General features: G+C 42.0%; 12 protein-coding genes and 1 non-coding gene across 20 annotated transcripts in view; 5 read left to right on the forward strand and 8 right to left on the reverse strand.

Moving 5' to 3' along the window:
- Window positions 1-233: 233 nt before the first annotated feature.
- On the reverse strand, window positions 234-6,356 carry proza (protein Z, vitamin K-dependent plasma glycoprotein a). The gene is made up of 9 exons (XM_069149143.1): window positions 6,188-6,356; window positions 4,151-4,290; window positions 3,334-3,485; window positions 3,196-3,220; window positions 2,994-3,107; window positions 2,762-2,896; window positions 2,386-2,501; window positions 2,163-2,280; window positions 234-1,231 (listed from the first exon to the last, which is right to left on the reverse strand). The coding sequence occupies exons 2-9, from the start codon at window positions 4,227-4,229 to the stop codon at window positions 699-701; spliced, it is 1,272 nt and encodes a 423-aa protein (XP_069005244.1). The 5' UTR covers window positions 4,230-4,290; window positions 6,188-6,356; the 3' UTR covers window positions 234-698.
- Window positions 6,357-12,407: 6,051 nt separating this feature from the next.
- gpr139 (G protein-coupled receptor 139) lies at window positions 12,408-26,367 on the forward strand. The gene is made up of 2 exons (XM_069149144.1): window positions 12,408-13,076; window positions 23,668-26,367. Exons 1-2 carry the CDS (start codon window positions 12,929-12,931, stop codon window positions 24,702-24,704), a joined length of 1,185 nt encoding a protein of 394 aa, XP_069005245.1. The 5' UTR covers window positions 12,408-12,928; the 3' UTR covers window positions 24,705-26,367.
- A 13,088-nt stretch (window positions 26,368-39,455) lies between these two features.
- On the forward strand, window positions 39,456-41,015 carry LOC138198031 (lipid droplet assembly factor 1-like). 2 transcript variants are annotated; one of them, XM_069149146.1, is made up of 5 exons: window positions 39,456-39,529; window positions 39,815-39,931; window positions 40,049-40,217; window positions 40,318-40,463; window positions 40,766-41,015. In XM_069149146.1, exons 2-5 carry the CDS (start codon window positions 39,824-39,826, stop codon window positions 40,826-40,828), a joined length of 486 nt encoding a protein of 161 aa, XP_069005247.1. In that variant the 5' UTR covers window positions 39,456-39,529; window positions 39,815-39,823; the 3' UTR covers window positions 40,829-41,015. The 2 variants fall into 2 exon arrangements, with proteins under 2 accessions (XP_069005247.1, XP_069005248.1); XM_069149147.1 differs by having other exon boundaries at window positions 39,457-39,529; window positions 39,834-39,931.
- A 350-nt stretch (window positions 41,016-41,365) lies between these two features.
- Window positions 41,366-47,432, reverse strand: LOC138198030 (ER lumen protein-retaining receptor 2-like). The gene is made up of 5 exons (XM_069149145.1): window positions 47,183-47,432; window positions 45,424-45,524; window positions 45,162-45,320; window positions 44,822-45,074; window positions 41,366-42,891 (listed from the first exon to the last, which is right to left on the reverse strand). The coding sequence occupies exons 1-5, from the start codon at window positions 47,271-47,273 to the stop codon at window positions 42,857-42,859; spliced, it is 639 nt and encodes a 212-aa protein (XP_069005246.1). The 5' UTR covers window positions 47,274-47,432; the 3' UTR covers window positions 41,366-42,856.
- A 1,451-nt stretch (window positions 47,433-48,883) lies between these two features.
- LOC138198033 (uncharacterized) lies at window positions 48,884-51,409 on the forward strand. The gene is made up of 6 exons (XM_069149149.1): window positions 48,884-48,944; window positions 49,143-49,448; window positions 49,554-49,654; window positions 49,781-49,828; window positions 50,065-50,175; window positions 50,310-51,409. The coding sequence occupies exons 1-6, from the start codon at window positions 48,893-48,895 to the stop codon at window positions 50,361-50,363; spliced, it is 672 nt and encodes a 223-aa protein (XP_069005250.1). The 5' UTR covers window positions 48,884-48,892; the 3' UTR covers window positions 50,364-51,409.
- Window positions 51,410-51,486: 77 nt separating this feature from the next.
- Window positions 51,487-56,735, reverse strand: mfsd13al (major facilitator superfamily domain containing 13a-like). Its single transcript, XM_069149148.1, has 7 exons — window positions 56,344-56,735; window positions 55,454-55,768; window positions 54,938-55,366; window positions 54,328-54,482; window positions 54,135-54,218; window positions 53,297-53,440; window positions 51,487-52,861 (listed from the first exon to the last, which is right to left on the reverse strand). Exons 1-7 carry the CDS (start codon window positions 56,554-56,556, stop codon window positions 52,720-52,722), a joined length of 1,482 nt encoding a protein of 493 aa, XP_069005249.1. The 5' UTR covers window positions 56,557-56,735; the 3' UTR covers window positions 51,487-52,719.
- A 513-nt stretch (window positions 56,736-57,248) lies between these two features.
- Window positions 57,249-64,805, forward strand: cdr2a (cerebellar degeneration-related protein 2a). Its single transcript, XM_069148522.1, has 7 exons — window positions 57,249-57,414; window positions 59,069-59,181; window positions 60,770-60,918; window positions 61,092-61,268; window positions 62,324-62,626; window positions 62,731-63,001; window positions 63,151-64,805. The coding sequence occupies exons 1-7, from the start codon at window positions 57,336-57,338 to the stop codon at window positions 63,421-63,423; spliced, it is 1,365 nt and encodes a 454-aa protein (XP_069004623.1). The 5' UTR covers window positions 57,249-57,335; the 3' UTR covers window positions 63,424-64,805.
- A 1,710-nt stretch (window positions 64,806-66,515) lies between these two features.
- Window positions 66,516-66,597, forward strand: trnal-uag (transfer RNA leucine (anticodon UAG)). Its single transcript has one exon. It is a non-coding gene; the product is annotated as a tRNA-Leu (tRNA).
- Window positions 66,598-67,320: 723 nt separating this feature from the next.
- On the reverse strand, window positions 67,321-77,348 carry sdr42e2 (short chain dehydrogenase/reductase family 42E, member 2). Its single transcript, XM_069148523.1, has 11 exons — window positions 76,839-77,348; window positions 75,529-75,624; window positions 74,715-74,772; window positions 73,464-73,582; window positions 73,199-73,274; window positions 71,974-72,056; window positions 70,910-71,047; window positions 70,688-70,753; window positions 69,996-70,059; window positions 69,831-69,904; window positions 67,321-67,739 (listed from the first exon to the last, which is right to left on the reverse strand). The coding sequence occupies exons 1-11, from the start codon at window positions 77,310-77,312 to the stop codon at window positions 67,491-67,493; spliced, it is 1,497 nt and encodes a 498-aa protein (XP_069004624.1). The 5' UTR covers window positions 77,313-77,348; the 3' UTR covers window positions 67,321-67,490.
- Window positions 77,349-97,971: 20,623 nt separating this feature from the next.
- Window positions 97,972-119,551, reverse strand: mosmoa (modulator of smoothened a). 2 transcript variants are annotated; one of them, XM_069149151.1, is made up of 3 exons: window positions 118,831-119,551; window positions 107,980-108,180; window positions 97,972-98,436 (listed from the first exon to the last, which is right to left on the reverse strand). In XM_069149151.1, the coding sequence occupies exons 1-3, from the start codon at window positions 118,934-118,936 to the stop codon at window positions 98,252-98,254; spliced, it is 492 nt and encodes a 163-aa protein (XP_069005252.1). In that variant the 5' UTR covers window positions 118,937-119,551; the 3' UTR covers window positions 97,972-98,251. The 2 variants fall into 2 exon arrangements, with proteins under 2 accessions (XP_069005252.1, XP_069005251.1); XM_069149150.1 differs by having other exon boundaries at window positions 107,980-108,192.
- A 1,980-nt stretch (window positions 119,552-121,531) lies between these two features.
- uqcrc2a (ubiquinol-cytochrome c reductase core protein 2a) lies at window positions 121,532-128,633 on the reverse strand. Of its 2 annotated transcripts, none has more exons than XM_069149158.1 (14): window positions 128,537-128,633; window positions 127,392-127,493; window positions 127,051-127,200; window positions 126,813-126,877; window positions 126,630-126,686; window positions 126,359-126,483; window positions 125,542-125,639; window positions 125,350-125,407; window positions 125,046-125,141; window positions 124,772-124,971; window positions 124,087-124,167; window positions 123,903-123,979; window positions 123,659-123,812; window positions 121,532-122,289 (listed from the first exon to the last, which is right to left on the reverse strand). In XM_069149158.1, the coding sequence occupies exons 1-14, from the start codon at window positions 128,567-128,569 to the stop codon at window positions 122,206-122,208; spliced, it is 1,380 nt and encodes a 459-aa protein (XP_069005259.1). In that variant the 5' UTR covers window positions 128,570-128,633; the 3' UTR covers window positions 121,532-122,205. The 2 variants fall into 2 exon arrangements, with proteins under 2 accessions (XP_069005259.1, XP_069005258.1); XM_069149157.1 differs by lacking the exon at window positions 128,537-128,633 and adding an exon at window positions 128,130-128,272.
- Window positions 128,634-129,784: 1,151 nt separating this feature from the next.
- On the reverse strand, window positions 129,785-136,922 carry LOC138198036 (kelch-like protein 20). Of its 4 annotated transcripts, none has more exons than XM_069149153.1 (11): window positions 136,834-136,922; window positions 136,224-136,517; window positions 135,927-136,061; window positions 135,651-135,842; window positions 134,232-134,375; window positions 133,541-133,727; window positions 132,818-132,964; window positions 132,555-132,683; window positions 131,344-131,751; window positions 131,046-131,211; window positions 129,785-130,611 (listed from the first exon to the last, which is right to left on the reverse strand). In XM_069149153.1, exons 2-11 carry the CDS (start codon window positions 136,494-136,496, stop codon window positions 130,455-130,457), a joined length of 1,938 nt encoding a protein of 645 aa, XP_069005254.1. In that variant the 5' UTR covers window positions 136,497-136,517; window positions 136,834-136,922; the 3' UTR covers window positions 129,785-130,454. The 4 variants fall into 4 exon arrangements, with proteins under 4 accessions (XP_069005254.1, XP_069005253.1, XP_069005256.1 ...); XM_069149152.1 differs by having other exon boundaries at window positions 136,626-136,920; XM_069149155.1 differs by having other exon boundaries at window positions 131,344-131,490; window positions 131,575-131,751; window positions 136,224-136,920.
- Window positions 136,923-137,872: 950 nt separating this feature from the next.
- The window catches only part of anks4b (ankyrin repeat and sterile alpha motif domain containing 4B), a 7,007-nt gene continuing 4,929 nt past the window's right edge, over window positions 137,873-139,950 (reverse strand). For both annotated transcript variants that reach the window (XM_069149161.1, XM_069149160.1), the window contains exon 3: window positions 137,873-139,426. In XM_069149161.1, the coding sequence (XP_069005262.1) occupies window positions 138,295-139,426 (1,132 nt within the window). In that variant the 3' untranslated portion in view covers window positions 137,873-138,294. The remainder of the gene's footprint in view (window positions 139,427-139,950) is intronic.

Here is a 139,950-nt window from a genome sequence, read left to right on the forward strand (position 1 = left end):
AAGGAAAAGCCTGAGGACATAGAGTTGCACGTGAGCAGCTGGTTCAACGTCCGGACTGCGAAAGTTGTTCGAAGTTCTGTCAGATGCATTCACAGGCTCTCGGGAAATCGAATAATTTAGCATCCAATATTGTTTTTCCACATGATATGGTGTTGAAATTACAAAATGCAGTCTTACCCTGCATCCTCTCGAAATCATACTTCCTGCATCCCTAAACAATGACAGAACTGACATTATGATTGGTGTTATGGTTTATTACATTCATAGAAGAGTGATTAATCAAGAGTCTTGTAAGGTGCATATCAACCAGTACAGTCACTGCTAAAATAACGTCACTTCAAGGTTATTAAAATTTATGTCCACATCACAAAACACATGCTGAATAATTCACACATCTCTTGCTGCTTCCCTCTGTTTGTGAGACACATGCAAAAAGTGCTTCTCTGTTGACACAGAGCCACCTTGTGGATAAAGGAGGAAGTCCACAATGGGAGATCACTTGGATACAGACTACAGTGTATATGTTTTGCTAAATAATTACGGATATTCCTAAAAGACAGACAGACAGATGAGCCGAATGAAGGGTTTGAACTAGACGGAAGAAAATGTCAGATTAGATTCCCTGTTTTAGTTTTAATTTGCCTGCATTATCCTTAATCCATACTCAATAACCTCCACGTACTCCCCGACTACTCCATCTAGCGAGAAGCCATGAGTGGCTGCAGCCAGCTGAGGTAGCGCGACACCTTCTGGAAGATGTAGCCATTGGCGCAGTCAGCCCCTGGCGGCTGGCTCAACACCCCAGTGAGGAAGAACACCTCCCTGTAAAGGGTGAGCAGGGGGCTGCCGGAGCTCATGGTGCAGTCGGCATTGGTACGAGGAGTGGTGCAGCCCATTTTATTGGTGATCAAGTTGGGGTGAGCGTTCAGACACTCAGGCAACGGCTTGTATGCCAGCTGGTTACGCATGAGCGGGCCCTGGAAAGCAGATACCTGTTTGGTTTCCTTCCAGCCGGTGACCACAGCTGGGAACTCTTCCGCCATCAAGATGCTCTCGGCAAAGTCTCTCTCTGGCAGACAGGCAGCAATGACTTCTCTCTTAAAGATAATGCGGTTGCTGAGCTCAATCACAGCCAGGTCATTTTCAGGACGACTCTCGTTATAGCCTGGGTGGATGTGGACTAATTTCACATCCAGGGTCTGCACTCCATTTTCATGGTTGGTACGTTTGCCTGAGGAGGTGCAGGTAAAGAAAGATGACGGTTTTCAAGGTGTAAAACTCCATGTGGACTTCAGCGCTAGAAATACATTTACTCAGGATCTGCATTTAGTGCGGCTTTGAGGTACTTGTTCTTGTAGCAGTGCAAAGCTAGGTTCAGATTTATTATATATAGTAGTAGGATTAACAAAGTATCATAAGTGTCAATCAGACCCAGTTTCTCTAGTCCCACACAGTCCTGAGAAGAGGTCTAATCAGCCTAAATAAGTGAAAGTACCAGGGGTGTGCACGGTGTTTGAACTAACCATCATAATTCAGTCATAAAATATGAACACTTCAACAAGCTACAATGTTAAAATAAACACATGAATAATATTAATCTAACATATTTAAGATTCCTAAAGGGACTACACTGCATTACCAGTTATTTATACTTGAAGTACATTTTGCTGGTGATGCTTTAGTAGTTTTAATTTACAGGACGTTTAGATGGGAGACTTTTACTTAACGGAGTGTTTTTGGCTGGATCACAGCAGCAGGGCCAGACCCATAAATGTAAATTGTTATCACTGACTGATAAAGGTACACCATTGGTCGGCCAAATGCCGCAACTTCCTGTATCCATTTCAAAGCTGAAGCCGTCTACTTTTTCATACACAGTTCAACCATATACTAGATTTTGACATTGTGTTATTATATTGTGCTTTTTAAACTTTTAAGTAAATGATTATGAGTACTTCTTCCATTACTGGTGGGACCCAGATGTGATCATTTGTTACTAATATCTTTGATAAGCGTTTTATTCTGAAAAACATTGTAGTCACATAATCCTCAAAATTTTCACAGAATATCTGTGCATCAATTTCGTGAGTCAAAATATTGCCTGTTGTTGCTATTAATAATAGTAGCAGTGTTGGTAATGATTATGTGTTTTGTTTACTCACCGACAGCCACCTGGAAGCTGACGTACTTGTTGGCACACTGAGCTGAAGTCAAGACCAGGTTCTCCTTCAGTATGACTCCACTACAGTAACCTGCAGACTCTAAACTCTTCAGGAGAGCCTGCAAACCACACGACAATTAGACCGCTGGATGATTGGGAAAAACACCACAGACACTTAATGGGGTACCTGTAAAGTGTCCTAGTGTGAGTGTGTGTCTTCCTACCTGCCAGGGACACTCTGTAGTAGTACAGGGAAGTCCCTCAAAGTTGCTGTGGCTGTTGGTGGTCTGTCTGCTCTCCCACTGACTCAGACTGTTCACCTTACCACAGGAGTAAGTGCCTGATAGAAGAAGATGATAATGATTACTTTCTCTCATTAGAATATTTTACCCTTTCTCTTTAGATTTTGACTGACATCACATTTGGTCGTCAGATTTGCAGTCAGTCAGTTTAAAACAAAAAAACAAAAAAAACAACATATAGTTTTTTTTCCTAAAAAGAATATAAAAAAAAATATATATATATATATAAAAAAAAATTGGCTTCTGATTTTACCAACAAAAAAGATGCAGTTGGAATTTAACACAGGACATGACGTACCTGTAGGCTCACACTTATTCCTGTCACTGCGGCTGAGCTTCCACCCGCGGGCGCAGGAGCACTGGTAGGATATGTAGCCTGGTTTACAGAACTGGGAGCAGCCTTTGTTCTTCTCCAGGGTGCACACAGTCTGATCTGCAGCGTGGAACCAGAAAGAGAAGGGAAGGTTGCACATCACACAGCAAATTAACCATGATGTCACCCGCACGACATGCCGACATCTCCCTCTCACCCGTTTCGCAGTGGACCCCTGCGAAACCCGACTTGCAGACGCAGTCGTAGCCTCCCACGCTGTCTGAACACATGGCTCCATTCTTGCAGGGGTTCTCTGCACACTGGTCTCCATCTAAACACAGCGAGCAAATCTGTGAGACGATTTAATGTGCTGCTAATGGCCGCACAGTGATGGAGAATCATTTTAATAGAGCACTTACCGATGTAGACTGACCAGAAGATATCCTGCAAAAGAAATTGAACATGATAAGTGAACACAGAGCTTTTATTGCATAGAGGCATGAGGAGGTTAGAGGAAGGAAAGAAAGAAATGAGGAGGGCATTAACAGCGAGCGCACCGTGCGGTAGGAGTCCTGGAAGAACCTTCTGGCCTCCTCGTAGGTACACACTTTCTCCATGCAAGCCTGCTCCAGGGAGGAAGCCTGGTTACCGCCGACATTCCTCTTCTGACGGAAGATCAACGCGCTCGCCTGCTGCTTATCCAGAAACACTGTGGGAACAGTTCATGTCTCAGCGGTCGTAGCAAAAACAATTCACAAACTGGTTTGGTTCCGTTTCATACCATTAGAATATTTAAGACAACTTCTCTCAGTTGCCAGTTCTTTTCTTCTCTGGGACTTTTGATGATAATATATCAACATTTTAAAAATAATCAACTATTTTAATGATATTTGCTGCTTTTCTGTTTTATTTCATTGTGACGTGAATATCTTTGGTTTTAGACTGTCGATCAGACAAATGAGGACATCTGAAGACATCACCTTCAACTTTAGGAAATCAGGATTGGCATTTCTCATGATTTATGACTCATCAGATTAATTGTTGTTCTACGTTGTTTAATGAAAAAGTAAACAATAAAAGAGGTAAGAACTAATCAAAACCCAATAAACCAAACTAATCTAATATAAATAAGCAGCATCTCATTGACTGAAGCTAAACCCATTTGATAAAATCACCACCCAAAAGTTCTTAAAACCACTGCATTCACTCAGCGCTATCTTCTTCCCTGATGAAGAGAAGAGCCTCTGACATGTTATACTTAGCATCCTGCTATCTTGAGCTTTAATTCTTTCACTTCATTTTCCTCTCTCTTGAGTTCAGACTAAACCTTTTTGAGGTTTACGGTGTCGTCTGGCTCCACGCTGGCCCTCTCACCTGACTGATGGTCCTGAATGGCGGCCACAACTCCAGCCAGCAGACACAGCAGAGCTGCAGATGTGGTCGAAGAGTTCATGGTGACACTGAAGCGTTGCAAAGATCTGAGGTGTCGGTGCTGCAGGGATCAGTGTGCGCTCCTACAAAAGTGACAAGCAGATTGACATGATGCGGGGTGCATGTTTGAAAAACAAAAACAAATGAGCTATAGAGGGGCATGCAGCTAAGAAAGAATCTTGTACAGAGAAAGAGTCTCTGTTCAAGGCTGCACCTTGTTGTCAGGAAGTCATTATTTTCGTACAATTAACGCGCTGCCACACAGTTATTGTCTTGTATTGGCTGCAGCAGTCTCGCTGGATGTTTATGAAGTTCATCATAGTTAGGGTAGGTCTCTGTAGCGAGGATCCATCGATACTACCATGCTGCTGGAGAAGCTGATTGTTCAAAGGACCTCAATATTTCAGGTACATCTTCACCTCTTTAAACGTCACCGTCTATAATAGGATGTTATATTATGTTGACAGGGAACCACACTAGCCGCAGTAATTAGATGTATTATATTTTACTTTGAGGACTGAGGAAGGTTTAATGAAGTTTATCCCAAATGAAAACATTCATCAGCAGAGCCACCTGATAATTTACAGGCATTCCTGTATACAAGATAATGCTAATGTCTTGATAGTAGTCGCAATAATTTATGTAGTCAAATTAACGAACATGTTACGGTAGGTATATAATTAGACAATACATATATTGAGGGCTGATTTTTATTGTGCATGCTGGCTGACTATAACATTGGCATCTGTGCTTTTCCAACCATGACAAGTCAAAATGTCTGCTGCGAGATGCTCATCTCAGCTTCTTAATGCTGAGATGAGCATTGTTATTAGAAACAGGTTGTTTTTTTACTTTATGTTTAAAGCTGAAATTACATGTCCATTCAATTCAATAATTTTGCGTGTTGTAGGAAAAGGTGGTGTGATAATGCATTCATACAACGAGTTTGAAATGATCAAATGTCCTATTTTTGTAAAGTGTCACATTACAGCCACTAAAATGTAACACCAAGTCGTAACTCTTGACAAAAAAGTTGTGTGTATTAAGTTGTTGATGTAAAATAACTGGGGGCTGTTTCATGAAAGCAGAACTAAGAAATCCAGGATAACAGAGTAAAATGAGGCTTGATCTTCAGGCATGACGTGCACACGCCTAAATGCTTCCATATACTTTATATATTGCCCCTATCAGATTTAATTTAAAACACAAATGCCATTTCTAATCATCTCAACAACTGCGACGCAATTTTTTTTTTAACAAACCTCTAATAAAACAGCAGGTTTCTTAAACATAAACCTTTTTAATGCAGGCTCATACAAATAAAGCAAAATGGCCAAGTAGCATTACAACATGGAATAAATATGTTTCTGATTGAAAGGATTCAGAATTATTGACGCCTGGCTGTTAGCCTTGTCTGAAGCAGGTTATCTGCACAGATTAACGGTAGTTTATGTGCCTCTACTTAATCCAGGTTTTGTGAAAAAAAAAAAAAAGCCTACTCATCTGTTTGACCATCATCATCATCATCATCATTGCGCAGTGTCATAACGCTGCCATGTTGGTGGGCCTCAGAGTCTGTTTGTTCCCAGATTGTAAACAAACTCTGCCTCCGCTATGCGCCCTAAATAAACTCTATCAGCATTGAGGGGCGGCTCAGCAGGGGCTGCATGGGGATTATTTCACATTAGTAGAAATGAGTCTTTGCTTCCTGTGTAGCTTTTTTTTTTTTTTTTCCATTGTAGCATTAGCTCATCTGCTGTTACCAAACGAGGATGCAGAGCATCATCTACTGCGCAGCGTAAACACAAGAGGATGCTGCGATACAAGCTGCTCCGGTGTGACTCAGAACAACAGAAACTGTGAAGTATTACTCAGTCCGTCGCCGTTTTAGAGCGGGTCACCTCAATGGGACAAAAGCAACCAGAGTAACGTTACGAAAGGACAACAACAAACGCAACCGCAGTGATGATCGGCACCTACCGCCCCGGTAACGCAATCAAACTACCCGGCCCGCGCTCTCTCCTCGCTGGTCCTGAAACACGCCTCGGTTCTGCTGGATGGATCAAGCCTGTCGATCCAAAGTAACGGGTGCGGATCACAATTACGTCTGCCCCCACTCTCTCTCTCTCATTGTTTACTGACTGTGCAGAGACTAATGACAAATGTGCGCCGTCAGAGGGCGCTGTAAGACAGAGCAGGGTGTGTCGCCGTGCGGTTGGGAGAGTTGGACCCACTATGAATGGAGCATTTAAAGGGAGATTCCTGCATCTCGTTACTCTATAGCCTGCGAGACACATGAAAGTTGAGTTTACGCTGCCATAAAGTCAGGAATAAATGGGGAAAAACTGCTCCGACATGGGAGACCAACTAAAAACGCACACGGGACAGAAAAGACAAGGTAAAAGTAAAGACAGGACGTGACTAGATGGGATAGTACTTCACTCATCCAATGACATTTTTTCCTCCAGCATTCAATTCAATTCAATTCAATTCAATTCAATTCAATTCAATTCAATTCAACTCAACTTTATTTATATAGCGCCAAATCACAACAGAGGTTATTTCATGACACTTAACACATTAAAGTCCTTACAGCAAGACTTTACAATATTATGCAGAGAAACCCAACAATTCAACAATTCCCACATAAACTAGGAGGGGAAAAAAACCCTCCTCTTTAAAGGGAGAAAAACCTCCAACAGAGGGAAGGAAAAATTCAGGCCTACATATAAATAGAATTAGAAGAAAGTAGTAATTGTAAGAAAGAACATGAAATAAAGGGAGCTGCAAAGTTAAAAAGAATCTGAAAAATGGGATATACTTTTTACGATATACAAATATTGTCTGTATTTTTCTTTTTGTTCGTGTTTTAATCAAAGCTAATTTTTCATCACAATATTTTCATTGATATTCTCAATTCAGCTTAAGTCACCCTTTGGGACAGGACGACCAAAGGGGTGTCATAGTAGATTAAAAGTTTAAGATGTTTAGAAGAAGAAGAAGAAATACTCTTCTTGTTACAAAAAAATTCTGCTTATTATTTTTTTTTATTTTTTACTTTTCTCTGCTTTTCTTGTAAACCACTACATACATTTACCTCTCAGGCCTTCTAACTAATCCATCGCTGTTTGACTGAGCTGTTGACAACCTATCAACAGTCAGGCTGTTATGAGGGGTCACAAGGTCAAAAAGTTGAGAAGCTGTGCAGCATCCGTTTGATACAAACAGAGAACACATTAAAAAAAAAAAGGCACAGTTTACATTCATTATTGCAATTTTTAGCAGCAGTGTGATCAGAATGATGAACTCCTTTTAATGTGTGCATGCTTGATCAAACAAAATGATGCAATCTGCTTCGATCAATAGAAGAACTGCAAACAAAGACACATCAGACAGCCAAAGACAATTGGCGCTCCACAGAAATCAACTCCAAATCAAGGCACCGTGATAAAAGCTGCTGAAACGAGGCCATCAGGGCTGCATTTTACAGAACCAAAGTCCCTCCTCAGTGGCCTTATTTCAATGGGATTGTTTGTGAGAGCAATGTAATTTACAGACAGGGCCGTGGGGCTTCAGTCTCAGCTGCCGCTGTGTTAAATGTCTCCATTTCCCGAGTCTAATAACAAAAGTATTATAAGAGCATGCTCAGACCAGCTGGTCCCCTGGTGCTGGACAGGGGCAGTAGCTGCACTGCCCGGTACAGGAAGACCCTCTCAGGGAGGGACAGAGTCAATGGAGAGCTGGCCCGGACGTGCAGCGGTGCAGCTAGATGTGTAAACGATTAAGATTGTAGTAATTTCCCCGATGAATCTGGTCCGAGGTGAAATCCACAGTCACATGTAGCTGCCATGTGTGGAACTAGCACATGTTTGAACATGTTTTGCGCGTATGAATACATACATGTGTAGCATATAACATGTGCGTTGCCTGTGACACGTGTCAGCATGTAGGTGCGGGCAGTGCTGTAGCTGCTGTATGCTGGCTTGCAAACTGCAGCAGTGGAAAGCTCGCCCAATCGCCCATCCATCTCTTTCCTTTAGTTATGTTTTATTCAACATCCCCCTCTTGTATGGTCTACCTTCCTCCCTCTCTACCTAGCTCTCTCTTTCCCTTTCTCATCTCTCCCTCTTTCCCCCTCGCTCCCATTTCTTCCCACTCCTCTCATTATTTTTTGAGTGCTGGCTCTAAATTGGAGGGTAGCAGGAAAGAAAGTGCGGCGTGGCGCTCACGTGTGACCTGGCTGACCCATTCCTCTTCAAATCCAGGGTCCAATTTTACAGGCACACTAAACAAACACCCCAGGCATCAAAAAAGCCATCTATAATTAATGTCACCGAATACTTGACAACTTTCTGATGGATCTCACCGACTGAAGATGAAATGCTCTGGACTGTCTACTGTACATGTTTGGAAGTCGCCATTATTCTCCCTGCATCTTTCCTTCTATAATTTCATCATTTGTTTCTTTTGTTCAGAATAAAATATGATTTCTTCAAGCTCCCCAGTCATGTTTAACATAAATATGTTTTCTCTCAAACCTGGTTACAATGCATTAGTAATCATAATGTCATGACGAAAATAGCAAACATAAAACCTCAAAACTGTTACATCTTGGTTTGCATGCCATCATCAGTTTTTAGAAGAGACCCTCGATATTCAACACGTCAACATTTTAATTTCTCTTGTGAAATATCTTAACATCTTCAAGATTGATTGGCACAAACATTTGTGCTCACATTAATTATCCCGGGGAGGATGAAATTCTGACTTTGGTCAACTTTTCTTCTCGTGCCATCATCAGGTCAGATTTAAACATTCCCATTGGCCTCAGCTCTACTTTGTGTTTTGTGCAAATTAGCATGCTAAAAGGCTTAACCAACATTGTGACCATGTTAGGAGTACACCTTCTTAACTTCCGCACCTTAGTGTTGTCTTTTTGCATGTTAGCATTCTGATGTTAGCATGTAGCTCAGTGCTCACTGCATAGCTAAACTCCTTCTCATCATTATATCCCATCTTCATCTCCTCATTTTCTCAGATTTGAGGTTTGAAGCAGGGAATAAAATGATTAAGATAGCTAACATCAGAAGCCATCTGCACAGTCTTTATTTGTTGTCATTTTTAGTGCACTGGATCCAGATAATCTGCGATTCTCATATGCAAGGATCCCACGTGATATACAGATTAAACCATTCGAAGCCGCATATAGATCAACTTTGTTCTGCTGACAACACCTGACCAAAATGTTCAACATGACACACATACGAAACCAAAAACCATTTCGGTGGGGTTTGAAGCAATAACACGCGTTTGGTTTGGCACGCTCGTGCATGTCTGCATGTGACTGTTCAGTTCAGTGAGGACCAGACAGTGTGAGGTCCCCAGACAATGTGCGTTATGATGATGTAATGGGTTGATAACACACACAAGCAATAACGACCTGCACAGACCTGTCGGACCGCTGACCTCCTACTGTATTATCACCAGAGGAAATATAATACATCAGAACCATCACCTGCCCTGGTTTGGTTTTGAAGAATAACGCCAGATAACTCATCAAAAATGCCCTCACGCTTATGCAATACACTATCTGATGTCCTATATTAAATGCAAACATTAACCCACACACACACAACACAATCACATCTGTATCACAGCACCAGAAGATTGCATGTAATCGAGTTTGTGTGACAAGGACCAATGATGATGTTGTATTAAGTACTGGAAACAGGCAGGCACTACCCCTGTGGGGGTCTTTCACAGCTACGCTAGCTACTCTTGAAGAATCACCCTCCTCTGTCCCACATTTCTCTGTGATCAATTCACGTCATCTGGCCATATTTTATTTAACACCGCTCCCCTCCTTGCGTACCCCGCTGCTCATTTGTTCACATTCAGGGGGAAAAGAATTAAGAGCACTTCTTACCATGTTTCCTGCTTATGATTCAAGTGGCATTCGGCAGAAACAGGCCGGCTATTATTGAGCAGTTTATGGTGTCAATTCCCTTCGTACAGTGCCCTGTATCTGTGCAGAAGAGGCTCAGGATGTCATAAATGAAGCTCCAAGCAGGTATAAAGATGTGTTTTATCCTCTTGTGTGATCCCCAGCTATCCACCAGCTCAGCGATTCATTTTCTTCCACCGAAACCTCTTTCTTTCACTCTTTCTTCGTGCAAGACTCTTTAATCTCATCTGCCCTCAGGTCCTTATCGCAGCCCCATGCACTACCTTTTAAATGATATGCTGTATCTTGCTCAGACAGCAGAGATGAAAAGAGTCTAGTTGTGTTTCTTCAGACCTGTGGAGAGGTGGCGTAGGGCTGATCGTGCTGAGGAGGCACAGAGAGAGCAGAGACGCAGCTGACAGCTCTGTAAACAGACATGATGTTTCACTGTACTCATGCCAGAGCCCATCTGATGCTCTGCGTTCTGCACATATAGCTACTCCTGAAAGTCTGTACAAGTCACTGATAACAAATTATACTGACTTCATGTACAGGACGAATCACAGCGTTTAGGCTGCAGTTGTCTCGTAGCGCCATCTTTCTATCATGGTTCATGTGCTGAGGAAGAAGGTTGCAGAAGGACAGAGAAAACGGTAATTGGGGAGGAAGGTGAGAGGTTACTATACTCAGACTTATGCACAGTTGCCAGTTTATTAGGCACATCTGGCTATAAATAATCAACTTCAACTTTAACTTTAATGTCAATCCACCATATGTGCAAGACATACAGAGAGATCGAAATATTGTTTCTCACAGTAAAAAGATAAAACAAGAAAAGTATAAGTATAATGCAGTGTAATGAAGATTATGTTTAGTTTTTGTTAAAGCTGCTTCATAAAAGTGTTCATTTAGAACTTAGAGCTCATTTTGAAGGATGCTGTTGGTGGTGCTTTAGTGTCTTAAACTGTTTCATTACAAATTTAAAGTCCTGCTGTAAACAAAATGTTATTGTTGTAGATGGTGTAGGAGCAGCTAATTTTTACTCTCTGTTGGCGTTATGAATTTTTAAGATATGTTTTACATACCGATTGTATGTTTTGTGTGCACAATCTGTACAGTAGTAGCTTTTAAAAATGTCAAATGAATGTAGAGAGAATGAAAATTGTATTGGTAAATTGCTTAAAGGTTTTGCTTAAGTGGAGCAGTGAAACAAATCTACTAAATGACACTGCATCATTGGACTTACTTCCTGTCAGTATTTCCTTTCAAAAATGTTTGCCAAAATAGAGATAAAACTTTGTCAAATGCAAAGAGGGTCTTGCTTTGTTCTCCTTTTAATGTCATTAGAAATTCATAATTTTGTTTTTTTACTCATCTGAGTTGAAATAGGCATTTGCCACTTTTTTTTGTTATTCCTCTCACAATTAACAGTAAATTAATAATAATTAAAAAAAAAAAGGTCCCAACTCTCTTCCCATATATTGTGTTTGTATTTCCCAAATGGTTCCAGCCACGTTACCTTCATTAAAGAGGTGAAAGCGATGCATTATAGCTGGAAATGTTTGGGGAATAAACATACCGTACATTTTTGCACACTAAACAAGCGAGAGAAGAGAGAATTATTTGTAAAAACGACAGATGAATATATCATGAAAGCAACCAGCGGTTATGTCAACCTCAAACCACCTTGAGCAAGAACACTTGTGTTTCAGAGTGTCAGCCTGGAGTTCATTAGCACATTTTTGCTGGAGATTGAGACTGTTCGCACTGCATGGAAAATTAGACTGAGCAGCCAATCCCAACCCCCATCTCCCATTGCACACACACCTACACACACACACACACGTGTCCGATCACATGTAATCCTACTGTATGCGGTTTCTGTTATATGCAAATTGCCTCGTGGATATTATTTAAAAGCACATTTTAAAGAGTAATGGAGCATCTAAAGATCAAAAGCAACTGTGACTGAATATGCAATCAAATGCTTGCCGGAAGACAAGTCAATAAAGAGATGTTGGCAGAAAACAAACACAATGGCAAGGGCAAAGGCACTCTGTTCTTTTCCAGAGTCGACTTAACCCTCCATTTATCTTTTCTCATCTGTCACATCTGTCTCCTCATCAGTTTTATTTTCTCTGCGTGTCCTCAAACCCCTCTTTCTCTAAGTATCCTTCCACCCCCCCCCCTCCGCCTCCCACCTGCCGCCTTAACTCTCAGTCCCTGTCTCCCTCTCTTTCCGCTTGCGACTTTCGCTCCGTCTCCCTTCCTCTCCGTCTCCCTTCCTCCCCGTCTCCCTTCCTCTCCGTCTCCCTTCCTCTCCGCCTCCCTTCCTCTTTCCTTCCTCCTTCCTTCCTTCCTTCTTTCCCTCCCTCTCTCCTCCCCATCCTCCCGCTGCGTTCTCGACTCGCTCTCATTCCTCCTCGCTCACACACTCAGGCAGCATCCTCCCCTCTCCACTTCTACCTTCACACTCACCTCTTCACGCCTCCCTCTCCGCTCCTCTCGCCGCCTTTCTTTCCGTCACCTACTAACACACATCATCTCTCGCGTCTCCCCGTCTGTTGGTTCTCCCTCCTCCATCTCTTCCCATTCCTCTCTCCTTCTCACACACTCAACCTTGCTGCCTTGCGCAAATGCACGCGTACACACACTCATGCTGATTGGCACCCAAGGACAGAGCACCCTCTCTCCCAAACCGGCAACCAAGCAGTTTGATTGTGTGGCCAGGCTTCTTGACACTGAGCTCAGCTGAGGAAGAGGACAAGATAAAGGCCATGGAGCACAGCCACATCTTCCCTGTTTTTTCCCCAAACGGGAGCACCTGGAGCGCCGGGCAGAATCCCTCCGAGGTTGCCCAGGGATGCCCTCTCGGACCACTACCTGTCATCTACTACAGCATCCTGCTCTGTCTCGGCCTGCCGGGTAAGACATGTGCACATGTGTTTTATGTGTTTGTGTCCAAGCGCATGTTAATTTGCCCAATTTTTTTGACCATTAGAGCCTGCATCTCTGTAATTTGCCGGTAGTTGTGCTTGGCATCTTGATTTGTTGTGCACTTGTCTGCAGGGTTGAGTGAGTGTGTCGCGCACAGCTGCTCCCGAGTTTCACTCTAGGCACACATACTGTTGATTTGTCATTCTGACCTTGTGGCTGTCACTTGTGCATGCATACATACTTTGGATGTATTTGTCTCGTGCCTGTTTAGAGTTCCTTTGCATTTGTACCTTACATGGAAATGTTCAAGCACAAAATAGAGGTAATAAAAGGAAACTATACGTGCAGTGCATCATTAAATTTTTTACTGTCTCCTGATTCTTCTGAAATTTTGCAGAGCTCTGGTCTCAAAATAAGAAACAGCACCTTTTCTATTAATCAGGAGTTGATATACGAGTATGTATTTGCATGACAAATTCAGTGAGTAATGATTCTGGCTTGACCTCTGGGACAAATATGTGTTACATGGCTCCTCTCGATGACCTGAATTAATGACGCTTCCTTCTTATGCCTTCATTATTGAACGACTGGTTCATTCACAGTCATTGTCAGACCCATTTACTGCCTCTGTCCCACTGCGTGATCTATGGGCACTAATCTAGTCTCACACAGGGAGGAAAAGTGGTGCGTGTATGCGAGTGTGTGCGTGAAACAGAGAGAGAGAGAGAGACACACAGACAGAAAACCTGGAGGTCAGATGAAAGAGGAAAAGTGCTGATGCCTAATCAGAGATTGGGGTTCAGATGCTGAAAGCCCACGGGCCTGTCAGACAGGCAGCCACGCCACTTCAACCCATCACCAAAATACAGGACTAATTCTGTCGTCAAATACCATAAAGCATCATTCAAATGTTTTACTTTTTAACTGTGATTTTAAGATGTCAGAGAGATCTGACATTAAATGAACCTACATTTTATGCTTTTGATGTGAACAAGCAACCACATTTTTTATATGTTATTTGTCCTAATCTTTAACACTGGCAAATCTTCTTAAGCTGTGAACACGTTCCCTTGATAAAGATTGTAAGTGAGATGTTATCAACAATCTAAGCTGTTCTGGTTCGAAACAAATCTGCAATGCAAAGTGAAACGCTTTTGTGTGCCAAGACTGCAGTTGCTCCAGAGATTTTCTGTCTTGTAAAAGTAAAAGTCTTTCTTTCTGATCAAATCTTGCCTAAGTATTTCTCCTGGATGGCACAGCACAAGCAATTCACTCTGCTGTCACTTCATCTTGAGTTACACTCGATTTTCCTGCTGAGTCGTCTTTACAAATGGGATTGAGGCTGTTTGTTCGACAGAGCAACAATAACCTGAGCACGTAAGGGAATCCTACGATAGTTGTCTGAATTAAAGGCAGAGTTGAGTGCGGCAGGCTGATACTTTGCAGCAGCAAATTTGAGTTATTCAATCATTATGACACAGCTAGTTCCACTCAAGCTCAATCATGAATGTTTCATGAGTGCGGCATGTGTGAGTAGTAGCAGCGTGACCTACAGACCCACACACATTAAACACTCCAGTGTTTTGATTATAGGCCAGCCATTCATTAGTAAACAGGGCATCACTGAGATGTCGCTACATCTGTAGGTTTCTCACAGACTCTCTTTGACCTGTATGCTGCAGACGGAGAGGGGTCAAATCAAGAGCGCAAAGATGAAGGAAGGTGATGAGAAAAGGGATTATGGTGAAAGAGGTGTGAAAAGATTGCTGTTTGACCTAGGGAAATGATGAACTCAACGCTCTGCACAAAAAGCGGATAAACAGGGGGAGACTGGGAAAAAGGAAGACAAGGACACCCAGAAGACCAGTGGAGTGAAGAGAGGAAGACATCAGAACACTAATAGAGAGAGAGAGAGAGAGAGAGAGAGATTAATAACAGCAGAGGCAGCGAAGTAACACCTCTGAGCCCTGAGTGGGGGTGCTACAGACGATGGAGCTGAAACGAATTGCCACATTTTTAATTAATCGCTAACTCGCTCTCTCTCTTTCTTTCCCTCCCTACTCACTACACCACACTGCTCGAGACAGAACAGACGTGTGCTGGCAGCACAATGAAGGAGTCGGTGCTTTGCTGCGCTCTTTGTACAGTACAGCGTGCCTTTAAAGCTTTCTCTGCCATGACACAAACTGTGTAGTGGGAAACCATCACCTGATGAGCAATGCCGTGTGACATAATTGGATGCTTAAGTGAAGGTGCCCTGAATTTCTAACGCAGCTGTTTTCGTGAGGTATTGTTGGAGTGCCTGCTCTCAAATCAGTTGTTTGTAGAGGTGTTTGCTTACGTTTTTACCTGCACGCAGACATTTTAAATAGCACCTCCTCCGGTGGTTTATCAGCTCCATCTTCGAACAGAAGTCAATTTGCTGCTGATGCCTGAATTTTGCCTCAAGATGTCTGCGTTTCCATCACGTGCATAATGTGTTAATACAACTCCTGTGCTCAGAGATAGATCAGCGGGGCACAAAGCCACTAAGCGGATTAAATTAAATTGTATTACATTCAACAATGAACCATTTGTAAGGTTTATTTCATTAGTCATTAGGCTGTCGTAAAAGATGGTTTTACCAAAACCAACAGAGGACAGCGTTGATTTACTTAATCGAGAATGAACCGTTCAAATTTATTGTTAATAGGATGAGACTCTTGAGAGTCATATTTTCTTTGGTATCATCATTTTTTGAATTAAACACTTGTGTAAAGAATCTTTAAATTATTCTAATGTATAGTAAATGTACTTACTTCAATCCACTTCAACCATTGACTGTGCACACATTTAAACTGAGGAGTTCATTTTTGACCTTGGAAACATTGACACGGTTTAACCCAAAGGAAACAAGCACATCAGTTGTTTCAGCAGATGTCCTGAAAACAATACATGTCTACGTTCTACTGACAAAGATTTGTATGTCTGTAGGCATCACAACTCTTGCCCTCCATTACATTTTGCAGGTTTCCATCCAACACAAAGTTGAACCAAATATTTTAAAAATGCAAATATTTGGAAGGAAATTCCAAACAGCATGATTGCTGTTTTGCTTTTTCGGAACTTTATAAAGTATCATAACGGGACCTCAGAGCAGAAAGTTACAGAAGAAATTTGTGTCAACAAATTGTTGTTTAGTGGAGAAATGTGTGTGCATTGTGGGAGAAGAAACGCACACATGTCTATGATTTCGGTCATTTGCTGGGCGCCTTTCAGAGGATCCTTCCTCCACCTGTGCACACAAGCATGTGTGTGTGTTCACGTACTGCACAGTTCTTCTCTGGTCCTTGAAGCTTTTCTTTGTTTGGCTGTTCAACAGTCAGCGATGTGACTGGCGCACGTGTGAGTTGGAAAACATATCCTCCCGCTCCCACTTATCCACCGGTCCAAGGGGGAAAAGTTTGGGAAAGTTGAGCGCTATCAACCCCTGCTTCCATGTTGCAGTGTAGGCCAGGTGTCAACCGCTGCTTAATGAAGAGACGGGTCCCATCGATTTTCAGTTTGAACTATCGATCTGTCAATTTGCACCAGCGACAGGGCATCTGTGGTGGGATGTGGGCTCGCTAATAGATACTATCACTCTAAAAGTGGGGTTTGAGATTAGGTGGGCTAAACCAGACCAAAAAGAAGGGATGGTTCGAAGTGTGATCAAAGTAGGCAGAGTAAATCAAATGGAAGAAGGTTGGGATTGCGAGCTCTGGTTGGTCTCCAGTCTGCAGTTTAAGAAAGGAGAGGGAGGGAGGAAGAGGAATGGCGAGCGTGTCAGCCTGTCGTGGGGGAAGACGAGCCAGATAGGACTCGGGCGGGTAGAGGAGGCAGGAATGGAGGGAGGTGTTGTTTCAGGCAATAAATCAGAGATGTGCTGTGACAGAGCTGACTTTGTTTGACCAGCTGATAACATGATTCTGTCACTTCTGGTGAAAACAAAATCCCTGCAAGTTGTTTGGCGTAGCTTGGAAAACGGTAACATATCAATCAGAGGACAATTACAGTGCTGTGATCTGGACATTGATTTAACATTTCATTTTCCTCATCTTCCATCTGTTTACTCTTCTTCCTTTGTCAAGTTTACTTCTCTGATTGTCTTTCACCTCTTTTATTTTTTCAGAGATAAAAAAAAAAATCGTTTTAAAAATGGTTGATGACAATCCAAGGACACATTATAACTATTAACGTTGTTTATGAGCCCTTTGAACATGATCAGCAGGGTTTGCCGTGCAGTGCACAATACCTGCACCTCATCACCAGCGGCAGTTTTAGCCTCAATGTAAGGACAGTAATCTCCAAACGTTGATTCACTGTAGCCTGTCTGTAAAATGAATGGCTGCTGAGGTGAGAAGGCAGCAGAGCACTGCAGTCGCATCAATATCATTAGTGGCACACAGGGACTCTTTTTCTCCTAACGTGCACATTAAACTTAAATATCCTTTTGCAATACATATAGTATCTCTGTCTCTCTTTTTCTCATTCTTGCTCTTGTTCTGTTTTTAATTTTTTTTTTTTTTTTCTTTTTGGGCTTCTTCCACAAAATTACCCATTAACACTCAGCTCAAACATCAAGCTTTAATAAAATCTGCTTGACTGATATTACTGCATTTACATCACATACTCAATGCAAATTGATGCTGATACAAAGGATTTTGCTTCATGATAACATTTGAAGTGAATTCAGGCCTAAAACCATGTCAATAAAATCGTGTTTTATCTTCAATCTTTGTGGTATGGACGTGTCCCTGGTTTCTGTTCGAGGGAATTAAGGAATCGCCGTGCTTCATGTCCGGTCTGACACTTAGAGAAGACAAAAGGGAAATGGTTTTCATCAGGAACAAAGTGCCTGTGACCTTTGAAGCGAGCTTTGATATTCACCCCCTCTCTGTCTTTCACCTCTCCCCTATACCTCTCTGTTTGTGTCATTCGGTCTTCTTCTCTAATCCTACCTTCTATTCCCTCTTAATCACCTGCTCTGTTTTTAACTCTCTGTGACCTTCCTCAGACCAAACTCTCCCTCATCCTCCATCTATTTTCTCATCTTTCTTATCTCCTTGCCTCTAGTCTTATTAGCCTTCAGATAAGCCGCCAAAGCCTAACCTCGATTTCCTGCAAATGACAAAAAATAAAGAATCCTTAATTGCACTGCTGCAATGTTCTCTTTCATTCACTCTTTGAGGGAGATCATTTCCTTTTTTTAATATTCTGTCTGTTTTATATGGGGCCCTTGCCTGATGACTTGTGCGCAAGAAAGTGGCAGTCTTTCGTGTTTTACCTCCGGTTTTGAGGGGTTCAACTGCACAATATTGTTCGTCGACAGCCCGTCTGAACACGTCCCTTTAGTGGTGGGATGAGTCAACCTTGTTACACACCTCAGGGAGCACGCTGTGCCTTCTCTTTTCCCGCTAAACAACGTCAATGGCCTTGTCCCTCGTTATATTAGAGGAGCAGCAGGGGAGCGGAGACACAAAAGCACTCCCACACAAATAGACAAAGGGCTCACCCATGCGCGCGCATGCGCGCGCGCACACACACACACACACACACACGCGCAAAGGTAGCCTGACACACAAACTCACAGCAGCCCATTATCCATCCTACAGGTTATTTCAATCCCTTCTCAGCAGGAGAAACTTATTTTTTCTTGCAAAAAGAAAATGGAAGATGCCAAAATTTTGCATGCATTTTTGTGTGCATGTGTGTGTTTATGTCTCTGTTCTGTATGTGCAAGAGTGTGCCACCCTCCACCTTGGCTTTGCTCATCCCTTCTGCGTCCCAGCATGTGGCACCTCACAGCCGCTGAATGCTGAGCAGATCTATCCTGCTCCAGAGACAAAGTAAAGAGCAGGAGTCAATTGCAAAGAATGGGCAACCCAGTGCAGGGTGGCACGAGCTAAATGGAAATGTCAAAGCTCGCAGCAGATCCCTTTTGTTCGTCTGTAGAGGGGCCTGCCTCACAGGGGAGCCCAAACAGTATAATACCCAGCCAGTGACAGTCAACACCTCACTGTTTCCATTTAATGCACCTCCTCTCTGTTCAGCAGTAGAAAGAGAGAAAGTGTGGTGATGTATTAAAGGTGATGTCCACGGTGTTGGTTTTGTATTGGATCTCCATCAGGAAATTTTCGAGTAGCTCAGAGCTTGGCTGCAAACTTTCCCCAGAACACACACACACACATAAGATCCCTCTTCTTGGATAAACCAAGTGAGAGGCTGCAGTGACACACCGACAGCTGTGTAGGTTGGCGGTTGAATGGGTATCGACATATATGGAGGGTCATGTGACCAGACAAGGACAAGAGAAAATATTGCAATGAGCAATAAAACAAAACTAAATATAATAGGGCAACATAGAGATATAAATGAGATGTCATTTAGATGAATGCAGCAGACTTTACTCCACAACAACCTCTCCTATAATTTGGACACAGTTATAGTTGTTATTAAAAAAAAAAAAAAAAGAAAAAAAAAAACTGACATTTAAAACCTGTAATAAGATATTGCAATTTTTGCTTGAGAGGTTACTTGAAAAAAGATTTGTGTAAATATTAGTCCATGATCAAATTGCCAATACATTTTCAGTCATTTCAAAATTTGATTTACTGACAAATAGTCTGTAATTGTCAGCAACACTTTGCTCTGTAATTGACACAAACTCTGTGAAAATACAAAACAACAAAGAAGAAAAAGATAAGTTACCCAGCACTAAAGAGCATTCACGTTTCTTTACAATGATACACATCACCATGATCTCCAATCATATACAGTGTTGCATGGCGATGAGTTTTTAAATAAATCAAATCATTTCAGACTTGCAACAAAAAACAAAAGCATGCAAGACACCGCTCAAAACAAAATCTTCCACACAAAAAATAATGTACAAAGACACGTACCAGTTTGCTGTCTTCCAACACCTATTCTCTCTGGTCACCTGATATCTGTGGCCAATCAGGGAGGGTCTCTGGGATTTGCGAACTACTATGACACAGGTGGAATCAATCTCCCCTCATTTAGAGGCTCAAGGTACTCAATCATGGTTTTACAAAAATATCATTCAAGAGGCAAATCAGAACATGTGTAATGTCAGCATACATTTGAGTCAAGGAAATTACATATTAGGAATAAAGACAGTGAGCTCCATAATATAAAGTCAACATTCTTGGAACATAGTCATGTAAGTGTCGAAACCATCAGATTGGCCTGACCACAAAAAAAAACATATGGCGAGCAACATAAAACAACAGACAACATATCTTGAACAACCTGTTTTGATTATGGTTTTATTTAAAAAAAAAAACAACTCTTAATATTAACTTCAACTTCAACTTCTTTAATGTCAATCCACTACATGACATACAGACATACAGGTGGATCGAAAAAAAAAAAAAAAATTCTCACAGTTCGACTGCGTGCAAATACAAAACAAGAAAAGCACAAATATGTAACAACAACAAAGCGCGACCACCAGAATGGCTGCGAACTCCCTCAGCAGGTAGAACGGTCGGCATTTCACGAACATAAACTCCGCCAGCGGTGAGCAGTGTCTGCAAACAACAACAGCATCCCGACACCAAGCGTCGTTAACGTAGACACAGACTCCCCGAGTCCGCCCTGCCATAACCTGTTAACGGTTAAGTTCCATATTCCATATTTAAATTAACCCAAAATTTGTTTTCTGGATTAATTTGCAAAATGGAAAAAAAAAATCAGGACAGAAAAATATACAAAGAATCAACACAACAGTGAAACAAGATTCAACATGAAAGAAAGGTTAGTGTGGCGTATGAGCAATGGTGACTATGAGGGGTGGAGTGCCATCCAGCAGCACTGTACACATGTATTGGCTTGTTGAGTCTTGTAAGCAGCTTTGACATCTCATTTATGGTTATTGATAGATTGGATGTTGATGAATTGGCATATCTCTTATGATCTGTGTGTTTTAGTGTGCATGCTCAGGGTCAGACATGTATTATTGTGTGTGTGTGTGTGTGTGTGTGTGTGTGTGTGTGTGTGTGTGTGTGTGTCGTCTGCTGCGCATCCTCCAGTCCTGCAAGCACATCTTTAGTCATTATCTGGAGCCGGCTTTGTAATGTGTAATCAGTTGATAGCGACCGGGGCTGTGAAGTGTGATGTACCAGACTCCAAGCTGCCATATTTAATCCAATCCCAGATCTATTATGGCAGAAAGGGACAGGATCACAGAACACACACACACACACACACACACACACACACACACACACACACACACACACACACACACACACACACACACACACACACACTATATGGACGGTGACGGCTGCTAAGTGCATTGATGTCTGTGAAGCTGTATTGCAATGTCAGAAGGATCTTTGTCTGGGGAGACAGATTGGATATGGCTTCATGCTGCACCAGCAGGTTTTACTGAAAGGGGTTGGTTAGCCACAACAAAGCACAGATACAGTGCCCTGTGGATTATATTTTTGGGTAATTGAACTAGTACAGCATGAAATAGGAATCTTTGGATAAACTGGAAACATATCGAGTGCTTCAAATGATGCCTTTAAATTTGACACTTCATGCCACACATGCATTAAGGAAGAAGAAAATGAAAAACGACTTTATTTGACAGTAGGTTGCATAGATGATTTTACACCGGGAATTTTCATTCTTCATTTAACCCATCTGAGAGCATTGAATACGTACACATCCAGAGCAGTGGGCTGCCGCAGCACCCTGGGAGCAGTATCAGGTTTGGTGCCTTGCTCAAGTAAACATCGGCAATGGATGTTTTTTCTTTGGTCAAAGGAATCGAACTGGCGACCAGGCTGAAATTACGCTATCCTTTAATGTGCCATAACTCATGTACTAGTCTTTTCTACAAGAGAAAGAAAAGTCCAAGAAGCTTTACCATGATTCATCTCAATAAATAAAGAATTTTTTTTTTGCATGTTATTCCTTTTATTTCCAAGATGTTTAGATCAGCCTCTCAGGAACTAAGACAAATACTCTTGAGCATGGAAGTCAATAAACTGCGATTATTTGAAGGTATTCTGAGCCACAGGTAGCACTAATCAGCAATGCTTTCAAGAGAAGGTCCACTTTTTTTTTTTTATCTAGAATCTCATTCATGCTAGTGATTTGATACATTGTCCTGCTGATGGTTTCACTGGTCGATAATTGGTGAGATGTGATAATAAAAAAAACTCTGATAAAGCTTGTAATTGCTGCTCTGTCTCCACCTAATTACTGCCTACAGCTTCAGTTTTCGCCTTTACTATAGTCTGGAAACCTGCTCACGTTAATGTGTCGTCCAAATTATGACAAAAAAGTCATACTAAAGCATGTTGTCCAAAATATTTTTTTTTAAAAGTAATACTATAGCATTTCGTCCGAAATATATATAAAAAAAAAAAAAGTCATACTATACCATGTCGTCCAAATTAAGATGAAACTCGTCATACTATAGCATGTCGTCTAAAATATTTAAAAAACGTCATACTATAGCATGTCATCCAAAATATGACAAAAAAGTCATACTATAGCATGTCGTCTAAAATATTTAAAAAAACGTCATACAATAGCATGTCGTCTAAAATATTTAAAAAACGTCATACAATAGCATGTCGTCCAAAATATTTAAAAAAGTCATACTATAGCATGTCATCCAAAATATGACAAAAAAGTCATACTATAGCATGTCGTCTAAAATATTTAAAAAAACGTCATACAATAGCATGTCGTCCGAAATATCCATTCGGTGCTTGGGCCCTAATAAACGGCGACAGAAAATTGGCAACGTAAATGGGAATGTATAATGGTATATGTTGGGGATAAGGAGTAAAGATAGAAAAAGAGAGGCAGATGAGGAGAGATGGAGCGTCCTTGTGCTTTGTTTTTAGGTGCTAAATTGCCAGTGGCAGGATGGCAGGCATCGGTGGACTCAGCAGATTGCCAAGGCTGTGTTGCTGCACGTTGCCCTCCTGCTTTTGTTGTGGCTTTACTCCTTATTAGAGATAACAATTTGGCCACAGGCAGAGGCAGGTGCTGCTGGAATTACACAGCAGGTGTAGAAGAACGGGGAAAGAGAAGGCAGCATTAAACAGGGGAAAGATGACAGAGTAGGAGAGCTGGTTAAACATGGCAAACACTGTCTGGGAACAATGACCGAATTAAATCTGTTTGACATGTTTTCTGAAACTGAGAGAAAATGTCAGCGGTTAGGAGTTCACTCAGCTGAAAGATTTCTACCAAATCCAAATCTTCATTTTTGTGTTTGTTTATTGTCTTGGGCACGTGTTAGCAACTACAGTGCATGTCTTGTCTGCAGCGTCTCTACTGCTATCAGCCGCATCCCTGTTGCTGCCTTGTGTGTTGCTGGCTGGATGAATGTTTCCCCTTTTCAATTACCTGCCCTCTAACACTCAATTTCTCTGTTTCCCTCCCTGCCCTAATCTGTGCCTATTCCCTTTCCAATCATCATGCTTTTTTTCCTTCCCCACCATGTTCCTATTTCCCCTCTCTCTCTCTGCTTCCAATCACCGTCCTGCATTCTTCCTCCACCCAGCTAACATCCTGACTGTGGTTATCCTGTCCCAGCTGGTGCTGCGTCGTCAGAAGTCCTCCTACAACTATCTCCTGGCTCTGGCCGCCGCCGACATCCTTGTTCTGCTCCTCATTGTTTTTGTTGACTTCATTTTGGAGGATTTTATTTTGGCCACGCCGCTGCCCCCATCGCTAAACAACGCAGTGCAGGTGCTGGAGTTCTCCTCCATCCACACCTCCATCTGGATCACCGTGCCTCTCACCATTGACCGCTACATTGCTGTGTGCCACCCGCTCCGCTACCACACGGTCTCCTACCCAGCCCGCACACGTAGGGTGATACTCGCCGTGTACATCGGGTGCTTGCTCTCTGCAGCTCCTTATTACTGGTGGCCTGAGCTGTGGCATAGCCTGCCTGGGGTCGGCAGTGGTGGTGGAGGAGCAGGAGGAGAAGGAGGAGGAGGAGGAGGAGGAGGAGGAGAAAGAGGAGGAGGAGGAGAGAGCGACAGAAGAACGGTGGCCCAGCACGTCCTGGTGTGGGCCCACTGTGCCACCGTCTACCTCCTCCCCTGCACCGTCTTCTTCTCCCTCAATGCCGTCATCGTGCGCAAGCTGCGCAGACGCCGCAGCTGTTTCCGTCTGCGCGGTTATTCCACCGGCAAGACCACCGCCATCCTCCTCGCCATCACCTCCATTTTTGCCGTTTTGTGGGCGCCGCGCACGCTCATGATCCTCTACCACTTCTACTCGCCTCCTCCAGCCTCACAAAGCGCCGGCCGTCTGCTCCATGTGCTCACTGATCTGGCAAACATGCTGGCATTGCTCAACACCGGTGTCAACTTCTTCCTCTACTGCTTCATCAGTAAGCGTTTCCGAGGCATGGCGGCCAACGTGCTGCGGGCCCTGGTCCACTGCCGGAAGCAGCCGCTGCCATTCTACGCCAGCCACAATTTCTCCATCACAAGCAGTCCCTGGATCTCACCAGCCAACTCCCACTGCATCAAGATGTTGGTGTACCAGTACGACAAAAACGGGAAGCCCATCTGTATTTCCTCTTGAGCCTGCTGGTACCCGGGAGGAGTCATCAGGCTTTGTCTCCATGGCGACCATCTTTGCCCGCATGGGACTCTTTGAGGCTTGAAAATGTCAACACGCCTAGGGAGCGCAGAGTTGACAGTTTTGCTAGCTTTGAATGATAACCAAGTGTTTGGCTACCAAGGTGGAAAAGCAAACAGCAGATGTGCGGCAGAAAATGTTCAATAAAGTGTTCACAAAGCAGCGACCAGCATTAAATACATGTTGATTGTTTCCTCGACGCAAAAAAATACATCTACTGAGTGATTGACTGCTGCTCGCAGAGGGTATATCACCACCATCTACCACTGATTATGAGCCACCATTTGTAACGTATAAACAGGCAAAAACCAAGATGAACATTTGGTGAGGCATCAAATTTATGTTGGTTCAGTTACAGATGCTGTGAACAGCTGCCTTTGTCTGCTGGGAGTCATCTCCAGAAAGATCCAGTCAGAGTCTGGGCACTAAACATCTCAACTCAAGGGGTGATTCACTCAGGCAGAGTGTCCACTGCCCACAGTCGTGACTGTCTCTCAAAGCAATGTAAAACAGCTCTGTCATTTCCACTTGGATATGCAGGGGAGTCTCAAAGGTATGTTACACTCAGTGTTTCGCCCATTAAGCAGCCTTTCTTCTCTCATGTGTGTGCTGAGTTTATCCTGGCAGTGCAGGTCACTTACAAGTCGGCGCTCGCTATGGAAGACCGAGTCATCCCACATCCAACCTCACAGATTGACGTAGGACGAGTAGGCACTCTGCTTATTGTCGGTTATATATTTATTAACGGTAGACTTGACTGTTATAGTAGCTTTGCAAAAATACATGACAAAAAAAATTTGACTTGGAGTTGGTGTGGCTCCAAGGTGCTATTAATCTAGTAATCACAGTTCCAATATTAGGATGAGGAAATTTCTGCTATTAGTAGATAGTCCTCTATTAACTATTAATGGTCCTCGATGACTTACTGTTAGCCATTACCTGGGTGAATATAATGAATGTAACTGAGCATCTCTTTAACCCTTTAGCTTTGTAAGAGATTGAGAAGAAGAGAGAGACAGAGAGGATGGAAAAATCTGTTCTCCTTCCCTTTAGTTCCCCCGTCCAAAGATTTCTGTCCCATGGTGCAGCAGCGAATTTGGTCTCAGGGCCGCAGCGGCACATTTCAGCTCTGCTCATCCTGCCACCGGCTGATGGGAATTCAGTAACATTTTACACTAAAACACAATCACGTACATCAACTCTATCTCAGTACTGCCTGATAACAAACTAGAAATGAGAACACGCACACAAACACAGGCACACACACACACACACACACACACACACACACACACACACACACACACACACACACACACACACACACACAAAAACCTTGTGCTGTATTGCCCACAGATAGAGCACATTGAGATCAATGCACATCCATTCTGCAGACACCTTGGGGCATAAGCTGGGTTCATCTATTGGGAGAGAGACTGGAGCTGTGCCAAAGGGCAGATTTCTTCTAATACCTGCCTGGAGGGATCAGGCACATCAGGCCTCTTATTTTGTAAGCCTTTAAATCTGATGAATGTTAGGTGTGTCTGTCATAGCTGATAAAGTCGTGCCCTCCAAACTCGTGTTCGACACTCATACGTCTGAGACACTTGGGTTGGGTTGGGTTGGGTTGGAGGGGGGGGGGGGGGCTGTGTGTCGTGTCTTTTTCTCACACAGCAGCAACAGAAAATCTGCTCATCTCTTTTAACGTATCAACTTCACTGCAATGGAGACCTTGCAAAAAAGTGATAAGTGCTTTGATAACTGGGATTATTTAAATGATGTAGCAATGCACAATTTTTATGTTTTTAATAGTTTTACACATCTGTAGTGGTCATCATGAATGGCATCAGCTGTGAATTCAAACCGTAAAAGGGGGTCGTTTTGTGCGGTGACACGACAATAGTGGAGTCAAGTTTCTGGTCAACAATATTTACTTGCGCTGAACAAAGATGTGATGTCACATTTTTGACACAGAAAATAAATAAATATCTATCTACTGATACAGTTTGTAACCTGGTAGTGTGATAATGTAATAAATGTAGTGATGCAACGCAATAAAGGTACAATGTCTGTGATTCCAAGCACAGAGCAGCAGTGTTTCTATTGGTCAAACGAGCACATCCACCTAATCATTTATCTGAAAATCAGCTGCTCATAGCACCCAAACAGGAAACACAGGCTTCCATGGAAGGTCACAAAACCGCTGGATTGCCTACATACAAATGAATGAGTTTTTTCAAGGAGAGATGGCGTCACTCATGGCCAATGTACTTGTTGCGTCATGTCAGCTAAAGTTTGTTTTAAGGGTAATTAAACCCAGACCTAATAAATATAACACCAGCATATAAATACATAGTATTTGTCAAAAATATCAAACTGTCAAACAGCTGTAAAAAAATATTAAAACTAACAAAAACTAAACAAAAATAAGGGATTTTAAAATATTTAAGAGCTACAACACTATAGAACCAATGAATAAGTTCTCATTCCACAAGTGTTAATAGACTGCCATCCAATCTCCATGCACCTCACAGGGAGGTGAAGCTGTTGAAATGCCCTTTAACATGCTGTAAAATAATAAATAGGACAGATTGAATAGGAATTATTGCCAAAAGTACAAAAATGCGAATTGTTACTGTAAAAAGGGACATTTCTTTCCATTTCCAGTGACAGCTACATGAAAATGTTTTCTAAGTGCACAGATTTCAAAGGTTTATACAGCTGCAGTCCTTCCTTCTTCTACCCTGTCAGATTACTTGAACCAGAATAAAGCTAATTCTCTGATTTCTAACCTCCAAACCTTTTCAGTTCAGTTGTGCGCAGAGGCTGCAGCACCCTCTGCTCCTATTTCTTTGTTCCACACAAATGGATTTTCCACAGATTCGCAAAGTGAATGAGGGAGTAGCGATTGCCATCTGCTTCACACCTCCATCACTCCGTTCTCCTCCCACTCATCCCTCTTTGCTCCCACTTTATGTCAGAGGCACTTGCTCAAAGTTAATTTCTCAAGTGTCCCCTTTACTCGTTAACCGATTACCTTGGCGTCATCTTTGCTACGTGTGCATACTGCAAATATCGTTCCATCTTTAGTCAGCAGAAAATTGATCCATGCAGTTTGTGACCTTTAGTTGAAGCTGGTGGATGTTGAACATTATTTGATAGCTAAAAGGTCAATAACTAGTCATCACTGAGCAAGCTCCTTGAACCAAGGTCCTCCAAAGTCATGCTCAGCAGGCTGTTACATTTGACTGAACGTAAATATGTGCTTTAACTCTAATCAATGTAACTAATGACTGACCTGTGATCATTAGGAAAGTATGATTGGAAAAAACAAATTCTGCTTCAGCCTGGGGAGCCCATGCCAGATCAATGTTGCCATGACATTCATTGCACGTGTTAATCCCATCCAGTGTTTCGCCCATGTTAATGTGACATTTGTGCGAGAAGCAGATTGTCATTGTCGCGGCCTCCAGGGATGGAGGCAGACATGCTGGAAATCCAAAAGCGGAGGGATGAGTTGGGGACAGAGAGAGTGTCACATGCAGGTGTCCCTTCCTCTCCCATGTGAGGCACTCGGGAGAGAGTGGGAGGGTGTGTGCGTGAGGGGGGCCGATGCCAAGAAATCTTCACCATTATGAGGAAGAAAATGCCCAGGTTTTCTTCAGCCAGATATTAAAAAGATACCCAAACATAAATCAATCAGTGGAGAAAATTTTATTTTCTCTCTCACATATCCTCTGTTTCCTCACTGTCTCTCTCAACCTGCTCAGCTTTACTCTGTGTGTGTGTGTGTGTGTGTGTGTGTGTGTGTGTGTGTGTGTGTGTGTGTGTGTGTGTGTGTGTGTGTGTGTGTGTGTGTGTGTGTGTGTGTGTGTGTGTGTGTGAAAGCAGAAGTGTGTGAGCACGAATTACTGTGTGTGTAAATAAAGTTCGTAGCCTATTAGAGCTTTAAGAGAAGCTTTAAAAAGTGTTTGTGCCATAGGACTTGTAATGTATGAAATAAAATATGTATTTATACTCAATCATGATGAATATAATTACATACAGCACAGTATTATAATGATATATCCATGAATGTACAACTGACGCTTCTGGCATTTTTGTTGGTATTTTTCTGATTGTGATTTTCTACACAATGACTTTTTTGAGCAGTCTTTTACCTCTCTCCATGGCAGTGTTTCAGAGCTGTGTTTTTTGATTGTACTGGAGTGATTCTCAGCTTGCATAATTATGTTCTTTTTTCCTCCTAATGAATGTATTGATTGTATAAAGAGTGTGTCTTACTGTGCTGTGAGAAAGTATGCAGAAATGTGTTTGCTGATATTTTTGAATGAAGAAATAAAGAACAGTATGTCTAATGGTTGAGATACAGAGATGCTGGTGGACTGTGTCTTTCTGTCTGCAAACAAAATCACACTAAAGTCTTGACTTCCCATTCAATACTGTAATCGATCACTAAGATACAGCTACACACACCTAAGCCATAAAGGAAATCGAGGAAGTGTAGGAGTGTCTTTTTTTATTCTATATAGAGGCCTCTCTGAAGTTTAATTTCTTCCTTCATAAAGAAATAATTGTACCAATTTACAGCTACAATCCAGCACTTCCAAACAGGTTAACACAGTATTGAATAGAACTGAACTAAAAACTGCCACATTAGTTTGATTACTATCCCCCTTTATGCAACTTCTCCCTGTAAGAGGTAAAATATGTGACATAAACATGTTTTTTTTTTTTTATATATATATGAACCCATATATAATGTTAAGTAACGGTTTTTATTATCACTTGGATTCAGGGAAAAATGGTTTCTAAATGATTTGCCAATAATTTCTCATGATTTCAGAACAAAACAGTAAAATTTGTCAACAAACAATATTCAGCATACTGTAATGCAGCCACTTACTCGTAAAAAGTGGTGCACATTTTTTACATAAATAAGTATAGCAGAAAAGCCAGCATCTAACATAAACGTAACCATCTTGGACAGAATTTCTCTTGTTTTTTTGACATTATATAAATCCAGTGATCCAAAATGCTGTTGTTTAAATGAGGTGAGCTGCACACTAAGGTGTTTGCCTCTACTATGCACACACTCCAGGAGATCTATAATAGGAGGTGAATGTTGATGGATGAACATTTGCATGGGCACCTGACCTTAAAGCATCTTTAAAAACACACTGCAGAGCACTTCCAGCGTCCCTGGGTAGATGTTAATATGATAACAGCTTGTTCTAATAAAGGAGAATAAACACTTGAACAATGCAGTGACAAAAAGAGATCAGCAGTCCAGTCCAGGTGATAATCACAAGCTCAGAGATAGAGAGGAGGGATTCAGCCATGTGTATAGCACTTGTATGACTTGTGTTGTGTGGACAACTAATCTGTTTACACAGTCAGATTGTGGGTACTCGCCTCCCATTTGGGAACAAAAAGCAAGTCCTCATAATGTAAATCAGTACATTTTATGTGAAGACTGTAAAGCCTCCAGAAAATGGCCATAATGTTCTCTGAAGTGATGGAAACACGACTGTGTATGTGTGTGTACGCCCAATTAAAGTCTTTGACACCAGCGCTGACTCAGCTGACACTTTGTCCCTGTCAGTGTCAGGATAAGTGAGAAACAGAGCATAATGTACATGACAAGAAACACACGCAAGAGAAGATGCTATTTTATTCGCCTATAATCACCTCTGATTGAGGAGCAACACAAGTGTGTCATCTCCCAAACTGCCCTGGTTACATCAGCAGTTACAGTCAGCCAATGTCTGACTTGCTCATATTCATAGTCTACCAATCGTGAATACACACAGCTCATGACAAACCAATTAACACCTCACTCACAAAAAACAAAAACACTTACTCACTGTTGCTTCCCCACATAACGGTGAAGTTAACAGCAGCTGAATAAGAAGATCAGAGTGTCCGTGTCAGTGCGACAACCTGCAACAATAAAACCACATCACGGTAGATTGTATGAGCTGAGGTTCGCTGTACTTTTCATCTACACACTAATATAAATATATATACAGTATAATCCATCTGATAAATGTCCTGCCAGACCTTAACCATGTGAGGTTTGGCCGGGAAGGGGAGAGTTACACAGAGAAGGAGAAAATGAGAGAATGAAGAGAGAAAGATGGAAGGACTGGGAGAAAAAAACAGTGTGTGTGTGTGTGTTTATGGCCAAGTCATAGCAGTATGCTGCTGCAGTAACAAAGATGGATGAGTCTGTCTGATGCTGCTGTGAAGGGGCTGCTGCTGATTCTGAGTGTGCGTGCACACAGGTATTCACATTCACTGATTTCTTTCTTTCTTTCTTTTTAAAGTCAAGAGTATAAAAAAGGTGACAAAAACCTTCTCTGAGCATCACTGTAAAAAAAAAAAGGACATTTTAAATGTGTGTGTCAAAACTCTGTTATGTTCAGGCAGGGACAATAAATCATCCATTGAAGGGACACATGTCTCCGAGCTGCTTCAGTTCAGGGTCCTGGTGTTGTGCATGCAGTCACACTGTTACGGCTTACAGGGACCAGCCACACTGTAAATGTAGTTTTCTTCAAGTAGCCTATGTGAGTATTTTCTTCTCTAATGAGGGAGTAAAAGACAGGTAGTTTCTTTGGGAGGTTCACCTGTAATTTAAATTAGGTTAGGATGAGAAAAGGATGAGGTGTCTAAATAAGAGGTCCTCTGTGGTTATTTCCAGACCAAGAGCCTCCTATGTTGACAGAAATGTCACTGTGTGTGTGTGTGTGTGTGTGTGTGTGTGTGTGTGTGTGTGTGTGTGTGTGTGTGTGTGTGTGTGTGCGTGTGCGTGTGTGCGTGTGTGTGCGTGTGCGTGTGTGCGCGTGTGTGTGTAAAATAGGATACAAACCTGAGCTGTGCCTCTACTTCACACAAAATCTGAGACTTTGAGTGAGATCTGAGTTACTGATGGTATCACGAGCAGCTCTGAGATCAAGGAGGACCACGATACAGTGCTGCCCTGATCCAGCAGATGTAAAACATAAAGAATCATTTCAGATTTTTTTTGTTGCAGTTTGACTAAAACTCAGAATGAACATTTTCAAAGAGCTCTCGTCTGTTGATTGTAAGATAATGAGAGATGATCCTCATAAAGCAAACCTTGACCAAGACCAGAGTTGAGCCTTGATTTTCAGTATAAGTTTTACTCCTACACATGACAGTGAGAAATTGGCTTAATGGAGTTTTACAATGAACTTTTACGAGTCTGAGGAGAAGGCGAGCTTTAATGGTGGAGATTTCTAACATAATTTATAGATTCAAATAAAGTTCTTGGATTATATTGATTACTACTTCTACTTATATCACTCGCAAAATAATTTGCTCTTGCGATTGTTATGGATTCACAAGATCCTTCAGTTGCAGATGAAACACAAGCATGTCCACTTACCCGCAAGGGCAGCATCACATGAAGCTTTTTTATCAGTTTAAATCACAAACTGCTCATGTAATATAAGGTGTCTTTACAAGGAGTGTACACAATAACAGTAACAATTTAATACAGCGGCACAAACTACCACTGTGTGTTATTATTATACTGTACATAACAGTGAGGAGCTTGCAGTACTGTTGCACTGGACTGCATTGCATTTCCTCTTTACACACAGGTGTTACAGCACACACTGTACATGGGTGACTCTAATATTGTCCTCACAAATGTTTTATTCATTGCAGAGATGTATTGGATTGTATTACACTGTTATTATATCTGTCTCCGTGTCTATCTGAGATGTAGGTGTCTGTGTCTGCTCCAGGCTCTCTCTCAAAGACTTATCTCCCTCACTGAGTAATAACTGCTGTCATTATTATTTGTGTAATCAGACCTAGCGTTTGAGAACGAAAAACAAAACAAAGACATTGGAGACGACTGCACTCAATCTTGTACCTCAACTGATGAGGTTCAAGATCTTCACACAGAAAAGCGCAGAAATGTGACAAACAAGTGATTTTCAAACAGCTTTGCTCATATCAGTGACACCAGTAACAATTTATACCTGTGCCTCTTTCGGACTGGGACTGAAGCTGGTGGAAAATTTAGTGGTGACAAAATTATATTCTGGAGTCATTACTTAGCCTTTGAGTGGTTCTTTCAGAGGACATTTGTATTCTGACACAAAGTGACTCAGGCAAACAACTTGGACTGTTCCAGACAGTGGACTGAAACAAATCATATATTAAAGTATGATGATAATATTGTCAAAGAGAAGGACATTTTTTGGTCATTTTTGCAACCTTAAAGGCCATGAAAACCTATTTTCTTTTTACTATGAGCAACATGACTCAAGTTAGCAGTTCTGAATATTTTAGTGTCCAAATTTATGTGTGCTGTTTTGTGTATGCTCTCCGTACTGGCTTGATAGGGCAGTGGGATTTATCTGTCGCTGTTTAATCAGCATTGTGTGAACTTGTTTAGGAAGGGCCTGAATGTAAATGACAGCCCTCTATATATAAAAGTCCCACAGTACAGGTCTAAAAGTGAACTGTGGTGCTTTCCTGTAGCTGAACAAAAATGATGTACACTTTTTTCATTTAGTTATTCAGAATAGGCCCATTTCACGAAATCACATTGTGTGTATCCTTTCTTATACAAAATCTGTACATCTATTTTAATGCATATCTTAGCTCCTATATTGTTTATCTCCAGGTTTTCTATCTTGCAGCCTCCTTTTTTCATGTTTATTGGAGCACTGCTCTTTGCACTCTTTGCAAGTGAATGTCACCAACTAGCAAATCAGCGTGAAAGTGGCAGCAAGAAGTTTTCATCATGTTTTAGCAAGATACCAAAGAAAAAAACAGGAATTCACTCGTGAGCATTGGTCCATAGAGCTACAATCATTCAAATACTGCAACAGGGTTCCTTTAATGAACGGAAGTGAACTTTTACTGGTTAATTTAGTCATTAATATTCAGTTCCAGCCTGTAGCACCATCAAGCTCACAGGGGTCCACTGAGTCTTAATCACCAACATGAGAGGTTTCAAACACCTCTCATGTTGGTGATTACGATTCTAAGATTCAGTTGTTTTGGAACAGAACTGTGGACTTATTGTATTATGATTTCACTAAAATACATTGATTGTCAAATGATTTTATGAATGATTCAGCAGCCCAGTGAAAACACACCGATCGTTAATACAATAAAGCCACAGTTCTGTTCCTTATATGCATTTTATATGCACTGGTAAACTGTTGTCAAATTTTTAATGATCAATTTGTTATTTTTGGAGGTAAAAGAATATATACCGTCATGTTCGACAAGTCAAAGGCCACGTTTCTGTTTAATGCTAACCAGAAACCAACTGAGTGCCTGTCCCTGAGTACATTCATGTAGCCTAGCACCAATGTCTTTCCTATGATAGAGCCTTATGAATCCATGCTAATCCCCCTTTCATCACACCTAGTCCTCCTCCCCAGCTGCCTTGCCTCTGGCTGTGAATATCTGCCCATTTAATGTATCACCTGCTGTGCAACCCACTCTGCTTTCATCAGGCTAACCACACCACCTTGATGTTGGAGTAGCTTTTTTAATTCAGAGTGGTTTGAGGATCAAACAAACTGCAAGTCCAAAACAACTACAGGAACAAAAGGTCACCTGTGAAGTTGACACTGACAGCAATATTATGGGTAAAATATTATGCAAATGCACCTGACAACTTTGTTTGCATCATGAAGGATCTGTTTAAATACCGAAAGACCACATAGCACTGCAATTTGATCAGATGATATTCTATCATGTGGTGCACGGCAATAATTCCATAAAACCACATGAAATATAACAAAATAATCTCCTTTTCCTGCACAAAACCTACAATACTGTGTGAATCCCTCCCTTTGGTTCAAAACAATAAAGGAAGGTTTAATGAGCGAGTCCAGCAGCTGACAGTAAAGCTGTGACGCATGGCCAAAAGAGCATTGCTGCCTTCCTGAGGGACACATTGTGAAGTGATGGCAAATACAAAAGGATGACCACAGGTTTAATGAGCGAGAGGAACTCTTCTTGTGGCCCCATATTACCATCACCTCCCTTTAATGATGACCTCTCCCAACTGCTCCTCCTCTTCCTTTTTTCTCTAGAGTTGACACTACTCCCGCAGCAGCTTTTAGCCAACTCCATCTTTAATCACAATTCAAGCAGTGCTTCAAAATGCAAGAACAAATGGCAGCAACGGCCATCCATCACAATCCTGGAGCTGAGAAAGAAACTGCATACGTGATGAGGTGTAGAAACAACACAATGCAACAACATTTTGCTGATCAGGTTCATTTTTCTTGCTGTTTTCCAACCGTAAACTCACTGACCCAACTTTTGAAAATGTGCACACTACTTTGTTATTCAATGACATCTCATAGATTTTGCACATAACTGATGAAAAAGTTTGGATCGAGATTGACTGCAGCGACTGAGCTGAATCATTATAACTGAAACACACTGATTAAATACAAAAATTTCAACTACTATCCATGATGAAGTAGATGATAAACCAAAAGTCTGATGCCGGGCTTCATTGAAAGAGATGCGCAACATGTTGATAGATGCAAACAGGCAACTTATAAATCCTAAATCATAACTGCTTAGGTGTGCCTTAGTATTGGTGTGCATTTAACTGCCACGAGGTCTGAAAAGATGAATGCGGCTGGTGGCTCAGGCCGTAATTTCCACTGGGACTGAAATCTTGTTTCTGACAATCTTGCTGTTATTGTTCATGGTTGATTTTCTAACAGAAAGGGTTAATTACAGACACAGGGCTATAAGAGCCCGTCTGTGTCCGGAAGAAATTAATATAAAAAGGTGCCTGAATAAAAGGATAAGGCCGTGAAAGATAGTTCCTTGTTGCAAAGATGCAATAGAAGTCTGTCTAGCCCTCCAAGGGTCACGTGGGAGAAAACATATTGATAAATTGAGCACTATAGGTAATTTGGAAGTGAAGGTTTTTGCAAATAACACAAAATAGATTCAACGAAACAAAACAGAAAAAAACAGGGTTTTGTAACAGCAATAACACATTTAGCCAAAATGTTGCTGACCTGAAGTTTTATGACATTAATGAAGATGATTTAGGCTTTTTAACAAATAATTGACAGTGTGCCACATTAGGAAATGGTGATTTCTTTTTTTTTTTTTTTTTTTTTTTTTTTTTTTTTTTTAAGACAGGTTGCCACTAAGAGCACTGATATGCCTATCATTTCTTTTATGGGTATGACACCTTCATTTTCTCTTTTGGTTTGTTTAGGAAACAATCCAGGGGGTTTTGAAATGATACTGGTTGTGGATGTTTAAGTGTTGGCTTTATATTGCAACATAATCCAGAATCAGTGATGCAGTGATGCAGCTGCTGATGTTGGTGAGCTTTGAGAGGTTGATGAGGGGCTCTGACTCCATCCTCCACAACGCCCTTTACCACCCTCTAGGGAGCTCCCTTTGAGCCTCCGGCCCTCCATTCGGAGGACAGGCACCGCAAACAGGCCCCTTCATCTGGCAAAATGACAACCACTGACAATGAGGACCAACCTATTTGACACAGGGCAGACTCCAAAGACATTTTGTTCTCCTGCCGCCAGCTGTTGGCCTTGGCCTGCACACTCCTGTGCAACTTCAAAGAGAGGTGAACAAAGTGACGAACGGCAGATAGGGAGGTGGTTATAGAGCGATAGTGTGATGGAGAGGTGTGGGTATAGAGTGTGACAAGCTAAAAGGAGGCAAAGGAGCAGCAGATCCCTCTCATTTCCTCAGAAAGCAGACTGCTTTAACTGCACAGCGAGGGAAAGACATCTTTAATGCAACGCATGATGCAGCTTTGGAAGCCACACAAGAGGTGGACATGCACCAGTTAACCGCATACCACGGGAGATTTCCAACTATTCCACACTACTCGTCACTCCCCCTCTCGTTGTGATTAGTTTTTACAATCAGTGGGAGCAAATTGGAATTTGCTGACAGCCCATCAATCACGTCTTGGCTACAATCTGTTGAGCAGCCCGGCACGTGCCAGCAGACTTATCGTACAGTCAATTTCCCCTCAGACAGTGAAATATATCTTTGCGCCGCATGCGTATGGGACACATTAAGAACATTCAGTTTACATTTACCATTAAGTACGAGAGCGTGCTGCTTGTCACAAATATAATTTGTCTCAGGGGCCCTGGAACAACTCTGTTACTTACTGCTGTCTTATTTTACTCAACAATGCCCAACTGTGGTAAGAGGTATATTTGAATTTGGTTGACTGAGCTACAATTAACATGACGTTTTTGTCTGTGCCTCAAATAATTAAACATATATTCGTGACTTTTTCATGTATCTGTATCTTAGATACAATTTAACTTCATTACATTTTAGTTGTGGCATAATTAACCAAAAAAAATGTAATTCAAATGTGTGAAACGGTTCATTTAAACAAAATGGTCGAAAAATGTGCCACAATTCATTCCAGTTACTTTGCTCGCAGTTTGGAAAAAACCCAATTTGTTTTGCTCGTCGCTGATTATTATTTCCGCAAGTGATGGATAATAGCCTACTGAGTTCATCTCTCAATCAGTTATGGTTTTGAAGTTTACAAGAACTTTTATACATATGTAGGACTGGAAAACACACAGCTTAAAAGCCATGAAAACACACTCCTAAGGCTAGTAAAGCCATGAATACAAAAGGAAGGTTAAATGTTTGGGGAATTTCCTCTCATTTGTAAAGAAAAAAACAAACACTTGCACACCACTCTTCTGCAGCTCCTGCTGAAGTCTTGGTTCACCGAGTTCATAGTGTTCAGCAGTCTGGAGAGGTAGATGCAGTCTCTCTCCTTTTCTCCCTCGCCAAATCCTTCAACTGTACTCAATACGAAAGAGAGTGATTAATTAGTATGGCCAGCAGCTATAAAGGGTCCAAATAAGTTGTCATCACTGGTCCCGAGGGTGTCTCTCGGTTCAAAACAGATCACACTGCCATTTCGCTCCCTCAGACCTTGCAGTTATGTGCTCACATATAGTTAATGCTATCCAAAACTCATCGGGCTAAACTTAATTTGTGGGCGGCGGTGGCAATAGCAGCAATTCCTATCTTTGATTGAAGAAGTAATCAGTGGTGGAGGTAAAAGCCGAGTCATTTGATATTCTGATCAGTCGCCGTGCTCACATAGACATCTTGCTGTTGCCATCTAATAGTAGCACAGAGCATAAAGTTAGGAAGTGTGGTCATTATTTTTAGAGAGCCATTCCAGCCTGACAGCTGTGAAGTAAAACATCAAACCGCCCCGCCCCCATCTCCTGGATCTCTGGGGTACTGTTGTGATTTCCCTCATAATAAACCAGCCACAGTAACTGCTCAGGGATCTGTATCGAACCGTGCATGTTCAAAAGGGTATCAGCATGTTGCCTGATATGCCATCATGCTTGTGTTGTGCTTATGTGTGCACAGAAAACTGGGACCATCTCATTAAAAACCAACATCCAGAAATGAATCCTTGATCTTAATGGATTTCTTTCCTATTTTAGTCACATGAAATGAAATGAAATGAAATGAAATGAAATGAAATGAAATGAAATAAAAGAGAGAAAGAGCTTCCTTCAGTGCAGGGAAACACATCTTGTGACAATTCATCACGAGTCCAATGACAAATGGTGTTTTATGGCACAATCAGGCAGCATAAGAGAAGGCTGGCTATGAAGTCCATCATAATTATAGTGACATTTGTCCTTTAACGACAATGAGTAATTTGACAAAGGAGGAGGAGACGATAGGTGGCGAGTGGCGGTAATACAAGAGAATAACAGAGAAATGTTCCCACTGAAAGACAACAAGATGAGAAAATGTTAAAATAGCAGAAACATTTTTTAAGTTTTGTTGCACAGAATATAAGTGTATTTCAATAATACATAAATCATTGTGTTGCAGAGACTCTACATCTTTTATTACCAAAACTGATTTAACTGTTATGTATTAGTATCACACTAATGTTTGGTTTTACATTAAGATGTAAATAACAGTTGGAGTGATGTTAAAACTGAGTCATTTCATGTAGTTGTTCTTCAGTATGATCACTAGAGGGCAGCAAACACAGGATTCTAAATACATTTAGGCCAAAAATATATTATAATTTTGATTTGATCTATATCCTATGATCGAGTCATTTATTATTCGTATAGCTGCATAGCTGAAATAATTTAATATTATTTACATATTAAAATACATTTTTACAAAAATCAATAAATATAAGAAATGACCAAATACACACATTTACTTCTGTAGGTATGCTTTGTATCCAATACTTGAAAATGTTTAAGGCACATTAGATGCTAAGATTCTCCCTTCATGGGGCCATTTGGTCCCAAATTGATGAGTAAGATCTATTCATGGCACTATTCATCATTTTTAGAGCACCTTTTTGAATTATGGTACCAATCAGTTTGAGTGTTTGTCATAAATATTAAATTCCTGAAAAAAACATTAGGCAAAACCAGACTTAAACTGCAGACTTGTGCTGCAACATATTTGGTAAGCAGTAGATGGCAGCAATAATATCCACAAACCTGTCGGAGTCTCTATCCAAGAATCTAGAAGAGGAAGGAGGAGGAAGGAGGAGGAGGAGGAAGGAGGAGGAGGAAGAAGGAGGAGGAAGAAGGAGGAGGTGTTTTTTTTTCTGTTTAAAAAAGGGTGTTAGTGCTGTTTAGCTGTCTGAGACAACTACAGAACACAGTTTCATGTTGTGAGCTGACTTCTGCTGAGAATCAAACAAGGTTTTCTATATTTTCCAGGTGAGTAATTGTCAGCAGAACTTTGTAGTATGATTTCAGAGGTGGGTATTTTAAGTCACTAAGAGTGCAACACATGGCAGCTGAGGTACAGTACAGTTGTTAGCCAGGATTGTCTTTTGTTAAAGCCAATGAGAATCTGTGTGCTTACTTTTTTTTTTAAATTTTAGGATTAAAATGAAGATGTACAGATCAAGAATCTGTTGGGAGTTACTTGTAACAGGGAGCTCAGTGGTTGGGTTTTTACCAGTGAGGTGGACTCTGTCATACTCATGTTCTGGTTCTCAGTCAGATCCGATGTGTGCAGAGATGCAGAACAGCAGCAGCAACAACGGTGTGATTGGCTATCAGCAGCTGAGGGGAAGATGGACGACCCTGCTGAACCGCCTCAACGATGAGCCCAAGGTGACCTAAAACTTAACAACTGCACCTGTCCAGTTTTTCTTTCTTTATCCATCGTGTACTTTCACCTTTTTGTCGACCTTCCCTCCCAGCTGTATTGTGTCATTCTGTCCTCAAAAGGTAGCTCTGGTGATGAACTCAAGAATCGGGCAGTATCTCAGCAGACACCCTTCCTTGGCTCTCGCAGTGTTGGTGTTCGGCGCCATGGCTGCACTGCCGACGGGACTTTTCCTCTCCTTTGCTCTTGTGACTATGACTATGTCGGTGGTGGGTTTTGTTTTCTTTGAGGGTAGGTGAACTCAACTCAAACGCTGCATTGTTTAATGACACTGCACCTGACGATTCTTTTTGCAGCCACAAACCTGGGATTTCTTCTTTGTGTCCATCAGTGTTCCTGCTGTTTGTCGGGGGGGTAACTCTGCTGAGTGTGCTGTCTGGCATCGGCTTCTTCTCTGTCCTGGTTTCAGGCATCATTTATGCTTCGTATATCACCATCATCAACCCCTTGTACCGTAATTACCCACATCTGACAAAGGTAATGGACTGACAAATCAGCACGAGTTGTTTCATTAATGCACACTAAATACTTGTGGCCTACTTAGAAGAGAGAATAACTGCACAAGAAGCATTTTTAGGTTCAAGTCTCTGGTGGCAATGTACAATCGTCAATATGAACATGTCAAGGTTGCATCTGCCACTTACTGAAAGGTGGTCAGAACATCAGTGATGCTAAAAATTTGTGGAGTTTAATTGGGTCATCATTCCTATTGTGATATTGTACACATAATCATGTTACGTTTATTTTATTCTTTTATCCGATTGTTTTCGTCTGACCAGAGAGGTCCGATCCAGGGGAAGGAGAGTGAAAGTGAACCTTCAGAACAAAAGGAAATGCAGTAGTTTGATGCCTCCTCTTCTCTCTTGATTGGGAATACCTGAAGATGACGGCTTATTTTAAGAAAGAATTTGTGGACTCAACTGTTTACTTTATCCAAATAAGCCTGTGTTTGGGGAAATAAGGGTTAACTCTCAAAGTATTTTGTGCGAGTGGTCGGATATAATCTTTATTGCAATAAATTAAACTGAATGCACTCATGTCTTGTGTAATGGTGGATTTATTTCTTCATTTCTGATTCTTCTTCCTGTCTTTTTTTAAAAGCAAGTGGGATAATGTATATGGAATAATTAACTAAATTATACAGGTGTCTAAATGCTAGATCGGCAACATAAGGGTACTTAATGTGATTAAATGTAAATGTTGCCTCTCTCTGACATGTTCTGTTCACTTGCTCATAGTCAGCTGGTATACTGTTATTGATCGGTGTAATAATGTCAAATTGGCTGGAAGTGTAAGATGTCACACGACAAACTAATTAAGAACACGGGTGAAAATATTGATCCTCAGTGTTAGTAGTAGTGGTCAACAACTCTGAAGGGTACCTTGAAAAGCAGTGTGGATTTTATTGTTGCTTGCATCATTTTAAACATCAAACAGCAACAAGAATGGAGGGTTAGTCTCATGAAATCTTTAATGGAGGTGATATCATGCAAAAGAAAATCTTGAATTTTTTTTTTTTTTGTAAAGAAATTTGAAATAATTTTTTTTAGGAATTACTCATTTCAAAAAGTTGACGAGTCCTTTAAATTGGATAAAAACGTACCCATTAAACACCATCACTCCGACTCAGTATTGGAGCATCATAACTCCACAATATCAGATGTGTTTACTTGCCCACTGTCCAGACATACAGTTCGTCTATGTGCCAGATATCAAAACACTTCTTACCCCAGTGTAGGAAATGTTGTCGCTCATTTTTTTTTTTTTTTTTTTTTTTTTTTTTTTATTGCTTTATTCTCTTTTTATTGATTTTAGCCTTAAATGACGAGTCACCACTGCAAGGTACTTGATGGGTTTGTTACTGGGTGCAATAAAAGCTGAACAAAAAGGTTTGTGCTCTATCTACATCCAAAATGTGACAATCTTATTGAAAGATTGTATTAAATCTATATCAAAGCCATAAAACAGCTGATCTTAAAATACAGTGAGAAGAAGTATACAGTTCGTAAACACATCTTCTTTTAAATTTCAAATGGAGACGGCCACCATTTGAAATTACTGATATCTACAACAAAATGATTCCTGGCATTAAAGTCATTTATTTGATGGGTCTTAGATTTAAGATTAAGCTACAAATTCTCTTACAAGTTTTTCTTTTTACAAAAAAGTTTTGATTGTTGAATGAGAGCAACCTGGTAAAATGTTCAGTCTTCTTTTTTAGAAAGCAACATTTTTTACAAAACGATGAGTGCGTTGGTGTGAAACACCTGATGTTGGCCTCTTTAAATGTTTCTAAGAGAGGGAACATGTATTACAGTCTGGGTATACAATTACCTAGATAAAAAAAAAAAGTCAAAGTAAAAAAAAAAAAGAAACTACAACACTGCGAGAAACTGGACTTAATCTTTGTCAGGCACTCGATACATTACTCTTTATCGCACTCTTTAATAAGACTGTACATTTTGTGCATTTCATTACCGAGTCAAACAAGGTACTTCTCAGAGTCGATCGTATTTGTGACATTATAAAAAAATAAAAAAACATAAGCGTATACACCTCGCATGTAGAAAAAAAAAAAGAAGAAGGAAAAAAAAAAAAAGCCTTTTCTCCTATTTGAACATCAATGAAAAGAAGCTTAAGGCAAGATGCTGAACACAGAAATCCAAAGGTTGTTCTGGGATGATCTTTGTTCAGCTCTGGTGTTGGTTATCATTTACCAGTTCCATCAGCAATCATCAAGAAGACTAGTGTTTTACCCCGATAGTTGGCTCTCTGTCTCAGGCATCCATTGCTATAGGTCATGAGATTCCATGGTGTCATCTCCACACACCCTGAGTCTGCTGAGAGTCGCCGTCTCCACCGTCACGGTTTTACGCTGGCAGGCTCAGCTTCTTGCCTTTCAACACTGAAGAATGAGACATGAAGTTGTCAGGTAAGAAACATCATTAGGCCCAGATTTGTTCCTATACGTGATTCATGCCTCTTGTCATTGACACTATTCAAGTGCCCGTTTCCTTCTTCAAGGAGCTTTTCAAGCGAGACTCCTTGATTTGTGCTCATTAGTTACAACCTATGGTGGTCAGCTAACAAGTCTTTTCAACCACATCGTTCCAGTAACTGTGAAGCCCTCAGGGACTTAACTAGAAACTGAATAACCCTCGAGAGACGCATTTTCACACGGAAGAAACAAGACAAAGGCGTGTTGTTCGTTGTGCTTCTTGAAACGGAGACGCAAGAGGCGCATGTTCCTCACGTTCACTCCTTTTTTCCCCCCGCGTCAATTGCGGCTCCTCTCTCTTAGCTCTGCTTTTTCTCATTTGTATACTTGTATTATAATAATAATAATAATAATAACAACCATAATAATATTAATAATAATTCATAATGCAAAGAAGGTCAATACTTCCTAAAATGTTTCTGGGTTCTTGTTGCCACAGTGTTAACAGGCTTCAAGTAATAACCACTACATCAATGAAGACCTTTAAGAGATCATTTATGAAAATTAACTAAAAAGAAGAAACCCAAGATTCAAACCTAGACGAAAACTGCTGTGTTGAAAAGACTGTACAGAAATAACTGACTGTAATGACTTATGAACGAGGCAAGAGAGAGGTTGACCTAAATCGAAGCTTCTCCCATATTTGGAGACCTACGGGTCATTTCACAGATGCGGTAATTTTTCTCCAGTAATGCCATTTCAAATATTGCATTAGTGTGACTAGTTGCAGCTTCAGAAGCACTTTAATTTGATCACGGGGGAAGCAAAGGTTTCTTTCAATTGTAACTGTAAGAAATATGACGTAAAACACACTGAACTAAAATGCAACCATATCAGCTGAGTCAACGGCGCATTTCCAAATTTAGTCTTTTTAGCACAAGATTTCCTTTATGCGTTTCCCGGGAGTGCATTCCCATTCCCAGTGGAGGGAATTTGATCTTAAAGACCGAAACTTTGGAAAATACCCGCTTCATTGAAGAAACTCTGACCTCGTAATATCTGAAAGGCTGAACTTTAGAAATCGTGTTAGCGATGGTTTCAGGGCCCATGTGACCAGAAGGAATGATTACATCAAATGATAATTTGTTAGGGTTTTAATGCGTGCGTGTGTATAGGCACGAGTGTTGGATAAATATTTCATGTCTATATAATTAACACTACATGAATCTTTTAGCTCCCTTGGTACCGCCTGATAATTATGTCCTTTAACTAACATATAAGGCAAGTGTCTTGGACTTCATGTCATCGGCGCAATATAAATAAATTCAGGAAAATCCTTTGTTTTGTTTGATACTCTAGGCTGGACTACCGTTCCTTATTATCAGGATGTCCCATTCACTCTTTAAAAAGCTTGATCCAAAATATGCTGATCATATTTCATAGATTATATTTCTCCTGTTTTAGCTTCTCTTCATAGGGCTTCCCATAAAAATCAAGAATATAATTAAAAATTCTTCTCCTTACTTACAAAGCTGCTCATGACCAAGCTTCATCTTAGAGATCTCATGGTATCATATCACCCTAATAGAGCATTTTGCTGAGTGCTGAGTGCTGGCCTGCTTGAGGTTCCTAAAGTTTTCAAAAGGAGAATAGGAGGTAGAGCCTTCAGCTTCCAGGTCCCTCTCCTGTGAAACCAGCTCCTGGTTTGGGTTCAGGAAGCAGACATCCTCTCTTCTTTTAAAATTAGGCTTAAAACATACATACCCAATGTATATCGTCTCTGCTGTTTTTTTTTTTTTTTTTTGTGGAGAATTCTCTATCTAATTTAAAGCTTACTTACAGACTCTTTAAAAGAACTATCAAATGCCACACTGGATGATACCAATAGGAAACTCACCTTTGGTGACATAAAGGTAGAAGAAGTCACAATAGAGGATAGTCTGGACCACGCCGGCCACAATGGCAATCATGTCGAAGAAGCCCTCGAAGTAGAAACGCCAGATCCAGTTGAAGAGATAGAGGGCCCGGTAGAGGCCCAGGCAGAACAGGTAGTGGGTGGTGATCGTCTCAGCCTCACCGGTCTTGCTGATCATGAAGAGCTGCGGCAGGATTGCCACCGACTCCAGGTAGATGGAGAATGTCCAAAGAATCTGAAGACAGACACGTTTAACTTGACCGTGTTCTCTCACACTAATGAGTTAATAATTCATGAAATGTGTCGGACAAGTTGAACCCACTTCTAGGAAAGAGAAGTCGTGGTTGATGAGAACAGAGAGACCTCCGACAGGAACAACCAGGAACTCCACTCTGAAACTGTCGTGGTTTCCGTCATAGGTGGCCCTGAACTTCATGTAGATCAGGTAGACCGTGGCGTACGAACAGCCGATGTAGATCACCTGGCAAACGAGACAGAACAGCTCGTCGCTGGAGGTGCTGGGAGAAACATGGGATCCGTATGACGGGCTGCTGGTCGAGGCTGAGACGTGACGGGTGTCTTACCTTCATGCTCGTGTTGTACAGGGAGATGAAAGAAGTGAGCAGGTCCAAGTAACGTGTGGTAAACACGAGAGCAAACAGAATTTGGCTCTTTCCAGAGATACCTTCAACAAAAAAATATCAAGACATTTAGATTGGAGGTACGCAAACGCCATCAGCAACTTCAGAAAACAGCTTCACGAGTAGTCTGGATAAATCATGAACCATGCTTTTCCTTATTGGACAGTGACACCTACTGGAAATGTAATGAACGCACATCTGGAACGCAACAATCTCAGGAGGCCAAACGCAAAATATTTGCCCACTTTTGGACTTATTTTACAGGCATAAATATTTAAATTGTATGTACACAGGCCAATTTACAGAAAGCTTTTTCAGTCATTGTGGATGCAAAAACTGATGACTCGGCACTAACAAAGGTACGGATTTGTCCACTTTGACTTGTTCAGTGTTAGTGTAGTCTGTTCTGAGGTGTCCTATCAGTGCTCAGTGGCACTTTAAAGTTGTGCGATGATTGATATCGACTTCTTCAAGCCGTAATGTTTTCATTCTTTTCCTCTATGGTACTTCTCCGCTTGTTATTTCAGCCGACTCTTTATAAAACCATATCTGTCCATCTCGGAAGACAAATCAGCCCTCTGTTTTTACAATTAACCACTTTCAAAATTTCCCGATACAAATCAAGGCTCTAAGAACCGAGGATGTTATATGTTGCGCAGCTTGTAAAGTACTCCAAGGCAAATTAATGTGATTTGTTGGGGTTTTTTTGGTTGTACAAATAAAAATGTACTTAACACATCGAAAAAGGATTGAATTCTGTGAAATAATAATAGAATAGTAATAGAGTTTGACCTTGTACCTAAACGAGACTTCCACTAACCTAAAATTAAACAAATTTAACCCAAAATTAAACGTGATCATCTTTTAGTTTCTACCCCAACACAAACATTTAACTTTGACACTTAATCCCTCAGCTTTAAAAACCAAGTAGGACAATTATGTCCTATTGGCGTCAGTCAAGACAACAGACCAGGTTTCATTATTATCAGTGTTCTTGCAAGTACGATTAAAAAAATAAATAAATAAATAAAATAAAAAAGAAGTAAACTTTTTTTTTTTTATTCTTTTTTTTTTTTTAAAGTAAGTTCGCTACTTCCGTCGCGTCTCTGGGAACCGCCACGTCAGAAGCCAGACCAAAACAATCGAGCTCCGAGCCTCGAACTTAACAGAGCAGGAGAACACCGATGTGTGATGTGTACAGAAGGCAAAAAACAAACAAAAAAAACAAACAATCCGGTGACGATGTGGCAAAAATGGTACTAAATCAATCTGATAAGAGTTATTATATTTATATTCGTTGGCTCCTTCGTCTGCTCAGCAGCAGGGACCGACGTCCCTCAATCCGCGTTTGAAGCAACTTCATAGTTTACTCGCACATGCAAGACCGTGCAAAGGTTGTTATAATAAGGACACTATTATCACGAGCTTCGTTATTCGTTATATTTCCAGTAAATCCAGCAGCAGCTGCGATAATCATCAAAAGGTTTCTACGCTGCAGCTCCTCGGTTAGTTAGCCTCCGTTAGCCGTTAGCCACCGGCTCAAATGAATGAGTTGGAACCGTTAAGCAAGCGTAGCTAGCTAGCTTAGCTTTTGTGCCTAAAACGCCACGTTTCGCAGTTAACGAAACGCGCAGTTTGAACATAAGTCTTTAAGGAAACAACACGGCGGCGTTGTGTAGTAAAACTAGAGCCGGAGCTTCACCTGCACACGACCTGCTCTTCCATATTTTGAGTAGCAGGATGATGACAGCGGCCAGATGAGAAAGGTCTCCGGTCAGTCTGAAGACGTTCATCGTTGCGGAATGAATAAACGGACGCTGAAACGCAGGTGTCACCTCCGCACTTCGCTCCTTGACACTTTCTACGACGCCGCCGTCCGGTGTTGGGAGACAAGATCTGGGGGTTACACCGGGGCAAGCGGGATTCACCAGGATTGAAAATATGGCGAGAGTGCAAGTCGACGTGGAAGGGGGCGGGAAGAAACCACGCAGACAGATTTTAATTGGACGAAAGTGTGACTGACAGCTGCGTGAGGATCCGCCCACAGCGAGCAGAGCGGAGACCGCAACCCGAGCGCCGTTTGAAGAAGTTAATAAACCGGATCACAGACTGTATACGATGATTTATACAGTTTTATATACTTGTCCGTTTATGGGACGAGTACTTTGGTAGCATTCAACTGTATTTTGATATTTATACGTATAATAACCTCGTGATTTAAAAAGGTAATCTGTGTTCCTCAGATATTTAGATAGTTTTGCATGTAAAATATGAATCCGTAAAATAACTAGTATTTAGATCCTTTTCTTAAATAACAAATTAATTCAACCGAATGAAAGTATTAATACAGAAATGTAAAAATACTCCATTACAAGTAAATCCTACTCAAATGAATGTTCGAAAGTGTTAACAACAAATTCTGGGTAAGGTTTCAAGTAAAAGTACTGGTTTAGTCCTTCTGACAGATATATTTTACATCATTCGATTATTAATAGTGAAGGATCAGTGTGTAACCACCATGTTATGGTTGTAGCTGCTGCAGGTGGAGCTAATTTGAACTACTAGGGACAGTGAATAAATCTGAGGGGCGTCAGATGATTACTAGGAGAGAAGAAACAACAAAGTTCTGCCACAAATCTGTTTTTAGCTTTTAGACTTTTTCGCTAATCTTTTTTGGTGAAATATATCATCATTTGAATATTTATTGAAATGTAACAATGTGAGAGATTCAGAAGGAAAAAAAAAAATCCCTATTCAGTGGAACTGTTGATATCTCAGACATCTGAAATGTAACCCCGACTACACACTGAGATTTGGAAGATGTCACAAGACAAACAACTTGGAAACAATGAGCTTAATGATCTTTTTCCATTTGAATAGAGTTACTGTTAGTTTTACTCTTATTTTTCTACTGTATATACATGATTTTAAATCATTGATATGTTGAAGTCTTAGTGCTGGCAACATTTCTCTATACCGGATAGCTTTCTGAGTATCTGTAACCACACATTTTCATCTTTCCTAGATTGCTCTATCACCTGTACACAGAGAAGATTTTATTCTTGATTCCTATTTTCAGAAATGTTGCTTATATTGGGCAATAACAGGCTGACCAGCGACTTGTGGTTTTCCACTTACAGTGACATAAAATCTTTGAACCTGTGCTGTATTTGTTAGGTGTGAAATAAACTGTTTATACATTATCTCATAATATCATCATGCCATGTTACTATAAACACACTGAAATGTTAATAAAAACCCATAATTTTACCATTCACTGCTCAATACAGGGAGATAAGAAGGAACCAAAGTGTTGAGGAAGTGCAGTAAACTCACTTCCCATGTGGTCAGCCATTTAGTTCGCCTCATACAAGGAATCATGAGATCATTCACGAGTTGTCAGGCTACAGACATGGACTGGTTGTTGTGGCTTTCTGTCCTGCTCACCCACCTGCCTGTGACAGGTAAGATGTCTTTATGTTTGCCGTCTGTGGATTATTCCTTTGGGGAATCATGTTTTCATGGAATCCATTGTTTCGGAATGATAAATATTTCAAGATAACTTCTGTTCAACAATAGTTCAGTGGATGTTCTAACAAATCTTTCAGCTCAAACATTAAATTTGATACCTTTTAAATCTCTTTTGTGTGTGGTTCTTCCAGAGAGCATGGAAAAGGCAGAGAACTGCTTATCACAGCCAAAAATGAAGTGGCAGAAAACAGGACAAGCTGCTGTTCTGTCTTGTACCATCAGCTCACAATGTTCAGCCGAACCCTTGCATTATGTGTGGTTTGTTTTCAAAGTAAATTCCCATCGTCGTGTCAACCTGACTGCCAGCAAGTACAGCCTGCATGGAGCATCTTTACACATCAAGTCGCTTAATGCAGAGGACAGTGGGATCTACCACTGTGCTGCTGCATCAGATAAAATCCAGCATGTGGGGCTGGGTACCACCCTTGTAGTGAGCGGTAAGGGGGAAGGAGTCTTTTACAAGAAAAACTGACTTTATAGGTCAGGCCACATGTTTTGATTAAGATGAATTGTGACAAAAAAATCTATTCTTTTACTTGCAGAGGAAGTTAAAATAGTAGTGCGTAACATTCTTCTGTGGATATCATGTGTCCTCTTGGCCATCTACAGCGTGGCAATAGTGATACTTATCCTTTTAAAGAAGGTAAATCACTTATTTATTTGAAGTCTTATGCATTGTTGAGATCTGTCAGTGTTCAAACAAACATGACTGAAAATGAAATAAATATAAGGTGCTGTTGTGAAATGAACCTTTTCCTTTCTGTTCCAGTATGGCTATGACATGAACATCAGCAGCACGATGTGCAAAACTGGCAAGGTTGTAGAAAAGTGTCTGATTTTTCTATTTCAATTTGTGAGATCACTGTTTTCTAAATTGGGAAAAGCCCACAGATGCAAAAAGAGGAAGAGGAACCAGGGCCTCTGTACTGGACAACAAAGACTCTTAAAATACCACAAATGCAGCAGTTGTTCACTTATTTTTATAGTAAATACAGAAAAGAAAACCTCTAAATATCTGTTTCATAATAAAGTTCCTCTTATCTTTCCAAACAGAATAACTCAAACAAAACAGCACAGTTCCATGATGTGCTGCAAGAAATGTCCAGCAGAGGGAAGTTAGAGAAAAGACAACAAGCAGGGAGTGGAAACCATTCTCACATTGAGGTAAATCTGGTTGCAGCATGTTATGGTCAGATTGGGTAAAGCTCTTGCATAGCATGTATTACAGCCTGTCGGTACTTTCCTGCCAGTCTGAAATGCTGCCGTTTTAATTCTCAAAGTTTTCAATTTCATTGCAGGCTGCCAGTAGTGACTTCAGCATCTCCTCTGATGGCATCTATCAAAATGTCTAAGTGTCACTGAGGGACATTAAATGACAGATTCAGACCTCCATCGGCCTGACCGAAAGGACATTTCAAACAACACTAGACTGAGGCCGCTGTATGTAACTGAAGAAAAGAGGAAATCTACAAAGTATGCAAGTTAGTTGTGCATTTGTTCACCTTTTCTCACGAAATGAGTCAATCCATTTTGTTGCTAAATATTCACTCTGTAGTGTTAACTGCCTCTCTTGAGGCTTTTGTAGCTCTACCCATGATGTCTTGATGGTACCTTCCATAAATGTCTTGTTCATATCCACGTGTATATTTCTGCAGTGTTTGATTTAAATAAATAGCTGTGTAATATGAAGATAATATGTGAATAAATGCAGAGCAAAATGTTGCACACTTCATTTGCATTTACCTGGTTCATAGATCAAACTGTTTTCTAAAAAACAAAAGTTAAAACCAAAGGAGCAAGTATGTGTACAGCTGTTCGGAGACATGGATTGATGAAACCATGTTCTCATTCGAGTATTCATGACATTGTTTAGATTATATTCTAATGTTTGCTAAATTAATGGACAACATCAAAATAACATTCTTAAAATCCAATCAAATATTAATCATACTGAGGGCATAGATATGTACAAACACATTTTTAATCAGAAGCTTATATTGATGTTATTTGAGCACCAAAAATTGATTGTTATAAATGCTGCAATGAAAAAAGGCACATTACACATGGCTGTATATTGAATACAGCTTACAATGTTAAATGGGAAAGGAGAGGGTGTCATTTTGATGCTGAAGTGGCTCTTATTCTAAAGAAATCATTGTTATCTTACAAAAAAATTCACATTTAGGAAATCTTTAACATTCAGATCTGTCTGCGAGGCATCCTGATGCGCCATATTCTGTATAATTACTTTTATCTGTTGTTGTTCACTTTAAATTCCCAAAGGAAGAATGAAGATAGTTTACATTAGAATCTACTTATACATCACTTATAAGGCTACGGAGGATGTTTATTTGTACATGGATATTTTCTAACTGATAAAATAAAAGCTGTGATGTAATCATTTTTGTTTGTGCCATTGACCTAAACATCCTTAACTTCAACTCTGTAAATTCTTCCCTCTCGACTTGCTCTTCTTCCTTACTCTCTACTGTAAACCATCAGGCAGTGTGAGCCATGTTTGCCTCAAAACATTGAACATTTTGCTCTAAATTTACTCAACTCTTGTTTATAATTTCAACTGAAGCACATGTCTGTTTACAGCCCCAAAAATGTTAATGCATGTCAGAGCATCACAAAAAAAAAACTGCACTTCAGAGCACGGCTTTTGTTAAAGCCGTAATCTATAATTTTTTCCATGTATGTGGCAAAGATGAGGGCATTGACTGTTTTATCTTGTTCTTTCAAGTAAAATAAAGATGAGCCTATTTATTTCAATGATGAAATTAAACGATGTATTGTCAACGCCGGGTGCCTCATCTACAGGGTAACCAGGTAAATGGAGTGCTTTTAGCTTTTCTCCACTCTGCTGATGGATATAACAGCGCAATAGACTGACTTTAAAAAAACACAAAACAAACACTGTTTTAGCTATACTTTGTATTTCTTGTATACAAAACGGCAAAGCCCTCAATCATACAGCCAAAATCAGCCCAGGAATGTGACAGTCGTTGGATGTAAAAATTCAAGTTAATATTCTTTGCAGTCTTGTACTTACAATTTCCTTATACCACATGTTGGAGCATATGAGGTAGACATTAGTCAGTCTATGGTAAATAACTATTTAACCACATGTGGTTCTGGAGGAGTGAAAAGGTGTCTACTAAATCAGCATAATATTTTTTAACTGGATGTATCATGGATCTCAATGATTTTTGCCAATTTCAAAAGCTCCCATCTAATTTACATATTTTAACAAGTAAAGTTCCTCTGTTGGGAACAAAAGAGATTTTCTGTATCCCTTCTGAGGACTTCGTCCTTTGTGCAGAGAACAGTAAGTTCCAGAAGTCAGTGACTGGACTAAAAAAAAAAATATGGCTGGGATAACATTAAGAATAATAATTCCTGTTTGGTCCAAAACCATTATTGCTGGTAATGCAAGTCACTAAGGCAGTACTGCCTTGCCTCTTTGCATAGATTAATACCCGTGTAAAACAGTTACAGCTGTTTGATTTTTATCTACTTGATGTCACATGTCAGCTGTCACATCCAGATGATTTACAGATGTTCACTATAGATATTCAGTGTATATTTATAGACTGCATTGATAAACTTAAATTTATAATAGTTTACTAATTATTCTCAACACGGTCACTAAAGAATTTCCCCAAACCCACAATCAACTTTCTTTGAATGCTTAGAAAACTGTCATTAGCCGTCAATGTACTTTGTGTCAACTGTGTGACTGTTGCGGATGGAAAACGGCCTCCAAGCCAGGACTTGCAGAGCAGCGACACACAAGGGCACCAGACACACCAAGTAGAACATGATGCTGTGGAGGCTCTCCCAGGCACTAGAAACGAGGACAAACACTGTAAAATGTTTCTTTGTTTATGGTTTCTTTCACAATGCAGCTGTAAATAGGGACGGTTCACTGATGGATTCAGTTACATTTCATTTTTGGCATTTTGGCAGAAACTGAAACTAATGGTTGTGTAAAAGGTTGGACAGTAAGTTGAATATTATTAGCATGCTTTAGAAAGAGTAAAAGGAAGAATAGTTTACTTATAATTACTGGGTAAAACATTCGGATACAGGGGGGCATCATCAGCACCTGAAGTGCTTATATTTACATTTTCTCTCAGGTTTGTGGTGCCCATTCTTTAAATCTAGAGAATAACTGCTTTATTGTATTCGTTGTATGAAAAATAATGCAGATCTATAAACAATAAAAAGACTAATTATGTGATCAGGCAGAAACCCGAAGAAAGCAAGAAACCGTCTGTACCTTGGATTTGAATCCCTTGCTGCATCCTTCAGCTGGTCATATCCAAACTGGTTGAGGATTTTAATCACGATCATCGGGGCCAGAGACTGAGCTGGTTTGGTGAAGAGTGCATTCGTTCCAAACACCATGGAGGACAGAGGGGAACTGTGGAAGGGGAAAATAAAGAAGAAAATTATATTTCCACCAAATTATATATAGCTAAATAAAATGTATTTGCTTGATTATAAATATGAAAAAAAAAAAAAAATATGCATTGGTTTCATGTTTGTATATTGTGCACTTGTTATGGAAACGTGATATTGCCCATTTTCCTGTTTTACGTTTTAAAATACACGAAGTTTAAACAATGCTGCACCAAATGGAGTGAATGAAATAGTATACATTTATATCTGAGAGATGACTCAGTGGAAGTTTCCTGATATTTATATTTTTAGTCTCACTAGCAGAGTGCTGCCAGTCCACTAATTTGGTCCAGGTGGAAATATCTCATCAAGTACAGGATGGAGTGCAATGAAAATCTGTACAAACACTTCTGGTATTGTCACAATGAACTGTTCTCACTTTAGTGATACCTTGATTCTTCATCAAGCACCAAAAATCGAAATATCAGTTTGTCAGATACACACTTGCAAAACTAATAAAAATCAGCCTCAGCTGCACTTTGCGCTAATTAGCAAATTCTAGCCTGCTAGACAAATGGTACACAACATGGTACACTTTTTAGGTGCCAAACATGAAAGTGGTTTGTTTTGTTTGTTTGTTTTGTCATTGTGAGCATAAAAGCACCACTGTGCCTAAGTACAGCCTCAACAGAGCTTCAAGCTGTAGTTCTGTTTACCTGCGCTTGTACTTCTGCAGGTCTGTGTCAATAATGTCCGCCAAAGGCAGCCCAAACAGACTGAAGGCAGCTTGAATTACAACCCTGTATAAAAGATAAAAGGAGAAGGTTTAATTTGATCAAAAATAAGAGTTAAAAAAAATCAGTGCTTTTGAATACTGGACATGCAAAACCCCTATCAGAGACTTCTTACATGTTAACGGTGAGAAAAAAAGCCAGGACGTAGGAGTGCTGAGGACCGAGCGCCAGCATGACCGCTGCCATTGCAGCCTCTATGTAGAAGGTGAAGAGGATGATCCTGTGGTAGCCGACACCGAGCAGCAGACTCTGGCAGCTCAATACCAACAGCTAGGACGAAGACAAAGAGTTAAAAACAACATGTAAAGTAATTTAAAGTAGCAGATTATAAAGTGGCAAATTACATGTTTTTTTTTTTGTTTTGTTTTTTAAATCATTTCCTTGTTGATGCTTTCAGTTACTTGTGCAGAGCTCTGAAATCTGAGTCAAAGAGTGGGCGGCCGAGACGGAAATTATTTTGCATGAAACGTAAACCATGAAGGCAAACAGTAAGCAAACAACAGTGTGGAGTAAACAACCCGTCAACTCTCAAGTCTCAGATGGATTAAGTTTCGTAAAACTTCCACTGCACCATAATCAGAGAGTTTTAAACAATAACTTGAAATTTGAGTTCATACTCTACGGACAAAAAAAAAACAAAACAAGGACTGAAAGGAATAAAGACAAAACAAAGACAGAACAAAGCCGGTATCAATGTGAAGGAAATGTGATTTGGATGGAAATACCTGTGGACAGATGAATCCTGCTCCATACATGATGCTCTTGGCCATCGATGGAAGCACATTTGGAGGAATCAGGTGCTCCGCAAATATCATGGTAAAGTTATTAAAGAAAGCCAACATGAAAACCTGGCAGAAGTTCATGAGTACAAAAAGCTGAAAGTCCCTGTTGGTCAGGATTTGCCACGTCAACGTCCTTAACATGGAGAAAGAAAACCCTGACTGATAGGAAGTCTGGTCGGCAGACCCTGGAGTATCCGATTCAGATCCTTTATGATCGAAGCGGCTCTCACTGTGGAGGCCTGTGTAGATCATGCAGCCACAGCTCACGACAGCAATCAGCACGGTGAACGCCTGAAACGCTGAAAAGTCCTCCATGTTTCTGGACAGCACGCCACAGAAGAGGATGCTGGAGGAGCCTACAAGAGAAGCCACCTGGGACAATAACAAGAACAAACAGGATGAGGAGGGACAGCTGCTTTCTTCACTCAGAACCATACAGGGGAAAGATGGAGGCATTACCTGGTTGTACTTAATAAGTCTCAGTCGGCTCTGATGGTGGCTGGAAATCTCTGCAAACAAGGCACATTGCGCCAGCAGCACAAATGTCAGCATGCCATCAAAAGCGCAGAGCGCTACTGTCAAGTGGAGGCCGCTTAACCAGTCACCGGGCTCGTAGGACCGCCATGGGAACCAGGCTAGAAGGAAAGCCAGCGAGTAGAGGGGAGCGCCGTACAGGATGGAGAGACGCCGGTGAGAGCAGCAGGGCACCCTGGAGTTATCTTGCAGGTAACCAAAGAGCGGGTCATTGACTGCGTTCCACACCATGTAGACCACCTGTGCACAGGGAGAGTGGAAGATTATTCGGTGATTCAAGCAGTGCCGAAACAACGATTCGGCCGAAGTTAAATCAACAGAAAGTGAACTCAACATCTGTGTCGATGACTGATTATTCATGCAAGCCATTTATTTTACAGGAGGTACAAAAGTTTCCAGTTTAGGTTTTTAGAAAAAGAGGTCAGATGAAACGGGAAGTAATGACATGGCTTTATTTCTATGTTGAGACGTTTTAAAGAAGGTGAAATAGTAAATGACTTAGTTGGTATTGTTGCCCTTTGGTGTGAATGAGAGCGTGAACGGTGTTTGTTCCCGTCCGTGTCTATGTGGCCCTGTGATGGACTGGCGACCTGTCCAAGGCCTTTGCCCAAAGTGAGCTGGGATAGGCTGCAGCCCCCTTGTAGCCCCGTTCAGGCTAAAGCGGGTATTAGATAATGGATGGATGGATGGATGGATGGTGTTGAAAATGACCATAATTTTCAGCCAGGTTCCCAAAACTTCACCTTTATTCTTAACCGTGTTTTACATCATACACATTTGCCCGTAAAGAACAACGTGTCACGGAAGATACTCACCTGTGACTGATGAAATGCTCCTTCGGATATCTTGTACTTATTCAGAAAGAGTTTGACATAGTAGAAACTAAAAATATTGTTTATCATGCCGGACCCCAGAGTAGTCATGGCATAAGCCAGAGCTGCAGGGTTGACCCCAAACTTGATCAGGAGTCGGATTAAATTCATTCTTCCGGGGTGCACACTTGAGACAGGTTTCTCCTCCACGGCCATTGCAGCTCCACCAAGTTATCTGTCGGGCTGGATAGAGATGTTGTCACTTGCAATTATTATTTTACGCTGTTTGTCGTTCAGCATTGCTAATAATTACGGCTGGTAGCAAAAGGCGTTCAGATCTGTGACAGTTTTTTGCGCCAGCTGTCTCATTTCCCTGAAAGTCCACATTTCAAGACGTTACTTCCCATTGAAGAGGCGGCGTCACAATAAGAGACTCCCTCCTCAAGAACTGAAACCCTGCATGTGCCTGTAGTGAGGGGCGGGGCTTCAAGAAAACAGACCAACATTGGCCAGAAGTGTTCGGTGCTTCCACTTACTGCTTCGTGATTCGTCGATGCAAATGTCCGTCACGAAAAGTAGGCGGTTACGACAGCGAAAACAGTTTTTTTTTTTTTTTTTTTTTTTTTAAAGTATTCAACCTTTAGTCGTCATTGTTGACTTTATTGGACTGTGTATCATAATAAGAGTTCAGATTAAATAAGGAACTTTCACAGTTTTTTTTTTTTTTTTTTTTTTTTTTTTTTGTACAGAGCAAATCATTTCCCCTCTATCGTATGTGTGCCTCCTACCGGATGCTGGGCTGTATTAAAGATTTGCCACGTTGCTTGTAGTCAACAGACTTATACCCTCTCAGCCACTGGGAGGATGTAGTTTAGATTTTTCTGCACACGGAGGTGGGTGCAGCGGACAACTTGAAGCTGCTGAACGCACACACACACACACACCTGTGTGTCCGGTTTTTGGTCCGGTGGTGTGGTATTTGGCTCGGTTTTACAATGTTAACTGATATGATATTGGAGGAAGAGTTTGAGAAGATTGGAGAGTCTTGGTACGACCCGCAGGACCTGGAACACGGTAAGAGGAGCAACTTTGCGGTCGCACCCGGTCTGACTGTGTCTGTGAGCTGATGCAGATACTGTATGATTATCAATCATTGCATTAGCTCATGTACAAACTTTTTTTTTTTTTTTTTTTTTTTAACTGGTAAAACAAGGAGTATGGCAGTTGTCCTCTTCTTCCCCACGATACGATATTATCACAACGTTATTGTGATTTTAAACACGGTGTTTAATTGGCTTTTTTGGGGGGGGACCGCAAAAAACGTCCCAAATTAAAAAAAACAAAAACACTTTATTCTGATAGATAAAATGGATTGTTGACAGTCTGTTCATCTCACTTCAGTCCTTTTTATTGCAGAAAAATGGGAGTGTCAAATTGTCAGATTGGCCAGCACTGTCATACAAACCTGTCATAACTTCGCGTGCACCTGTTAAATTTTTATATTAAAGTACTGATACTTGATCTCCATTTACAATATTGTCACGCAAAAATATCAGTCATACTATGCTGTATCGAGTTGTTGTTGTTTTTTTTCCCCCACCATATTTATTATGAATATAATATGAATAGCCCACTGCACTGATGACGTGCCACAAGCCCTAACAAATGGGCTCGCAGATCAAAAGAGATCGAAGTGTCTGGTCTCCTCTTGTGACAGACTCACATTGGTCATGGGGGTAAAAGCCCTGACTGGGCCCTGTGGCCAGGATTTGATGAGGCAGTCACCGATCCTGTGTTTATTGTTTTCTGAACTGATATGCTGCTTGAGAATCTTGTTGTGTGATGCCGAGCAAGTCACGTAAATCCTGCAAAAGTAAGTAGGAAACAAATATGGCCCCGCATAATCAGGAGTATGTAGGATGAAATAAAAACCCGAGAATAGAGAATGAACTTAAACTAGAAAAAAGTATGATTATATGCCCTGTGTGGAATTAAATGTCAATGTCATATAGCCTAAATGTTGTTATATAGTCGCAGGCTATATAGCAATATGAAATAACAATAATACTGTATGGACTGATGGTGATCTAAAGTGTCTAAAAAGTGAAGGAGAATGGATCAATTATAAAGCTGAAGCAATTCATCTACTTATGAACTGACTGAATAAAAATCTGCATTATTTTGATAATTGTTCCATTTTTTTTGGTGCCTTTTCAAATAGAAGTGGCAAACAATTGTTTTAGATTCTTAAATGTGAATATTTTATCCTCTTCTTTGGCATTGATAACATTAACTTGAAGATGCTTTTTGTTCTGTGTAGCATCGTCCGCTCCACCAACCCTGAGGGCTCCAGATTAGGGCACTGGTTTCATTGCATTTCATTCCCTACTTACTACTTCCTTAGAAATCCCACGTTAAATCAGCTTCAGCTCAGAGGGCTGATCCACAGTGTTTCTGGACAATATACAGAACTTAAGAGAATTTAGTGGGGGGAAAAGGCCTTTCAGAGAAAAGGTCACGGGGCTTGCCTCGGATTCCTCTGTGATTCTCCACTGCCAAATACTAATACCCGTGAGAGAATAAGTTGTGTGTTTGAGTGAGCGGCACTAGTGCAAGCCTGTGTTTACACACTGTTTACACACTTTACCTGGTTATATCAGCCGCCCGTGTTCAGGTATTGGAGCGGTCCTGTATTTTGTGTTTACGTGCTTTGCTTTGCTTTGCGCAGATCTCCATTTGGCAGCGGAGCTGGGAAAAACTCTCCTCGACAGGAACCATGAGCTGGAGCAGGCCTTGCAGCAGATGTACTCCACCAACCACGAGCAGCTGCAGGAGATCGAGGTGATAAATGTTAGGAAGGAACTAATCACTGTTCCTGAGGCTGCGACAGCACTGAACTCCCTCTGAGGGCAGCATGGGAGCAAGACATATCCATCTTACCACGCAGTACATCCTCTGCCGCCACAGTCCTGTCTGTCCATGCTTGTTGTTGCTGTATAAATGTATTGATTTTAAGTGAATGAGTCTATGATTAGAGACGATTCACTGAGAAATCCGAAAATCTCTTTCACTGAAAGGGAAGTGTGTTTGGGAGTTTCTCTCAACTGAAAATAGGATGGAGTAAAAGCTAATCCTGTTCAGTCTGACCCATTGAGCCCGTGGCACGGTGCAGCGTCTTAGCAGAATGTTGATCCACCTAATGTTGGGAAAACCTTTTATCTTGGAAATGATCCAAGGTCTGTTTTATTGGGTAGGTTTCTGCTAATCAACCAGACAAATACAGCAATCTACCATATTCAGGTATTTTTAAAATCAGTACTAGATTACCAACCTCACAGAAGCAAGTGGACTATTACGTGAGAGTACCTGAATACGGCAGAGGATAGATTTCTCGTTGTTAGTGGGCTTTAGGTAAAACTTAATAAACAAAATTAGGCCTCGTATTTTAGCGGCAAGACATTTTGGCCTCTGCAGACAGTGCTGCTCTATTTGGAGGACACACCATTCAGCAGGTCGTCTCAGATAAGAGCCTTAATTTGTTTAGGGCAATGAGAGGGCTGTGGCTTGAGGATTTATTAAGGTTGTACGGTAATCCTAATACGTCTCTCTGATCCTCATCCTAACGTAGAGTCTGCCACAAGATTTACACACCTCAGAGTTGTGTGTACACCTGAGTGCGTCAGGGTTTGGATTCAGCGATTATGCTTTAGTTTGACAGAGCCAAGCAACTTCTGGAGAAATATTTGTATTTATTTCTCCCGGAGAAAAGTGACTTAGTTGATGCAATAAGTTCAGTGCTACACTTAACACAAACAAATCCTGAGACTGAGTTAAAGGTGGGAGGTTTTAAGTCAATGGAAATGTATCCGTGGAGATGTTCAACAGTCATTAGCAGATGACTGCAGTAACATCTTTAGAGATACTGAATACATTTGTGTTCATCATGCAAATACAAGTCACAGACTCACGTTATCATTTCCTGCCACAATGTCAAGAGTTCTTGTCCAGGCCCTTTGTTGGCAGCTCGCTGTGTCTGATGAAGCCCGTTTGTGATCAAATATGTCAGTCTGGGTTATTTAGAAAAACAAAAACAAAAAAAGTAAAGCTTTGAGAAAGATCATAGCCTATTTTACCTTCCTTTCTTGTCCATGAAATAACCTCACGTGTGGCCTGGTGATGCTGCTCTGCATTTTAATCTTTTAATCTGTAATAAGCAAAAGTTTCACCTGAAAATGAAATTGAATTTGAATTATAAGCGTTTTACATAAGTAGGAACTTTAAACGTGTTTCTCCTTGGTGGAGTACTTGTATCTGAACGCAGCTCACAATTATTTTCACAGATTGATCTGATGATACTTTTCCATCTGTAAACTATCAATATAAGTGAAAAGAAAGATCATTTTCGTCTCGTCCCCGTCTTGTGCACCAGTACATGACTAAGCAGGTGGACCTGCTGCGTCAGATGAACGACCAGCATGCCAAAATGTATGAGCAGCTGGACCTGGCTGCCAGGGATCTGGAGCAAGGCAACCGGAGACTAGTGCAGGACAACCGCCTGGCCCAGCAGAAGATCCATAAGTTAGTCCACCGTCCATCTGTGAATTTCGCTTTTAAATGATATTTTACATCATTATTATTATTATTATTATTATTATTATTATTATCCCTGTCAGTTGGACATGAAGCATAAATGTCCAAATATAATATCTGAAACAAAGTATGCCACAGCTCCATGTTTTTGTTGCCTTCAGCCTAACAGAAACGATCGAAGGGCTTCAGACCCACATGGAGGAGCTGCAGACCCAGATGGAGGAGCTGAAGACTGCCCAGGCAGAGCGAAATAAGAGAGAGCTGGAGGAGCAGCGGCGAAACCTCGGAGCACAGAGTGTGCCCTGTCTCAAAGAGCTGTATGACTTGCACCATGACAGGTAATAAGCAAGTTTTATCACTCGCACTGTGCTGCTCCGTGCTACTAAGCGTGACAGAGGAACTACTTTCAGAGAGGGAAATGGGTGATGGGCTGTAGATGGTATTGTGTCATAAAGACACAACGAGTTACCGCAACATTTTTGATGTTTTCTCTGCTGATCAGAGTTTGTTCATTGCAGTACAGAGTAAAATAAAGATCTGGCCCCACTTCGGGCAATGTGATTCGCTGTTTGTCTTCCAAAACAGTTAAGAGATCCGGTCTGTTTTCTGATTTTTACTTATGCTGAATACAGTGTTGTCTCTGCCCTCGGATGCTGAAACGACATCTACAGGCCACTCAGCCAGAAAAGACCAGATCGCTTACTGTAGACATAATCCACAGGATGCGGAAGTCAGCCCCAGGATCTGATGATAACTCATAAACACATAAATCGTCATACAGATCCTTTTAAGAAAGTTTGTCGTGCAAACGAGAGGTAAAGCGAAATATGATGACATAGTTATCACGCTTTCTCCGCTAATATAACACTCCCAGGTAGTGTTGCAAAATTAGAATCGATTTTTGCATTGTTGTGTTATTAATGCATGAAACCTCTAGGTGCCTCTCAGTGACCTGATACTCTTTACTCGTTACTTTTTCTTCTTGTCTACCAAGTTCATGGTACTTTAGTAATTCAGTCCTCTTTAGGAGAATTGAAACTGCAAATAAAAACTAAATTAAAAGATTCCTATTTACCTGGAAAAATACAAAGGAGGAGGAGAAGAACTTTTTTCAGCTCTGGAGTTTTACTTTCAGACTGGATAGGATCCCAACGACCTCCATCAAGAGAACTGGACAATTTAAAAAAAAAAAAAAAAAAAATCCTTAAAGTTTTCTCTGCTGCTATTGAAGCTTAAGTGTACAGTAATAATTCAACCGCAAGTCTTTCTAAACTTGATATTTAGTCAACTGACTGTTTAGATGGTTTATTGAGTAAATGAAATAGAAACAGTAAAGGTCAAGTGGATATGTTTCAACTCATCCATGGAATAAACGTAACCCTTCCTTGCGTAGGTATGAAGCCCGCAATAGTAACCGCGTGGACGGATTCTGGTCGCCTCAGGGTTCTTTCACACACCAGGACCTGGAGGAGGAGAACGAGGCCCTCCAGCGCTCGGTCCAAACCCTTCAGAGACAGTTCGCAGCGGAGCGGGGCCGCAGGGAGACTGCAGAGCGGGAGATTGAGTTGACGTCCACGGAGAACAGAAGTCTGGAGCAGCGGCTGGACCTGCTGGTCGGCTGCCAGGTCAGGCAGAAGGAGCTGGAGGCCGAGGTGGAGCAGCTGCGGCTTCTGTGGCGCGCCGACTGCGCCAAAAGGTTGGAGCCGACTTTTGTACGGACTAGAGCATTTGATAAACGGCGCAGGTGCAGGTATAACGTGCAATCGAAATACCCGTGTCTCTGTTTTCCGCTCCCACCAGCGTCAGAAGGCCCGTCCAGCTGCTGATACCTGACACGGTATTCTTTGCCTCAGACGAAAGGCCCAGTGAGGCGGAGGAGAAGATGGAAAACGTCGAGGAGCAGAGCAGACACTGCCGACAGAGGCGTAGCAGCGACAGCGTTTTGAGAGCAACAAACCCGGTTGAAATTCGCCGAGGTCACGAGCAGCTGTGCATAAGGCGAGCGCAGGCTGTGAAGCAGAGGGGCATGTCTCTGCTCAATGAGGTGGATGCACAGTACAGCGCACTGCAGGTGGCGTATTCATAACATGTCGGCTACAATATATTCATAAGAAATATTCAGAAAAAAAAAGTACGTTTTTTTTTCTTTGTCGGTTGGAAAGTTTGCCTGTTTGAGTGCGAAGACTTTATTTCGCTTAGATGTGTGTGCGTGTTATCCAGGTGAAATATGATGAGCTGCTGCGCCGATGCCAGCTGACGTCAGACGAACTCAGCCACAAAGCCGTCCAGACGTCCTGCAGTCCCTCCGTCGGCACCCGGACCCGCCGCCGCCGCTCCAGCTGCGCGACCTTGTCTGACCTGCCCGTGTTTCTCGAAGACAGCGAGCAGCCCGAGTACAAGCATCTCTTCAAGGAGATCTTCACCTGCATCCAAAAGACCAAAGAGGACCTCAGTGAAAACAGATGTCCGGTCAGCGACGGGGATTTGGTTTAGCCAAATGATCCTTATTTATCATCCTGAGACTTGCACGCTTGTGTCTGTGAAATATTTTGACAAAGGAGAAATGTTGAGGTTGCTTCGCTGTAAAACTATACAAGGGGCGCAGATGCTGAAAGTACATTCGGACCCTGTGCTTCTTAGACACGCTGACTATGCCTTTGTTAGTCTGCACTGTTCCTCTTATTCTGTCCTTTTCAAAAGTTAAGCGTTGAAAAACTTGTTATAATACGTAGCTGTATCCTTTGTGATAAAGGAATTAATTCCAGAAAACTATAGACGATAGAGAAAGTATTATATTTGAAATGATTTAAACTTAGATGAATATGTACTGTCAGATCCTCAGTAAATGAGAAGTACATTTCAATATGCAGCTCGACCTCCAAATCCGCAGGTATTATTCCAACCGTATTCAGTGTTTATGTGATGTTATGCGCGTGATTATGGGGTGTTCGGAGGAGAAAGCCATTGTTTGCGTGCTAATACGAACAATACTTGGTGAGCTGGTATATATAATTTGCGTGAACAGAAATGCTGCAATGGCACAATAGGATGGAAAAGTGTTGCAATGTAATAACTAAAGACTCAGGAGTTTATGATAATTAGCTTAACAGCGAGCAGGTTTTTGTAAGTTGACGGTAGTTGGCATGTCACCAGAGAAATATAGGGGGACACCAGACAACTGTTAATGATGTCTTTCTGTTTTCATGTTTCCAATGAGTGTCTGCATGCCAGCAGGACACAAAACAGCTCTGCACTTTTTATGACGGACTGTTTCTGTTTTATTTATTTATTAACCGAAGTTAATAGAGGATGAAATGTTTATTTATTCTCTTTGTTGATCGATTTTCAGAGCACTTTGGTCAGTTGACTGGAAGAGAGCGTAAATGTACACTGGGGTGCTTCTTCTGAGGTTGTAAACATGTCCGACACGGGTTATTAAAAAAAGAAGAAAATTACTGAAGTACATGGAAAGCACAAAAGTAATGTTCCCATATTTGTAGACAGTTTCCTTTGCCCCCAATTGTTGTCATAAAATTTGACGTATGGATCACAAATTGTGTTTTTCAGGTTAGAAAATACACTTGATTTGCCATTGAAAGCGGTTATTACGGGATTTCTCAGTCGTATGTAGGAAAACTCAGGATCATGGCATTTAAAAATTAATGTTACATTGTTGTCGTTTTAAGTTCACTGTCCTTGCTTTGAGGTGCTCGTCAGAAAAAAACGATGCTTGATTTTGATGTACTAAATGATGGTTGAGAAGGGGCATTAGCAACAACCTGTTACAGAAAGCATCACTGTATGATCATAGATGTCCTCTGTGAAGACTTCATGTGTTTTTCTGGCAACTGACTAATGAAAACATTGATTGATGAGCTTTAGAGTTTTCTTTGTGTTCTAATGTCTTAAACAAGCCCGAACATAAGCGCACGCGGAGCTGAGCTGAAGGTGATGCAGCAAGAGAGACGGCATCTCGTAGTTTTGCGTGCAGAGTTGTTTCAACCTGTGCGTAATCGTAAAATACCACGGGAGGAGAGAAATGCAGTGGTTACCTGCCGCGTAGAAAATGAAATCGAAACACGTAAAAAGCAGCGAAACATATTCTCTCCCACACAGCACCGACCGGGGTGTCCTCATTCCTCAAGAACTCCGTCCCCCCGGTGTACTCTGGCCTAGAAAACAATTAATGGGCCTTTTGTCTGTTTTCATAATTAGGTTTTACGTAACTGAGCTCTCCCCAACCTACTGGCCCCAAATCCATTAAACCTCCTAAACAAGGGGATTGCATACCACGCACGCCCAGAGGGACAAGTCTGAGCGAGACCGAAAACATGCCGACGCGGATCTTACATAGACATCAGATAGGCAAGCAGCAGAGGTCTGCGTCCAGAGGTAGACCAAGAAAAAAAATGGCATTTTTGTTGTCGAAATGCAGTTCTGACTAATTAGAATAGATGTATGTGAGCAGCTCAATCAGCTCATCATCCAGCTATCCACCAAACAGGCAATTTCATGTTGCAAACAGACTAGGCGTACTGACTTTGTTTGGACAAATTTGAATTTCTTTTGATAGAGTTGATACATGGTTTTCCTGCAGCAAATGAACGGCAAACGGCCAAAACTAACGGTGCTGTCACCCATCAGTTTGTTAACTGTTATGAAGCCTCGAGTTTGGATTTTGGCCATCGCTTATTATTTCGCAGCCATAAGATGCTGAGCGAGTGGTGGATCTGATTTGATCTGATTGGGAACCCAAGAGCACTATGCTCCGCCCACCCACAGCGGATACCTGACTGCACCACTGGTCTGTGAATCAAACAAGACACGGCCCCCAAAAATGTTGCTTTTTGAGGCCTAATATCTAATTAATGATGGGATTATTTTCAGATGGACTGCCAGAAAATTAATAAGAAGTAACTTTAGTGAATGACACTAAATTGACTCATGGGAGAAACATTTTTTACATTGTATTTAATGAGAAAAGTTGAATGGGAGTATATGGAGCCAGAGCATGTTTGGAGCCAGAGCATGTTTGAAGCCTACCCACTAGTGGCCCTCGGTGGTATTGCAGTTTAAGGCACTTCCACATTGGCCTAATTTTTTTCAGACGGAGCAGACCGAGAGGACAGACAGGAAACTACAGAGACTCGTTATCGCCTTTTGAGGTAATAAGAGCAACTTCAAGACAAACTTGCATGTTTAACTAAGTCATGGTACGGACTAGACAGTGCACACATACATATTTCAGTCAGCATGACATTGGCAATTCAGTTCTGGCATTAGTTTCCACCAATTAACAGGTAAGACAGTGTTGCTTAAGGCTGCCAACACCTAAATGCGGTTTGATCCAGTATCAGAGGCAAGAGAATATCACCACATTGCTTTCTGCAGGCTGTTCAATGCCAATTTACGTTCCAGCATGATCCCCATCCGCTGACTCATGTGTGTGACATCAGTCATAAATCCCCCCCCCCCCGGTGCGCGGGAATTCTTCCCTGTAGGTGTTCACAGAGAAAGCCTTCCTCGCACGGTTCCTCTCTGGAGAATGATAATACTTAGATCTAAATGTCACGCGCGGAAGGCGTGGTAGCGTGGCCGAGTGGTCTAAGGCGCTGGATTTAGGCTCCAGTCATTTCGATGGCGTGGGTTCGAATCCCACCGCTGCCAAATACTTATGTTTTACGAACCCGTCGACGGCCAGCACACACATGGACTACGCAGTCACATTATCAAGTAGACGGAACCACAGTCAATCCATTAGACATTTACAGTAAAATACACGTTCGTGGCACTTATTGATGCTACAGATCACTCACACGTCGCTGGGAAAATCTTTAGCCGTGAAAGAGTGCCCTCTTGCGGCAGCTTTTAACCTAACATTTCAATATATTTCAACAAAACAACTATGCCTTTCCATCAATAACTAAATAAATACAACAAGGGAGTGAATGTGCCATAGATGGCCGTTACATTCATTCATTGTTAATGCTTTTATTTCTAAAAGAGTACAAAATTACTAGTGCAATAGTAATTAAATTCTAAAGATGTGCAAATCACAACAAATCTTTATCATACAAACTGGAAGCATGCTTTAGATACAGTAAACAACAATTTAAATATACTAAGTACAAAGTTGGATATTTGTTTCTTTAAAGTAACGTCAAACTGTAGAGAAATCCGTAATATTCACATAACTCAGGTTTAATACTTTCAGCCGCTTGGAAATTTAATCATTTTGAAATCAGACACGCATACACCAACATCAAAAAGGAGAAAGGGAGAGGACCAAGGGAAATTGCTGTCTTTGAAAAAATTGAAACAGAGAAATTACACAACCTGACATTCTGAAGACTTCTTTTCAAAGCATATTTTATTGCATATGGTCAGTTTCATCCTCAACTTGTCACTTTTACTGTCACTTTGAAAGAAGTTAACATCAGACAGTTTTGCCACAACTAAGAAACATTTGAAATTTTCTGACAAAGAGATGAAGCATCTGATTTGAAATTGCAAAGCCTGTGACAGCTGACAGTGCAGCTGTTGGGTCCAGAGAAAATTGTTTAGTTCTGACAGAGTATGCAAGAGAACATCAGTAGCACCAGGCTGAAACCCAGCAGCAGCAGCACGACCAGGTGTCGGGGCAGCTTGGAGGTCCAGGAGAGGCAGATGAGACGGGAGCTGGAGCGAGACTGTCGGGACTTCAGGTATTGCTCCACGGAGTCTGCCAGGCTGTAGGGCTTCGGACAGAAACCCAGGTCTCGACGGGCCTTCTCGATTTTGAAGGTGTGGCTCACTGATATGTTCCTGACCTGCAAGGGAGAATGAGGCGTTTATAAGGTTTTATCATTTCCAGTAGCCCCTTCTGTAGCTGCAGACGCCAGAAAGTCCAAGTTGGAGGTCATTCTGTCGGGCTAATGGTTCAAATTAACCTCAGTTAGGCAAACTTGGTTTTACACCCTGATAACCTGCGACTGACGGATGCCTCCAGTTACTGCCTCCTCTTACCACCAGGGGATAAAGTGTCTGCATGCGAAGTAGACACACTGACAGAAGAGTTCAAACAGATACCAGTGAGACCAGAGGAGCAGTTTGCAGCTTTCCATCCTTCCACATGATTCATTTCTTCTTCTCTTACGACGCAAAACTGCTTCAATCAGGCCTCACCTTTTACAAAAACATCTTTAGAGCTCTTCTGTATGACTCAGCCGAGCTGTCATATATTCATACCTGTATGTTGGACACGCAAACAACCACAGACCTGCTGAGTCCTGCTCATCCTGTTAGACCTGACAATCAACCGTACTGTCTGTGTTCCTCTGGTAGCTCTTAATGCCTTCAGTTTTACCCTGCTTGACAAACCTGCATTAAAAAAAAAAGAAGTCCTTCACTGCCGCAGGCGTTACCTTGGGGCACATGATATACAAAAAAAGGATGCAGTTTGTGATGCTGCTTATGTGTTAGGGATAACTTTCTAACATCCAGCTGTGGACTGGATGTGGTGGAAGAAGTTAGATCCTTAAGTAAAAAAATATATCAATGTGAAAATACTCCAGTACGAGCAAAAATTTGCATTGAAAATATGACTTGATTAAGAGTGTTAGCATTAAACAATGAATGTTTATCCTGATGCATCAATCTGTAAACAGCATTTTACTGCTGTAGTTGGACGAGGTGGAGCTAATCCATACATATGCGTGTTGAGATAAAGACTGGCGTCTCAATAAAAACGTGGCGGTACCAGAGCCATTACTGCCTGTGCCACTCGTTATTCTTTATAACAAAGTAAATCTTTGAAAACATGTCATAAATATCTAGTTTTATTTTTTTAAACAGGTTCAGTTATTTACAAAAGCAGCTGGGCACTGTCAATTTTAGCAAACATTAAGCAGAAGTAAACAGCTCGGAACTATTTTCAGCTGCGGATCAATACATATTTGGTGCCCTGGCGAGATTTTTATATTTATATTTATGGGATTGTATCACCTGGCAACACCTGTTAATATGATTGATTAATTGTGGTTTTTGGCCTGTGGGATTTATGGAATATATATTTCATCACTGAAGGTTGAGGCGCCACTCTGTAGGGTAAAATTGCGTCTTCCTCCACGTGTTTACAGACGTGGAAGAGGAGAAACGCAATATCTTAACCTGAGAGTTGGCAGGTTCATTTGAGCCCAGACGAGAGGTTGCCCCAACTCCGCTCACCATAGCAACAACAAGTGCGATGAGGTCACTTCCTTTAAACTTTGTCTTGAACTTCCTGTTCTGACCCACAGCAGTTTATGTTTTATTCACAGGACAATCATTGATCCCCCCCCCCGGCCAGCAGCTGTCTGACAGAATGAGCTCCAGGCGCAGGCCCACGGTGCTCAGCTTTGGTTTCTGCCTCATCACACATTCATGAGGACCTTACAGGCCGTGACGGAGACTTCTCAAGACGTCATCGTGAAAGGCCTCCCCCAGCAGTGTCACTGCCAACTGCCCTCATGCCAGAAGGGGCCCGATAGAAAAATACCTGCCCCAATGAAGTCTGTCTTTTCTAAGGTGGGAGAGACTTAAATAAGAATCCACACGTCAGAGAGCAGGTAACCTAAACTCCATGACACATACTTTCAATTAGGCTGGTGCACATGCATACATATGTTCACTCCGACCTGCACAGTGCTGTAACTTTCAACAGTATGGAGTCACATCTTTTTGCCTTTTACTTGCCTTTTATTCTACGTCAGATGGCTTTAGGAGCTTTCAGGGCAGCTGAGTCACCAAATCTTTCCATTTTTGCTTTTTGACTCGTTCTTCCGAGCACCAAATACGGAGAGTTCAGCTGGTTCTGCTTGGTTCGCCAGAATTCATATCAACTCTCAAATTGAAAGTTTAAAGAGACAAAACAATACAATTACCTCACTTCTGGTAAAAAGAAGAGGCACTTCTATCACTGGTCTCAGAAGCATGTGCAAATATTCCACCAGGATGGCTTGAAACAGAAGAACATCACAGTGTTAGTATCAACTAACTAGATCTTAAAACAAATATGGCATACAGGATCACTAAAAGAGAGAAGTTACCTGCTGAATAGACGAGTGAAACCGGCAGATTTATTAACGGCCTGCTGCAGCCCAGCTTTTCAAACTGCCTCAGAGAAAGAAATACAAAACAAAAGGTAAAGCAAATTCAACAAAAGACTAAACTCTTGTCAATCAAACTACAAATAAAGCCGCCTAAATAAGTATTTTAGCCAACAAATCTTCTGCTTATGCTTCAGTTCTTAATTTCCTTACCCTGTGTGTGGCACTTTCAAATTCATTAACAATGAAAATCTTTAAAATAAAGGTCACAAATATGTTGTGATGTTTCATAAAACAGCTGGGCACTGTGTTCTTTAGCAAATGTTGCTTAAACAGGAGTCCATTTGTTGGGCACTATTTTCAGCTGTGGATTAATATACATTTGGTTTATGAGTATTTACAGCAGCGGGATGGTTCATTTCATGTGACACAAATTAAACCCCTGTGCCCATATTCATCAAAGTGAAGAAAAATGTCACCCAGGATAACACATTAGTGTGTTACATGTGTGTATTTTTTTTTGACAACAATGGAGGTCTGTGCCACAGAATAATGAGGCATGTGTGACATTAGCTTCACTGACAATACATGTTAGCAGGAGCAGCTATTAAAACTTGTTTTTTGGTGTTTTCGTAGGATTCATTGACAGAAAGACACACAAAGAACATGCACGTGCTTTGATAACGACCCACCAAAGGTGTCAACCACTCAAACAGATTGACTGAAACGCCATCATTAATGAAGTAGGCCTGTCCGCTCTGCAAAAAAAACAAAACAGAAATGAACATTTAAAAAGGAAACCCTTGATAATATTTGAATTTAAGTTAAATCACAACGCAAGTCTTCATTGCGGGTTTACGGCGTACGAATCGAGGATGTTGTCTGTTTGTGCTGAGATGGACGGTGTGACTCACAGCGACGCAGCTCCTCTTCAGCGTGAGAGCCTCCGCTGCCAGCATGTGGGCGAGCACCAGGTTATCTACGTGTACCCAGTTCATCCTGGCCCGGGGGTCGCCAAACCTGAAACTGAACAACCGACGCTCCACATTCACCTGAACAGAGACACGGAGGTGAAGGACAATTGGTAAACAGTTTGTGCGTGGAGTTGCGTGCCTGTAATAATTCATCTATGGCAGACAACATTTGTTAAAGTTAAGTTGTCTTTTGAAAAGCATTTTAATATCCATCATGTTGTCCTTTTTACAACATCCAGGGCTTGTTTCTTGTTAGCAAGCCATCCTCACATCCTAATTGAAAAGAAGACGGTGTTTGAACACACCACCAAAGAGGGGTTTTCACACCCAGAAACTAGAGAAGCCTGACTAAGACTACATTAAACATGATTATTCTCTGAATGAAAAACAACGCCAATTTGCAGAAAGAACTTGTATTATAGTTTTATTTCTTTAATATTCTGCTGTATTTTGGGTAGTAAAACAATATTTTGACACCCCAGAACTGTTTAGCCATAAAATTGAGGATGATTTGTGACTAAAGATTTGTACAGACGTATTTTTAACTGTCAGTTTTCCTGTATCAAAACGTATGGTATGTTTCGGAATGATAAATACACACAATTTGTCATTTTTGGATGAAACATATATTATTTTTTTTTTTTGCAAACATTAACTCCAGACTAGTGGGTAAAGTCAAAGGCAACCTTCACAATATCATAAATCAGTGTTCTTGGCCACCTGGCTGACAAAAAAAAAACCAGAACATAACCAAATGCATGCAGCCCTTCACCAGATTGCACCGACTGCTGCGTTTGTAGAGGAAAGACTGGACTGAAAAAGGGGCTGTAACTGGATGCCGGGAGAGCTCCATCAATAATGTAAACTCTTCAGACAGGAGCACACTCTGCCAGGGAGGCTTGACATACCGCAAGATGGGCTTTTCCTTTTCCAGTGCCAACACAGAATAGCATTCATCATTATCAGAAGACGCCACGTATGTTTTGTTTGCATCAGTTCCTCACCATCACTCTATGAAGGTGTCTCCTCTCCTCTGGTCCATAGATGCCACATGGCCGCAAGACGCAGGTCCGCAGCAGGCCTCCACCTTCAGAAGACAACATCAAAGCCGCACTGAATTTCTGCAGTTTTTGGGGAAAGTCACATTACAAAACAACGACAAACTTCGGCAGTGGTCAGCATGCTGCTCTTTTCTCACTGTGCATCAGACACATCAATGTATCAGACCATGCTAACTATTATTAACATAACTCATCCCTTAGGAGCAGTGGTGGAAGAAGTGCGCAGATCTTTTACTCCAATCAAAGCAGCAATACTACAAATATGTAAAAAATAGCCAATTACAAATCAAGGCCCTGCCTCCTCACACATACTTAAGTAAATGTACTGTCAGCTAAATATACTTGAAGCATTAAAGGTAAACGCTCCGTAGCAAAATGGCTTCTGCGAGCGGAGTTTTATGATACTATTAGAAACTTAACACTGATGCATCAGTGAGAGACGTAATATGGACGTGAAGAAGAAGAACAACGCGTGTTCTTTGTTGATATAAGCTTCAGTCAGTGGATTAAAAGAACAATATTTCCCACTGGAGAGTAGGACTACAGCAGCAAACGAGTCCAGTGCTTGTACTTTTTTTTTTACTTTCCACCACTGCTGAGGTGCCTTTGTGCCGCCATGTCTCGCCTGAGACAGCGTTATAAAAAAAAAAAGTCCTACTGCAGCACACAGGTGAACTTTAACCTGCAGTATGTGATGAGACGGAACCGCGCTTTAAGCTTAATTAAGTGTGTAAGGTGAAGGTCACTGACCGGGTGCAGGGTTACACCGCAGGACAAAATGAGATGCATCACACCTTTTCACATAAACCACACGGTGGAACATAAAACCCATGATAATGTATTAGAAGACTGCTAATATGTACATATATAGTATATGCATGAATACTGCATGTGTGTGTGTGTGTTTTTGAGACATCAAGTGACTGCTGCTCTGTCATGGTACCGTTCGGTCCAGCTCTAAATTTAAACTGGCAACACTGCGGTATTGTGTATTGTATTGCACACGGAGTCTCCATGGCAACCACTGCCTCGGTCTCTCTCTCTCTCTCAATCTTTTGAACCCATTTTTACGGTGAAACAAAAGCAGGGTTGCAATCTCCAACTGAATGCACCTGTTTCGTGTAATTCTGCGATTACGTTGTCATTACACACGCTAATCGTTTCACACCTTTCAGGGAGCATCCGTTGGCTGAGAGGACCATCTGCTCTGCAATCGCTTTAGTTCTGGAGTAGTGGTCGATGTGCTGGAACAGAAAGAAACATGCTGCTTTATAGTTTCATACGTCTCATTGTTGGCATACCCAGTCAAACCAGAATCAAACATCTATCTTTGGCATGACAGAAGTTTTTTGTTTAAATCTCGCATCAGTGGCGTGAACATTAAACTCTCTGCTGATGTAGTTTGCCATTGAGAGTCTAATTTATTTATTTACCACATCAGGGGGCACATATGGCACCGAAGCCTCATCACCATCCCCAATTGGTTTCCCTGCAAACACCACGTTGATGGTGCTGGTGTACACCAGCCTGGGGATGCTCCTCTCCTTACACACTGACAGAGAGCAGATCACACAAGAATATATGAATGCTGGTATAGTAAGAATACCAGGGTGGTTCGTGCTGGTGTGCAGATTGAAAAAAACTTTTCCTGACTTCACAATATGAAATCAAACTTGTAAACATATAAAAAAATTTAAAAAAAATCTTTAACAAAATTAGATATACAAATCTGAATTAAAAACCAAACTAGTGACATATCATTTTTCGCATCACAATACCAAGTGCCCTCTCAGCAACAGTGTTGGGGAGTGACGAGTTACATGTAAATTACGTAATTAAATTACAAAAATAAATGCAATTTGAATCTGTTACTCTGAAAAAACATAATTGAATTACAGTGACTATTTAAGATGTTGGAGATTACAAAGGCGTTAATATCTTAAAATATTGTTTTCGGTAAAAGGCTTGTATGTAGAGTATAATATTAATTTGGTTGCTTTGCATCTTTTCGCTGACCTCTGTCTATGTCTAGACAAGCGCCATTCATTTGGCAGTAGGAGCTCAAATTTAGATTCTTGTTCTTGTTAGTATTTATGTGTATGTGTATTGCTGTAGCCAGCGGGAACGGTGACTGGATAAGACAAAGAGATATTTAAAAAAGAATCATGCAGGAAACAGTGAGAAAACATGGTGAGCGGTAGCCAACCCTGTTGATACTTCTATCATCACTCAGTTGACCTGAATGTAGACTTGGTTTGAGGTTCTGGAAACATTTTTCCTTCACTGCAATCAATTTTGTTTAGGTGGTAGAGCTCTAAAATCAAAATATTTCAATCTTAATTCAGGTTATAAAGGTATTTGAATAAAGTTTTGACAGTAATCCGTGCTAAGTACTGTGGTGAGGTTTCACAAGGTTGCAGGCCGCCCAGGTTACGTTTAGTTTTTAGAACTTTTCAGCATATTGTCCTGTTTAAAAAATGTTTTAAGTAACTAAAAAGTTTACAAAATGTAATATGTTACTTTACTTGGATAAAGTCATTGAAATAGTTATGAATACTTAATAGGCTAACTGTACTCTATTACACTTCAACCTTCTCAGCAGTGCTAACCAATAGGTATTTTCTGTGTTTAATTTATCACAGTGTATGTGAAAAGCTTGGATGAATTGTTGCACATGTTCTTACCGTTTATGACATTATTGGTCCCTCCAACGTTGACTGACTCCACCTGCTCTTTCCTCAGCTGGAAGCCAGTCAACAAGGAAAAAATGTCACCTCTTAACTACACCCTTTTTCACAGGCCCTTATTTTCACCGCTGTGCACTAATGAGCTAAACATACATCTCACTGAGGGCCAAATGAGGATAACAGGGGAAAACAAAATCCTGTCATGTTGGTTAACAGTTTATATCATGACTACTTGCTCTCCCTCTCACACAAACAAAAAACAGCAGGCAACCAAACAAAGGACTGAGTGTAGTGAGGTGTGTTTTTTGCTTCATTGATGGAGCGCAAAAGGGATTCAGCAGGGAGGTTTATCCCTGGATCACGGCATTTGTTTTAGACAACGAAGCAGAATGATTCCCGTGTCAAAGATCAGGGGAACTCCACCTATTTACATAGGCTATGTACCTCTGGTACATCTTGTCCTGCAGATTAGCTAATTATTTCTAAGATAAACTAAGTTTGGAAAGTATGGTATGGTAAGTTATGCTGCCGGGGGACTGTCCTCCCATAAAAACTACCCCGTAAGTCATTTGCGTATTTCCTGCAATGCAAATTCAGGTTGGGACAAACAACCGGCCGTTGGAGGGCTGGCTGCAAGGATGATTTATCAAAAATTTTGAAGCTTGTCTCTCAGGTGTCTCTCAATATTTTACACTGTAAACTTAACATGGAAAACAACGCCGTTCCATCACAAGGTTTGACTGAACGCAATTTTCTGTTCTGACTTTTGTTTGAATGTTTAGGTGTTGAAAAAGACAGTAAGTAAAGTCACCTGTTCTGGTCCGGACATGCCATAAGACGCTGTGTGGAATATGCAGTCGACCCCTTCGCACACTTTATAGAGGGAAGAGTAGTCACGAATGTCACTCTGTAACAGAAGGAAGGAGAACCACCATCAGTTCATCAATCTGAGGACATTTATCTTGATTTTGACAGCTACATATGTAGAATAAGACTCATCCACCAGAGGAGACAGATGGAGACGAGCAGTGTTGTTCTACAGTATTTCACTTTTTACCATTTAAAGAGTGTTTTATCAACACGTGGCATGTGTGATTCAATGACAAAACTCATGATAGGACTTATAATTAAGATAAGTGTGCCAAGAGACCTGCAGGTGAAACCTGAGTCATGTCTCCACCCTCTCTGACCCGGTCAGCAGCTGGCGCTCTGAGACAGATCACTCACCTGTGTCTGTTTCCAGCCAGCATGCATGCTAACCGGAGAGATACACTGACGCAAGGAAATACTAGAGCTGATCTTCGGGTATGCGCAGAGCCGTGTAAGTTATGAGTGAAACATAAACTATTTAATTGCTGCGCGCTTCATGGCACTGCTTTTCACTTTAAGAGAAGTAATGTTTTATCACTCTGAATATGTCAGTATCGGTCTGCAAGTGAGTTTTTTGTTGTTGTTTGCACAGGAAAATATGTAACAAAACAAATTAAAAATGTAATTAATATTGGGTGGGGAAAAGGCCAAAATAGCTTACTGAGACCAAAACAAGATTCTAAATCAGAGATTTAGGTCTTATTTCCCTGTGTAAGGAAAACGTAATTGGACTATTAATCTATATGAAATATAGGGTTAGCTTCATCTTATAATGTATAGAACTGGGGGAAATTAAATGAAGATTTGTTTTTTAATAAACCTATGTGAAGGGAGGATGTATTGCACCTATAACATTTTATGGTTCTGGAGAGAGAAAGATCCAAAAAAGAGACAAAAGTGTGGTTTGGCAGTTTTGTTCATCAATCAAATCACAAGGCAGGTGTTCGACCTTTACTCAAGATGGATCTTTGTCACCATGAAGTGAGGCGTCTAACTCGTGAACATTTTTGAAACTCTTCCATTGTTATTGTAGCCGACAAAATGCTAGATGAAGTCAAACAATAACTCCACTTCTGTAGCTGAATAATCACCGCCAACAATCATTGGATGTACTGTACAACTCCAAGAGAGAATTGTCTGGTATTACAATTTCTCATTCATATCAAAGTTATGGGAAAAATTTGAGGATAACAAAAATGGATGAATATAAAAACAAGGATAAAGTTTGTCGGTTCTCCTCTCCACTGTCACCTGATAGAAGGTTGCTCCATCAGGAATATCACATGGAGGCTTGTTCATGTCCAGAAGGATCACCGACAACCCCTTAATGGCCAGTTCTCTCCCCAGCCTGAAGCCAAAGTATCCCCCTCCTCCTGTCACCACCACCTTCCCCGTGGAGACGCCCCGGGCCAGAGACGCCTCCTCTCCCAGTCGGGTGGCCACACACTCCGGGCTGCTGCAGGTAGCCACTGTGGCTCCGTTTGCCCTGTGCCGTATGGCCGGGCTGGAGGCGACCGCTGGAGCTGGATGGTTGACCCACGGCTGGTGGGTGAGGTGGGGGAGGTTGTGCATGTGGTGTCCACTGGCCTGTAGGCGACAAAGGGGGACACTGTGGCAGGGAAGCTGCTTCACCTGGCACAGAGAGCCTCCACTCTCACTCATGTTGGGACCACACAGCTCCATATATCCTGAAAGATTGTAGGAGGAGAAATATTGGTTAGTCATTGTTGACGTTATGCTGAAGTCGCTGACTTAAAAAACAATCCAAACCCCCACCCCTGAGCTACTTTGGGACAGAACAAGTGCTGGTGTAGTTTGACTCAAGTGCTGGGTTTTATCCTTGAACCCAGGATCTTCAATGGTTATTTAATTTGACAAAAATCAAGTGAGTGTAATTAACTCTATAGCTGGGTTAGATATTACCCATACAGTGACTTATTTCCTGTCTCATTGCCACTACTTTAATAACAATAATAGTACATGTATTTATTATTGTTATGGACTTTATAATGATTTCCCATTTACTCACACTATACAAAAAGAGCCACCAAATGTTGACTCAGCATGTTTGTTTTGTCTTGCATTTAACTGCTGTTTCTTACTTTCTCGCTTTCTAAAAATAGGAGCACAAATGCCTTCTTGTCAAACTGTAAGACAAATAAGATCGCTTTAGAATATAAAAGCATATTTTCAAAATAAAATGTCAATGTGGCGTGACAGCAGAGTTAAGATTCAACTACTGAATAATAATAATTTTAAAAAAGCCTGATAGCCAATATAACATGCATTTTAAAGTCATAAAGTCTAAATTTGCATACATCATTCGTCTATATTTTACATCACCCACATGAAAAATGATCACTCTATTTTAAGGTCATGTACACTCAAATATGTTTCAAGGATTAACAAAGTGTCACAGATTGTCCTCAGTAATAAACTTTATGACCCAGAGGCCACATGTCAAATTATGCAAAACCTGTTGGGTTTTTTTTAATTCCAAAACGAATGTGCTCATTAGAAATGTAGCACTCAAACGGATGCAAACGCAGATCCGATCATGCCCACACCAGACACTTTACAGATACTGAATAGTCCCACTCATTTATTAACTTACCTATTGCTGCTTTCGTCCTCTTACATCCATACCTGTGCCGGGTTGGCTCATGAAATAATGCAGTCTTCACTTTAGTCCCTCCCGACGCGTTACCTCTCTCACCTGTCAGTCACCTGCACCGTTCCCTGGAGATATCTTACCGTAATGTCTGGATTCAGCGTGCAGGATCACCATCAGCTGGACAAGCAGCAACAGAATCAGCATGAAGGTATCTTATGGGAGCTTCAGGTGGTTTATAATTTCTTCGGGGGCCAGAAGCACGTTATCATTTGTTCAGAGAATCTGTTCACAGACTCAGACGATGTATCCAAGTTTGGCGGTGTAGTTACACATAACACTTCAGTTTAGTCATAATTAACTCTAAATAACTTTCAAAAAGTAGTTGAAGGTTAAATATTTAGAGTGATTCATGTTTGTCTTATCTTTTTCTTACAAATTATACATGTAAATCCACACTAAATCTACATTATTTTAAGAAGCTAAGGCTTATAAGTGTAAAAAGTTTTATTAAAGAAAACAGTTTGGAGATTTGTAAAATAAATCCCTCCATTTGGTGCTTTTCTATTCTGTAATAATAGTTATAGCCTACATGTTAATACTCCATGAGCACATCGGTTTGTACTAATTAATGAAGTTTGACTATTTAAGAAATTACTTCTTCTTTTTTTTTTTTTTTTATCCATTACGTTTTTATCGGTTCAAGTGGGTTTTAGTCCAAAGCCTCTTCAATTGTTTTCTAAAAGGTCCGAGGTCAAATGGTTTGGCGAGCTAAACCATATTTTTCACAACCTGAAAAGCCAAAAGCTGTTTTTATTAATATCTTATACCTGAGTTGACATTATAGATGTAGGGTTTGATAATTCAATTTAACCATTATTATTCATATTCTTTCACATTAACTACTGCTGTATGTAACTCTTCCCTTTGCCACAAACTGGGACTGCATGTTTGATGAAAGGTCTCAGAAATCAAGAATGATCCATAAGGGATGTTATCAAATCAACGTTAGTTACATTACTTATATTTGTTGTGAAGAACGCTATACATGAACAAAGATATTTAGGCCTACTTCTTTTCTGCCAAAAAGTCATTTACAGTCAAATGTACAGTAATTCTCACTTAATCTCTTAGTATATGAACAAATGTTGTGTTTAAAACATTTAGAATAAGAGAAATCCAAACAGACTTACTGGGGATTTGTTGGGATTGGGCTGCCTGTAAACACGATATTAGAGTTTTTAAAGCTTTATAATGGGAGAGTCATTAGAAAGTAGCACCATTGACGGTAAGCTGAACTCCATATTAAATTGTAAGACAGAGTGAAAAAGATAGTGAGGATTTTTAAATGAAGCTTTGATTGCATATCTGTAAAAAAAAAATATATATATATATATATATATATATATTGTATAACAGAATTTCTATTGAAGAAAAAAGTGAGGTCATTGAAACTCAACAAAGGCAACAAATGAAGATGCATCTCGGACATGACAACAGGCCAGGTAAACAGCAACAGCAGCAGTCCCTTCCTGAGCACGGGTTTTTTGGAGGACAGAAATAGAGGCTTCATGTTTTATTTAGCAGCCAGCAGACAGACTGCCAAACCTGAGCTGACAGCTGAATGCGCTGCACGTAATTAAAGAGGGGAGAAAGAAAAAAAAAAAGTCTCAAGCAGCTGCCAAATGACAGGAGCTAAACTGCAGGGAAAAAAAGGGAAAAAATGTAATTGTAGTGCACTTTTTTGATATATTATCTTTTTATAATGGAAAGTACATAATGTGTTGATTTAATTCAGACCTAAAATTGCATTTACCCAAACAGCTGCTCTGGCACTGATGTTGTATCATTTTGTATGTGTCTATCTTTTTGGAAGCATTTTGTATTTTCAGGAGACACATATTCCACCCTGTGAAAAGGCATCACATTTACTGTAGCAAATTTGCTTTCTTAAAGGGAAATTTATTAAATTTCTGAACTCATAGAGCAAATAAAAGAAGACAGTTTTGGCAGGTTGAATGATGCCATGTCTTTTGTTTAATTATAGCAAACTCCCACAAACTGTTCCACAATATTACGTAACTCATCAAAAAATCAGACTCCGGCAAAGATTAAGGCAAATGTTGCTGTGTCATCAGCAAACTTGATGTTATAGTGATGCTTATTTGCAAAGTGCTACATGCTGGAGACACAATGCAGCCAGTGTTTGTGAATTCTGAGTCAAAACCTGGCGTCTGTGTTACCCACAATGCAATTCAACCACCAACAGTTCAGTTGAGGATTCAGGTGTAGTAGAGGTTGAGCCTGCGGAGCTACAATCAGAGGCGAGGAGACAGCTACAGTGTTGCTTGTGGTAGCAGCATTTGATTGTGTTTTTGGTTCATTATACTATACTATACTGTGGCCTGCCATTTGCTTGTATGTAAACAAATCACATAATGCTTGCTGAAGCACCAAATAACAGAAACAAATGTAACCACTGCTATAAAGTGAACTATAAAACACTAATTAGATCACGCCTATTGCTGTCTTTTCTCTGCCGCTCATTTGTTATTTCAGCGCTCGGTGTGATAAAAGGGTTGAGTTACTCATTTAATGCTGGCAAGCACACCCATGAATCACAGTCAGCAGGGAGCCGTTACCTTGCCTGACCTGTTGCAGCAGTGAGAGGAAGGAGTGCTGAGGTAAAAGCAGACCTCTCTTTTCTGCAACCGTGCCAAGCCCTCCTCTGAGGTGACCTTCAAAGCAAGGAATAGAGATAGGATGTGAAGTGCCCTGGGCAAAGCTGGCAACTCCCTGAAGTCCCAGTGCAGTGTGGGACCTGAGCTACGAAGAGACAGGAAAAAAATAGGAAACATGCAAGTGACAATGTAAAACATTGAATCAGACAGTTTGACGCCCTCAGTAATTCAACAGTAAAATAATTTGAGTGAGAAAAGTGAGTGTTTTGCTTCTACTAAATTCACTTGGATGTTTGACCTTCATTGTGCAGAATGCTAATGTGCATGACACTGCAATTCAGTTTTCAAATTCGTCTGCTGAAAACGTAAAGTTTCTCTGTGTTCTGGGAGCCATGACGTCAAAATAAAATGTAGATAAGTGCGGAACCTTGGAAATGCAATATTACTGAGAGTGGATTTGTCACTGAAGTAAGTGTCCAGCAGTAAAATTAAAACCATAAACCTCTGAAAATGGATTTTTCAGTACAAGGAAGTGGAGAATTTTGTGGAGAAACCCTATCAGACACAACGCATTACTCAAAGCAGGGTACTCATATCTAAAAGCATGTCTGGGGAGAATCAGTTTGGTTTTGAGGATGCAACTGCAATATTTCTTACTTTTCATTACCTCCTTGTAAGCATATTTCACCAGAATCTCTCCTGTGGGTGCTTGTACACTATTGTAAAGAAGATTAAAAGAAAAAAAGTTAATCTCCAATAATTGTGAAGCACCTGCTGAAGGAAAAGAAAGAGCATCTCTGATGAAAAGAACACTCATAACTTATTATATGACTTGGAATCTGCTGATTGGCAAGCTGGAAAGAAAACCTCTATGATCCCACAGCAAACATTGTGTTCAATTGAAGGTTCTTTCAAACAGCAGGGGGCGCCATACAACAGCATTTAAATACACTATGACCCCCCCCCCCCCCTCTCCCGGATTAAATCTACTTTCATCTTACATTATTGTTTTGAAGATTAACGTTGACAAACCCTGGTGAAACTTCAGTGCGGATTCATAGCAGATGAGTTGAAAATAGTTGAAGTGGTGAATTTAGAGGTAGTGTGAAGTAGGTCTCTGACAGCTGAGAGCAGATATGGTGAGGGAGACACTGCTACAAAGACCTGTCAAAAGCAGACCCCCCAAAAAAATACAAAAAAACACTCTGCATGCAGCAAACCTACATGCCCGGTGGATGACAGAACCGCAGTGCCAGGCTGATGGAAGGTTTGCAGAAGTAAAGGAGTCATCCCTTTCCCCTCCTCGTCATGCTGAAATCCAACCTGTCAGAGCGAGAGTGGAAAAAAAGAGTGCACCGTAGTGTACATTGCAACATCTTATGAATGACAACTAAAATACTAAAGAGATAACAAGGATTTTAAAGGCAAAATGAACACGTACTTTCAAAGAAATACACAAAATGTGACAAATCGTTTCACGCACAATGCCATGCTGTCACAGGAAAGGATGCGCACCATAGTAAGTATGTCATCAACGAATATTACGCTTGAGTGTGTTGAAACCCATCAAGTTACAAAATAAAGCAATTACCCAACATTCATGTTTAACATCCCTCAGGGAAAGTTATTGCAAAAAAATAAAAAAAAAATAAAAAAAAATGATGTTGGCAGGTACATTTTTTGTTGAAGTGAGTAATGGGAGTGGATTAGTCATTTCTTTTCAAGCTCATTTTAGGAAGCGAAAACTGTGAGGTCACACTTAAGAGAAAAAGCTTGAAAAACTCATGCAGGATTGAGAGGATTTTGAGCAAAATCAATTACGTTGACTTGCATAACCTCCCCAAATCACTTTTGTAATAAAGTGGGACACTGGGAGAAAGGAAGCTGCATTTTTTTGGAGGAGATGAGCAAGCGAGTGGAGCAAAGCAGTGGATTAATTTGATGTATTAATGCATTAGACACAATTTTAACTGTTCGATGGACACCTGAATGTATTAGAATGTAAGCAGCTGTGAGTGTTGACGATGAAACAATGACGCCAGTATCTGAACCAAAGGAATACAAAAGAGATACCAAGAGTAGGGAAGTTGAACTAAGACGCAGAACTTTGAGCTAAATGCTAACATTAGCATTCCAGCATGCTCACAACGACAATGTTTACTATGTGTACATCTCAGTTCAGCGTGTTACCACGCTAACATTTGCAAATCTGCACTAAAAACAGAGCACAGCTGCAGCTGATGGGAATTTGTTTTGCAGGTATACTTGTCGTGCTATAAGTTGTTGACCTGATGATGGGATTTATCCTCAGGAAACAGATCATGTCTGTACCAAAGTTCATGGCTATCCAACCAATAGTTGCTGGCATGTCTCGGTCTGGATCAAAGCGGTGAACCCACATAGACCCATGCTGCGAGCGTGGCTAAAAGAGGAAAACAGTTTGTTAAAATAAGCATTTCAGTGCAGCAGTGGGTGTCTTATCTACATTTTTTTTTTCTGCGCATCAACTGTGTCCACCTACTCTCAAAAAAACATGCACACAGACGCATCACACACACACATATGGCTCCTCCGGCGACAGAAAAGATGGAAAATAGGAACGACACAGCAGTCAAAAGTGAGGATACGATTAATCTAATTCACGGATAGAACCCTTTCGAAAACAAATAAAATGCTTTGGTGGTCTGTTTCTTTATATGACCTGCAAATTTAATAAATGAAATGAAAAAGTGCAGAGTAAGGACTGTCAGCACTGCAGAAATAAGACAGGAGCAGAGAAATGACAGACGGGAAGAAGGAAGTGTTCCTCAGTGACCTTCACTCAACCTTAAACAGAGAAGGAAATTACAATCAGGCACCTGCCAAACTCTTGACGATGGGGCTAGAGATCACAATACATCCTCTGAAAGATGAAAGCGTACTTAATATACTTTTGTCATGACTCAGACAATGGACCCAAATGCACGATTCTGGATCAGTCAAATAAAAGTCAACTTGAATTTTACAAGGCAGGCAGACAAAGTGATCGAGCAACAAACAAGTTTCGGGCTGGCATTGGTCAAAAAACAGGCAAATTAAACTGAAGGACGAAGCCTGGAAAGCACTGGCAAAAGCACAAAGACAGTCTGGCATCGTGTACATGGTGGACTGGTGGTAAATATTCTTTGAAACTAATGAGCACAGTGGAAACAGGTGAGTAGAAGATGGGGCAGCAAGGGAGGACTGGCTGGTCTGAACAGACATGAGAGTGTTCGGGAAAAACATGTGAAGAAGGTAGAATGAATGAAGTATAGCAAAATCATGACAACTTTATATTTTTTCAGAAAACACAGACTTGAGTTCGATATCAGTTGCGCTTCTGTGATAAATTGCATTGTAAATTGTCCATCCTGAGTCAGACAATGTTACGGGAGTCCAGTACTAAATAGGTGGAGAATGTAGTTCGATATCCTATATAAAACAAAGTACATTCAAATGTCTGCAAAAACGATCAAAGGTAATATGAAAGTGTTGCTGATCCCACTGAGAATCAACAATCTGTACTGTGTTTTTACACTGACTTGTGTTTGATTTCAAATTTAAGAAGTGATTCCCGTCCATCCATCCATCCATACTTGCTTTATCCCATCCAGTGTCATGGGGATGAGCTATCCCAGCAAACTTTGGGCAAAGGCTGGGTACACCTTAGCCAGGTCGCTAGTCCATCACAGAAAGACAGACAATCTCTCATCCTCACATTTACACATACGGTCACCAATTAACCGAACACATGTCTTTGCACTGTAGGAGGAAGTCGGGCCACTCAGAGAGAACCCACTCAGGAACAGGGAGAACAGGAGATAGTCCCAGAAGAGATTCCCGCCTATTTAAATTATATGACTATTATTTTGGAAGGTTGCCTGTGTAAACCATAACAGAGAAAAACAGGAATGTACGAGAAGAGGAACAACCTGCCGGGAACTCTCTCGCTTGAGCTGAAATAGGAACATACTGTAGTTATGCGGTCTATTTTTTTTATCGTTGACCACTGACCCTGCAAGACACCCCACAAAGCGTAACACCCCTGATACACTACCTTGAACTCGGTCCCACATTTCCAACGAATCAATGGCACCAGTACAACACTTGTGGCTCACACAATTACAGTATAAAAGTATATCAGAATGGAAAAGTGTCTGTAATCAGTTGATTTTCCTTTTTTAACTTTTTGGCACTGCTGATATAAATGTCACAAATATCAGTGTAATTATATTAGCTGATGGATTATGGAGCCCATCAGCTGATATGGCTGGTCAATGAAGCTTGCTTCCTGTCTCGGCCAGAGAGATAAAGGAGAAATAAATTGAGTAAAGTGACAGACACGCCTTAGAGGACAAACTGGAGGCTTGGGACAACGATGATGGCAGTGCTGCTGCTTCAAGGGCAGATAAAATAAGAGGGGAGGGACAAATATCTCCTGCCGGTATAGCACAGAACGTTTTGCCAGGAACAGCTTCAGTTCAGATGAAAGGAGAACAAGACTTGCTGCTTATAGCTCGAGAACAGAGAATAAACAGTAGAACATTTATTAGGGCAGCCAAAATCATAATTTATTTTCCAAAAATCAACAAGGTTTATGAGTCCAGCCTCTTTCTGCTATTCTGAGTAAATATTTTGTAAAAACCCAACAAAAGGCTGAAAAGCAGCACAACCTACTATATATCATAGCAGATTTTACTCTCAGCCTGTTCTTGTTGAGGTCGGAGGCTCGCAGGCAATCAATATCTGGCATGTTACCTTTCAATCCATCGCTCCAGAGTCCAATCAGCCAAGCAGCTGTCCCGATGCATCTGATGGCTCCAAGCAAAAGACGGGGAGAGGACGCAGATTCCTAAATAAACTCGGCATTTATCTGCTGCTGACACAGGAAGTATGAAAATAAGCAAAGAATGAAAAAAACAAAAAAAACAAACACATATGCACAAGCTTTGTAACTGCAAGAAAGACATTGGTAGAGGACAAACAGGATTACAGACATCTCAGACTATCGCACGGACTGCACCGTCCTCCAGTTGTCCCTGACAGAGACCATGAGCCGGGCTCAGCTCTCATCTCTCTCCGGAGCACCCTGGCATCTGTACTGTTATCTACCACACACATAGACAAGAAAACACAGCAGCAGCTCATAGATCTCATGTGTTTGAGTTTTCTGTGGTCTGAAGTGAAATTAAAAAGACGCAACAGTGTTTTCACTCGGCTCTGTTCAAACCAGGGTTACATTAATCATTCATATCCACTGCTTAAAAAAACCTGCATTTTCTTTGTGTATTCAGCACTTATTGTTTCTGACATAGAGGTCTATTCATGATAGCTGCTGCTGCAGTCCCAGCATGCACCAGTCTGCAGTCTGACTGTGTGGTGCTGCTGGAGGAAAAAAAAAAAAGAAAAAAAAGGAGAGAATAATTAGACGAAAAGTCAGTCAGGGAGTTGAAGAGTAAAAATAGAAAAGGAGAGTGAGGGAGGACAAGATGTTCCTCAAATATCTCAACAATTATTGGATGGACTTGAACATTCATGCTCTCCAGGGGATGAGCACTGATCTCCTGAATCTTTCTAAAGCAGAGTTTTGACCTCTGGTTAAATGGCTCCATCTTTTTGAGTTGTCTGATACTTTAGAGTTTACGAGCAAATTACAGCAAAACAAAACCATCATCCCTAACAAGACGATGAACATATGTACACAAAACAGCAGCATTATCGGCAGTTTGGCATTACTGTCATCATGGCGTCAGCGTTTAGCTTAATGTTATGTGACATATATCTGACGGTAGACTCTGATCAAGTTAATATGTGTTTCCCACCTTATGTCGCTAGCCCTGTGGGTTAAAAAGCCTTATCAATTTTTAGAACAAAAAAAAGTGCGCAAACATGTTTGTTCATTTTCAGTCCTATTATTCCAGTATTTGACTTTGCAATACTGTGTGATTTAATTTGCTTTAACCATTTTCTTTGAGGTGGTTGAGGTGTTTTATTTTGCTGTTCGAGTTGAACTTCAGGTTGTCAGAGGATGTGGCAATGTATCCCCATTTCTGTGAGCTTTTGGGGTTTTTCATGATGTTGGGAGGATGACAGCAGACCAGGCTGAGGCCTCAATTCAGGACTAAAATAGGTTACCCCCTGGAAAGCGCCCTACATTTAACCCTGTCACTTTGGCATCTGACGGGGCAAACAGAGGAAAAGTTGGGCTGCTCCCCACGTTATTTCTGTCTGATTAGACAGTGCAGAAAACATGAAACATTCTTAATTTGAAAAACGGTTTGAACTGATCGATTATGGCTCACATTTTGCATTTTCAGTACACAGGCGACTTCCTTTTGACTCAGTCTATTCTCATTTCTTTAGTAGCGTTGTTGATTGACTTCAGGTAAAGTCACGAGCTTCTCTTCTTCACAGCAGGATACAGAAGCCTGCATTAACATATGAGCATGCGTTTTCCAGTGAACAAATACACACGCACAATCCTCTCTGTCGTGCATGCGTATTGCCGTCTTTGCACAGGCACAGACTGTTCTCAAATGTACCCACACGTTCTCCAATGACTCATCTAAAATAACACAAGAGGTATATCAAAATAGACATTAATACCCTTGTGAAAATAAACTGTGGAGCCCAGCAGAAATAAACACTGGTCAGCAGGCTCGGTCTGTGAGCCATGAGACTGCAGTGGCTGCAGCTTCTACTGTTACAACAACATACCAAACGTATCAGCGTCCACGGGGGAAAACTGGGCCTGACGTGACGGAGCACCTCTTCAGGGTACCACAAGGATGTCTGATGAATAATGGACGCTTTCACTGGGACAGAACACTTGAAGGGATATGTGTCAGTGGTAATATCCGGGGCATGATGACTGACACCAGGACTTTGGTGAAGACTGCACTCATCTGGGGTAAAGGTAAAGTGCCGCATGGATAAAAAAAAAAAAAAAAGAAAAAAAAAAAGAATAAAAAGGGGGGCATATAGGTGGAGGATTTGTGTTTAGTCTACCGGGGTTATCTTCCACTATGCAGACAGAATATTTAGAGAGCACACTGACAGATATAAAATAGTAGTTCTGACTAACAGGTGTGTATTTGTTCAGTGAGTCAGCAGTGTCACGTTATAACTTTCTTCTTTTTCATTTGACTATTTAAATCCTCAACCAGGTGGGCTTTAAAATCGAAATAATACAATTAGCCTATCACGGCATAATCTGCCCAATCATTAATATTGATTTACAATCGATAGGATTTTTGAAACAGTTTTCTAAATTGTGTTTTCTTAATAAATTTTAATTGGGCCGACAACATCTTTTTACATAGAAATTGCATTAAGCATTAAAGCAAAAAAATTTTTTTTAACCTGAGATCGTTTGATTAGCTTTTACCAATCATTTCAAAATCTCTGTCCCTCAGACAGTTTGCATTAGGTAGCTAAGTTTACCTAAATACTTTATTTAGGTACAGTGTTATAATACATGTATGTCAAACTTTAGTTTCTAGTTACTTTCAATTTTCAGATTAACAACAGAAAATATAATGAACAAATGTGTTGTGATGTAATACCACAGATTAAGATAAAATTACTCATCCCTGTGGGGTAATCTACAATACCTAATACTATATAAAGTAGAAAAAAGTAGCCCCATTTTTACTTGGTGCAACATCAAAAACATGAATGTATCATTTGTCATAATCAAATAACAAAAAATACATAATTATTGTGAAATGAACCATTCTCTTTTACTTTTATTTTTGATACTGTCGTACATTTTGATCCTAATACTCCAGAACTGCTATCATATGTAATGTTTGTCTGGGTCTTTTTACAATCTCTAAAAATATATGACATCATGAGCTGTTGTTTGTGATTCATTTTCCTTCTTGTGCGTTTTTCTGGCACAAACCCAGAAAACGACATAACAGCTTGGCACAGTCGGTATGATAATGATGGGGGGGAGGGGTATTTCATTATTTCACTATTTGCTCTGCTGAAAAATCAGCCAGTAATTTGTAGTCAGTGAAGTTTGCGGACATGCTGACCTTTTACCTTTGACATTCAACTTTTAATAGTGTTTGTGATCAGATAATTACCTTCCACAAAAATGTTTTAACATAATATTTCGTCTTCACATGTCAATTCTTATTCTTTATCGATATCTAAACACTCTATAATGCTTTAAAAACATGATCCTGTAGCAAACGCACCAGTCACAGGTGCTCTCTGCAAGAACTGTGCTGGCTGTGTTTGCTCCATATTACGACAGACAACAGGAACTGCTGCTGAGGTCTAACTCTGGAGCTGCAGAGCAAGGTTGGACATTTTTTTTATTAAAATTAAAGTAGCAAAAATAGATGAAGGCAGTGGACACTGACATATTTGATCACCTTGTAAAGTTGTTGTAGAGAACACGTGCTTATTCATATATCCACCAGACATGGAGCGACATTAGCATTTATCTGAGGTCTCATATTAACTTCCCTTTTAGCGCCAATCTTTGTGAAAATGATCTGTCGCTTCAGTTGGTAAATTCTCCAACACCTTGTTATTGGTCATAAAACCAAAACAAAGAGGTAAAAGAGGCTTAAAAAGCTCCAGAAATCCATTGTGGAGTCAGATGATAATTAGTGGCTGTATTACTACAAGCAATCTCTCCTACGTTACACATAATTATCTGATCCACCGTAAATGTTAAAATACGGATTGCAGGATGAAAACGAGGTGTAACACGAGTCAATACGCGATGGCTGATCACACATTGCTGGTTGCTAATATTACAACGGAGGAGATAGATTTCTTGCAATATTGTGATCCTTCTTGATGCTGCCCTTCCCTGTCTTGTATCTGTCTATCTCGCCTCGGCAGCAGGTCGACTGCATGATGGATGCTGACGAGCAGCAGACGGACATCCGTCTGGGAAGAAACATTACCGCATCCTCTGCTGGGCCTCTATCGCCCACTTAAATGGTCAATCAATACTGAAGGCAGCTAAATTTAGCGCTAGCGAGGCACCCCTGAGGCCTGAGATAAGCGTGTGTCACTTTGAAAACTGCACTTTCACTGCTTATGTTGTTTGTTTGTTTTTTTCCCACTGCTGACATCTAGAGGTATAGTTATAGGAAATGCACAGATGTTCCTATTAACATCAGCGAAGCAGCCAAATGGCAGTCAGCAATCTTTAGTTTAATCAGCTACACCTGTGCCGTTCACCCATTAAGTAAAAACTTCATTCTATATCCTGAGTTAACGACGTCGGTCGTTTACAGGATGCCTTGAAGATGCCTGTTTTCAATAAGGTCTTCACACCTCATTACATTTTACAAACAGTTCGGTTCTTTTATGGATTATTTTGTGACATCACAACAAGGTTCCAAGCCAACCGTGTGACGCCGAAACCTCCGGTTCACACAGACGGAGAAGAGACTTCGCAGGGGGTGCGGGAGACATCTTTTACGTTGCATATTCATCAACTTTGAATCATTTCACAAGGGAAGATAAGATGTCACATTTAAGATGTTCAAACCAGTTAATTATGTGCCTGTGCAAAAAATAATAATAAAAAAAAAACATTAACCACAAACCGTTAGTCCTGTCAGAATATTGCAAAGTAACAATTTGTGTTGAATTCATCAAGAGTTTTTTTTTTTTTTGTATTGGTATCTTTTTCAAAGGAACGCTAGACAGACAGATAGACAGGTCAATCTTCTCCTCAGGTGGAGCACGCAGAGCTGGAGCAGCCTCTGATGAACAGATGGCAGCCGTATTTTCATCTGTGGCGTGCTGACACAATAATCTACCTTAGCACCTGAAGACATGTGACGCTGTAATCAATGAACACGTGAACAGACATGGAAGGAGCACGGTGCGCACATTCGCAAGTAGCGGGTGTAAAACATGACGAGTGTGTGCTGCTGTAGCAACATATCCGCTGAGGAGTTTCTCGCTGCTTCCGCCACCCACGCAACTTACGTCATGTAAAGGCACCTGATGGGGTGTGCTGCAATGAACAGGAGGGAAAGGGAAATTTAAAAAAAAAAAAATGTGTTTAGGTGTACGTGCTCCGAGGTGCCGAAAGATGTTTTTTGCCTTGTTTGAAAGTAGACAAACTGAAGCGTACAGTCTTTGGTAAACAACCTGTCGTGTGTCAAAAATCCAGACAGATGTGATTTACAGTAGACTAGTCTACTAAATGTTGCACGACACCACTACTGGTCTAGTCAACCAGTTGCATTAAGCAGCTCCTGAATACTGAATAAATCGGTGAGAAGTCTTTCCCTACACCCAAAACTCTATTTTATGTCAAACTCCAACTACACTCTGAAATGTAAAACACATATGTCTTCAGCTCAGCAGATGGCTGACTTGTTAAATGACAGACATTGCAACAAAATTAGAAAGGGATCACTGACTGATGATGTCCCATTAAACATACGGAGCTCCCAGCAGTGAGTTTAATATTTTCACAGAAAAAAAATAATAAAAAAAATCAGCTAATCGTATCAGTAGAATTGCAACAATCCTTCACTCTGCGCTTGCAGTGCCAACGGCTACTTTGGAGTAGTTTGGCAATCCTTTAGAAGTGTTAACTTTCTTAACTAAACCTAACTGAGGTCTAATAGTAAGTTGAATCCATTCTACACCGCCCACTTTGTTCACCCTCTACGACTGCGTCGCTGCTCGGCTCGCTTCTTTTAAATCAGAATAAAACAGAAGAATTATACTGTAAAAGTTTAATACATATAGCTGGTAATGCGCTTAACTTTTACGGCAAAGCAGTGTACATAATATATATTGTATTTTAGTGGACTGGGTGGTTATTAGAAGCAGCTTGGGCCAAAGAAACGTCTCACTTCTATCTGGACTGAGAGAAGTGTCTTGGCATCTGTCAGTGTTGATTTGTTCTCCAATAACTCACTATTAAGCGTCTGCTGCCGATCAGCAGGGCCGGACTAAATCGAGTGAAGCAGCCTCGTCTGCGAGTCCTCCGGGCCAACTTTATTGTCACCCCCCCCCCCCCCCCTCAGTTTGGCTCTGCACATGGCGGCTGATCCACGCACACATACTGGGACAACAGAAAATGGAGTAATTTGGGGTAAAAGTAAAGAAAGCAAAAACCCTGCAGGAGCATCAAGCAGATCTAAATTGTTTATGTTTTTACTCCGGTAATGTGGTTTGTTCTTCTTTTTTTTTTCTTTTTTTTCTCCGATGAATCGGCAGATATTAATCAGAACATATTTGCAGTTGATAGATAGATAGATGGCTCTTTATGTGATAGCATTTTGTCATCGGGAAACTTTTCAGAGGCCTTAAAATCTTTGTATTGTTTGACTTTGGTGAAACAAAAGTAAGAAGGAAGGCATCAAAAAAACAACAACAACAATCAAACAAGCGTAATTGTTGAGCGGCAGAGTTTAGTTGTTGTTTTTTTTTAACCATGCTGGCATCGTCGCTGTACAGAGAACAATTTCAAACATTTCAAATACTGTCTGGACAGACGGATATGAAACTTACACTCACAGTCGCCGGAGGATGAATCCTGACCGGCTTTGAGATCCACAGATTTCTCAGTTGACAGTTTTATTATCGAGAGAAACTTCTCAAAAGCTGTTGAGTGTATTGCAATTACATTTATTCATTAATGTTCCCTGAGGAGAAATCTTGATCCCTTTTTCAGTTATTTATTTCAGGACCAAATAACAGCAAAACTAATCATTTATTGTACTTTTGTATTTTGTACTAATTAGCGAACGTTAGCGTGCCAAACATTTTCAAATAAAATAGGCAACATTAAACCTGCTGAACATGCTAACGTTAGCATTTAGTTCAAAGCACAGCAGCGTGTAACCACGGCCTCTCCGTGCTGCTAAGCATGACTGTAGACTCTTGGTCTTGTTTATTGTTTATTCATCTGTAATCATTTGGCAACCACTTGGATCCTTCTCGGGACCTCTCCAGAGGATCCCGGCGCCTCGGTTGGAAGTCGCTGCAGTAACAGATGGCAGCCGTAATTATCGTGGCTTTCTGTCGGTTTGGCTCCTGATAGATTTAACGTTGACATTAACATTAACAGGCTCTAAAAAAAAAAAACTAAAAAAAACTAAAATAGAGCTTAATGCAGTGCAGTGTTGCTGCGATTGCGACCGAACAACAGAGCGAGTGAAGCCGCGAAGGCCGCCGCGGTGTTTGCACGACAGTTGCAATCAAATATTCATCAGCGCATATTTTTCCTGTTGTTTCCGCTGAAGTCCCGCAGCTGACTTAGGAGAGCAGCAGACTGATGCGTTCCGCCGTTACTGTTCCTGTGACCTTCTGAAATCCTAAATGGAAACACCACTCAAGCTCAACTCGGCGCCTGCGGGGTTTACCGAGAGGCTAATGGAGGTGCGGCCCTGGGAGGTCTTATCTCCTGCCGCGTGCTGACGGGGAGCAAATGACAAACAAATGAAGGAGACTAGTTTCACCTGAATGGATGACAAACGCGAATAAAAAAAAAAAGACCTTTCACGGTGGACTTCCTTCCTGAGAATCGAACGCTGCCCTCGGGTCCGTGTGCTTTATTTGTGCGAGATGTGGTAAAAAAAAAAAAAAAAAAAAAATCTGCATCCTGGGTTTGAATGTTGAGCTCTGTACGAGTGTTGTTTGGGCTGTGAATGAAAAGAGTGCCAAACTCTTTTATAGATGCTAATGAGGAGAACTAATAAACTTAAGTGCCCCATGTCGCAGAGATTACTTGAGAGATGTTGATGTTTTCTCTTCGGCAGACAAAAACCAAAGAGTAAAAAAAAAACCCCGACATATTGGGGTTTTATGGCCAAGTTATGTGCCTGGCAATTTCTGGCTGGACACAGTTGCTTCCTGGTTGCCTGTGAAAGTCATGGTGACATCAAGGTAAGGCAGATTTGACCAACTTGTCTCAGCCAATGAACCGCTTACTTACTTTTCTTCTGGCACTTAAAGTCGATTAGGAGCGACATATATCACACAATGGACTTTTCACAAGTAATCTTCACATGATATTATAAATAGCATTCAGGGTGGTATTTCTGCAGGACAGCTCACCTGCTCTCCTCATCTAACTCTCAGCCAGAAAACTAATAAGAAAAACATTGAATCATCTCTTTAATAGCTGCTGAAACTTAGTTAAAAGTCAAAGTTAAAAATAAAAATTAAAAAAAAAACGTTTATAGGTGAAGTCCCAATAAAAAAGCAATGCCAGAAGCTGCCACAAGGAACTTTATGATGGATAATGTAATTTTCTTTTTCATTACCAAATCAAATCATTTCACCGATCTACCAAGGTCAACATAAAGGGTGGAAGCGCCGCACGTCCCGAACACAGTTTCAGCTCACACTGATCAGAGTGCGAGTCTGACTTAATTAGCGCACCCAGAAAATGCTGTCGTATAAATAGATTTTGAGGTCGCAGAGAGGTGAGTTGACGGGAGTGAAACCCAATCTTCAAATGTCTCAGCTGTTGGTCACTATTGAAGTGCAGGTTTGCAGTTTGGCTTCCTTGCGCCTAAATGACGGTGAAGTATTTTGCGGACGCACTCGGGGCAGCCCGTCGCGGACGCATCCCGACGTTGCTGCTCTTCAATCACAGCAGGTTTGTGTCTGAGGACGTGTATTTATATAGATTTTAATGAAGTAGGAAGAGGAGAACATTTGGGCCGCATCAGACAGAAATATCATGACGGCTGTAAGATTAATATCCGTTCTATTTTGCAGGGTCACACCGAGGTGCAGCGCTCAGGCAAAATTTCACGGCACAGAGGCCGCTGCGGCTTCAGTACGAGCTTTGTTCTACCGGGGTTTAGTGATTATAATAATAGTCCAACATTATGCGAAAATGCGAAGTTTTATTTAAATAACCCTCCCCTCCCTCCCCCCCCCCGCTGAGACCACAGCAAGAGAGCTCTTCAGAAACCAGAGAAAACCTTATTTTGTATCATCTACTCGACTTACGCGATTCATCTTTTTTTTTTTTTTTTTTTTTTTTTTTACATCCTTTAAAATAAGCACAATACAGACCGTGTCAGAGTCACACACCCGTTTTTGTTTTTTTTTCTCGTTTTTATTCTGTGATAAATAATTTCCTATGATCATAGGCTTTATGTGTAGACATCCGATCAAGGCAAGAGACAAATTAGAGGGCACACATGTTGCCACCATTAGAAAATAATAGCAGAAACAAAAACAATGAGGTAAGAAGTTCTCTTTTTTTTTATACATTTGTGGTGCGTCTATGTCTGTTACCTATACTGTTGAATGCACAGTGCTTCCTAATACAGAGATCCTGCCTTTTTGTGTCTGTACATTATTAAACAAAAACAGGTCATGGCACAATACTAAACCAACCAAGACAGGGCACTGCAGAGTGTAAAGTGTAGCAGTATACATCATCAGGCCGAGAGTAAGAAAAGCTGAGCAGGAAACGGAAAATACAAAACTCTAAAGACTTAGCGACTGAGCGGCCGTGATTGCGTTCACACACACACTTCGCACTCTCTCACTCACTCTCTCACACACACTCGCACACACACACTCTCTCTCTCACACACACACACACACACACACATCGAGAACGATCCGAGTGTCAGTGGCTTGTATGCTCTCTACATTATTGTGTAAACATGTACAGTATGTTTATAGAAATGCGAAAGAGCTGCGATAATGAGTCGATCGAAAGTACCTGCAACCGTCTGGATTAATTGTTTCAGCAGAAATGCTTCCGCGGTGACGCCGTCGCCGCTGACGTCGGACTAAATTATTCATCCGAGGGTTTAAAAAAACAACAACAAAAAAAAAAACGATTTAGTTCGGGTTCGGCTCCGCTGAGGTCACCCGCAGATGGGCTTTTAACGTTTGTGAATACATCTAATTTCAGAGACGGAGGAGATTTTTTTTACATTTTTTTAGTTAAGTGTGTTTTGAAGAATGAGTCTGAATAATGAGGATCGCAGAATTCTGAATTTGTTGCTTTTTTTTAAGAGCAGAAAGTTTCCAAACTGAGGTGCTTCTCTTCAGGCGGCACACAGTTGACTGATATTTTTGCCTGCAATCATCCCAAATTAATATCCATAGATCCGTTTAGGAATCATAGACGCAGTAAAAGAGGCTCCTTACAGCTGAGAATCATCATGTTTTTTTTTTTTGTTTTTTTTAAAGTTTTCATCAGTCAATCAGTGTAAATCCAGGTGAGTGACAGGAAGTGCTAACAGCTGATTTGGTATCTTTCTTTCAATCGTGGCATGTAACAAAATGTGGGATTAAAAAACAAGTTGTCGCTCACAGCTTACTTAATCAACTCCACAGCAACTTCCTGTTCAGATCCCCCAAAACTATGAAACGTGCCAAATCAAAACCGGCTTGACTAAATTTTGAAAACCCACCGTAAAGATGTATGAATGCACAACTCTACCAATCGATTATATTCTCTAAAAGAGCATCCTGAGAAGATGTTTGCACTACGATGTTTTGCACGCGTGGTCATTCGCTTCGCATCCACCCGAGACGCGACCTCGACGGAGAAAAGATAGCTGAAAACTGCTGTTGAGCTGAACAAAGTGAGTTTTATTGGAGAAGAAGGTACAATTTAAAACATCTTTTAAAGCTCCGAGAACTCATATTTTCTGGTTTTGACTGAAGTGAATAATCGGAAAAATAATAGGGACTATAACCGAACGGTGGTTGCAGCTATAATATGTCGACTGACACACTGCAGACAGTGTGTTGTGTTGTGTGTGTTGTGTTGTGTGCGCGTGTGTGTGTGTGTGTGTTGCATTCACAGACCTCACAAACAGCACAGCGAGGCACAGCCCCATGCGTGGACCTGACCCGCAGTCCCAGCGACTTCATTGTTGCACAAAACAAGACGAAGAAAAATGCTCCTGGCTCGCTTATTTTCCTGTCCCGACATTAAAGGAGAATACCACCGTTGCTTAGCGTTCACGTACGTTATTTTCACACGTTATTTAACCTCATCGTCTATTTATAAAAGTTAACACTGTCTGGTGTGAGTTAGCGATGTACGGGGTCCATCTCTACCCCCCCCCCCCCCCAACCCCGCGGGAAATGTAACGCCACTGACGCGCAATGTGGCCGTACTCGACAGAATTAAGAGTGTTTTATACAAATACAAGAGGTGTGTTTATGTTCGGACGATTCTTCTCTAAATTCACAGTCTTCTAGTTATTGGCAAAGGAGGTGTGTCGGCGTCGTTGGGTCCGGCGGAGCGAAAATAGCCGTCCGCCGCTCACTGATGCTTCCGTTGTCGCGGTCCGCGTAAATAACATGATGCCGGGTCTTACGTTGAGTGGCATTCTCCTTTACGGTGCTCGACCTCCTGTCCCGTCCGGTCTCTCTCTCTCCCCCCCCCCTCCCCCCCCGAGCCGGAGCCGGTTGGAGACGAAGAGGAGGCACACCTGCATCGTCCTCTCATCCGCAGCGGCCCGTGTACCGGGCCCGGACAGCTGGGAACGCAGCTGCTCTCCTCCCATCACACACCTGGGGGTCGTGCGACGCGACGGCCGAGAGTAAACCCTGCTCCGAAGCCAAGCTGGCAGAACCCCGCCCCTCCTCTTCCCTCCCTCCCTCCCTCCCTCCGTCCCTCCCAATTCCCTTCAATGGTTCAGTTCAGTGAACCTCAATAACACTCAAAACTACTTCAGTGGAAAGGTGGCAGTGGGTGGGAGAAGAAGAGAGAAAAGGAAAAAAAAAACAATAACAACACAAAAAAAAACAAAAAAAAAACCTGAACACAAATTGTACAACAACAGAAAAACACAAAACGGAAAATAGCTTAAGAGAAGCCAAAAATAGCAACAAGAGCGGTTGTGACGGCGCAGATGTGTGCTAAGGGTGGCGGGGCGGACGGCCGGGAATCAAGTCGAGGAGCGGCTGTAGTGGTCCTCAAGAAATGTGCGCCAGCATTGTGGCCTCGGTTGCCATGACAGCAGCACATTAAGCACCCTTTCCAGCAGAACAACAACAGAGAGACGGCCATATTTTAAATCAACAGTGGCAGGGTGCTGCGACAGCCTCAGCTGCCCCCCCCCTCTCCTCCTCTCCTCCCCCCTCCTCTCTCTCTCTCTCTCTCTCTCTCTCTCTCTCCTCCACCACCTTTGCGCCCATGTCCCCCTTTTTCGTGTTTTGTTCATTTAATCGTTTTCATCTTTTAGTAGTTTAGGTACTCCATGGTGCTGCGGTCCCTCGACACATAAGCAGAGACTTCCCGTTTCAGGCTTCCGGCCAGAGTTTGTTGTTTTTGATTTTCAGTCTTTGTGTGTTTTTGTAAATCCCATAAAATTTTCAGAGCCTCTCCTGTCAGTCCAGAGGCGAGCACGGCGGAGTCCTCAGCCGGGGAGGCAAACTTTGCCTGCAAACAGCAGTCCCACTATGGTGAAGAAGATGGAGAGGACAAACAGCACGTACGAGGAGCCGACCACCGTGTTGTTGGGCAGCTTGTACGGCTGGCCTCCCACCTCGTTGATATAGAAGCCTATTGGAAAGATGAGCGCCGCCATGCAGAACAGGATCACTGGAAGAAGGAGCAAGAGACAAAAATGTTAGTTAATACTTCAAGTTGACTTCTTGATGTGTCCGAATACCTGCGTGTAAAAATGTCCCAAGACTCCAGGGGGCTTTTCAGACACAAACAAAACATCAACAAACACCAACGAAAGGACAGAAAACGAGTCGGACCGCCTTTGTTTTAGTGTTTGTTCTCCACATTCAGAAAATGAAGCATAACCACATCAACTTGAGCAGGATGGCTGCTCAAATTGAATTCAATTTTATGAGGCATAAATTGAATTCAATTTGAGCAGGTTCATTAGGGAGATACAATGGTGCCTTTCAAATGGCTTCGAAGGAACAATTACACAAAACAGACTCGTTCTGTTGACTCTGCCTCGTGTTTTTTCAAAGACGAGGGAAGGAGGCAATAAACAAGCCTTAATGGCATTTTAATGTTTCACTATTTGTCACAGATTATTCTGCCAAATACACAATATAAGGAGTGGCTCAGTCAAACCAGAGTTCAGCAGCCCATCTTCACTAGAAAAAGAGACAAAAAGGCGTTTCCACAAATAATTGTAAATACTTTAATTTGGTGACATTCAGTTTATGCTGAATAAGGCAGAAATCGGACATTTCACACTATCGATGCGTCTGTACGAGCTGCAGCTGGAGCTTTTTTTTTCTTTTTCTTCTTCTTCTTTACCAACGGCACACGACTGATATAAATGTCTATTGAAAACACTCAAGTTCGACCACATTTTACTTCGAGGTAAAAGCAGTGCTGCACCGGGGAACTTAAGACTTCGCAAACTGAAACTTGTGAGAATGAAGAGACACTGATAGAGCATTAAACTGCTTTTCGTAAACTACTGTGTCTTTACATAAGACCACAACACTTTGCACAGACCCCCCCCACCTCCCCCACCCCAATAAGCATAAACATCTTGTGATTTAATTAGGACACAAATACAAAAACACGCGCACACGCTTACTGAGGATGTTTGTTGACCAGAGGTGTGCAGCTCAGTAGCAAAAACCTGATGAAATATTGATTAATGTTATGCTCAGCTTCCACCCCCCCCCCCTCCTCCCCTCCATGCTGGTGCAGATTCAATAATGATCATTATAGATGTGCAACAACATTCCCCAATCTATAAGTAACCGTATCCACACTGTCTACTATAAACCTTTCTGTTCAATAACGCACTCTTTTCCCTTCTGTTATATTTGGAAATCCAAATTGCAATATTTTTTAAAAGCAACGAAAGGCAGCATTCTTCTACAGGCAACTTTTTCAGCAAATCTTCACGAAGCAACACTCCCGATTTCAGCGCTGAAGTTGGTGAAGTCTGTGAAAAGTTTCTGTCGGAATCGTTTGTGGGTAAAATCGTTAAGCCATAACCTTGAGCTCTAATGTACACAATTCCCCCAAACTACCACAGTGCAGTAAATGTTATGAGGCATAAATAAGGTCCTTGCCTTACCTCAAGCTGATTAACGCAGTTTATAATTTCTCTGCAAGCTTAAAGGTGCAAATCAGTAATCAGATTTCACGCTTTTCAAACAAACATACTGCAGCTCTGTTTATTTGCATGCTTGTTAAGTCTAATCCAAAAAAAAAAAAAAAAAAAAAAGGATTTGCTAAATTACAAAAAGACAAAACATTAGTGGAGGGAGCTCGTGGATGCTGATATTGTTGTTGAGTTATCGCCAGCTGCCACTTGATGTTACACGAGAGGTGTGATGTACTGATTGAACAAGTTACGTCATGAGACATTCGCATTATGTCAAACGCATTCAGGTTGTGTCCGTTTCAACTGCACCCGAGCGAAACCGTTTTAGTTCAGTGTTGTTGTTGTTTTTTTTAGAAAAGTCTTGAGACGACAGCAGCGCTGCAGGGAGCTCCACCAAAAAACACCAACATTGACTAAATTCACAAACCACCCTCCTCTGTTTGTCTTCTAACAGGAGATTATAAATCACATTGGTTTTGTCTGCACTGATAATACCACAATCAATTCACTCGGTTTGCAAATTTGAGCTTAAATTCTCTAAATCGGTGATTTTATTAGAAATGCACTTCAGTAACCAGCAACTCTCAACCTAATTAATTACTTTATTGTAAACCCCTTCAAATATATATATATATATTTTTTTAAATCTGAAATCGGTATTATTGTTTTCTTTACAAAAGCTGCCAGAGACATTACCCACAATGCAACACAGCCAACCAAGAGTTCGAGCGTAGATTCAGGTGAGCTGTTCTTGTGGTGGCTAATGTGCCAACTTTTCACTTACAATAGTGTGCAAAAGGTTTTTTAAACACTTAAAGATAAGGACGCAAAAAAAAAAAAAAAAAAACCCGAAATGCCACGAATAGTCATTGTCTAAAGACTTCACACGGAAAGACAAAACACCTCAAACACATCAATATTTGCCGCGTCACCCTTTGCCTTTAAAACAGCACCGGTCCTGCTCGGTGCACTTTTACATTTTTTCCAGGTAAAATGATTCTGTGGATTTGTGAGCGTCTCGTCATGTAATCCCGGAGTAACTCCACGAGGTCAGAGCTCGTCCAGAAGCCCACGTGTCCTCGGTTTCCCTGCGTAAACCTGGTTTTCACGTGTGCACGTAAACGCCCTGATTCGTGAGCTGTGAAATCAGCATCAACCCCAGCGGGATCAATCAGCGTCGACCCCCGTTGCTGACAATCATTACATCCACAACAAGACGCCCCCTCTCGGTTCCCGCGAGCCCCGCTGGGATGTCCTGCTCGGCACATGTCGGGCGTGTCAGCAGCTGCGGAGCAATCGCAAGTCGTGGATGGATACGTCATGTTAGTCGTTTCGAACTGTCCGGGAAGTCGGTGCCTGCGATTGCGTAACAAAGCTGTGGCTAATTAAAATGGCTCTTTTCTTCTGTTTCCTGTGAAGACGTTCCAACCGAAGCAAACTGCGTGACTTTTTTAAAATCACAGATCAATGGATGTGCAGATTTTGTGGAACACCTTCATCTCATCAAAAATAACTCTCGCTGACGTATCAAAGAGCTGTTCGCCATTTCTCCAGCTCTGGACCGCCATTTCTTCACGTGCTGTCTTTATGTGCTGAGCATCGGTGCAGGTGGGAAATGCAGCCAGAAAGCTGCACTGTCACCCGGCACGTGTGAATAGTGTGCGCTGGATGAAATCAGTACAAGACGGGGACTTCCTTTTTAAATAATCCTGGTTATGCACGACGGCACGAGAAGCCTTTTTTATTTTTTTATTTTTTTTAGCATTTACCTTTTCACGCAAGTGTTCAGTACCTCATGGACGACGTTTCCTAGTTTCATCTTACTAATGGACCTCAGCTCAAGATTTATCTTCACACTTTTCTTGTCAGCTGGCTGTGGGTGTGTCCAAGGAAACCAATCAGATTTGGCCACGATCTCAATGAGCCAATCGTGCCCGTACCTCTCAAATTGTAAATCTGTTCTCCTCTCTCTCTCTCTCTCTCTCTCTCCAAGTCGGACGTGGTCTCGGTGCGTCTTGCTGCGTCCCCTCCTCGTCGCTGCTCACCCTCGCCCTCTTCAAGATGAAGACACCACGACGGGGTGTAGTCGTCAAAGGCTTTCACATTTCTCGCGCGTTCTCCTTTCGGTTGTGCAATGGCAATCGAATTCATTTCTCGTTCATATAAGTCTCTCCCGATGGAAATTTTCCATTCAGTGGTTTTGTTAACTAGAACGGTGTCGCTCGGATAAGACGGGCGGCAGTGCTGCCGCATTCTGGGAATGAAAGACGTGATTTTTCTGAGCCTTTGAAAATATTAATCAAGCAATCAATATCTGCAATTCACTCCGGAGATTAAATGTTTAGCGGTGGGCTACGAGAATATAATCAGCCAGAAATGAAGTGATTAACTGAACAAATCAAAGTGTTTTATATAATTCGAAATCATAATCAGGCAAAAATCATATAACGATCCAATAGGTCCTTCAATCAGTCTCGCTCATCTCCTTGTAACTTCACCCACAATGTCCAATAAATCTTGAGATATTTATGGGATGGCAGCTGCAGTTTTAATACTCTTACATTTCATCTGAACACAATTAGCTGAGTGTATCATCATGCAGCTACATGATTAACTAATAAACTGGTTTTATAGCGTCATGATCCTATTAGCTGTTTCTGTCAGCCCCCGCCCTATCTAAGAAGCAAACCAGCACATACTGCATAAAACCAGAGTGGCAGCAGGTCAAGAGCCACCTCTTCGAACAGCCAATCGGATGCATCGTGCTGACTCGTCTCCAGTCTGTCAGCGGGCCTCAATCAACTTTGGTAGCCGGCACCGCGAGACGGGACACAAGTTAATATTTATGTCTGTCATTTCCATGCTCGTTACTCTTACCGGCCACGTGTTTGTCTACGAGGAGGCTGCGGGTGTTAAAAGGGTGTGGTGAAAGGAAAGCTAAAGCGCAGCCAGGAATACGTGACTCAGCAACTGCAAGTTTCACCGGTCAATTAATTGAAGTGCACTTCGTGGCCCACTGCTTCTACTAAGTGCCTAAACTGATGACATACGGGGCTTCGCTCACCTGCTGCTGGCGGAACGACAGCAACTTCACTGATGTACTAACAACTAACATTTACTTCTATATCGTAGAGCAATTAACTTACTGCGCCCGAAGAGCAACGGTTCCTCGACAAGTAACGTGCAACTGTTTTGACAACGGATTCATTGGGGAGTTCTTTTTCAAGCCAAAAAAAAAAACCAAACGAGCTCCTCAAATGAGAGAATTTGCAGCTCTTCTTTGTCCTATTTGAAAATAAGCTTGAATTATTATTATTGTTTTTGGACTGCTGGGCTTTAGAAAACTGATTCATCACAATTTTTCATTCATTTCTGGCAATTTAAAGACCAAACCATTAATTGATAAAAAAAAAATAAAATAAAAAAAGAATAGAAAAAAGAAGAATGACAGGTGAACTGTAATCTTGGTATATAGATGCATCTTGTTTCCAACTCTACTTTACCCTGTTTTCCGTTAGTAGCCGAGAATCATTTGGGCATTTTTATCTTTTATTTGTACAGCCGAGTAAAAACTCGGGCTCGGGCTGCAATAATAAAATGTAATTCATGATTTTCTTGCATAAAATTGAGATCATGATTCTGTCACGCTCCTTTTTTTTTTCTTTATATAAATGCATTGCACTCATTTACTGCTGGTTTCTGCCGCTCGGCATCACCCGGTAAAAAGCTGCGCTGTTTGTTTGTTGAGGGTGAAAGTAGAAGCACTTGTTTTCATGCAGCTCCTTTACCTAATGAAAAGGCTGCAGAATTGTTGTCACATACAGGTATGAATAGAGATTATGTTTTTAATACGATTAATCGCGCAGCCCTAGTTTTCGCCTTCACCGTTCGGGCCTTCTTCTCACTCCCCTATTATGTTCTTGTTTCCTTCCCTCGCGTCCATTTGCTCTGCTGGTGTAACGACCTCATTTCTCTTATTAGAATCATTATGATGTGTAATCGCTCCACAGTGTTTGAGAAGATGTGATATTTGAAGGTAACGTACCAGAGCCGGTAGATTAACTGATGCAGCGTTTCCCCTCCACGGAGCCGTCTGTGGAGAACTGTCACAGTTTGAACAGTCCCGGGGACTCAAAAATTAAAAAATTAAAAAAATCAAATTAACCAATCAATTAATGAAGCTGCTCTAACGAATGTAGTGGTGAACGGTTTAACAAGGCTGACGTGTTTTTCCGTCAGTGCTCCATTAAAGTCATTTTACAGAATTCCTGACAAGATGATCTAATAAACATGCTTAATCTGCACCAGCGCCGTTAACAAGAACCATGAGAGCCGCACTCCTTGTTAATGTGCGTTTAACGACACTGATGCTCCTCGTTAACAGCACTCATTGTTCCAGACGGCCTCAGATGATAAATGACAGGATCTATCAAAGATACGTCTGAGGTCATTTAGAAACAAGAGGCCCCGCTACAGAGGTGCTCAGCACTTATCTCAAATCACAATTTTTTTTTTTTTTTTTTTTTTAAGTAACGTGTTCAAAGGGTCCTAATCTGGTGGGGCCTCAACCTGGGGGTCGATAATTTTCGGGTGGGGGCGGGGTGTCGCCAGATGGTTGCGGGAAAAACAAGGTCAAAATCTAGTTTAAGGCTTGGACGGAGCACGAATCTCTGCCGGGCTTTTAATTTGGAACAGCCAGCGTTCTTGAATTCTTTTTTTGTTTTGCCATCGTACCGTGCTGAACCAAGCAGCCAGAGACCTTTTGGTAGCACGTGGCGACAAAAAGTCTTCCAGCTCAAGACTGTGGCAAACGGGAGGCGTCTCAAAGCGAGTCACCTGAAAGTCTGACAGCGGCAGCATCGAGGAGAAACATAAGGTGCTGCTGGGTCCGGCAGAACCCCGAGCTCACCCCGAGCCTCAGAAATATCGCCCCGACTTTATGCATTGTAAATTTACGCGCGTGGCCGATACCAACGTGGAATATCCACAGTGTGATATTTGTGCAAATGTACTCGCACATGAAGCTTCAAAGTTGTTCAAATTAGGACACATTTGGAGATGAAACATACCTCTCATAAGTGTTCTGTTGTTGCTAGCTGTTGTTCTGTGTTTACACAAAGCGATGCTGGAGGGAAACGCCGAGTCATGAAAATCAAACAGATTATTGAGAACCACTGTCCTAATCAATATTAGTTTATGTTAGTGGTTAGTTCTCTTTTTCTGGATTGCCACCTTTTAGTAGCCACACGTAACATTAAGTAACAAATTCATGTAAAAATGTAGTTAAACTGCCAAAAAGATTTTAGACACAAGAGACAAATATTATTTTTTTTTGCTTTGTTCATTGTGCACTCAGGAGCAAACTAGTTGTCATATTTCAGACATGTCTGTTTGTCTGAATAAATCCTTCAAACCTGAATCTTGATTGCATCGGATTTCTTCGTTTTCTTTTTCCATAACAATTTTTGTGGTCTACATTTCTCTCCTGGTCTCGTATATGATGTGCCCACCTGCAATGCTTCTGTGCCCCACCAGGGGGCACGCCACCCAGTTTTGGGAACCACTGGTTAATGTTGTTATTATATGCTAAGGTAAAAAAGAAAAGCAATTAAGATTGGCTGCATCTATATATCCTTACCAAAGACAACTATCAGCCCCTCACAGTCATTGTAGCTGTCAGGTTTTGACTCTCCCTCTTAGTACTTCAGTCTCCTTTTTCATACCCGGGCCTGCAATCAGATTCACCGATTATACGCTCAAGGGTTCATAGCCAACCCGGAGCAACTTGCTGGATACGAGTTTGCCAACGGATTGCATCCTAGAAAGTGCACAGAACTGATGAAATGTGCAACTATCCAGAGATGCGCCATAAACAGCAATTTAACCCTGTTTTAGTGTCACCGGAGCGCTTTTCACAAATTCAAAAACATCGTCTCGACTTGACATTGCCTCAACTTGCGTGCCCTAGGGAGTGTTCAAAATTACAAAATCACTGCATCTTCTCTGGAAAAGTAAAACTTCGCTTGTAACAAACACAAAAACAAGATCAATAGATAGTCTAATAAGTAGTTTACTAAACCCCCCCCCCAAAAAAGTGAATTTAGTGTTAAGTTTCAGTTTGATATAAGGTTTCTCTTCAGGGGGAACCCCATTATAAATTTAAATGGTACTGGTAATGTATTGTCAGAGTTGTATTTATCGTCCCTCTACCCCGGTAGATGACCTTCGTACCTGGAGGGGCGGGGGGGGGGGGATACTGCTGGTGTGTGTGTTCAGAGGGACAGAGGCAGGCCTGTGCCAGTTATACAAAGCTGTCCATTCAGGTGCTGAGGGCCTGGAGCCAGTTACACTACAGGCTGCCCACCTCTTCTCAACCTTCATCACCTGTTTGTCCCGAACGAATCTTACCCCCCACCCCACCCCCACCCCGCCCCGCCATCTCCTCGCCACCAACTTTGCTGTTTTCCTATTTCACCTTTCCATTGGCATCTTCCTCTCCCTTTCTGACACCTCCAGCTCTTTGACCTCTACAAACATGACTTTTCACTCAGCTCCTCCTCTCTTCTCTCCTCTTCTCCGGCCCCAAATCCGTTTTCTCACTTAACCTCTCCCACTTTCACCCGCACGACCGGCAGCAGAAAGGTGTTCGCCCTCACAGCTCAAATACAGCAACATCAGCCCTGGTTGCTCTTTGCCTTATTGTCCGTCTTTAACTGCACTTAAAGCAAAGAAACCCATCAGCCTCTGAAGTGATGAATGGTTGTTCTGAAGCAGAAAAAGTGATACTTAACTATCACTCCTCCCTGTGTTACAAAAGACCTGTATTCATCTCTTGAATAAATCCTCAAATATATCACAAGTCTTTTTCCCCCCTCCAGGCTTATCTCCTCATTTATTTCCTCACTGACGATCATCATCAAGATTTAAAGGTTAAAAAAAAAAAAAAAAAAAAAAAAACCTGAACTATTAATACACCGCTTGTCTAATGTGGCCAGCTGAAGCTTAACAAGGGGGACAAGGGTGACAACTGCTCCCAGTTGCCATGGCAACTCCCTTTCTTTTCATTGAGCGTGATTGTTAAACAATCACTAAACGCCTTCCAATTTAGCTTGTGACACAGATTTGTGCTCACCGGACAGACACTTTGTGGAGAGGTTTGGGATTCTGAAAAGTGGCGATTCGTCAGGTATTTGCGAGCAATTAGGATGAGGTATAAAAACTGTGTGCCTGGCAGGAAAGCGAAACTTGGGGTGCTCGTGCAGATATGCGGGTGACTTCTCCTCTCGGCGTCGGCGTCTTGAAAAACGCACACAGCTTTTAAACAATAATACGGGGAATTGTGGCTTCGCGTAGCACTGCTCCATCGGTACGAGTGTGCTCGGGGCTGTCTATTTCCTCAACTAGCGGACCGATCAAACTCCAGCCTCCCACGCAGCCTTACAAAACCAGTGCACAGTGCACGAGGTGGATGCCGAGTTATCATCGAACACTGGAAGTGCATCTATACAAATATAATGTCTGGGGAAAAAAAGAAAAAAAAAAAGGAGGTGCAATGTTCAAGGCAAAAACAAAGATAAAACACAAGAGAAACGCTGCGGCACATAAGCCACCCACTCAGGAACCACACAAGCTGCATTAATCTATAAATTAGCTTAAGGGAGCAAGAGGAGTCGTCAAGCATGCAAAAAAAATACTCCGAAACAACACACTCCCACACATAAGTTCTAATATCACGCTCAGAAACACAAACACATTCAGATGTTTTTGACGTCACACACATTTTCCACACGTGAAAATGAGCAGGCCTAAAACCGAGTGACAAAAATGGAACTTAACCTCTTTTCCTTTTATTTTTCCTGTCTTATAGAGACTATGTCCATGGAACATACTAATGCCAAAGGGGGCGGGAATGTTTTGGATGTTATGTCATGACAGATGCATTGAGGCAGACAAGAAAGTGAGAAAGCTCCAGGGAGAATGTGCCGACGGCGAGTCTGGTGAGTAAAACGATTTCACTCGGTGTGAATGTCATATTCTCGTTCACTTACTGCCAGTAAAGGCGATCCAGCGGGCGTATTTGGTGGCTTCTCGACGCCAGTGCGATGCCACCAGCAGTCCGCAGGTGACTGTGAGGGAGATGATGCCCATGATGATGAAGAACAGTGTGGTGACCCACTCTGGGGGCAGCCGTGGCGGGATACAAGTCCGGTCTCGTCCGTGGATGGTCTGACATTGCCGGACGAGACCGACTGTAAGGGCACCTGCAAAGAGAGAGCAGGCAAAGTGAAGGGGCGGCCATTTAAATTCACGCGTTTGAATTCATCATTTGTAAAATGCACCAAAAAAAAAAAACCCACTGAATATTGGGGGTTACTAGTCAATCTGTGGCAGGAAGTCGAGACCAATTTTAAACCGCAAATAATTTTTACATAACAAAGTTGCTTATTTAGAGGAAATCTGTTTTTGTTTGTTTGTTGCTGTGTTTGGATTATTGCACAATCAAATGGAGTATCTAAGCAGATATGTAAGTACCATTCAATTGCTTCTAAAGTTACATCATTTTTTTTTTTTAAACGGTTTTGTCCTGTTTTATTTTTGGCTGAATCATCTTTACAGCCTTGCAGTACACGCTCCGTGGCCTCATATCCAATCCATTGAACGGGTTCCAAATCCCTGATCCATAATAATTTAATGCTACAGCAAATAAAAAGCACACACGATGCACTTAAAACGTCAGACGAGGTACACAGCACATGCAGAGAACATTTATTCAAAATTGTCCTTAAAGTAAAGACAGTAAAATGCTTTACCATTAAGTCAAATGTAAAATAATCTTTTGTTTTTGCACCTAAAAATATTTTGGTCCCTTGAGTGTTCAGGTACATCTAGAGACTGCATCTCTGCTGCAGAAGAAATAAACCAAAATCTGAAGCAGCGAGAAAGATCCTCCTACATATATTTTCAGCATCAACCCGGTATTTGATCTAAAACCCAGAACTCGCAGGCTGAATGGTTGTTCATCATGCTTCAAGCCTGAGCGAGAAAAGGGGAAATAATCTACAGGTAAAAAAAAAAAAAAAAAGGAAAGATAGAAAAAAAAAGTTAAGATTCTCATTCTTGATTTGATTTTTGATTTTGATTTTATACACTTTATTAATCCCCAAGGGGAAATTTCTTCACTACAGCAGGGGGGGCTCTCAGGGGGAAGATGCTGCAGCAGGCTGCCACTAGCGCGTTGACAGGTAACCTGACCTGAGGTGCATGTTTTTGGATAATGGGAGGAAGCCGGAGAACCCGGAGAGAACCCACGCAAGCACAGGGAGAACATGCAAACTCCCCAAAGAAAGGCCCAGGACCGGATTCGAACCTGGAAACTTTTTTGCTGTGAGGTGACAGTGCTAACCACTGCACCACCGTGCCTCCCCACTGTTTTCTGATGACAAACATTAAAAGTGGTGACAAATTAGTGTCCCCGTCCACAGCCAGGTCTCTGGGGGGGGGGGGGGGGGGGGGGGGGGGGGGGGGGACCACCAATGTGAGCAGCTCAACTGATGGCAAAGTGAAAAAGGAACAGGTGAAAAGGGAGGAATTGAAAAAAATAAATAAAATAATAAAAAGAGATGTTCCTTTAAAATGTCGCCCATCTAGTAGCGAGCTGAGGACTAACTGTGCTTTCTCACGCTGGTGGGCCCAAAGCTTCCACACTCAAGCAGAGAAGGTGGGCACTCAATCCGTCCTGCCAATTACTGACTGTATCCCACACAGGGGCGACACTTATCACAATATCTCTATCGATATACTGGAAGTCCAAGTCTCTGCACGCTCAGCTAAAAGCACAGACTCTTCACAAAAAAAAAAAAAAAAAAAAAAAAAAAAAAAATATCTCCATCCTCCAGCTGTTCTGTCCAAGATCTTTTAAGAGTGCAAGAGCTCATCAGCTATCTGAAACAGGACATGCCTTAATGTCCCTCTGTATCTATCCATCACTGATCGGACAGGGAGACAAATGGATTCATGCCCCAGACAGAAGCGAAGCTCTGCCAGAGTGTGAAGGCCAAAACTCAGAGCAGGATCGCGCTCCAGCAGAGCGGCCACTCTGGAGACTCGGCATTCAATTAAAGCTTCGTCCTCAAAGGGATTTTCCACCCGAGTAAGCAGAACAGCATCACAATGCTCAGGCTACTGCTGATCACAGGTCTCGGGCAATGAAAGGCGCACTATCAACGACAGCCCCGCGGGGGTAGGAAGTGCTCTTTGGGAAAAGACGAGGGTGTGTTTGAGGTTTTCACTATGTGTGGTGGGATTGTGAGCGGGAGAGCTGCCGTACAACTTCATGCGTCGACAGTTTCCGTGTGTAAATAATGTGACAGGGCTGTGATAACGCCTTCCAAAACCTTTTACGAATCACTGACAACACCGGCTGAGGTTTCTTTAAGTTCAGGAGCCGAAACAAACTTGACGGTAGGTTTAGGTAGAGTCGTGTTCGGGGGAAGGTCGCCGCATCGGCTTAAAAATAAGCTGTTTGTTAAAGTTTGGGTTTTTTTGAACGAGGTAATTCTATCGTTTACTTTTCCCATTCACAAAATGATTCTGCGAAATCTTTCCAGAACTATAGAATCGGATTAATCTCGTTTTCGAGGTGACAGCTACGACAAAAAAAGTGCCGCACGGCCTCCCGAAGTCGGATGAACCTCCAAACTCGGGGACGTTTGTCTCGCACTGACCTCGGTCGCATTTCATTGACCAACGCAGCAGCCCCCTTTTTTTTCTTTCTTTGACACGGTTTCTGTTTTCGGGATGACCGCTCAGTAAGTGAAGAAACTGGAACACGCACGCCGCAACGGCACCACGACACCTCCCACAAATATGGAATGAGGTCTGGTGCGTTTCCTTCCTCATATTAAACATTTCAAGTCTTAGGTTGTTTACATCCACGAGCTGCGTGAGGGAAGTTTTCTTCTCCCCCGCCGTTCACTGGTGCACCGCGGCACATCTTTAGCACATTACGGACACTTGTTGGCCGGTGGAGTTACCATCAGTAAGACCGTGCGCGGGGGGTCGCATGAGCGCGTATGCGTCCTCCTTCCTAAGATGAGCAAGTCCGGGACGACTGCGAAGAAAAAAAAAAGTAGCTCCACAGCGCCACCGTAGGTCAAAAACTCCACAGGGGAACTTTAAATCAAATTTGCTTGTCCATGTAAAAATTGCTCCAACGAAAACAAAACAGTATCTCGCTGAGCTTGTTCTGAATTGAGGCGTCCGTGGCAAAAACCTATTCTCCACACAATTGTCTCAACACTTGTCAGACATAAACAGAAATTAACGAGTGATAAACGCTGACCACAAAACAACCCATTCACTGAAAAGCCGAGCCTGTGTGGGCGACGTCATGAAAGCTCAACAGCGGCTCAGCAGGTGGGCGTTACGTGAGCAGCATGAGACAAGTATGCAAGCCGGAATTTAAGAAGGTCAACTTTGGTCTGGCACCCAAATCTAGACATTTTATAACCCGTCTGTAATACATGATGCTTAATGATGCTTGAGCACTCGAATACGAACAGAACAGCAAAGCCTGTGTGTGAGCGAAGTGTTCTTGTTGGCCCCCGCAGGCGTGCTGGCATGTCCAGAGGAAATCCTGTCCCCTTTATAACACCCAATGAAAGCGCTGCTTTTACAGTAACAACCAAACACAAGCTCAGCCTGTCCCAACTCCCACGGACAATACCAGTGGTTACAAGAAAGGCTTGGGAGTCTGTAGACGACAGGTTATATATGGAACTGTAGAACTCAGGGCTGTAACACAGGCTTAAAAAAAATAAAAACTTTTAGACAATCCACAGAAATACTGTCGACGCGGCGTATATTTTACTACAGACAAGGAACAACTAGAAAGGAGGCCTCTGAAAAGAGGAGGTCACGGCTCGTGACGCAAACCAGCACTTGAATGGCTCTCAGACTTACTCAACAGCCTATTCGAGAAGTCGCCCCAATATTACAGAGTAACCTTGAACAAATTAAAGAACGGGAGGTGAGCGAGGCAGGGAAAGCGGAGGACTGGTGCTGGGAACAGGGGAACATTAGGCAAACGCTTGATAGCTGCAGTTAATGGCAGCGGTTTATGACCGTTTCCCCTGGATCCTCCGGCCTCCTGCTGTTTCACTGGCTCTCTGTGGAATTCCTGCCCTACAGCAGGCAGGCACGCTATGGTACACGGACACGAGTAAACAACTCAACAAGCAGGAACACACAAACTGGTCTGGCTAAAATCTCAGTGATAAACAAACAAACAATTGTGACAGATTCACATCTGTGCAAAAACTGCAGTGGTGACTTTTTCTTTTTTTTTGCACAAACCCCACTGTGTGGATTAATCAATAGAGACACGACATGCTAATTAGTACGTTTTAGAGGTCTTGGCTGGCTGATTTTGCTACTTTCAGACTTACTTCCAATCTTGGTGCTGAGCTAAGCTAACCAGCACGCAGGCTTTATGCAGGATTTAATTGACAGATATGGCAGCTGTGTCAATCTTGGCATCAAAATCTCAGCAAGTAAGCCCGAGCAATTTCTTTTAACTGAGGAAAAACACCAGCGGGTACGACCATACGCTCATTCCAGCCAATAGTAGGACGGAGGCAGGTTAGAGAGGGATGTGAGGAAAAACCTTGAGCCACATGTAAGGGTGCTACGTAAAGGGAAAGTCGCATTAGCCTTCCTTTCATTCAGCACCGATGTGACGTTAAAAGAAGTTGTGGGTGATAAATAACGTCGAGCAGCGATATCTCAGTCCGGAAGAGTGACGCAGCAGCAGTTTGTAGTCTGGTTGATGCCACATAACGAGTGCATCTGTGTTTCGTTTTTTTTTTTTTTTTTTTTTTTTTGGGCTAGCCGAGCACAGCCGCAGGGTCACAGTTAAAGACGGTGAGCTTTGACCCGAGAGCCCACTGGAACAGGCTGAACCAAGACGGCACCAAGAGAGGAAGTGGCGGTTTGAACTGATGAGTCACACATGCTTCTATTAAATTCAATACGAGGAAAATACTCACAAGATGTGAATGCGGTGCGAACTATACTTCCCATTATGTTTGGTTTACAAACAACTCTCGGTTCCTCCGTCTCTCATTTGTAGAAAATAATGGCCAATTTTCCCATTTGTGGGCCCGAGCTCACTTTCACAACCCCATCATGCCCTTTCAACCCGCGGTGAGCTCTGCCTCTCACTATGATCAAAACACTCCTCTCACCATGTCTCTGTCTAAATGAGAGGAAATGAGCGGCGTGTCTGCTCATATTCAGCGTGATGATGCTGTCATTAGTGGAGCATAGTAGGTGCTGATGTTTGTAAGCTCTGGAGGGATGATTCAAACAGCCCTCTGAACTTTAGTGGGCGGCAAGTAGGCAAGCGAAAGCAGCCAACAGCTGCCTCCGCCGCCGCCGCCGCCGCCGCTGGAGGCTCTTCCAGTGCCCACTTGCCATGTCGGGGCACTGGAGCGCAGCTGTCTACGGCCCGAACTTGCGCCCAAAACAAGGCCGACAAACCCGTAAAGCATGAGATGCAAACGCCGACACGCATGAAAACCGACCTCAAACCGATGCTCGAAGCTAAATAAAGACAAATTGCACACATGTCCGAGTTTAAAAGGCCAGCACGGCAAAGCGTGGTGAGCACGACTTTGTAAGATGACGGAAACCCTTTACTCAGGTTGCACTGGTCAGTTTCCTGTTCATAGGCAGAAAATATCGATGCTCCGTATGCAAGGGAGAATCTCAGTTACCTCGCCTCTAAATCCGTCGACCAACAATCAGATGTTTACATGTATTCCAGTAGCGGGATGGAACAAAGTAGAACTTCAACTTTCCCTTTAACTCCCCTACATCTCCTAAATAACATATATACTTTTACTTCCAATACATTTCCCCCTAATCGTCATAGTTTCTTTACTACAAAATTAAAGGAGAAGAAATTTGATGACCTGATGATGCTGACTGCCCGCAAGCAGGTCTGGCGAATCGGTGGTCAAAGATCGAAAGCTACAGCTGAATCACATTTATGCTGAAGTGCAACCAAGTGCTCTGAAAGCCTTGCTTGAGCTTATGTTCCCACTTAAGACACAGTAGACGCTCGCAAGTCACAACTACATCACGATAACTGAATAATTAATTGATCCTGATTTTCACTTGTAGCCACAGTGGCACCAATTCAGCAGGTGTTGTTTTAAAAGAATAAACTTCATAACTCTCAAATGTCTGAACCCCTTGCATTTTTTTTAAAAATACACTTTCAATACTTAAACACGTTTTACATTGAAAAATATACTTTTGATACTGAAGTACAGGGAATATCAGATACTTCCAAGAGTTTTATTAAAGCCATTTTCTTCATAGGCGACTTAAACTTTTATCCGATATCTGTACCTGTATTTAAACGTGGCTTACAGGTATTTTATCCACCACTGATGCATTCTTTTAGGAGAAACCTCAACACCCTGACCGATTGTAAAATGCAGAAAAATACATTTGTACAATGCTGCTTTTGAGAGCGTGCAACAGCACAGTATTATGCTGGCACATCTGTTGGCAATGCATACCAATAAACAGGAGGGCTTTGTGATGGATTGCATGGGAGTGTTGCATTCCTTCAACCTACAGTAAGTGTATCCAACACTGCAAATGAATCTAATGTTCAACTACTTTAATATGAACTAGTGTGTGTTGACATTAGAAACACAAAAGGAGCCGGAACAGACATATTTTTTTTTTAATTTCGATGTAAAGCAAACCAAGCAACCTACCAGAAAGTCACTCAATCATAAACAGTCACTCAATCATAAACAGCATCCCGAAGATTATTAAGATGATGTCAGATGTTCAGTTCGAGTCTGACCAGACAACCGGCAGCGTCGATGGAAAAGTGAAATAAGTTTAGATTCCTCCCACCTGCAGGCAAAAAAAATAAAAAATAAAGTAATAACCGGAGCAGTTTTACCACTTGGGTCACTCGCTTGGGTCGCGAGTGTTACAGCTGCAGCTTTTCGTGAGCGAGATTTAGGTTCTCCATTCAATACCTGTACGTTAAACCAGCTTGCCTGCGGAAGGCCCTTTTTAAAACTACATTTTGTTTGCCTGAACCTGGTGAACATTGCCATGTGTCCTACATCTGCAGTGCTGGGTTTCTGCCCTTCTTGGTGCCAGAGTTTGGGCCCCAACAGCAGTTTTGGCAGTGCAGCCCGGTAACTGGACGATAATGGCTCGGCCTGGTTTCAATGACACCGAGCGCCCTTGTGCTTTGAAAAGGGATACATAAAATAAGAACATTTAATAGTTTCCCGTTTCATCCATTTCGGATAATGTCAGTTTCGGTCTATAACTTCAGCAGCAGGTCCTGAGCACTGGTCATTATGTGCAGCAATTTGGCCAAATGTTACTTTAATTTTTTTTGGTGGGTTACAAACACTGGAGTGCAATTCTCTTGTCAATAAATCAGGCTTTTTGTGTGGTTTACTGAAAAGACGACATCAAATCAAAACTCACAGCGGCATACTGGAGCTGATGCTGCTCCTTAGCCCTCAGTGGAAAATATATTTGTCTGTTTATTATTACACAAGTGATGCTGAAAAAAGGCACTTTGGGGTAATCAACATTTTCCGCTCTGAGGGGAAAATGTCTGTGGCGTGGAGATTAATTACAATCAAGACGATAAGAATGCAAAAGGCCTTTGCCATGTCTTCAAAATCTGTTTACTTGAAAATAGTCTTGAAAAGCCACAATGATCACCTGGGGATCTCCATCAACGCTTTATTGCAGCGTAATACAGCAGCTCACTACACGCAATAAAGCACTTTTAAAGTAAAGTCAGGATGGTGCCGCGCTGGATTGGTACGTTTTGTTTCACTCCAGTGACAAGAGCACTTGTGAAACGATTACCTTTCAGGTTTTATGCTAAAATTATAAATTAAATGATGGCAAGTATCTACTAAAATTTTTTTTTTTTTTTTTTTTAAATCACTCACTGGCCACAGATACAGCAGCTTGAGGCTGGAAGAGATTTTGCATTTAAGTGCGCACGCACACACACACGCACACACACACACACACACACACGCACGCACACACACACACACACACACACACGGAGGGTTTCAGAGGTTATTCCGGCTCGAGAGAATGACATCCACTGTGGTGACAAGTATCTGCAGGAGGGCAGTCGTTGGCGGAGCTGCCGGGAATCACAGTTTGTGTCTGACACTGCTACAACAATGGCTCTGTCTTGAAGCACAGCACAGGAAGTCGGCTCTAGCTGCTACTGCCCGAGAAAATCACACCGTAGCGAGGACGGCCGTGCTACTTCTCCCGCCTGGCGACGGAGATTTGTCTTTAAATGTGAATCAAATCCGGCTACAATCAGCGAGGACGATTACAAGAAAAAGGCAGTCGACGCCAAATGATTCTCTGCACGAGCCTTACAGACGGTGAACTTGTTCTTCATTAGTTCACACAAAAAAGACGAGATCAAAAGTAAAACAGGAGGTAAAAGCCCCACACGCCTCGAGCAAAGTCGGCTTTTATCAATGCGACCTGCTCAGGGGAGCGTGTCTGTTTCTCAACACTCGGAGTACAAAGGCGCTCGCGTACAAAGACGTCACGCTGAGGACCTACAAGGGCAGATTGTCAAGCACAGAGTCCTCCGATAAGACGACAGCGACGCAGGGGACCATCGGTCAGCTGACTGGAGGCAACAAAATGTGGATCGTCATCAAAGCCTACTTAGTATCCACTTCAAACAATAAACTAGTCTGTGGACTGGGGTGGACATGATAATAGAAACAGCTCCATAATTCAGCTACTCTGAAAGAACTTAATTCATTAAAAACACAACAATTTTGAAATTCAGTTAAATGTTAAAATGTTTTTAAAAGACAGAGGCTCCAAAGAGAAAATTGTATATTTACCCATCCCACCATATAATGAGGAATCTTTTCTAAAAAAAAAAAAAAAAATTAATAATAATAATGTCTGCATCTATTTTCCTACTGTCTAAATGATCAAAGGCGTCCGTTATAAAACTACTTTTCTATTCTTGCTGCACAAAGATCGACAGAAACTGCAACAAACTGTCCAGGACGTAAACAAAAAGTTGACCTTGCAAAGAGAACAAACCAGAGACACTTTTCATCAACTCACATAAAAGATTGTTAGTTTCCTATTATGTGTTCCTATTTTACTGACTGGCACATGCTCAACACGGTGAGAGAGAGGAAAAAAAAAAGAAAAAAAAAAAAAAGGTGCGGAGGAGATGCCTGTCGGTGATCTATCACCTACACGTCTCGTAAAACCATCCAAGACAGGACGCGTCGCGATCATCAAAGGAGAAAAAAGGCAAAGAAAACCCGCGAGGGGAAGAAGTGAGAAAAGTGACGGCGGGGTGGAAATCGGCGGCTGCACGACATCCTCTCTAATCACAACATCCGACGCTCTCCATAACAACGCAGTTTAAATATAGCAAAAAGGTTCAACTTTCGGCACACGCAGGTACAGAGCCGAGGGATCTCGGTGTGCCGTCACCGGCCACTCGACCTTCGGCCGCGGCGTGCTAAGTTTAGACGAGCCGAGACAAAATATCCAGAACCTAAATGGACGAGAGACGCATTAGGCCACGCAGTCAAATGGGAGCCATTGTCCGCATTTCATTTGCAGGCCATTATTGCTTTTGTACAGATTATTTATTCCGTTGGGCTAAAACAGTCTGGACACGTACTGGCGGATGATGAACCCTCCCTGACCCACTTACTAAGCCGTCATCCTGCGGAGGGAACAAAGAGTAGCAGCTGTCCGTCAATAGCTCCAGTGTGTTTTTAGGGCCGACACAAATAAAACACAGGAACAGCAGCACGTGCTTCCGTCTTCAATCAGGAGGGACGCCGCAAATAAACACCTACTTCGGGTCCCTTGCTATTAGATCGGATCACACCGGAGGTCACTTCAAATGTCAAGTCACCCGTTTTAACACAGAACCGGCATTACCTTCAAGTGCTGAAATAAGTCTTTTAATCAATTAGTCGTTGGACGGATAAAAAGGCTGCAATTATTTTTTGCCATCAATCCACTGCTTGCTGCGCAAAATGTCTGAAAATAGGGAAACATGCAAAGCAACATTTCCCCCATTGAAGTGACAGCTCGCTTTGGTCCAAACGTGCAAAAAAAAAAAAAAAAAAAAAAAAAAAGTTATTCAGTGTACAATCACACCAGACAAAGACAGGAAGCAAATTCACTTATTTGACAGGGTAAAATTGATCAAACTTGTCACTTTATTGGATAATTAGTAAAACCATGCTCTAGTGAGAGCTTCTTATTTTTGAGGATATCCTGCTTTGTTGTATATTTTATAAATCAGTGTAAATTAAATATCTTTTGAGTTCAACAGCTGAGACGTCCTGTTGTATTCTAGAAAATAATGACTGGCATGTTCACTCTCTTCTGACTTTCTGAAGACCGAGATGTTTCATTGGTTTGATCGAAAAAGATGAAAATACTAATTAGAGACTAGCCTGTGGCAGAGATTGACGGAGCTGACGTTTGAGCGACTAAATGATGAACCGATTTGATTGAAAATAATAATTAGTTAGAGGCCATAACAGAGAGGCTTGGTGCTGATCGGTCAACTGTAAAGTTGATATTTCCATTTAGAGGGGGGGGGGGGAACATAAATAACACACCAACAGCGCTGCTGTTGGGAGGACAAAAGACGTAGCTGCAGATGGAAACCCTGCACACAATGGGACATGTACGAGCTGAGAAGATTATCTGATGGCAAACAGTCCAAGAGGGCGAGAGCTCCCGCTTAAAAAAAAAACAACACACAAAACACAACAGCACTTTTGAAACGGTCTGCTTTCGTTTACCTGCAGATTCACCAGTGTTGATCCAGTCTGGGTTTGCAATGCTGGCTATTGCAAAGATATCTGCTGCCAGAAAGAGGCACCCTGAAATGATCGTGAGTTTATCCATACCGCCAGCCTACGACGCGCTGAATGACGTGTGTGTGTGTGTGTGGAGGGTGAGGGGGGGGGGATGCGGCGGTCCTCGTCCAAATTTGACCCCGGGCGTTGAGAGACACAGGGTGGGCTGTTATCAGTCTGACCTCGCCCCCCTTCAACAGGAGCCCGCTGTTGTGGTTCTGCTGTGCATTTTTTTTTTTTTTTTTTTTGCAGCAATGTTAGCTCCTCACGCGTCAAGCAAGCGAGAGCCTCCGGCTACAAACAAAAAAAACAAAACAAACAAAAAAAAGGGCTCAAATACGACGCACAAAAGCATCACATCTCAAATGCCTTGTTTTGTTTGTAGTCCGGCGAGGTGAAACAAAAAGCTCACTCGGCGCCGAGGCCCCCGAACCGCTCGTGTTGTCTTTCGGATCCGTTTAGCAGCAGCAGCCGCCGCAGCAGCAGCAGCATCGGGCACAGTCTGCGGCTAGCAGACGGCTAGCTGGCTTATTTCCACCGATCCGGACTCGGTGCGCCGAGCTGCGGCCCAGAGGCTGCTCGACGGTCGGGACCGGGACTGCGCTAGCATTTCAGGGACAATGTCACACACAAAACGGGAGGCGCGGAAGAACCAGAGCGAGTCCCCCCCCCCCCACCTCCCTCCCTCCCTCCCCACCCCCTCTCTCTCTCTCTCTCCTCGCTTCGCAGTATCCCGTGTTTTCTGGCGGAGGTTTCAGCGTTACCCGTCGGGAAAACGAGAACCCATCACCGTCTCTTGCTGAAGCGAGCCCGTTCTCCTCCTTCTCCGCTGGAATAGCATCTGGTACTTTCGGTCCGTTTAGCCAGCCAGCCCTCCCCCCTCCTGTGCGCCCGCTCCGGACCGCGGCGACAGAGTGAAAGCGCGGGGCTCCTCAAAAGCGCGGCGTGCTTCGGGCCACAGGCGACGCTCCCGAAAAGCCCCCGCGCCCAAAAAAAATAAAAAATCTGGACGGTAAAATGGGAACGGTATTGTTGTGCTTCCCACCCGTATGCCCACCGCTAGCTCAGCCTCCCCCTTCTGCCAAATGACATCAGGCGGACACCCCCACGCAGCGTCACACACACAAATGCTCACACACACACACACACACACAGCTCACGTTCAGGAGGGGAGTCATTCCCTCTGTTCTCGCGATACTTTGTAAAAAAAAAAAAAAAATAATAATAAAATTTAAAAAAAAATTGGGGCTCTTGTCCTGAATCGCTTTGGGGTTTGTTTGTTTGTTTGTTTTTTTTGGGGGGGGGGATTAATTGAAATATCAGTGATGTGCTGGTGGCGTATTTAAAGCCCTGCCATGAGGCGGTGACCAGCAACCTTAAATCACCCCAGCTCGTAGACAGCAGGGGCCACAAGTCCCAAAGTGTGTTTAATTATGTGATTAATTGCGTTTAGTTTTTGCACCATAATTTTTAATGTTTTACATTTTGTCAGTCGCCTGTAAAGCCCTTTTTTTTTATTACATTTGATTTGTTTGATAGGTGATATATAAATTCATACATTAGTCTTTGTTTTATACTTTTTCTAAAAAAAATTTTTTTATTTTTTTTATCTTATATTGATTATGTGCATATTTCGTCATTTGTTTGTCTTGTTTTGTGCTTCCCTTTTTTGTCCTGTGTTTCTATGCTGCTGTGACATAAATGTCCCCATTGTGGGATTAATAAAGTCTTATTTTATGTTATCTTAATGATTCTTTGCTTGATTACATTGGTATATAAACATAGTTGGGCCCAGCATTTTCAGCCAACTCAACAAAAAATATATTTTCAAGACTATTATGCTGATACTTGATTGAGGTCACAGGACACGTATTTCTGCTCATAAAGGCTGTTGAGCAGAAATACCAAACATTTGCTCATTCCAGCTTCTCAAATGTAAGACAACCTAATTTGGGACTGTTGATGAAGCATTTGAATTCATCGCCTCAGGCTGCAGAAATCAGATTTTTTGATATTTCTGTAATTGTTTATGGACAGAAAACATTATTCAGAAATAAAATGCATTCCTTACCTAAAGCCTTAAGCTATATTTAAACAGACAATGACTGAAACATTCAAGATGGTTGTACTATTCCAGCCGATAGGTGCACTCCAGGCAAATACTGAGGGTGTCATGTGTAGTCTGCTGTGTGTGCTGGACAGAGTAAACAACAACACAGGAAGTGGTAGGTCAGCTTGGGGGGACACCGAGGGCCAGACAGCCTGACGGACCTTTCCAACCAAAAGTTTTTCTTAATTTGAATCTCAGTGGTGAAAACCGAGTTTACTGACTCAAGTATTCCACAATTGTGGGATACATAACACTTAATTATGTTTATTTGCATATGGTGTATCGAGTACATTTAGGAGGAAAATATTGTAATTTTGACTCCACCATTTATGAGTTACAACACTCAACCAGTTCATATTTAACATACAAAAATTATGATCCACTAATTAGAAATGTTGCCTTGTTACTACTTAAGAGTTAAATATTACCAAAGTAACTCAAGGTCTACCTGTTGCAGCATTAAAATTGTGCTGATTAAATAACTAATAAAGATCCAACACTATAAGGGAAAAATGTCACAATGAAATGGACCCATTCATGATGACTACTTCAGACTTTATTGACATTTTGCTGATATTACCACATTAACTGAAGTTATTACTGGCCTGTAAATTGCTGGCTGGACAACCAAAAATGGGTTTGCGTGAATAAAAAAAAAAAAAAAAAAAAAAGCAATTTGGATTTAAGGCAAGTTTAAATGTTACTAAACTCAGGCATGAACTAATGTTTGTGCTTTTGGGTCCCCCCACTGGTGGATGAGTAAAATGATGCTTTGTCATACCTATACTGTAGTGTTGATGTCATCCGAAAGCAAGCACTCCCCTGAAGTTGGTGTGGATTCGGTAATTTAATGCAGAGCATCTTTTTCAACCATCAGCCCACACTCGCACTCAACACACAAACTTGGACTTTACTCTCAATTAATTCCAAGATGCAAAATTGAAGCAACAACCGACCATTGTTATTGTCATTATTTTTAATTTACATAGATATACAGTTAAATTGACAAAATCCCCCTGATGAAGAGTTGCATTATGATTCTGTAGCTTCCTGTTGGTGCCTACACGTAAAGCAGGACAGACTATGAATGATTGGTGACATTCAATGAATTGCTGCAGGAGGCTGCGGCTCGGAGGTCCTCTTTCCTTTTTTTAAGCAGCCAGGCATAACATACCCAGGTTAAAATAAACAGTTCTCGCGCGTTATTCTCATACTTCATCCACAAATGGTGTATTAATGAGGTGTCCACTTGCTGCCATGGTCTTCTTGCCATCCACAAATTTGTTCGCTGCCTGTAAACAAACGACAGAGAAACTCTTCAGTTCACGGGCGAGTTCCTGGAGTCATCTGATGAGTAATATTTCATAATAAATCACAATATTTTTTAGTGTTCTTTCAAAACCACGTTGCAGCTCAAACAGGACACAAAACCACTGGCAGTCGTAAAACAAACAAAACAAATAGATCAGTAAACAAGCGTGCATGAATTAACAACTTTGCATTTTTCGGTATTATTTTGGCACACATGTTCAAACAGGAACACACAATTGGCATCAAAAAGTTTCCAGACTGCTGCTGTTTGCGCAGCACCGTGACGTGCGCACTCGAATTAGAAGCACTGTTGTGACCACTGGCATGTGCGTGCTTCATGGACCCGAGAGAGCACATGAGAATTTGTGTCAAAATTTTGGAGTACGGAAAGAAGTTGCAGACCTCTCCGGGCTCATTACTTCACCGCGGTAGGCTTTCTGAAGCCTTTCTCCGTTGCCAATTTTCCGAGTCTAACAAAAGGTTTGACGTTTCTCTGCTTAAATTTAATGCCCATTGTGAAATCACAACTACGCACATGCCACAAAAACATTTGTAACACAGGTGCTACAGTTTCCCGCTTCTCTGTACACATCACAGCGCCGCACTCCATTTGTGAGCAACGGGCGCAGACTCTGGACTTTTAGCTCCACCCTTGAATAAACACTACAAACTGTCACGTTTCATTCAGTATTTGAAAGACAGTTCAAATATAACAAAACTGAAAACTCAGTGTACAAACTAAACAGACCATGCGGTATATATCAGCTGGTGGCCTTGGAAAAATGCATCGTCAACATGACCTATCGCACCTTAATAAAACTAAATCATTGTAGACTTTGTTCATGAAAAATATGGAGGAAACTGGTGAGCCATAACTGAATCACTATGATTCCAGACCGTTTCTCCATAACAGATAGGAAAATCAGGGTGTAAAAATTGTGGATAAAGGTGAGTCTGCCTTTTCTGAATGCAGCAGTTCCACAGCAATGTTACCATGACAACAAATCTGAAGTCAAACGAGGCAGCAGAGACACAGAAAACAAACGGCTATGCAGCGTTGGTTGGTTTGAATAGCGCCGATCAAATGTTAGTTAGCACTGGCTTGAAGTGTCAGCCTGACAGCACACACACACACACACACACACACACACACACACACACTGACTGTAACAGTTCATTCTCACATACACACACATACAGATAAACACACATACAGATACACACGCACAGTAGGCGTTTGCTGCGACAGCGGTGGATGTAAATAATGGAATCGAATTTACATGGAGATGACTGGCGATTATAATCTAAGGAAAGACTTTCCTGTTGCCGCCTCTGAGTGAAGACACTCACCTTGACCACGTCGTTAAGGGTGACAGCATCTATAGCCTGGAGGACGGTGTCAGGGACATGGTACGCTCCACTGGCCAGCGCCTGGGCACCGATCTCCTCCAGCAGACCCTCAGAGCTCTCTATTGACATCAGATACTCTGCTTTCACTTGGTTCCTACGCGGAGACGTCAAACACAGACCAATCAGAGCTACGCCTGTAATATCTGTATCTGCTGCACAACTGCCTTCTTCCTCGTGAACTCACTTTGCTCTGGTGATGTCGGCCTCGGACACGCTTCCCTCCGCCACGCCTCTCACTTGAGCAATGGCAGCTCTGATCACCTGCACGAGGAAAGGCAACAAGGACAGGGAGTTCAGCGCGACAGAGATTCAAGTTGAATTTCCACACGTTTTAAGATGAAGTGACAGACAGAAAACCGGGCAATCACCTCTCCTGCCGAGTCAGCTTGTGCAATAGTATAGACGCCAAAGAGGCCGGAGTCGGAGTACGAGGCATTGAAGGCAGTGGCCTGAAAGGCAAAGCAGAGGTCACCTGACATCAAGAGAAGACCAAAAAAAATACAGACAACCTCCCTTTTCAAAGAGCTGTTATTTACTTTTTAAATTGAAACTTTTACCCGAGTTCTTCTGGGAAATTTTCCCAAAGACACAATTAATCCAAGTATCATTGAAGCTTATTCTTTTCTATAAGTAGAATGGTAACCATGCTTGTAGTCAATGATGCCGTCAGAATCATTTTCTTTGAAAGTTAAACCTTTTTCAGGCTGCATTTCTTGGCTGTTCCGACAGATTTTCTTCGACCTTCTTTCTGCGTTGATGACGTGAAGAGATGCTGTGAACTCGTTTTCAGCAATTACGAATTGTATTTCCTCTTTTGTAACATAACTGCGCGAACAGTTCAGACAAACTCGGAAAGCTTTAAAACACTCTGTAGCCTGGTTGATTAAGGCTACAAACAACCCATAATGCAACACACTGTAGAAGACTGGATAATACTGGTGCTTTCTCCACTCTGCCAACAGCAGACGATCCCCATTTACTTTTTCTTGTCTTATATTCATGCCAGCAAGGTAATTGTCCTGTTTTTTTTTGTTGTTTTTTTTTTTAACTTACATCAAATGGCTGTGTGGTAGCTTTGGCAATGCCCTGGCTCAGTTTGCTGGTGAGGCTGGAGCCCCTCTTTACATGTGGACCAGCTCCCAGGATCCTTTGCAGCACACTGAAGGCATTAGCCTCAGCACTACCCGTCACACCGCCCTCGCTGGCGATCAGTGCGTGGACCAGGTCGTCGTTGTTCTGCACGCGCAGCTCACCTGCACGCAAAGCGCCGTCACGACAACAAAGCGGTGGCGAAATCTTTAAAAGAGTGTTCAGCACGAGCTTTTACCTCCACGGTACACGGATTTAGCCACAGGAGCTCCGGCACCGCTGCGGACACTCAGGAGTCCCTCGCCCACCTGCCTCAGGATGGAGTGCTTTACACCTGGATGCGTGCACGAGACAGATTAACACACTTTTCACACGCCAGCGTCTGTAACAAAATATAATCTCGCACACACATCAACCCGACTGCTACGGATTGAGAGGGTTAAGTATCTATTAGGAAGTACAGCCTTGATAAGGAAAGCCAGAAGGAAAAAAAAAAAGAAAAAAGAGCAGTGATGAAGCAGCACAGACAAGACAACACTCACCTAGTCCTACAAGAGCCATCCTGCCCGTAGTGAAATTGTCCTCAACAAACGACTGGAGCTACAAGGAAGGATAAGGAGTAGGAGAAGAATTTAAGAACCACACAGAGTACCAAAATAATGGCCTTGGATGGTTGAATTACACATTTATGAAGTGCAGCCGTGCTCCCTTCAAGACAAATCACACATTCATACCTGTTGACAGGAGACACGACCGACCATGTAGTCGGGGCAGTACAGAGAGTTGGACAGAGCGTTTTTGTACGCGGCTTCATGCAACTTCTCAATTACACCTACGGGACAAAATAGAAAAGTACCTGTTAAGTTTCGGCCGCGGAGCACAAACACACCACAATGAATACTTTAAACACGGATCCAATCCATCCAAAAACACGCTCCATTAAGTTAAAAGACTTTTAAAGACCTTTTCAAAAGCACACTGAATAAAAGTTAACACCTGGTTACGATCACAGAGGAGCAGAAGTCCATTACGAGACAATACAGCCGAGTGTTATTTACGACAACAAGACCACATTTCATCGGTACTTCACGGCAGAACACAGCGATAACTTTTAATGACCTAATTATTTAAATATGATATGACCTGGACCCAGATAAGCAGAAGAAAAGCCATAGATGGGTGATTAAAAACGAGCTATTTGTTACAAATGTTACACATTATTAAAACTGGGATTGCCATGAGTGACAGGTTGGTACCGTCAGAGTTGCCAACAGGGATCTGACTATCAGCCAGACTCGTACAGACAGAGACTCTCCACATATTCATCTGCCACAAATCCACCCATGCACCACCTCTATGCCCCTTTTTTTTTTGATAAGCCGAGTCAGGCGCTGCCAGCGTCTCCTCAAACCACTCTTTAGGAACCGATGAGGGACTTCACGATTAAACTTCTATTAAAACAGTCTACGTTTGGCTCCAAAGATCAACAATCACTTTTTCCACAACCAAATGCGGGCAATTCAGAGCTGAACTTTTGTTTCTGGTTCTCACCTATCTGAGGACACTGCTGAGCCAGGGCTCTGTCAACCTTCACCCTGGACGTCAGGTCGTCTACCTCCCATGGCCGGAACTCCTGAGCTGTGGTCACGTTGACCAGAAACCCCAATAATGAATCCCTGAACAGAGACAGAACAGCGATGATGCACCGAAACATCGACATGATCTTCGAGGAGTTTTAATAAAACACACACAAAAAAACAAAAAAAAAAAAACGGGAACACCAACAGTTTCACAGGCTTGACATGAAGAAGGGAGCACTCACAGGTCATCTCTCAAACAGTCTGCAGTGTAGACCATCGATTCTCTTGATGATGTCACACTGCGCGTAAAACAAATGACGACACATTTGGTTCAGTGTGGTGCGCTATTTTTACACCAGTATCTACTGCTGACAACGAAAAGAAGCAACTGTCAGTGTGAGCGTGCGCAGAGTAAACTCGCTGACCTCAGGCTGCCCCCGACCGCTTCCACACCGCGACAGATCTTGAAGGCAGATGCACCTTTTGTGGTCTATAAAAACAAAGTCACTCGCTTTAGTTTGTCACATCTCTGCTACACAGGAACCATAAAAAAACAAAAAAAAAAACAACTGAACACACTCATGAACACAACGAATTGAGCTCTTGCATGCAATGGCACATGGGTTTCCTGAAGGAATCGCACTTTCACAAACTCAAAATTACCAGGTTTGCTGCCAGTCGTAACACGTGAGTAACACCCTGGTTTTCCACGGCCTCGTAGCGACTCCCGGCTTTCACAAACACACTGACACTTGACATGGGGGAGTAGTTCTCCAGCGATGCTATCACCAGGCCGTTTGGGAGCCTGGACACCTGGAGCAGCAAAAGAAAATGTTACCGGAGGCCGGAAAAAAAAAAAAAAAAAAATGCCTTCATGCGCGATCAAATGAATGGAAAGGAGCCAGAGATTTACTTGCTGTACATGTTTTTCTGATTACACGTCTACAATATATTCCAGTGAATACGGAAAAACCTGCTCCTGCGTGCTTGAGAGCAGCCCCTACCTGGACATTTTGGGGAGGGGTAGGTGCAGCTGCTGAGGGACGCCGGGCTGCGACTGGTTCAGTCAGAGCTTCACTCCTCCTGGCAGCCGCATAGCAACGTTTCTGTAGGAAGTGGGGGACACTAAATCAAACCTCCGGCAGCTTGTTTCCTCAGCGCATCCCTGTTCTCGTAAAAGTTAGCCAGGAAAAGAAAGCGCTGAACTAAATCCCCGATCCTTGACTTAACATAACAAGGTGTCTTCGTAAGAGAGATGCAGCTTCAAATAAAGTAAACACGAGGGTCCAGACGGTTTACACGAAGTGCAAGTGCTCCCATAAAAGCAGGCTGACATTACATTGGACAAACCTGAACCCGAGGAAGATTAACATGACCTCTAATGTTACACAACAGCTGCTGGCACCTACAATAACTCAGTGATTACCAACCCATCTTCCCAAAAAGGGTCATAAATTCACCATCTGATCAACAAACTGGGAATGTACAAAACTGTGTTCCTCTATTTACTTATATATTATAGGATACTTGTTGTTTTTTTTCCCCCTCTTCAGGTGATCTGATGTAACAATCATATATTACCCAGATAAACAATTCAACTCATGATTAGGTTTTACATAAATATTCAGCATAACCATTTAGCAGCCAGCTGTCCGAGCGTCCCTGAAGATTAAAAAAAAAAAAAAGAGGTCTTTTTACTTGTAATAATCTGCACGTCACCACATTATGACCACGTTACATACAAGGTGTTGTTTTGATCCAACACAGCGGGGAGTCCAGAGATGACCTTCAGGTTGCATCCAGCACGAAGCAGCTAAAGCGAAGCCGAATCAACAAGCTATTTTACGACGCGCACAAGCTGTATTTTATGTCTTTAAGGACGTGTGGATGATCCAAGGAGGGGGGGGGGGGGGGAGGCGTTACTCTAACTCGGCTGTGAAACATGTCAGACGGTTTTAATTGAGGTAAACCTTGAATTAGCCGGCCAACCTAGCAGGATAACTAGCCCGGCTGGGCTAACGTCTCGGGCTGCGTCCTGCTTTCGAGCCGTTTTTACAAGCAGGACGAGCAGAGACCAAAACATCCGGCGGGTCACGCCGCTCGCATAAAAAAAAACAAAAAAAACCCCCCCAGAAAACACGGGACTCACGGAGAAATTATTCAGAGACCGGATTCCTCTCATGACTCCTGAATCTCTCCTTCAGCCCCGGCGCAGAAAGACGAGTATGGCGGCGAGGCGGGGTTGACGTTTTACCCATAATCCAGTGCGCCGATCAAAGATGATTTAACATGTTAAGACAAACGATGACAGGACTTTTCAACGTTATTACAAACTATCATAAACTCGTTAATTATAATTATAATAATAATAATAATAATAATAATAATGCAACGAAGATTATTTATACAAGGTTAATCAGGATTGAAACATTTCCCGAGCAGCATTGCGAAATGACAAAACAAAGTGGGAGTGTATAGAAGTCTCTAGCGCACCCTTAATAGTCAATTAATTAACTTAGAAACACACACGCCCATGAAAGCAGACAGCAGCTCTCCTAAGATCGTCAATTTAAGGATTAAAACTGATTTAAAACTTCCCTGTTGAGGGCTAAAGGATGTTAATTTGGCCTTGATCAGCACGCCTATAGTTACTATAGGACTCCAGAGGATGGCAGCAGAGGACTGTCTATATAATCATTTTCCCTATGGCCGTTTATTGCATGACATCTTTTCTTTTGACAGGAATCCATTCCTGTTGTGGTATAACTGTGTAGATGTTATACATATTGTAAAAAGGTGGACTGTTCAAATATAATTGATAATATTATATATTGATTCTAATATATTCTATATAAATGTATTGTATTAGGATTATCTGACTAGATGGTCATGATAAGAACTACAATGTTAAAATTGTTCAGGCCAGCACAGTAACCTTGCTGTAGAACAGGATTTTCATGCTGTGGTAGGAGCAAGCGGTAACAATCCCTCTATCCATCTTCCTGAAATCAGACTGTGTCCCACTGCAAAATAAACAAATTGAATGACCCACCCACATTGACTCCTGTGCCATTTGGTCTCATTGCTGGTCAACGTCAATGTCATACAAGTAAATATGTCGCTTCCAGCTACAATAAAAGAGATAAACTGGTAAGTTTATATACAATGAAAGACGTACAAAACCAATGCAATTGTTCATTTTAACAGCATAATACCGGTGCTCTCATTTACTTGTATGATATCGTCTAACCAGCAATGTGTGTTAATCAAACACCGTCAAGATTAAGACTACTTGTCACCCCGCTGGCTGTCAATACATTCCAGCTGTTTTGTTGTCTTCACACTACTTTGTTAAACTGGGAAAAAAAAAAAAAAAAGCCCTCACCAGCATTCCCAGTAAAGTATTAAACAGCTTTATTTCAACCCAACTCCACTTTCACTGAAAAGCTTTACATTTCAAAAATAATACTTTACTACATTTACTACCAGCAGTATCAACATCTTACATGTAGTAAAGAACGTACAAAGTTTAATTACAAAACACTGCTCACATATACGCATCTTTTTCACAGGTAACCTTTAAAAATAGTCTCAAGTGGATTCTTTGGCCCAAAGAGCTTTTGGTGACAAAACAAAATGTTCACTCATTTTGAAAAGGTCATTCTCCCAGCTAGCCACATCCCAATAAAAACATCACATAACAATACAAAAATACACTATGTTGGCTGTGGAAATCTTCAGACTGAAGTGCTCGAACATTAATACCCTAAACATGTTCACATCATACAGAGTGTGAGTTCAGGCTGCTGTCTCAGTCGTCGATCACAGTAACTTGAGATCACGCGAGTTTATGGCGTGTTCTTTGTCAAGAGGGACCCTAGTGACTGACACCGAGTCGACACCAACTAGGACCAAATACTTTTTGTCACCAGTAACAGCTCAAACAGCTCGGTGCCTATTCCAGGCTTTCAGTTCTCAGTTCGCTGGCCTTCGCAGCTCTGAGCTTTGCAGTGCACCTTCGCCATGGAAGGTGCAAATCCTAACCGTTAAAGACTCGACGTCCTCGCTCAGTTCTCATTTGGCGTTCCGGGACAGCTGGTCACGTGAATGTCCTTCCTCAGCTGGAGAGACACACAGCTGAGCCAGCTGCGACTGGTGGGCATCTCCCCGACAATCTCCCACATGTCGGTGTCGTCACAGTATCTCTCGATAGTGTCGTGATATCTGCAAGTCAAGGGTGATCAGCATTAAACTGGAAATTCAACAACTGTAAAAAGGTGTAAATATGTTTTCCCTCCTGTTTTTATAGTCACAAGAACCAAATCAGGAATTAAAAGCCCCTGGTCTGATTTCACATTAGTCTTTGTAGTTGCTTGACTATCAAGGCTACGTAACAACAGTGAATCGACTCGTTTGATTTGACCTTAAATCTATTCAGAATAGTTGTTTAAGTTGTGGCAGCTGCAGCATTTGTATTTAACAATTTAATGTCTACAAAGTGCATCAATAATTCTTAAGATAATGTAAAGTACTCGTAGACCATACGAGGCACTAAAATGAAACCTTGGTTAGCTCCTAAAATGAGTTTGTGTGCTGCTGAAAAAGTTCCTGCTATGACTAGACTGCTATTAAATGCACAAGCCACTTTCCCTCCTCACCTGTCCCAGCCCTCCTCTCCTCCCAGAACATAGATTTTGCCATTCACGACAGCAGCACCGGGCCGGTAGCGTCGTTCCTTCATGGGGGCGCACATGGTCCACTGGTTGGTCTTGGGATTGTAACACTCCACCTTATCCGTGTTCTCCGTCGAGGCATGCCATCCACCTGAAAACAAACAAGACATTTAACCAAGGAGACGACTTTTGTTTATGAATGACCGCGAAGAATGAGGGGAAAAAAAAAAAAAAAAAAAAAAAAAAAGCACCGCTCTGGCCTCGGTGCTATTAAGTTTGTTACCTATGACATAGATCTTTTCTTTGAGTGTACAAGCAGCCGAACCAGAGCGAGCGATCTGCATGGGGGCGACCTCTGTCCACACTAAGGTTTTAGGGTTGTACACCTGTGCGAGGTCTGTGCCGTCACCATCCTCGAGAACGGCACCTCCTGCCAGGACACGGAGGCACGTCAGCATGCAGGGCAGCATGTGTATAAAGAAAAACCTGCCCGTGTGAAACCTGCATTTCCTACCAGTAACATAGAGCAGACCGTCCAGGGCCACCACAGCAGGACTTGTGACAGCCATCTTTACAGACTCTGTGAACTGCCAGGCGTTGGTGTGGGGGTTGTAACACTCCACCGAGTCGAGACGAGAGCGTCCCTCCCACCCTCCCACTGCATAAACAAAGCCGTCCAACATCACAAGGCCTGAGAGGAGAGGATGGAGTGAGGTAGTTAATCTACCCGATGGTCATTTAATCAGCACTAACATACAGGAGAGCATCTAATGTCCCATGAAAAGTCACATTTGTGCTACATTTGAGCAGTGTTTAGGAGGACATCCTAAAGTTGAAGGGTCGTCAGCAGCGCCGTGTACATTTGTCCACCAAGTTTCTACAGCATCTGTACTGACCAGGACAACACAAAAATTCAGCAGTTAAAAGAAAACCCACCTCTCAGGGTCTGAACACAAACATAAACACTGATGAGAAAAGGAAATGGATGACACAAGATGATGGAAAAACAGGGCAGAGAAATGTGTGGGATAAAAAATAAAAAAAATCAATCAAAATTATATAATTTTGAGTCATGCAGTATCATAAGAGTGCAATACTAAATCGTTTGTAAACTTTCCCATCAACCTGCACATGTGAAAGTTATGACATTGTACCACTGTTGTCTGTGTAATAGTACGTATGACCAAAATACCCCATTTTCTAAGATACAGTGGAAATGTGAGGAAAGGCTTGGTAAAAAAAAAAAAAGCAAACAAAATGTCAGGTTATGGTTTGGTAAGTTCCTAACAGGGTGCAGCAGCTTCACTTCTGACAGCATAAAAAAAATGAAAGATTACAAATGAGAAATTTCAGCGTGCAGCTGAAATATGATTTTAACCATGAAATAAAAAGACAGAAACAGTTAATAAGGTTCCCACGAGACAAAACGAGGTAATGTGTGGTGATGTAGGTTATCAGTGCGTGAGAGAAGAAAGGGCCGACATAGTGCCTTACCTAACTCGGAGCGAGCTACATTCATGGGCGCCATCTCCATCCAGGAGTCAAAGCAGGGGTCATAGCGCCACATCTCTCTGCTGGCTGAGCCGTCAGGAAACTCCCCTCCGGCCAAATACAGAGTCGAATCTACAGGGAGAGGTGGGAGTCAATGGAAACGGACGACGATTAAGTTCATTCATTCATTCATTCATCTCGGAGGGGACACAAGAAGGAGCGTCTTCTCCAGTCAGTCATCGAGCGTTAACGTTACCGAACCTCACCTGACACGACCAGCCCATGTTTGCTCACGGCGAAGGGAAGGCAGGCCAGATTCTTCCACTGGTTCGTCACAGGATCGAAGCTCTCGACGCTGCGCAGCACCACCTTGTCGTCCTCCCCGCCGACCGTCACTATCACTGCCGCTGTCCCTGTTGCCATGGCCAACAGGGAGGAAAGGAACAGGGGAGGAGTGAGCCGCGGCCTGCTGGTCCATTAGTCAATTGTTTGTTTGCTCAATAAAACGTTACAAAAAAAAAAATAAAAAAAATAACTTTTCTTTTGTTTTGTCCAACTACAAGTATAATAGATAAGATGTGGTTTGATGTCATAGAAGAACAAAAAAAAAATTCACTTTTGAGAACCTGGAAGCTGTGAATTTTTATTTTTGATTAAAAATTACTTTTAGTCAATCAGAAAATAGTTGCAAATGAAATTTCTGTTGATTGTCTAATTGATTAATCGACTAAACGTTTCAGCTCTAGAGTTGTGTCAGCACTTTACAGAGTGTAAGAACAGAAAACAGGGATACGAGTTGACAAAGGAAACAAAACATGACTGGAAACAAGTGCTACTCTAAAGTGACACAAAGGCACACAAAAAAAAACCAACAACGCCTGGAAGAGCTCAAGAAGAAACTACTGGCCTGACAGAGACGGCTGTACAGCTGCTGCACATGATGGAAATGGGTATGATTATCTCTTGGTGGCAGATGTGAGAGTGTTCACCTGTGGACCGGCGAGGCCTCGCTCGGGGGCAGTAGAGCTCTGCGCGGCGGTCCTTTAGCAGCAGGTAGTCCTTGGCCTCGGAGATGAGCCTCTGGCAGCCCTGATTCTCCTTCACCACGTCCACGGACTCGATCACGTCGTGGAGGTAGTAGGGGCTGATGAGAGGCAGGCGGATGTGCTCGAGCACCTTTGAGGAGCAAATGAAAGGAGAGGAATCTGGGTTAACTTGGGCAGCTCATTTTATCTGCTGCCATGGTACCTCTAATGTAAAGTGGGTTAAGACCAACAGGAGGATTTGAGACCCAGGGCTCATTAGTTTCCATGGGTGGATTACTGCACCGGCCTTTCGGGCACGGGTGGAGCTCAGGAGCAAGTGAGCTCTACAGTCAGCTCTCACTGGTAAGTCATGAGGTTTCACCAAAAATATGGATGTCCTGACAACAAGTCCGAGGGGACTCTCTCTCACGAAGTAGCTGTGGTTTCATGTAATCCATGATTTATTAACATCTTCAAGACCAACAGCTGCTGATTTAAGGGCTTTTTCACAGCACGGCACCATTAACTTTCAACCAGTGGACTTGTAGTGGGATACACTTCCATGCCTACTGCTCAAAACTCTGCGACACTAAAAATACATCCACAAAAAAGCACACGTTTATTCATTAGCTTGTGCAAACTCAAATAATCTGACCTTTTCAAAGCTCTGCTTGCGAGAGGGACATTTATTCAGCCACAACATGGCGGCTTCAAACACCTTCTCCTCGATGGGCACATTGAGATCGTCGCTGGCAATGATTTCTGTCAGTTTGTCCACACACAGAGACAGGAACTCCTCCTGTCAGGGGGAAAAGAATATGGTATTTAAGCATGAACACATACATGCACTCACTCACAGTTAATCACTCATCGGCCTTAAATTTGACAGGTGACACAGGGAGATAATCTTTGTTAAACCCCTTTCACACATGAAACTCAACACTGCCAGGTTCGATTATCCTGGCGAGGCACTGGTGACATGTGAGGAGGGAGATTAGGTGTAATTTCCAGACAGTGAGTAGTTTTTGCAGGAGATCCTCCCAGAAACCACCGACTAAATGAACCCAACTAGTCATACTGGTGCACGCTCTGACAAGCCGCAGTTCCAATTACGCGTCTGAACCGAGGAGCGAATTGTTGGTGCCAACTCAAACTTCTGAGACAACCCTCTCGATTTTTGAGGTTGTTTGTTTTCGGGCGATATGACGATCAGCCCTGTAACAATTTGTAACTGAAGTGATGGAAACTAAATTCATCAACAATTTTCACATCAAATAATGAATTTAGTTTCAGACCAAGACCAGCGGATATGGACTCCAGGTCAGCCTGTGTGACTCCCCGGAGTCCTACCATTTCAAGAGCATCATCATCACCCAGGACCTCAGAACAGAGGATGAACCTCCTGCAGCAGCTGAAGTTCAACCTGCCTGCTACATTGACATCGCCGAGTTTACCTCACCCCCTCCATCACCATCTATTAAGCTGCTGCCACTGCCGAGGAAAAGGGGAGACTGCAGAGCATCATTCGCTCTGCTGAGAGGGGGGTTGGCTGCAACCTGTCGTCCCTCCAGGAGGCGAGCAGGAAAGATCACGGACGACAAGCCGCACTCCCCTCCGACAAGAGGCTGAGCTCTACGTGGACTAAAACCTCACGCCACACGGAGCTGCTTCCCGACTGGAGCCTCATCAACATCGACTCATTTCAACATCACACATACTGTCTATAATGCGATTGTTTGCATTAGCGTACACTGATGGGTTTTTTTTTTTGTACATATTCTTTTCATCAAATCTTATATATGAACCTTTTCTCAATCTATAAAGCTACTTTTTTTTTTTTTTGTATTGCTATGCACCACTACACCAAGAAAAGCTCTTTGTATGACAACTTACCTATTGGCAAAAAAAAATTCAGCTCCGATTCAATCCAACTTCATCACGATATTAAATCAGCATCGTAACACAAAATTTAATGTACCACAGCCAAGGTTTTATCCATGTTGTCACCCATATTGACATTTTGCTGCTGCTGCTGCAAACAGAATGCGAGAACAGGTTTCCATCTGCCTCTCACCTGCTGACAAACGCTGCCAAAGTGCTCCAGAATGTAGTCCATGCTGCGCTTCTCCAGCACCTTACAGGAATGGGCCTCAGCAAAGCAGTGTATACCCACGCAGTTCATCTCATCCATCTGACGCTCCATAAAACGACAACAGGCCTCTCGAACGGCCATCACGTCCAGCAGGTTGGCTGCTGCCAGCAGAGCCTGAGACCGAGAGCAAAAGAGCTTCCAGCACACGTGTATGAAGGGTGTGAACAGTGAGGAAGCAGTGCAAGAGGATCCCTTTACCTGTACGTTGGCTTTGGAGATGAAGACCTCCGATGTGTAGGCATAGGTCACCAACATGCCAACCATCTGAGGCTCTACACCGTTGATGGCTACACGCTCCTGTTTGGACTCGATCAGGTCAGTGGAGAACATGGCCTGAGGAGATGGAAGCAGGTAAACACACACACACACACACACACACACACACACACACACACATTTATAAATATATATATTTATAAATGTGTGTGTATATATATGAGCATGAAGCTGGGGCTGTTGTGCCTGACACAGCTGTGTGAGGAAAGGTGTGTTTACCTGGAAGTAGGAGCTAAAAGAAGCCAGCACAATGCGATGGCAGGGGAACTCCTGTCCTCCACAGCACAGAGTCACATCACAGAAGGCGTTGTTGAGCCGCAGGCTGTTGAGGCCCTGCAGGACTGTGTTGGGGTGCTTGGTCTCCACGAACAGGTAGTCCTCCCGGATCAGATAGGTTGGAGCTGCAGCGGTAGTGGACTCCAGGGCCGGGACGGTGGCGTTCATTAGGATGGGCAACGACGAACCGACGCTGACGTCGATTATTTCAGCCATATCCGACTTTGCAGGGCGAGCCTGGGAGGCAAAACACACAGTCAAGGAACTTTGACTTCAACTGTCCACTTCAGAAAAACGATCTGTGCATTATATGGCCATGTAACCCCTCAGAAAATCTGCACGTACAGGCTCTATTTGGAGAGCGACATTTGCAAAAGTCGCGGCAGCAACAACAAGTCAGAGAGGACCTGAGATTGCCTCACTAATGAGGCTTAGCTCTGGTGTAGCGGCGCAAACCAGCAGCTCCCCGCCGAGTCCAACTACCCAGTCCGCGCAAGAGAATGCACACGGGGGATGTTCAGCTGTCAGCACCACTTAAACTGAAACATATTACCTGTTACACATAATCGTGACTTCAACAGTGCAAACAGTGCAAACAGTGCAAACACTGCTCCCCCACAGACGCACAAATCAGCTTCACTCGGCAGTGAGCAGCAGGGTCTTAACGCCTCTCACCGGAAGCCCCGCCCCTCTTGCTGTTACGTCCAGGAGAATTCACCTCCGAGTACTTCCTGCTTCGCTTTTCACAAGGTTGCTGACATCTCCGGCATCTCGTTTCTCTCTCTGTTCTGTTTTCTCTCAGCTACGTTTTGAGTTCAGGTTCAGTTGGAGTTGTGTTGAATTAAATAAGTAGTCTCTTTAAAACTCTCCACTTTACCTTGCTTATGTCGAAAGCCAACTCTGCCACAGTTCCTCTCAAAGGTTCGATAATGCCGTTAAATTTGTCTTCAGTCATTACAGATAAACATTTATAAATACTTACCATATCCTGTTACCAACAACTCCCTTTGATTCTTTTTGTATGTTTAATTTACAGACAGCTGGCTATACAAATTTAATATTGGATATATTGTATTATCCCCACTAAAATATCTTTTATTTCATTATCAGTGTATTGCATTGTTTTTATTTTCCTTGCGCTGGGAGCTATATATACTTACTAGGTTGTCTCTTTTACTCTACCATGAAGTGACATATTCAGTGCCATTTTGGTGTGCTTATTTACTTATATAATATTGTCTCATCAGGAATGTGGCCATTCTGTCCCCTGCTCCGCGTAATTACTGTTATATGGCACAGGCACATTTTCACTTGTCGCCTGCCTGCCACCTCATCCCCCATTCATGGGTCTGATTGGAACTAATTGAGATTCCTCCTTTGTAGAATTACTGGCTGGCATTGGCGAACGTGGGAGAATGATGCTAGATTTTCAATTCAGACAAAAACTCACTAGAAATTAATCTGAATAGTTCCCAGCAAATATTGGATTGTATTTTTTTGCTTGAAATTCCCATCCCCGATATTTGCAGCAGAGAATATTAAACTGGAGACATTATCTTCTCAATGAGTTTTATTTATAGTGTATTCGACAAAAAATTTCAACATAATTATAAAACCATACACCAGCACGGCCAAATCAGCCTCGGATTCTGTTATCTCAATTATGGAGAAAAATAATCACCAGCTCTACGACACCTCTTATTTTGTGTATTACTCTGATTTAAGATTAAGTATTTCGCCATGTTTTTTTTTTCTTTGTTTTTTTCTTTTATCCCAGACTAATATGGTATTGTTGGTACTGTTGAGTGACACATGTGCTGCTTTTAACCAGATATAACATGGATAATAATGTATAAACACAGCATTGCACCCATTATTTAATACAGATAAAGTCAAGGTTTGATCACTTTGTTTTATACAGAAAAATCAAACTATTATCTCTCTTTAAAAAAAAAGATACAGATTAATTTTAAGTTTGAAACAAGATCTTAAATTTTGTTTGTTTTGTTTTAGATTATAAGCAGCTGTCCTTCATGGTGCCGGGAGTCTCCAATGCATTCCTTCTCCGAGCAGCAGCTTCCAAGATCTTCTTCCGAGGTCCCAGCTGGATGCGAATGCCTTTCAGGTCTTCATCAGAGCAAAGCATGAGTGCCTCTAAGTCCAGGTGCTCCCTTTTGAATGCGAGGGCAAATTCTGGCAAAGAGATGGTGGATAGAAACACATCCAAAGGAGATGTTTCCTCATGTTCATCATCATCCAGTCCAAGATCTTCCTGATCCCAGGGGATGTCAGCGTCACCAGTCTCCTCAAAGCCCGCAGCGTCTTCATCTGCCTCAAACAACTTGTTTTGAACAAGGTAACCGAGACTTTCGTTGTTCCCACTGGGGATGTCGTCCGACTCCTGCCCCATCTTCTTCATGAAAATCAGACCTCCAAGGCCAGGCCGGTTAAAGATGGATTGTTTGATTTGGCCTGGTTCTTCGTCGCCATAGTCTTCTTCAAAGCCTGCCATTCCTTCTTCATCTAACATGTCCTCACCCTGCTCATCGAAGACATCCAGGAACTCTGGTGTCTCAGATGATCCATTCTCCTGTTTGAGGAAGATAACGTTCCCATCTGCTGCTGACCTCTGCAGTGTGCCCTTCTCTTTCTTCCCCAGCCGCTTCTGGAATGTTCCTTTCACCCTGGCTGTAAGAGAGCCGGATTTATCCGCAGCAATAAGCTTGGAGAACTGCTCGTTGACGCTGGTCATGGTACCCTCATTTGAGAATGACATGCTCGCCTCTGAAACAGACCCAGTATTGCCAGTTCCACGGTGCATTTTATCCATCTTGCTCTGGTGTTTCTTCTTCACCTTCTCACAGAGTTTTACTTGTTTCTCTGCCTCTTTGATGGCCTCCTTCTTCAGTTTGGCGACCTTTTTTGCATTTTGATTGGTCTGCTGTGAGGCAGCAGCATCTAGAAAGCGCACACAGTCCATGCGGTCGCGAGAAGCAGCAACGTCCATTGCTGTGTGGAATTCATTGTCCATTGCAAAAAGGTTGGCGCCAAAGTTGACCAGAAAGCTGAGGATGTGCATGTGGCCGTTAGCTGCTGCATGGTGCAATGGTGTATTTCCCCAGATGTCACATTTGTTGGGATCTCCTCTGTATAACACATACAAAAAAAAAAAAAGATTTAAATAAAGATCTGAAACGCTATTATTTTTCATTTTTATTATTGTTATTATTGTAATTTTCTACTCTCTATCACTAATTGATACAATCTAATAATGCTTCCTGCTCTACGTATTTAATTTGTGAAAAAAAATTACTTGATGAAGTTCAAAAGATGAAAAATGTTTTGCCGCAAAAGGAGACATATATTCGAAAGTCAAACTAGTTCTTGGCAGCAGCCTCATAAGTTGACCATACTGACACGATCAGTCTGGTCAAGGAAGTAAATTAAAGTTCCCAAAACTATTTTTTTTTTTATAACATAAGACACATGAAGGCAAAATAACCACAACTTATAACAAATTATTACTAAACATGGCTAAAGAGAATTGGTAAGCGATTAAGATTTAAAGTCCTCTCGTGCTATGTGTCATTGTCACAGCAATAAAAGTTGTGATTGCAGTGTTAAGGAAACAGCTTGTCATAAATCCCGGCTCATGCTGGTGATGACCAAA

This window comes from Embiotoca jacksoni, unplaced genomic scaffold, assembly GCF_022577435.1.
Source record: "Embiotoca jacksoni isolate LCO1_2020_lvr unplaced genomic scaffold, fEmbJac1.0.p SCAF_15, whole genome shotgun sequence".
In the NCBI taxonomy this organism is placed as follows: Eukaryota; Metazoa; Chordata; class Actinopteri; family Embiotocidae; genus Embiotoca; species Embiotoca jacksoni.

Coding starts and splice junctions, on each gene's coding strand:
- proza (XM_069149143.1), bottom strand. CDS start 4,229: ATGAACTCTTCGACCACATCTGCAGCTCTGCTGTGTCTGCTGGCTGGA. Junction 3,221..3,333: donor TCCAGGACTCCTACCGCACG/GTGCGCTCGCTG, acceptor TTTCTTTTGCAG/GATATCTTCTGGTCAGTCTA. Junction 2,502..2,761: donor GAATAAGTGTGAGCCTACAG/GTACGTCATGTC, acceptor TTCTTCTATCAG/GCACTTACTCCTGTGGTAAG.
- gpr139 (XM_069149144.1), top strand. CDS start 12,929: ATGGAGCACAGCCACATCTTCCCTGTTTTTTCCCCAAACGGGAGCACC. Junction 13,077..23,667: donor GCTCTGTCTCGGCCTGCCGG/GTAAGACATGTG, acceptor TCCTCCACCCAG/CTAACATCCTGACTGTGGTT.
- LOC138198031 (XM_069149146.1), top strand. CDS start 39,824: ATGTGTGCAGAGATGCAGAACAGCAGCAGCAACAACGGTGTGATTGGC. Junction 39,932..40,048: donor GCCTCAACGATGAGCCCAAG/GTGACCTAAAAC, acceptor TGTCCTCAAAAG/GTAGCTCTGGTGATGAACTC. Junction 40,218..40,317: donor GGGTTTTGTTTTCTTTGAGG/GTAGGTGAACTC, acceptor TGTGTCCATCAG/TGTTCCTGCTGTTTGTCGGG.
- LOC138198030 (XM_069149145.1), bottom strand. CDS start 47,273: ATGAACGTCTTCAGACTGACCGGAGACCTTTCTCATCTGGCCGCTGTC. Junction 45,075..45,161: donor ACGACTTCTCTTTCCTAGAA/GTGGGTTCAACT, acceptor GTCTGTCTTCAG/ATTCTTTGGACATTCTCCAT. Junction 42,892..44,821: donor CTACCTTTATGTCACCAAAG/GTGAGTTTCCTA, acceptor CTCATTCTTCAG/TGTTGAAAGGCAAGAAGCTG.
- LOC138198033 (XM_069149149.1), top strand. CDS start 48,893: ATGGACTGGTTGTTGTGGCTTTCTGTCCTGCTCACCCACCTGCCTGTG. Junction 49,449..49,553: donor TACCACCCTTGTAGTGAGCG/GTAAGGGGGAAG, acceptor TTTTACTTGCAG/AGGAAGTTAAAATAGTAGTG. Junction 49,655..49,780: donor TACTTATCCTTTTAAAGAAG/GTAAATCACTTA, acceptor TTTCTGTTCCAG/TATGGCTATGACATGAACAT.
- mfsd13al (XM_069149148.1), bottom strand. CDS start 56,556: ATGGCCGTGGAGGAGAAACCTGTCTCAAGTGTGCACCCCGGAAGAATG. Junction 54,219..54,327: donor TTTTTTCTCACCGTTAACAT/GTAAGAAGTCTC, acceptor TCTTTTATACAG/GGTTGTAATTCAAGCTGCCT. Junction 53,441..54,134: donor CTGCAGAAGTACAAGCGCAG/GTAAACAGAACT, acceptor CCCCTTCCACAG/TTCCCCTCTGTCCTCCATGG.
- cdr2a (XM_069148522.1), top strand. CDS start 57,336: ATGTTAACTGATATGATATTGGAGGAAGAGTTTGAGAAGATTGGAGAG. Junction 60,919..61,091: donor GCCCAGCAGAAGATCCATAA/GTTAGTCCACCG, acceptor TGTTGCCTTCAG/CCTAACAGAAACGATCGAAG. Junction 63,002..63,150: donor CACAGTACAGCGCACTGCAG/GTGGCGTATTCA, acceptor CGTGTTATCCAG/GTGAAATATGATGAGCTGCT.
- sdr42e2 (XM_069148523.1), bottom strand. CDS start 77,312: ATGACTAACCAATATTTCTCCTCCTACAATCTTTCAGGATATATGGAG. Junction 73,583..74,714: donor GACCAATAATGTCATAAACG/GTAAGAACATGT, acceptor GCTCTCTGTCAG/TGTGTAAGGAGAGGAGCATC. Junction 70,754..70,909: donor TGAAGAGGAGCTGCGTCGCT/GTGAGTCACACC, acceptor TTTTTTTTGCAG/AGCGGACAGGCCTACTTCAT.
- mosmoa (XM_069149150.1), bottom strand. CDS start 118,936: ATGGATAAACTCACGATCATTTCAGGGTGCCTCTTTCTGGCAGCAGAT. Junction 108,193..118,830: donor CAACACTGGTGAATCTGCAG/GTAAACGAAAGC, acceptor CTCTCTTTGCAG/GTGCCCTTACAGTCGGTCTC. Junction 98,437..107,979: donor CTGGATCGCCTTTACTGGCA/GTAAGTGAACGA, acceptor TCCTTCTTCCAG/TGATCCTGTTCTGCATGGCG.
- uqcrc2a (XM_069149157.1), bottom strand. CDS start 128,186: ATGCAACCTGAAGGTCATCTCTGGACTCCCCGCTGTGTTGGATCAAAA. Junction 125,142..125,349: donor GATGGCTCTTGTAGGACTAG/GTGAGTGTTGTC, acceptor GCACGCATCCAG/GTGTAAAGCACTCCATCCTG. Junction 124,972..125,045: donor TAAATCCGTGTACCGTGGAG/GTAAAAGCTCGT, acceptor CTTTGCGTGCAG/GTGAGCTGCGCGTGCAGAAC.
- LOC138198036 (XM_069149153.1), bottom strand. CDS start 136,496: ATGGCTGAAATAATCGACGTCAGCGTCGGTTCGTCGTTGCCCATCCTA. Junction 131,212..131,343: donor AGAAAAGATCTATGTCATAG/GTAACAAACTTA, acceptor GTTTGTTTTCAG/GTGGATGGCATGCCTCGACG. Junction 130,612..131,045: donor GGAGAGGAGGGCTGGGACAG/GTGAGGAGGGAA, acceptor CTTGACTTGCAG/ATATCACGACACTATCGAGA.